The 144,179-nt window shown below is 35.7% G+C and overlaps 12 protein-coding genes, 1 long non-coding RNA gene and 1 pseudogene across 46 annotated transcripts; 10 read left to right on the forward strand and 4 right to left on the reverse strand.

The window, feature by feature from the left end:
* Positions 1-13,548: 13,548 nt before the first annotated feature.
* Positions 13,549-14,329, reverse strand: LOC126721354 (uncharacterized). The gene has a single exon (XM_050424397.1). It carries the CDS (start codon positions 14,327-14,329, stop codon positions 13,640-13,642), a length of 690 nt encoding a protein of 229 aa, XP_050280354.1. The 3' UTR covers positions 13,549-13,639.
* Positions 14,330-15,306: 977 nt separating this feature from the next.
* Positions 15,307-16,184, reverse strand: LOC126721355 (uncharacterized). Its single transcript, XM_050424398.1, has 2 exons — positions 15,934-16,184; positions 15,307-15,763 (listed from the first exon to the last, which is right to left on the reverse strand). The coding sequence occupies exons 1-2, from the start codon at positions 16,182-16,184 to the stop codon at positions 15,307-15,309; spliced, it is 708 nt and encodes a 235-aa protein (XP_050280355.1).
* A 10,048-nt stretch (positions 16,185-26,232) lies between these two features.
* On the forward strand, positions 26,233-56,032 carry LOC126720555 (putative disease resistance RPP13-like protein 1). Of its 25 annotated transcripts, none has more exons than XM_050423084.1 (11): positions 26,233-30,646; positions 30,748-30,810; positions 31,359-31,530; positions 31,805-32,306; positions 32,515-32,623; positions 32,773-32,879; positions 34,282-34,334; positions 34,707-35,257; positions 35,666-35,953; positions 36,666-36,778; positions 36,919-37,260. In XM_050423084.1, exon 1 carries the CDS (start codon positions 26,385-26,387, stop codon positions 30,588-30,590), a length of 4,206 nt encoding a protein of 1,401 aa, XP_050279041.1. In that variant the 5' UTR covers positions 26,233-26,384; the 3' UTR covers positions 30,591-30,646; positions 30,748-30,810; positions 31,359-31,530; positions 31,805-32,306; positions 32,515-32,623; positions 32,773-32,879; positions 34,282-34,334; positions 34,707-35,257; positions 35,666-35,953; positions 36,666-36,778; positions 36,919-37,260. The 25 variants fall into 25 exon arrangements, with proteins under 25 accessions (XP_050279041.1, XP_050279053.1, XP_050279044.1 ...); XM_050423096.1 differs by lacking the exon at positions 32,515-32,623 and adding an exon at positions 34,459-34,614; XM_050423087.1 differs by lacking the exon at positions 32,515-32,623 and adding an exon at positions 34,459-34,494.
* LOC126721356 (putative disease resistance RPP13-like protein 1) lies at positions 48,766-50,899 on the forward strand. Its single transcript, XM_050424399.1, has 2 exons — positions 48,766-49,345; positions 49,467-50,899. Exons 1-2 carry the CDS (start codon positions 48,766-48,768, stop codon positions 50,897-50,899), a joined length of 2,013 nt encoding a protein of 670 aa, XP_050280356.1.
* Positions 56,033-56,194: 162 nt separating the features above from the next.
* LOC126720563 (uncharacterized) lies at positions 56,195-57,565 on the forward strand. Its single transcript, XR_007653509.1, has 2 exons — positions 56,195-56,374; positions 57,310-57,565. It is a non-coding gene; the product is annotated as an uncharacterized LOC126720563 (long non-coding RNA).
* Positions 57,566-59,263: 1,698 nt separating this feature from the next.
* On the forward strand, positions 59,264-62,897 carry LOC126720564 (uncharacterized). 3 transcript variants are annotated; one of them, XM_050423159.1, is made up of 4 exons: positions 59,264-59,430; positions 59,524-59,605; positions 60,828-60,893; positions 61,224-62,897. In XM_050423159.1, the coding sequence occupies exon 4, from the start codon at positions 61,269-61,271 to the stop codon at positions 62,712-62,714; it is 1,446 nt and encodes a 481-aa protein (XP_050279116.1). In that variant the 5' UTR covers positions 59,264-59,430; positions 59,524-59,605; positions 60,828-60,893; positions 61,224-61,268; the 3' UTR covers positions 62,715-62,897. The 3 variants fall into 3 exon arrangements, with proteins under 3 accessions (XP_050279116.1, XP_050279114.1, XP_050279115.1); XM_050423157.1 differs by lacking the exon at positions 59,524-59,605; XM_050423158.1 differs by lacking the exons at positions 59,524-59,605; positions 60,828-60,893.
* Positions 62,898-68,679: 5,782 nt separating this feature from the next.
* On the reverse strand, positions 68,680-86,850 carry LOC126720565 (peptide-N4-(N-acetyl-beta-glucosaminyl)asparagine amidase A). 3 transcript variants are annotated; one of them, XM_050423162.1, is made up of 2 exons: positions 86,514-86,850; positions 68,680-70,490 (listed from the first exon to the last, which is right to left on the reverse strand). In XM_050423162.1, the coding sequence occupies exons 1-2, from the start codon at positions 86,785-86,787 to the stop codon at positions 68,914-68,916; spliced, it is 1,851 nt and encodes a 616-aa protein (XP_050279119.1). In that variant the 5' UTR covers positions 86,788-86,850; the 3' UTR covers positions 68,680-68,913. The 3 variants fall into 3 exon arrangements, with proteins under 3 accessions (XP_050279119.1, XP_050279118.1, XP_050279117.1); XM_050423161.1 differs by lacking the exon at positions 86,514-86,850 and adding an exon at positions 83,560-83,941; XM_050423160.1 differs by lacking the exon at positions 86,514-86,850 and having other exon boundaries at positions 68,680-70,918.
* Positions 77,515-79,960, forward strand: LOC126720566 (polyubiquitin-like). Its single transcript, XM_050423163.1, has 2 exons — positions 77,515-77,560; positions 78,555-79,960. The coding sequence occupies exon 2, from the start codon at positions 78,558-78,560 to the stop codon at positions 79,701-79,703; it is 1,146 nt and encodes a 381-aa protein (XP_050279120.1). The 5' UTR covers positions 77,515-77,560; positions 78,555-78,557; the 3' UTR covers positions 79,704-79,960.
* Positions 86,851-95,040: 8,190 nt separating the features above from the next.
* On the forward strand, positions 95,041-103,343 carry LOC126720567 (serine/threonine-protein phosphatase 7 long form homolog). Of its 5 annotated transcripts, none has more exons than XM_050423169.1 (8): positions 95,041-95,341; positions 95,794-95,900; positions 95,984-96,741; positions 96,914-97,001; positions 100,559-100,957; positions 102,106-102,790; positions 102,891-102,986; positions 103,105-103,343. In XM_050423169.1, the coding sequence occupies exons 2-7, from the start codon at positions 95,796-95,798 to the stop codon at positions 102,938-102,940; spliced, it is 2,085 nt and encodes a 694-aa protein (XP_050279126.1). In that variant the 5' UTR covers positions 95,041-95,341; positions 95,794-95,795; the 3' UTR covers positions 102,941-102,986; positions 103,105-103,343. The 5 variants fall into 5 exon arrangements, with proteins under 5 accessions (XP_050279126.1, XP_050279123.1, XP_050279125.1 ...); XM_050423166.1 differs by having other exon boundaries at positions 102,891-102,975; positions 103,058-103,343; XM_050423168.1 differs by having other exon boundaries at positions 102,891-102,975.
* On the forward strand, positions 98,123-98,233 carry LOC126724621 (U6 spliceosomal RNA; annotated as a pseudogene).
* LOC126720568 (uncharacterized) lies at positions 103,044-105,411 on the forward strand. 2 transcript variants are annotated; one of them, XM_050423171.1, is made up of 4 exons: positions 103,044-103,585; positions 104,235-104,338; positions 104,495-104,563; positions 105,135-105,411. In XM_050423171.1, exons 1-4 carry the CDS (start codon positions 103,503-103,505, stop codon positions 105,137-105,139), a joined length of 261 nt encoding a protein of 86 aa, XP_050279128.1. In that variant the 5' UTR covers positions 103,044-103,502; the 3' UTR covers positions 105,140-105,411. The 2 variants fall into 2 exon arrangements, with proteins under 2 accessions (XP_050279128.1, XP_050279127.1); XM_050423170.1 differs by having other exon boundaries at positions 103,046-103,585; positions 105,124-105,411.
* Positions 105,412-108,172: 2,761 nt separating this feature from the next.
* LOC126721357 (uncharacterized) lies at positions 108,173-110,797 on the forward strand. Its single transcript, XM_050424401.1, has one exon. The coding sequence runs from the start codon at positions 108,173-108,175 to the stop codon at positions 110,795-110,797; it is 2,625 nt and encodes an 874-aa protein (XP_050280358.1).
* Positions 110,798-112,503: 1,706 nt separating this feature from the next.
* Positions 112,504-114,358, forward strand: LOC126721358 (B3 domain-containing transcription factor VRN1-like). The gene is made up of 5 exons (XM_050424402.1): positions 112,504-112,605; positions 112,834-112,920; positions 113,262-113,616; positions 113,714-113,841; positions 114,077-114,358. The coding sequence occupies exons 1-5, from the start codon at positions 112,504-112,506 to the stop codon at positions 114,356-114,358; spliced, it is 954 nt and encodes a 317-aa protein (XP_050280359.1).
* A 10,788-nt stretch (positions 114,359-125,146) lies between these two features.
* On the reverse strand, positions 125,147-126,265 carry LOC126724366 (uncharacterized). The gene is made up of 2 exons (XM_050428936.1): positions 126,110-126,265; positions 125,147-125,741 (listed from the first exon to the last, which is right to left on the reverse strand). Exon 2 carries the CDS (start codon positions 125,734-125,736, stop codon positions 125,287-125,289), a length of 450 nt encoding a protein of 149 aa, XP_050284893.1. The 5' UTR covers positions 125,737-125,741; positions 126,110-126,265; the 3' UTR covers positions 125,147-125,286.
* Positions 126,266-144,179: the final 17,914 nt, after the last annotated feature.

The raw sequence follows: 144,179 nt of genomic DNA on the forward strand, positions 1-144,179 counted from the left end.
TGGAAATAATGAAAGCTTTTAAATTTTGAAGTTCACGAACACTTGCTGCCTGGCTTCATTGTGTTCATGTTTTGGTTAAGTGTGCTGCACTGTTTCGCTGACAACACCACTACCCACTTGACCCCGTGAACCCAATGAAGTAATTAGAGTGATTTGACTATTCAAATGTTTTTAAACTTTATTATCCGCCAGTGTTGATACCAGCTTGTATCTTTTTTTTTTTTTTTTTAATAATATATGTCACTTTTAAAAAAATTTATTTAAGGTGGGTGGTTGCCCTTCTAATTTTTATATTATAATAATTATTATTAATTATTATCATCATAAGTTTAACTAATCCACATATAAATAAAGAAAAAAACATTATATTTTTGTTTGTAAAAGTTATAATATGAAAAATACATTTGAAAAAAATAAATCTTTATATTTAGAATTTAGTTGGACTATTTTAGTTATTTTTTTTATTTGTACTAATTTAATATATTTATTTATATTTTAAATAATTATTAAATTAATTATGACGTCATCACAGTTCGACCTCGGTTCGATCTCGGTCTAACCCCAAAAACCTTGAACCTCTTCATTTTACGGTTCATTAAACGGTCCGAGTCTGAAAATCTTGTGTCTCACACATATTCGATTTTGATACTGCTGGCATGGTATCATCTGATACTAAATACCTGGACAGTGGCCTCCTTCCAAAACCAACAAAAGAAAAGAAGAAAAAAAAACTCTTTTTATTTACAATACAATTATAAAATAAAATAAAAAAACAATTATAAAAAAAATATCCTTCAAAAAAAAAAAATCTCTGCTAAGAAAAAAGTAATGACTAATGAATTATAAGTTAGCAAAGAGTGAATAATCATTCATGAAGGCTGAAGAAGATTTGGCAAACCACTGTCGTGATGCATTTTTTTTAGGCCATAACCAACAATATCAACATGCTTCGTATGACATTTTGGTTATATTTAATTTGAGATCCAAATTTTAAAGTTTGGAACTTCAAGATTTGGACATGTTGGCATGTTGCCTAGCTCAGCCTAAAAGATTATTATTATTATTTTATTGTTTTACCATCAATAAGATGATTTTTTATAATTGGGCATCACTATTGATTAGAATTTACAAACTTGAAAAAATACTATTTGAAGAGGATAAAATATAGCCTGACGGGCTTGTTGTAATGGGCCTGACGGATCTGAATCTTTGGGCCGATTTGGAGATGGTCCACCACTCGTTAAAGCCCATCGCTGATGGATACAGTAAGGGCCCTTAATCTAAGGTCTCTATTGCTTACTTTAGAATCACCCTAGAATCTCAAAATGGAAATCCTAGCACAAGGGGGATTCTAGAAGATATGCACACTAAAAGAAGATCTCCTCTACAAGGAAAGACCTTGCTCGCCACGCTCGGAAATATTCAAGTAGAGTTCTATAAGGAAAAGACTTCCATACCAAGGAGGAGTAGCCGATCATCTACTACTATAAAAACCCCAATACTCTCGCAAGTGAATGTACGCATAATTTACCCTCTCTAGCACTCTAGAGCTGTGAGAACAATTCTAACTTGACCTTCGGAGGGTATTTGGCCGGCACCACACCGGTGCTCTCTGAGGTCGTCTATCATTTTGTTGTGCAAGTCTACTTTAAGTTGCGAGTGCTGTGTGACCTATTGGTGATATTTTCGGCATCATCAGTTGGCGGCGTCTATGGGAACAATGTAGCACATTATCGCTTCCCAGACAAAAGAGTGACATGGTACTCACTCGCTCAATGGCGACCACTAACGACGTTCAAGAAGAAGAAGCCCTCACGATTGCACTTGAGAAGCAGGTCAGGACGCTCGTCGCAGCCGTGAAGCGCCTCACCAAACAAAACCGCGACCTGGAAGAGCAGCTGAACCAGAAAAATGTGGCACCCAATAACCAAGGAATGGATCAAGAAGGAACCAGTGCTGAAAGGAGGAATCAAGAGGGACCACAGGCTAGCAACGCCCCAAGTAGACCAGAGCGACGGGACGCGAGCCTTCCCTTTCTCGCAGATACGGCTCCACTATCTATCATCGCGGAGATGCAGGCGATAAAGGAACATATGGAAGTAATGATGAACGCTCTCAAGGGACGAGTGTCCAGCGACCTTAACGACCTTGTCAACCGGACTGACTCACCATTTACCACCATCGTCAACTCCTTCCCCCTGCCGAGTAAGTTCGGCATGCCACATATGGATAGTTATGACGGGGTCAAGGACCCTCTAGACCACTTAGAGACCTTTAAGACCTTGATGCACCTTCAAGGAGTGGCAGACGCAATTATGTGCAAGGCCTTCCCTACAACCTTAAAGGGTGCGGCAAGGATTTAGTTCAGTAGGCTAGCACCCAACTCCATCAGCACCTTCAAGGAGCTAAGCGCTTAATTTACTACTCACTTCATCGGAGGACATCGGTATAAGAAGTCTACAGCCTGCTTAATGAATATCAAGCAGTGAGAGGAGGAAACATTAAGGGCCTACATATCCCACTTCAATAAGGAGGCGCTCTCGATTGACGAAGCCGACAACAAGATACTTGTAACGGCATTCACGAATGGGTTGAAGGGGGGTAAGTTTTTGTTCTCCCTGTACAAAAATGACCCGAAGACCATGTCAAAAGTGCTTTACAGGGCCACCAAATATATGAACGTTGAAGACGCGCTGTTGGCCTGGGAAGAGAGGCCTAAGAAAAGAGAAAGGCAAGAAGACACCTGACAGGACCCGGGCCGGAAGAAAGGAAGGGTGGGAGATCGAAGGGAGGAGAGACGCCCTAAGCCCATGGGGGGAACGTTCATAAGTTTCCCCCCATTAACCGCCCCAATAGATCAAGTCCTAATGCAAATTAAGGACGAAGGGGCCCTAACGTTCCCTAGAAAACTGAAGAGTGATCCCAACAAACGATCTAGGGATAAATATTGCCGCTTCCACCGTGACCATGGTCATGACACAGCCGATTGCTACGACTTGAAGCAGCAGATTGAAGCCCTTATCAGACAAGGAAAGCTGCAAAAGTTCGTCAGTAAGGAGAGAACAGATCCACCCCCACAAGAACAGCTTCTTCGACGAGAGAACGAGTGACCAAGACCCCCCATAAGGGACAAAAGGATGATAGTTGGAGGAACAGTTGCAGCCAGGTCTTCAAAAAAGGCTCGCAAAACTTACCTCAGGATGGTACAGAGTGTTCAACTGATGGGCACCGTGCCGAAGATAGCAAGAAAAGAAGGCCCCATTATCGGGTTCTTAGAAGAAGATACGTGACGCCTACACCATCCACATGACGATGCACTCTTCGTCAGTATGAGGGCAGGAGACTACAACATACACCGGGTGTTGGTCAACAACGGCAGCTTAGCAGATATCTTATATTATCAGACGTTCCAGCAAATGAGGATTGATAAGGAGCAATTAATTCCGACGAACGCCCCGCTTGTTGGTTTCTAAGGTAGTCGAGTGTTCCCTTTGGGCGCGGTCACATTATCCGTGACGGTAGGCGATTACTCCCAGCAAATCACCAAGGACATAACATTCTTAGTGGTCGATTGCTCGTCTGCCTACAACGCTATCCTCGGACGACCTACGCTCAACTCGTGGAAGGCGGTAACCTCAACTTACCACCTGATGATCAAATTTCCTACAGATTATGGAGTGGGAGAACTGTGCGGAAGTCAAATGGCCGCACGAGAATGCTGTAGTCATGATGGAGATGGAAGACCAGGTCTAGGCCCTAAACATAGAAGAGCACCGAACGGTGATGGAACCAATAGAGAAACTAGAGGAGATAACTCTTGACAGCTCAAATCCTGACCGAACAACCAAGATCGAAACGCTCGCTAACCCCGCAATCCGTCAAGAGCTCATAACTTTCTTGAGGAGCAATCAAGACGTGTTCGCCTAGAGTCATGACGACATGCCAGGAATAGACCCTTCGGTCGTGGTCCACAGGTTGAATGTGTTGCCCTCCTTTCTCCCGTCTGACAGAAAAAGAGAGTGTTCACTCTAGAAAGAGACCAAGCAATAGCGGAAGAAGTCCGCAAACTACAAGAGGCAAGCTTCAATAGGGAAGTCTATTACCCCGATTGGCTGGCGAACGTAGTAATGGTTAAAAAAACGAACGGCAAGTGGCAGATGTGCGTGGACTTCACCGATCTTAACAAAGCGTGTCCCAAAGATAGCTATCCCCTCCCAAGGGTCGATGTCCTAGTAGACTCGACGACTTAACACCAGCTACTAAGCTTCATGGACGCTTTCTCAGGTTATAACTAGATCCGAATGCACGAAGCGAATCAGGAGAAGACTTCGTTCGTAACCAGTCAAGGCCTCTTCCCTACAAAGTAATGCCATTTGGCCTGAAAAACGCGGGCGCAACGTACCAAAGGCTGATGAACAAGATGTTTGCACAGCAAATCAGGAGAAATGTCCAGGTCTATGTCGATGACATGCTAGTGAAGAGCCAAAAGGAGGAAGATCACCTAGAAGACCTTAGAGAAACATTCGGCACGCTTCACTTCTATAACATGAAGCTCAATCTAGGAAAGTGCGCCTTCGGTGTGACAGCTGGAAAATTCCTAGGATTCATAGTATCTCAAAGGGAGATTGAAGCCAACCCGGACAAGATTCGAGCCATAATGGAGGTGGCTCCTCCAAGAAATGTGAAGGAAGTACAAAGCCTCAACGGCAAGATAGCAACATTAAATAGATTCATGTCGAGAGCCACAGATAAGTGCTTGCCCTTCTTTCGCACGTTAAAGAAGTATTTCGAGTGGACGGCCAAGTGTCAGCAAGCATTCGAGGAGTTAAAAGCCTATCTATCTTCACCACCACTACTAAGTCCCTCGCAACTAGGTGAAGAACTCTTCCTTTACCTGGCTGTTTCCCCTGTTGCAGTCAGCGCAGCCTTAATAAGAGAAGAAGATAGGGTACAGAAGCCCGTATACTACGCCAGCCGGGCGCTCCGCGGTGCTGAAGAAAGATACCCACCTATGGATAAACTTGCCTTTGCATTGGTCACGGCAGCTCGAAAGCTCAAGCCATACTTTCAAGCCCATACGGTGAACGTCATGACCGGCAAGCCCTTGCGACGGGCGATGAGCAATCCTGAATCTGCAGGTCGATTGACATTGTGGGCCATAGAGTTGAGTGAGTTTGATATCAGGTACCGCCCACGGATAGTCATTAAAGGACAGATCGTAGCCGACTTTATAGCAGAATTTACTCATGACAAAGACAAGGGGGCAGAAGAGTCCCCTCAGTGGAGCATATATACTAACGGATCATCCAATAGACGAGCCGGGGGAGCCGGCATCGTACTGCTGTCACCCGAAGGAGACAGGGTTGAATGTATGGTCCGTCTTGACTTCCCCACCACCAACAATGAAGCAGAATATGAAACATTAGTAGCAGGCCTCGATCTCGCCAAAGCTGCAGGAGCCGCGAGCGTAGTCATTTACTGCGACTCTCAGGTCATAGCTAATCAAGTGAACGGAGACTATGAATGCAAGGGTGAAAGGATGAAGAGATACCTTGATCAAGTAAGGGCAAGAGTTGACGACCTAGAAGCCAAGATCGTCGAAATCCCCAGAGGAGAAAATGAGCACGCCGACCGTCTAGCCAAGACCACTTCAGTAGAGCATATGATAACCCCTGGTAATGTACTCTCTTTCGTTCAGCTTTCTCCACTAATAGATTCCGGCAACATGCAGGAGATAGGCTCCGAAAGCACCTGGACCATACTGATAGTTTCATACTTAAAGAACGGGGTATTACCAAACGAGAAGGAGGCAGCAATAAAACTGAAGGTCTAGGAGGCAAGGTTCGTCTTGATAAGAGACGTCCTGTACAAAAGAGGCTTCTCCCGTCCATATCTAAGATGCTTGGGTGCCAAAAAAGCAGACTACGTTATGAGGGAGGTACACGAAGGAATCTGCAGAAACCATTCAGGTTCGAGGTCGTTGGTGCACAAATTAGTACGAGCTGGGTATTACTGGCCAACCATGCAGAAAGATGTCGAGGCTTATGTTAAAAGTTGTGACAAATGCCAAAGATTCAGCAATATTATCAGGCAACCAACGGAAGAACTGACCCCGATGATGGCTCCATGGTCGTTCACTTAGTGGGGACTAGACATTATGGGACCTTTCCCTACAGCGGTATGATAGCTGAAGTTCCTGGTAGTGGGTATTGACTACTTTAAAAAATGGGTAGAAGCAGAAGCTTTGGCCACCATTACGGAGAAGAACATACGAAGTCTTGTTTGGAGGTGCATCATATGCAGGTTCGGTATTCCTAGAGTCCTTGTCTCGAATAACAGAAGGCACTTCGACAACGACTACTTTCGGGATTTCTGCTCACAGCTAGGGATAAAGAACCACTACTCATCCCCCGCCCATCCACAGGCTCTTGGCCAGGTTGAAGTCACGAACCGATCCCTGCTTAAGATTATTAAGACTCGGCTCGAAAGGGGCAAAGGGCATATGGCCTGAAGAATTATCGAGCATACTATGGGCATACAGGACGACGGCAAGGACCCCCATAGGAGAGACACCATTCCAACTTACGTACGGGAGCGAAGCAGTAATCCCGGCAGAAGTTGGGCTCACGAGTTACAGGGTGCACAACCATGACAAAAACAAGAACGACGAAGCAATGCGGCTATAGCTGGACCTGGTAGACGAGATTAGGACGGCGGTGGAACAAAGGCTCGCTAGATATCAGGACCGCATGGCCAAACACTACAACTCTCGGGTCCGACACAGAGACTTCCAAGTTGGAGACCTCGTACTCAGAAAGGTCATGGGCGCCACTAGAGACCCTACCCAAGGGAAGCTTGGGCCCAATTGAGAAGGACCTTACCGAGTTACGGCGTGGCAGAGGAAAGGCACTTACCACCTGGAGACGTTAGATGGACAGAAGCTACCACATCCATGGAACACCGAGCACTTAAGAAAGTACTACCAGTAGTAGTAATATGGCGAACAGCAATGATCCCAATTATCCAGTTTATTTAATCTTTAGCTATAATTATTAGTTTTTTTTTCTTTAACTATTTTTGCTACAATCTTTTTGTGCCTTTTTAAGCCCAAGGGGGCAGATACTTTTCCCTACATTTCCTTTTAAGAAGAATATTCAGATGCAACTTTGATTTTCTACATTGATTTTTTACTATATGTTATCGAAAGTCCACAAAGTGGACGGATCATCCCAAGAGGATGAAAATTTAAAGTCCAACGTGGACGGATACAAAACAAGTCCACAAAGTGGACGGATCGTCCCAAGAGAATGAAAATTTAAAGTCCAACGTGGACGGATACAAAAAAAAGTCCACAAAGTGGACGGATCGTCCCAAGAGGATAAAAATTTAAAGTCCAACGTGGACGGATACAAAACAAGTCCACAAAGTGGACAGATCGTCCCAAGAGGATGAAAATTTAAAAGTCCAACGTGAACGGATACAAAACAAGTCCACAAAGTGGACGGATCGTCCCAAGAGTATGAAAATTTAAAGTCCAACATGGACGGATGCAAAACAAGTCCACAAAGTGGACGGATCATCCCAAGAGGATGAAAATTTAAAGTCCAACATGGACGGATACAAAACATGTCCACAAAGTGGACGGATCATCCCAAGAGGATGAAAATTTAAAGTCCAACGTGGACAGATACAAAAAACATCCACAAACATGACGGATCCAATGAAAAGCGAAAACCAATAAGGAGACGGGTATAAACAAGGTCCGCAATAACAGAATTCAAGTGCAAAATTAAAAAATTCAAAAAAATTAAAACACTCAGCATATAAAATGGAGTGAACGAATGCATTCGACAAAAAATATAATAAGCCCTTAAAAGGCAATGTTTACATATCATTAGCAACGGATGAAAATTTTTCTCCAAGTACATTTAAAAAAAAAAAAAAAACTATCTACTGAACTTGGTCCTCATTAATGACGGTCTGAGGGACCGTCTCTGTATCAGGCTGTACTTGTGCAACTTTTGCTGGTGCTGACTCCCCGTCACCAAGGACATCGTCATCAGTAAAGAGGTCGTCTGTATTCTCTGAAGCCGTAGGCATGACGGATGTCTGAGCTGGGTCTTCAACCTTGATCTTTGAAACGTCCAAGTCCGGATAAGCTTGCTTAACCTGACGGATGGCATCCTCAAAGCCCTGAAGGAAGGAGTCCCCTAGTTCAAAAATTAGGGTGTTAGAGTCACGGTACTCACGAACCGCGACGTCCTTAGCCTGATGGACCTCATTCTTCGGGTCTTGTATCTCCTTGTCCTTATCTTCAAGAGTCTTCTTTGCCTCTTCCGTCACCTGTTCAAGATTTTTCTTTGCCTTCTTTGAAAGTTCAAGCTTCCTCTCCATCTTGGGTTTCCAATTTCGCAACTGGTTAAGCTCGTCCTCCGCCTGCTCCGCTTTCGCCCGTACACGATCCAGGGCCGTCTCATGGCTGAGGCACCGTCCCATCAGCCCCTTCATCATAACCATTGCCCAAAAAATAATAATAATAATAGTTATGAAATGAAGAGTGTGGACAAAAAGGAAAAGTAATTAGCATTGGTAAAGTAGACGGGCTGTCTTACCTGTGTAATCGCAAACAGGCCCGTCTCCCCTATGGCCTCCGTCGAATGGTTGCCTAAATCTTCATAATCCTCCGTCGACATAATGGAGGAAATCTGTTCTAAGGCATGCTTAGAATCCTTACGAAGAAGGACGGGCGGCTTCTCTTGATCCTTCGACGGCCCCTTCATGAGGCCGTTGCCGACCCCATGCTTGATTGGAGTGGCCGTCTTCGCAGCCTCAGCCATAAGCCCAACGACGGGCTCCAAGGATACTTTGGCCTTCTTGGCCTGACGGTCCCCTTTGGGCTGTAGTTTCCTCTTGACGGACGGATTACTTGGGCCCATCCCAAGGGGAGCTACATCGCTTGTGTCTTTCTTCTTTGTGGCTTTGGACCTGATCAAAGCTCTCCTCTTGGCGTTGTCCATTTCTAAAAAGTGGACGGACAATATTAGCTATCAAAATAAGATACATAACTTGTCAAGATTAGGACGACGGACTTACACCTTCGAATATGTTCCTCGTACTTAACGGCTGCTGGTGTTGGTTCTAGTCCGCCACAATACCAATGGATGGTCTTAAGCGACACCAATTTCGCCCAAGTCCTTTCCTCCGGCTGGGTCTTTGAGAAATTTTTTTCAAGGAAGGCGAACTCCTTAATATCCACTTGGGGGCGTCGTCTAACTGCAAAGGAGGAAGGACGGTTAAATTGGTTAAAAAAAATAATAATAAAAATAAAATATAATTTTTAGGACGGTTCATACTAGACGGGTGTAATATGCCCCAAGTCATGTTGACGGGCATATAATCCGTGTCTCTTAGACAACACATCCAACCGTCACCCTCTAGAAAGAAGTAACGGCTCTTCCAATCCCTATTCGAGTCCAGCATGTCATAAATGACCTTCAATAGTGGACTCCTGGGAACAAAGCTATATATTCCCCTGGACCTATCAATTTCGTTCGGACGGTAGCAATGGAGGAACTCCCTAACCGTCAGCCTCTTGGCACCGTCGGACATTGCGCCGTACAGGATCTCCATCACTATGAAGACCCTCTAGGCATTAGGGGAGACCTGGTTCACGGATAGTCCCAAATATCGGAGGAGCTCACGGTGAAGTGAACTCAGTGGGAACCTGAGTCCGGCCTTCAACATTTGCTCGTATACCCTGACACCCTCTACCCTCTCATAATAACATCTCTCTGATTTATGTGGCAGACGGATGAAAATATTGTCTGGAATTTGATAGTTATCTCTAATGTTTTGAAGTGTTTTTCTTTGATAATAGACGTGAAGTAATTCACCGTCCACTCTGGCAGCATGACGAACTCCCTGAGCCCATCAGCACCGACGACGGATCTAACTATCTGTTCCTTACCGTCATCAAAGCCCTCTTCTTATTCAAACACCTCCGTGTCCTCATATGTTGAGGGCAAGGAGGAGGAAGATGGACTCCTATCATCACCTGGACTCTCTTGTTCTTTGTGACTGGACGGATATACTTCCTCGTAATCCAGCCCGTCACGGACAACCGATTAATTACTGGACGCACTAGACATTTCCTACACGAAACGACAAAAACCTAAGACTCTGACGGGTCTATATATTCGTGACAGGTGTGTATAGTCAGGTGAATTAAAACAAAATTGGTCTTTGGAAAAAGAGCACTTACCAAATTTGTGAGTGAAAGGAGGAAGTACAATGCTGACGATCGAAGCAACTAAACGGTTCAGCCTTTGACAAGTATGACGGGTGAGCTCTGACAAGTGAATTTTTGCTGAAAATGGAGAAATGAGGAGGAAGACTCTCTTATTTATAAGGAAGATGCATGGAAGCCGAAGCGACGCTTCGATCCGAGATAAAACCCAATCAAATTATGACGCGTGTCATCATCATTAATGACTTTCTTACAGCCTGTCAGTAGTTGGTGTGGTCGACGGTTTCCTCGCTTGCACCGTCATCTTAACTTGCATGAATCCGTCAACCCGTTATAGTGGTATCCTCAAATCCTCTGCTTTAATAAACTCATTGGTCTCATCCCGTCATCAAAAACTATCCGTCATGCCCTTAACTTAGGATCGTCACCCCATGGTTCCTTTGTTCTAAAATGACGGACCCTTAGGGTGAAGGAGGCAACTGAAGAGGATAAAATATAGCCTGACGGGCCTGTTCTAATGGGCCTGACGGATCTGAATCTTTGGGCCGATTTGGAGATGGTCCAACACTCGAAATCCTAGCACAAGGGGGATTCTAAGGTCTCTATTGCTTACTTCAGAATCACCTTAGAATCTCAAAATGGAAATCCTAGCGCAAGGGGGATTCTAGAAGATACGCACACTAAAAGAAGATCTCCTCTACAAGGAAAGACCTTGCTCGCCACGCTCGGAAATATTCAAGTAGAGTTCTATAAGGAAAAGACTTCCACACCAAGGAGGAGTAGCCGATCATCTACTACTATAAAAACCCCAATACCCTTGCAAGTGAAGGTACGCATAATTTACCCTCTCTAGCACTCTAGAGCTGTGAAAACAATTCTAACTTGACCTTCGGAGGGTATTTGGCTGGCACCACACCGGTGCTCTCTAAGGTCGTCTATCATTTTGTTGTGCAGGTCTGCTTTGAGTCGCGAGTGCTATGTGACCTATTGGTGATATTTTCGGCATCATCACTATTGAACATGGAATTTCACCATTATGAGCATCATGTGATTCAACATCTCAACTTCAAAAAATTATTGAATATTTTTAACTGTGCCAATGGTTAGTAAGGACTAGAAAATTTATAACCTACCAATTTTTTTATTAGTGCTTAATTGTACTTATAGGTTACTTTTCTAATTTTTATTCCAATTATGAAACAAATATTTTCAATCATGAATTTTATCAAAAAATTAATTTACAACAAAATAGAATATGATATTTTAACAGATTATTTGATTTTGCGCATTAAAATGAAAATTTTCTTAAAATTTAGTATAAAATTAATCATAGATGATGTTTAGAATTTAAAATAAAAGCATTGAGTTCCATTTTTATGTATATATCTTATAAATATTGAGTTGAAATGTATTTAGAAATAGTTATTTATGTATTTTATTTTATTTATATGTTGTTAAAATTGAATAGATGCTAGTTTTATTTTTCATGTATTAATTTAATTTTCAATTTTAGTATATTTCTTATTCTAAAAATGATTTTTTTAATAAAAAATTTCATGTTTTTGCCCCCACAAAAAACAAATTCCTCCCTCTGTCTCTATGAACATAGAAATCAACACTTATTAGGTCTGCTCAAGTACCAAGCAAACTAAAGCCTCTATGAGTCAGAAATTAGGGTTGACTGGAGTTTGCACTATAACGTTGAGATATTCTAAATAAAGTTTTATTTATCAAAATAATCCCCCTCAATTGGAGTACAATACTTTACTGATATAGACTACTAAACCCTATTTCTAACTAACTTAAACATCCTAATTTTAATTGAATTCAAATATCATAATTATAAAATTATTAAAATTACCTTTGTAAGGTCTTTGTTTGTGGCCCAAACCCGAAAATATGGGGTATGCTGACCCAATGAGCCCAAAACAATAAATTTGTAAAGAGTAGAGTGAAGAACTGGGCCTTTATGAATTGGACAACGGCTAGTATGATTCTAAAAGGTAAGTTTAATATAACAATAGACACAAATATGTATAGGTTCCAAGTCCGAGGAGGTTCTCCTTATACAAAAATCAATCGGAATTGAGTATCATTACAGATTGTAGTGCTACAGTGTCTTTTTTAGAGTTTTTCTCAGGCCCTCTTCGTGGTAAGTCTCTCACATTATATGGCTCTTCCTAGACCATCGTGATCCTATACTTGTTGATCATTTGAACTATTACTTGAGTACTTGTCCCATCAGATACCTTCTTTAGCTTTCTGTGAGTTGCAATAGCCAAGATAGCACTATTCAGAAGTATTCTTCACATAAATGCGGCCAGAAAAGCAGTTGTAATGCATTCAATATGGTGGTAGCAGTCTTTTCTTAAATATTTTGGGTTTCCTTTCCTTTGGTGTGCTTGTGCGGCACGTTCCCATCAATGGAGCTTCCTGGAGGGCTGTTTTGGTGGTTAGAATACACGCTTGAACTGCATTGATTAGGTTCAAGGAGGGATTCACCCTCGGACCGCCCTCCATTTGTCCCTTTCTTGTGGGACTTCAAATTGGAATTTCTTATAACTATTCATCTCTCCTCGGATCACCCAAACGTCCTCGGACAGGGCCCAAGGCCCAATGCATGATTCTGGGCCCTTATCCCTACAACCTTGATTCTAATAAAATAATATTCTAATAACTTAATTAATTATCCTAATTTTAATTGACTTCAAAAATCCTAATTATCAAATTATTAAAATTACCTTGATTCTAATAAAATAAAATTCTAATAACTTAATTAATTAACTATTAGGACCTAAAATAAAATACAATGGCTACATAATCATATAAGTTTAAAATAAAATAAATCTTTCTTCATGCTTCCAGCATCAATTAATCAACTTCCTCATGACAGTAGGAATCATTGCAGCTTTTGAAAATAATTTTAAATGCGTATTGCTATCTTTTGGTCCAAGACTTTGGGTTGACATGGCAAAATTTACCATATTGAATTATTAATTTCTTTTTTTCATACATTCTAGTCTCAAAAGGGATAAATGCTCTAGGAAGAGAGTCAAGTAACAAGACACTAGTGATAAACAGTGTAAGACAATGAGTTGATTTAGAATAAGAAGAGAAAATATATATTTGTCATTCATGTACATGTATAGAAGTGATTTTCTAATAGTTTACAGAAAAAAAATGGCTTCCCATAACTATTATTGGGCTAGTGGTTGAGGATGTTGAGAAGGGAAACTCTGGTTTTGACTAGAGGTCTATACAGGCATTCAAGCTCTTCTTCAAATTCTTGAATGTTTGATTCCAACTTTCCAAGCCAGGTCTGCACATTTTCTATATGCACAAAATAATCAGATTTGCTTTTCTTGTGGCTGATGAGAGATTGTAATGCTGCATCTACCATATCAAACTCATTTGCATCTGATTCTGCACTCTCACATACCACTCTTTTGTGGTGCGCCAACTTGGAAACCAAAGACCAGCTGCTTGACTTTGATTGCAAGTTTGGTTTAGCAACAAAGTTAACAGGGATTCAAATCCAGTGAGAGTTACAACTTCTAGCTCTTTTAACATGCTAATAATGAGAAAATCTTCAGTGTTCTTGTAATTAATCTTAATTTGCATGCCTTTTAAGGCCTTTTGCAATGCCTTTTTTTGGATCTTCCTTGAGGCCAAGTATTTCTCAACCTCCCTTGCGATCTCCATGTTACTATCTTTTCTTCTGCGCAGAGTTGATTGAAGTTCACGTGTGCATTCCTTTGTTTTCAACAAGGCATCTATTGCAGTACCAAACACATCCAAGAGCATAAGAGATCCATCCAACATCTCATAAAACCATTTCTTGTGCTGTTCTTGTGCCAAGGCTTGTGTGAAAGGCAATAGGAGCAACTTATCAACACAATCATGCAAATCTTGAAGGCCTTTTAGTTTCTGGCAAATTGACGTTGATGATGGAGAGGTTTCTTCAAAATCTCTCAATTTGCTCAGTTGATCATTGAATTCTGAAATGAGTGGGTGTGTTCTAGTAGGCAAACTGTTAGAGTGAGTGTGTTGATGGGATTTGGGGTTGACAGGAGAGGCTGCCATTGTTTTCCTTAAACAAGAGGTTTTGCAGTTGTATGTACAATTTGGTTTGGTAATTTTCCTTGGCATCCCTTCCATATCTATTTTGAGGTGAGGGAGACATAAGGAATCTCATCCTCTTGAAAAATTAATAGTCATAACATGATTGAGATTGGAATCTAGATCTAAACAATTTAGCAATGTTTTTGCAATGTTTCCCTCTCACCAGCTCTCCAACCTAATTATCCTTTAATTTAAAATTCTAAAATCACAGGACTGTTCTCACATAAGATAATCATATATGAAATGTGTTGAAAATAATCTATAAAATAATCATATATGAAATGTGTTTAAATATCTTAGGTATTCATCATTCAAGTTAACCATGTGAGTGTCAAATATTTTAGATGTGTATTAATCAGTTCTTTGAGACATTCGGAATATTGACTGCTCTGGTGTCTGCCTTTTCTTTTCTGTTTCTATGTTCAACTCTGTAAGTGCAGGAGCTTGGTCCTTAACCAGATTCAAGCCTTGCATCCTCTCAATGCTCAGCTTTAGGTGTCAACTGTCAAGACGAATTTGGAACCCATAGGCTAATTTACTAAGAAAGTCAAAGTTGCCAAATTTAAATTCAAATGGCTCAACCCATCTCCATCTATTTATTCACTTCACAAGGTCTAATGGATTGAAATAGTGAGATGATCATTTACCATATCTTTGTTAAAAAAATTTGTACAGTGGACATGAGCTTTAAAATATTACGTGATATTTTGTGAGGTCCAGTATTTTAGAATTAATTTTAAATGAACATTCTTGCACTAGGAGTGAATACACTTATAATAGAATTCAATTGTAATACTAGGGAATATATGTTAGAGAATTGACTTAGAATTAGAAGACAAAATATATTTGTATTTCTTTCATGTACATGTACAAAAAGAGTAGCTCTATTATGTTGTACTACTTTACAAAAAAAATGGATGCCCATGATGATTTCTGGGTTAGTGGTTGAGGATGTTGAGAAAGGAAACTCTGGTCTTGACTAGACGCTTTGACAGACTTTCAAGCACCTCTTCAAAATCTTGAATGCTTGACTCCAACTGCTCCATCCAATTCTGCACATTCTGAATATGGATTGAGTAATTAGATTTGCTTGTCTTGTGACTAATGAGAGATTGTAACACCACATCTACCTTCTCAAATTCATTCACATCTGTTTCTTCACCTTCACATGCTATTCTTTTGGGGTGCACCAGCTTGGAAACTACAAACCAGCTGCTTGATTTTGATTGCAACTTTGGTCCAGATATAAATGTCAAGAGTAATTCAAAGACCATGAGAGTTAAAGCTTCTAGCTCTTTTAACATGCTAACCATGCCTAGACCTTCATTTTTCTTAGAGTTCAAGTTAGTCTGCATACCCTTTAAGACCTTCTGCACTGCCTTCTTCACCACCTTCCTGGAGGCCAAGTATTTTCAACCTCCCTTACTAGGTTCATTTTACTACCCCATCTTCTGCACAGGGTTGATTGAAATTCACGTGTGCATTCCTTTGATTGCAACAATGCATCCCTTGCAATACTGCACACATCCAAGAGCCTGAGAGATCCATCTAACAGTTCATTATACCATTTCTCATGCTGCTCTTGGGCTAAGGCTTGTGTGCAAGGCAACAGGAGCAACTTATCAACACAATCATGCAAATCTTGAATGCAGATTAGTTTCTGGCTTAATGATGTAGATGATGAAGAGGTTGCTTCAGAACATCTCAATTTGCTCAAGTGGTCACTGAATTCTGAAATGAGCGGGTTTGCTCTAGTGGGCAAGCTGTTAGAGCGAAAATGGTGAAGGGAGTTTTGGCTCACAGAAGAGGAAGCCATGTTTAAACTGGAAAGATGTCTCGCAGTTGCATGTACAATTTTGTGTAGCAATTTTCTTTGCATAGTTAGCATTTGCTCAATATATATGATGGGATATGGTGGAATAGGAATCTCAATATTTTCAAATATCAATGAGTTGTAACATGATTTTGATTTGGATCTAGACAGTCTCTCAACATTATTTTAGCAGTGTCTCCCTCTTGCCTGCTTCCCAACTCATTATCCAATTAATTTAAGCTTTCAGACTTACAGGAGCATCTTTGCAGAAGAGAACACTACATGTTGAATTGGACAATAATGCATATGACATGCAATGCATGAGCAGTGTTGACACCATACCTACTGGTACAGCAAAGGGCAAAGTTCCTCTATCCAGTTTGGGCTTTGGCCTGCCTGCCTTCCTGGTAACCAGAAGGCTACAACACTACAGTTAATATATTACAAGTGATGGTCATGCTTATATATTGTAGAACTTCCTCATATGCTACTCTCCAATCTTGTCAGCCTATGCACTTACAAAAAGCTTGAATGCCTCTCTTTTAGGGACACCCAATACTTTTATACATATATGGATTGGCCAAATTCACTCTACAAAATCATGTTAAAAAAATAAAGAAGTTACATATGCAGATCTTGCCTGCCACCAATTGTATCATTAATAAACATCATCCTGTTTGCATGATTACACGTAAATAACAGCATGATTACTTGAAAGATACATGACAGTATATAGAAAAGGAAGGTCAGCATAAGAATTTTTATATTAAGAACCTGCTGGAAGCAAGGAGTACATTATCACCTATTGTATTTTCATTGAATGAAACTGGTAAATTAAGATGCTCTTGTGATTCTAAAATTTATAAGTAATTAATCATGAATTGGAGAGCTGGAGAGGGGAAGACATTGCAAAAACATTGCTGACAGCACTTAGTATTTAGATCCAAATTATTGTTATGTTATTTCTAGTTTATTTATGAGATTCCTTTTGTTTCCCGTACTTCAATATATATGTATATATATCAAATGGATAGCAATGGATGGAAGGCTGATTGCTAGACTGAATTGTACATTCAACAGGAACACCTCTCTTTCAAGGTAAAATGGCTTCCTAACTTCTAAATGCAAAATCCCAATACCATACTTGTCAAACAGCTTGCCTTCCAGAACACACCCTCTCATTTCAGAGTTCAATGACCACTTGTGCAGATCAAGGGCTTCCGAATCATCTTCACGACTTCATCAATAAGCAGCAGACTGAATGGCCTTCCAGATTTATGTGATTGTGTCGATAAGTTGCTTCAGCTGCAATTTACTTAACAAGCATTGGCCCAAGCTGATGCACCCCTAAAGAGTGGCATGTGAGGATTCAGAAACAAACACAAATGAACTTGAGAAGGTGGATGCAACATTACAACCTCTCATGAGCCACAAGATAAGCAAATCTGATTACATCACACATGTTGGAAATGTGAAAAACTGGCTGGAGAAATCAGAGTCTAGCATTCATGACCTCAATGAAATGCTTCAATGCTTGTTAAGGTGTCTAATCAAACCAGAGTTAGCCTTCTTAACATCTTCAACTACTAGCCCAAATTTCACGTTTGTTCAAACTTTTAAGTGCAAGTGGTCTTTCTTTTCTGACGTAAATCTATATACTACACAGTCATTAAAACTGGTTTTGCACTGAACTGCCTTCTAGAGGACTAATTTTACAGCTGGGATTGTTTAAAAGTACTATATACCATTTGGCATTTTTGGTTCTTCAAATTTCTTTCCAATGCAAATAAACGATTAAAACAAGTAGATCTAAACGATGCTCATTTAAAAAAAAAATCAAAATCAAAATCCAAAAATCAAAATCATAATGCATAATATGATATAATTATCTCTGACATGAAACGATTAAGAACCAGAGACAATGGCCTTGTTGGAACCGGACTAACTGAAGGCTAAAGCTCCTTATAGGAAGGGAAAAATAGACATTAAACACTTATAACACATCAAAAATCCAAAAAAATAATTTTAATTTGGTATACCAAAAAAAAAAAAAAAAAAAAGAGAACCCAAAAAGTTAAATTGGTACCCAAAAAAATTGAACATTACCCATCTAGCCAATGCCTCAGTTTTGTGACCCTCTAAATACGAACAAAACCTCTCCTTTGACCAATTCCAAAGCACCAATATTTAAATTACATATCAATAACTAGAAAATTAAGCCGGTCTCTGTATGCTCGCACTAGAATGTCTATTATTATTATTATTTTATTTTATTTTTTTGAGAGAAAGAAAACCTATTAACTTAAATGACAATATCTCATAAAAATAAAAACTTAAACGACAATAAAACTAAAATTTAAAAAAAATAGTAAAAAAAAAAAAGAAAAAGGATGAGGAATATTGGAGAGGAAACTAGATTTGGTAAGATGAAGCTGTCTTTATTAGTATGCTTCAATTGTTTTGGAGCTTTATATCTTCTTTCTCATATATAATAAGGTAAGAGATTTTTCATCATATCAATTTGGAGGAATTTTTTTCTTTTTTTGGAGATAGTTTAAACCTATGACGTACATCCGCTCTTGATGATAGCTATTTATCATCAAATTAAGATACTAATCGGTTTTTTACGTAGGCAGGAATTGAACCCCCACAGGAGAAATTTTTTTTCAATTCAGTATGTAAACTTTATGAGTGTACTATAATATAATTTTAATAACATATTTTAAAAAATGTATATAACCAATACTTTATTTAATAATTAGTTGAATTTTTTAGATAACGTAATAATTATGTGACTGTTTTAGATGAATATTGTAGGGACTGGGTTTGAGCACTATTCCTAAGGGATAAGTGAATTCAAGCCCAGTAAGCCCAATACAATAAATTTGTAGAGAGTGGGTAGAAGAACTGGGCTTTAATGAGTGTAACAAAAGTTGAAGATGATTTAAAGAATGAATAAGTAAAACAAATATGGACTTGAGCAAGAAATTCAATCCTCGACATTAGTCTGAGGAGCTTCAACTTATTATTTCTTGAGTGACAATGACGATGGTTACAAAGTTAGCTCAGATTACTATAGTGTTTTCTCTGGTAAAATCTCCGATCCCTTTTCTCAGAACTCCTTCTTCCTTATATACTACTTTCCTCCTTCATCTCCACCATACACGTGCAAGTCAGATCTGCTGTTGTTGGTCTTTGTTACATCAACCTCCTCTCAAAGCTCTTAGGTAGTAGCTGTGAGTCTGAAAAGCCACTACTCAAGTATCATTTCCACATTAATGCGGCCAGAGTGTTAGTTGTGAAGCATTTAATGTAGAGGCAACAGTTTTTCCTGGAATTGCTCTACCGCCATGCTCCAATGAGCTTACTTGCTGTACTTATCTTTTTACTTAGAGTGCTTTGGAAGATTGTCTTTGCCAGTAAATCACTTTTCTTCTACCTTGGCTTTGGCTAGCCGAGGACAGGGTTGTCCTCGGCACGGCTTCTTGGGTTGCCATGATTACCACTGTCTTTTTCATATGTGATTATGAGCTTCGACATGGGCCTCAAGCCCAGTATAAAAGGTGGATGTATATCACTAGGCTTTATGACCTCACAAATACTATAATATATTTTTGGCGTAAATGCACTTTTAGTCCTTACATTTTGACGTTTTTCCATTTTAGTCCCTACATTTTATTTTTTCCACTTTTAGTCCCTAAAACCAATTTACGCTTTCCGTTTTAGTCTTTGAAACACTGTTCTGTCACCAAATTAACGGAAAGACTGACGGATTAATAAAATATTATTAAAAAAATTATTTAACATTTTTTATATGCCAAAATTAAAAAAAAATTAATTACTTAATTTTAATTTAGAACAAAAAACAAAAAAAAAAAATTTTCTTTCAAACAAAAATTTTACTTTTTTTTTAATTAAAATGAATTTTTTTTATTCCAATCTTCTTCTTTTTTTTTTTTGTTCAGAAGAACATTAAACTTTTAAACCCTTTTCTCTCTCTATTTTCAAACTCTCTTTCTCCTCACCCCAATCTGATTCAAACTCTGACTGACCCAAACTCTCTCTGATCTCTTTCAAGACTCAGTGATGAGGTCGCCGCCGTCGAACTCGTTCAAGACTCAATGATGAGGTCACCATTGCTATAGAAGAAAGAAACCCCAGAAGGTCTGCGTTGCCGTCGTCGTTTCCGTTGCCATCGACCCATCGAACCCATCAAGAAGGTCCATTGATTAGGTGTATGAAACCCTAGAAAGAAAACCCATAGTTTATTTTTGTGTAATTATGGCTCCGTTGTACAAAACCCAGTCACCGATTCAGTATTGGAGCCCGATATTGACCAGCGGCGAGCAGATCAAGAGGCTGATCTTCGAGGTTTTGATCATGGAGGTCGTGGGGTCTTGATGGCGTGAAAACAATGGGAAAAATTTGGAGGCTTGCATGTGGGTGTTGTGAACATGGATCGATGGTTGGGTCTGCTGATGATTTTGGCTTGGGTTGTGATTTGGGTTTCGTTTGTGTTTAATCTCTATTTGTGATATGGGTCTGTGTTTGTGTTTGGTCTCTGTTTCTTTTTTTTTTTTTTGTGTTGTTGTGATCTAGGTTTGAGTTTTTGGTTGCTGGATTTGTGTTCTCGGTTGCTGGGTTTGATCTGGGAAGAACACGAAGAACTTTGGGTCTGTGTTTGTGTTTGGTCTCTGTTTCTTTTCTTTTTTTTTTCGTTTGTGTTGTTGTGATCTAGGTTTGAGTTTTTGGTTGCTAGATTTGTGTTCTTGGTTGCTGGGTTTGATCTGGGTTTAAGTAATAATGTTCTTTTGCTAGGTTGCTATTCTTTTGCTTTGCTAGGTTGTTATTCTTTTGCTTGGGTTTGATTCGGTGGTGATCTTCTGGAAAAAAAAAAAGAAGAAGATTGGAATTAAAAAAATTCATTTTAATTAAAAGAAAGTAAAATTTTTGTTTGAAAGAAAATAATTTTTTTTTTTTTGTTTTTTGTTCTAAATTAAAATTGAGTAATTAATTTTTTTTAATTTTGGCATATAAAAAATGTTAAATAATTTTTTTAATAATATTTTATTAATCCGTCAGTCTTTTCGTTAATTTGGTGACAGAACAGTGTTTCAAGGACTAAAACGGAAAGCGTAAATTGGTTTTAGGGACTAAAAGTGGAAAAAATAAAATGTAGGGACTAAAATGGAAAAACGTCAAAATATAGGGACTAAAAGTGCATTTACGCCTATATTTTTACTAACATACTTTAAAAAATATATATAATCAATACTTTATTTAATAATTATTTGAAATTTTTACATGACATAATAATTGTGTGACTGTTTTAGATGACTAATAACTAATGAGTCTTATGATTAAAATATAGGTAGATGATTATCCAAACCGTTTGAGGAGATCGCTTCTACTCAGCTACAAGACTGTCTTAAGTGGTAGGTTGTTATTAGTTGTTATAGATGGGGTAAAAAAGTAATTTAAGTTGTGAGATTCAAATTAGAATCAATAACAACTTACCAACTATGATATGTTGTGAAAAATTAACATCTTTCTATATAATATGTTCTTTCTAAACATGTAAGGAGAGTACTACTTTCACTTCTTAGTTTGTTGCTTTAATACCCCTATCTCACTTAGGTGGATCAATTTTAAATCTTTTAGGTGCTATGTTGAAATGACACCCCTAATTTTGAATACTAAAAATGTGGAAGAGTTTGTTTTAAAATGTTTTTTTTTTTTTAAAATTAACTAATTAACAAACCAAAAAAAAAAAAAATCATAGATTTTTTTTTTTAGTTTTTATATATATATATATATATATAGGTTAGTGTATTAGTGAAATAAATATAAAAGTTTGGAATTCGAATGGTAACATTCCCAAATTCTGCAATTTGTGGTAAGTGGTGTAACCTGTTACCATTGACATTTTATTAATAGAACAAAGAATTAAGGGGAAAAACCTTAAAATATAATTTGAAAATTTTTGAAGTTTTATTTAAAAAAGAAAAAAACCTTTATCACGTAATTGTGTAGTGCATGCAGTACTATTTCTATCTTTTTTATTTTGGTTTGTTCATTTGGTGAGCCAGTGATCGAGTAGAAACTTTTGATCAAGATCAATTCCAGTCATTAGGATACTTAAGCTCGGTTAGTTGGTTTGTCATTTAATAATTAGAAAGATGAGAAACCTACACCATAAAGAATACAGGTTTCTTAGGACTTGATTTGAAAATGTGTGTTTTAGTTTAAGATTGACTTAGCTTGACTACTTACCCCAAAACCCGAATATTTCTAAGTTCATGATGGTTCTACAGTTCATGTGAGAGGGTGTCACTCTACTGTAGAAGTAACTAATAATTTTCAATAAAAAAAAAAAAAAATAGCTTTTAACTAGTTTGAGGTTGTCTTCTTTTAACCTACTATATAACAATTGAAGAGATCATTCATATGTAATTTTAGTCACATAAGTTTTTAAATAAATTATATGGTTTGTTTGAATATATAATAAAAATTTAAATAGGTCAAAACCAATTTTGAGCTAAACTTTGTCAATTTGTAGTTATATAAATAGAGGATTGTTACGTTCATAATATTTTCACGACACTCGCAATAAATCTTAGGTGACAAATTATTACTAGTTTTTAATTTAGATACAACATAAATTTTTTTTAATCCATTAATAACGTCCAATAACAACCTAATATCTAGTATTTATGGTAAAAATACTATAAACATAGCATTTTTCATATAGATACTAGAAAAATGCTGAAAATACTACAAAAATTTTATTTAAAAAACTAATAAAATAAGGTGGCAAGAATGTGTTTGAAACTTCCTACCAACATTTTATCATGTAACTTATTCATTTAAGTTGATTCCCAAAGGTGGAATTAATAATGGTTACCTTCCAAAAGCCACGAACACTAATAAAGTTACCAATAAAGTAGTCAAAAGTTTTTGTATTATTCTTACTTTAATTATTCGATGAGCACCGATAATGTTGTCGAGGTTGGCGTGCTCATTTTTTGTAGGAGTATCTTTCTATGTAACTTTATGTGACTGTTTGGAATCAAGTAGGCTAGATCAATCGTGTACACTCAGATCACCAACTGAGAAAAAGCAAAAGAAGAAATAAAAAAAATCAGAACAAAGAAAACCTATTCAATCTTCATTTCCAAAACAAATTGTAAGCGGTTAATTGTTATTAGTTTAAATTTAAATTTAACACTAAGGTTACTTTTTTGTCCTAACAATAACAATTAGTAATAACCTGACATTTAGAATTTACTGTTAAAATATTATAAAAATATTGTGAATATATCACTTCTCATATTAAAAACTTTCCTTTGTCACCTAAACTCAAATTTTTGGCTTGTTAAAGAAAAAAAGTTGAATAAACCATAGAATACTGTAGCTGGAGCCATTAACTCTTTTTATATAGTTAATTGATAGGAGTAGAAGTAGAATTAGAAGTAGTAGTAGATCAGTAGAAGTGGAAATTGGTAATCACCAATAATGCGGTCAAACTGGGCGTGCTTCATTTTGTTTCTTTTATATGTAAATTTATATGAGTCTTTCTCAAAAGTAGGCTATACCAATCATGCACTGCCAGATCACCAATTGAGAAAGTAAAAGAAGAAATCAAAAAAGAGAAAAAAGTTTCACAGGACAAAGAAACCTCTTAGCCCATCAAACCCTCTTAGAATGCCTATTATTATTTTGAGAGAAAGAAAACCTATTAACTTAAATGACAATAAATTAAAAAAAAAAATTAAGATGAGGAATATTGGAGAGGAAACTAGCTTTGGTAAGACGAAACTGTCTTTATTGGTATGCTTCAATTGTTTTGGAGCTTTATATCTTCCTTCTCATATATAATAAGGTAAGAGATTTTCCATCATATCAATTTGGAGAAATTTTTTTCAATCCACTATGTAAAATTTATGAGCTTACTATAATATATTTTTACTAACATACTTTAAAAAAAAAAATTATAACCAATACTTTATTCAATAATTATTTGACATTTTTAGATAACATAATAATTATGTGACTATTTTAGATGACTAATAAGTCATATGATAAAAATATAGGTAGATGATTATCCAAACCATTTGGAGAGATGGCTCCTACTCAACTACTAGACTATCTTGCTCCTCAAAAAAAAAAAAAATATATATATATATATATATATATATGTGGGGCCCAATAATTTATGGGCCAGGCCCACTTGCTCATGGGGAGTCCAAAGGCCTAAGCCGAAAAAGGTTATGGCCCAAGCTCAAGAATATAAGGCACAAAATGGCCCGGAGATGCAGCCGAGGACATTTTAGTCCTCGGCAGACCCAAAGCTCCATTGAGAAGAGGGGTAAAAAAGGGTACAGGAACAAACATGAAAGAAGATCCAAAATATCTCGGGAAAGCTGCCCTTACTACCCTTCCCAGATAAGACTTGGTACCCAACAAAACCGGATTCTTCGGCTTTATCAACCACCCCCAACGATTCTGGGATTAGACTGACAGGACAAATATCAGTCTGGGAAAAGTTGACCCTACACGTGGGCGAAGGACAGCAAACGTGGGATAGTATAAAAGAAAGTGTAAAGTAATAAAGGGGGGCTCCCATCTCACCTCAAGTGGAAAAACTCCAGGGGTAAGAATACCTGGACAATGTATGCACACCAACACAAAAAACCCACCGCCGGGTAACCAGAGAAAGAACTTAGTGCTCCTCGGACCGAGTCCGAGGAGTATAATCCCTCAGGCTACAAATCTGTAGGGCTTGGATGTCCAGATTGAAGCCCTTTCTTACCTGAGTTCCCCTAAAATCCGGTCTGGATCAACGCCCCGTGACCAAACGCTAGCCTTTCAAGCCCACTCTCTACAAATCATATTGTGAGGGATCTTTCATGTGAGAGCCCAACATCATTATTGGGCCGTTAAATATTCGTGTCCCTACAATATATATATATATATAAAAGGCTACAAGACTGTCTTATATAATATGCCCTCTCTAAACATGCCAAGAGAGTACTATTTTCACTTCTTATTTTGTTGTTTTAATACCCCTATTTGGTTTAGGTGAATCAATTGTAAATCTTTTAGGTGTCGTGACGAAATGACACCCCTAATTTTGAATACTAAAAATGTGGAAGAATTTGTTAAAAAAAAAAAAAAACCGATAAAAAAATGAAGAAATTTTTATCTAAAGGTCAGTGTATGAAGCATTAATTCTGTGCTTCTTATTTTGGTTTGGTCAGGCAGTAGTGAGTCGAAACTTTCGAGCAAGATCAATTCCAGTCATTAGGCTAATTTGAGAGTGTTTGGTACCATTGTTTTAATAATAATACATATATTTTTACACACTTTTTTATTTACATGTATTTTTACAAAATAAGAATAACATTACAAGAAGTATTTTACCAAACTAATCCTTAATAATTACTACAATACAGGCCTCTTGGACCTCCCTGCCAAAAAGTGTGTTTTAGTTTAAGATTGGATTAGCTTTACTTTAATTACCCCAAATCCGAATATTTTTAAACTTTTGATGGACCAAGTGTACATATGGGAGGATGTAGTTGTACTGTTGAAGTATCTAATAATTTTTCATTAGGACAATTATTGGTTTATATATTAATATTATATGTAAATTTATTGTAAAATATTAAATGAATGTAAACATTTGTAATAAGTGTATACTGTTGTACCTTTGTTTAGTTAACAATGAAAATCTTACATTAATTAATATAATGTAAAACGATATAAATACAATAATTTACAAAGATATTAAATACAGAGAAAATGTAAAAGTAGTACAAACATGGCAAAATGAGTTTGAAACTTTCTACCGACAGCTACTATTATTTGAGTTGACGTCAGTATCATGAGCACTAATAAAGTTTCCAATAAAGCAGTCAAAAGTTTTTGTTTTTTTCTCACTTTATACGGTGAGCACTAATAATGCTGTCCAGGTTGGCGTGCTTCATTTTTTTTTATCTTTATATGACTGTTTGGAATCAAGTAGGGTAGACCAATTATGTACAGTCAAATCACCAACCGAGAAAAAGCAAAAGAAGAAAAAATTAGAAACAAAGAAAACCCTATTCAGTCTTCATTCCCATCTCATATCTCAGAAGTGTCTCTTTGGTTACTTCGATCATTTCCCATATTTGATATTTCCTTCTTTCCCACGAGCGAATCATGTCAGTCATCGGAGAGGTTGCTTTATCCGCTTTGTTTGAGGCGCTGTTTGACAGGCTAGCCTCCTCTGATTTGCTGAAGATCTTTCAGCAAGAGCAAGTTCATGCTGACCTCAACAACTGGAAGAAATTGCTAATGAAAATCCGTGCAGTTTTGGAGGACGCAGAAGAGAAGCGGGAGACAAACAGTTTGGTGAAGATCTGGCTGGAGGAGCTGGAAGACTTGGCTTATGATGCGGACGACATCTTGGATGAGTCTGCTACTGAAGTTTTGCGACGTAAGTTAATTGCAGAACCCAGCACAAGTAGGGTACGGAAGTTCATCCCAGCTTGTTGTGTGGGTTTCAATCCAAGTTGTATCATGTTTGATGCCAATATGCGGTCCAGGATTGCAGATATTGACTCAAGACTACAAAGAATTGTGACTGAAAAGAATGGTTTGGGTTTGATAGGAAGCACTGGGGGAAGGACTGGGACAGAAAGATCAAGGGTGCCCACTACTTCTCTGGTGAACGAAGACCATGCTTATGGCAGAGATGAGGACAAAAAGGCTATCATCAAGTTATTGGTGAGTAGTGAATTTAGTGATGCTAAACTCTCTGTGATTCCCATAGTTGGTATGGGAGGTCTGGGTAAGACAACTCTTGCCCAACTAGTGTACAACGACGATGATGTCAACAGTTATTTTGATTTGAAAGCATGGGTTTGTGTTTCTGATGATTTTGATATTGTAAGGTTGACAAAAGTGATTCTAAAATCTGTCACTTGTGAGCACTGCGATGATAATGATTTAAACTTAATACAAGTTAAATTGAAGGAGAAATTAAATGGCAAGAAGTTTTTGCTCATTCTAGATGATGTTTGGAACAAAGACTACGATGATTGGACTAAACTACGTTGTCCGTTTGAATTTGGGGCTCTAGGAAGCACAATTATTGTCACCACTCGGGATCATGGTGTGTCAGCAACAATGGGAACTGCTCAACCTTACGACTTGAAAGTGCTATCAAATGATGCCTGTTGGAGTCTATTTATCCAACATGCACGAGGGTCAACAGATTCTGTTGTGCATCCAGAACTTGAAGAAATTCGTAGTAAAATTTTAGACAAGTGCAAGGGGTCACCTTTGGCAGCAAAAGTACTTGGAGGCGCTTTACGTAGTAATCGCAATCCTAAAGAATTGAAAAATGTGTTAAGTAGTAAGATTTGGGAAAAAAATGGTATTATTCCCGTTCTTGAATTGAGCTACCAATACCTCCCTTCACATTTAAAGAGGTGTTTTGGGTATTGTTCACTATTCCCAAAAGATTATGAATTTGAGGTGAAGGAGCTTGTCTTGTTATGGATGGCAGAAGGTTTGGTTCAAGAAATAGAAAGAAACAAGTTGATGGAAGATCTTGGTGTTGAATATTTTCATGATCTACTCATGAGATCATTCTTTCAACAATCAAGTAATAATGAATCACTCTTTGTCATGCATGATCTCATCCATGATCTGGCTGAATGGGCAGCAAGAGGCTTGTGCTATAGAATGGAAGATAAATTGGGTGGTAATAAGCAATCTGAGATTTCTACAAAGGTACGACATTTCTCTTACACTCAATGTTATTGTGATGGCATCAAAAAGTTTGAAAACCTCCGCAAAGATATGCATCTACGAACATTCCTACCCCTACTAGGAGAGGCCCAAATCTACTTAACAAACTATGGAGAGGCCCAAAGCTACTTAACAAACTATGTTCCTAATTGTATATTGCCACAATTAAGATGCTTAAGAGTATTATCTTTACATGGATATGTAATCTTTGAGCTACCAAGCTCAATCGGTAATTTGAAACATCTAAGATATCTCAGCCTTTCTAATACTCCAATTAGAAGTTTACCAGAATCAACAAGTTCTCTATACAATTTGCAAACATTGATGTTGAAAGGTTGTCACAAACTTACAAAGTTACCGGAGAAAATTAGGGATCTAGTTAATCTTCGGTATCTCAACATTAGAAATGCCAATTTAATTAGAGAAATGCCGGTGGGAATAGAAAAATTAAAGAACCTACATACGCTATCCAATTTTGTTGTGGGGAAAGATAATGGATCCAAGATAGGAGACTTGATGAACTTGGAGTTTCTTCGGGGAAGACTTTGCATTTCAAGTTTGGAGAATCTGCTTGATGTTGAGGATGCAAGAAGGGCCAATTTAAATGGTAAGAAGAATTTAGATGCACTAGAGATCAAATGGGGGACACCTAGTGATTTACAAGATGCAAGCATTGCGAAAGATGTTCTTGACATGCTACGACCTTGGACAACGGTGAAAGAACTTTCAATTGATGGCTATATTGGTGTGCAATTCCCAACATGGTTGGGAGACCATTCATTTTCTCATATTGAGGACCTAAAGATTGTCGGATGTAAACAATGCATATCCTTACCTGCTATTGGACATCTATCCTCCCTCAAATTCCTTGTCATTAAGAGTATGCCTATGGTGCAGATCATTGGTCCTGAGTTTTATGGGGAAGGTTGGTTGAAACCTTTTCAATTATTAGAAAAACTTCACTTTGAGGATATGCAAGAATGGCAAGATTGGATTCCTTGTGGAGTTGAGTATGGAGAATTCCCTTGCTTGCGTGAGCTTTTTATCTCTCATTGCCCCAAATTGCAAGGGGAATTGCCACGCCATCTCCCATCATTGGAAAAATTTTCTATTAGTAATTGTGAGCAATTGGTTGTTTCAATTCCAAGCCTTCCAATGCTCCATGAATTAGAAATTGTGGGGTGCAAAGAGGTGGTGAGCAATAATATAGAAGAGTTATGCTTGCTGGAGTCGATTACTTTTTCTATTCCAGGTCTTAAAAGCTTATCAAAGGAGTTCATGGAAGGGTTAGCAAAGGTAAAAGATCTAAATATATATAATTGTAATGAGCTAACATCTTTGTGGCAAGATAGTCTCATTTCCCTTGTTAGGCTGGAAATCAAGTCGTGCCCAAGTCTCATCAACATCAGCTTGACGTCAACATTAAAGACATTGAATATTAATGGTTGTTGTGCTTTAAAATCCCTACCAATGTCCAATTGTACATGCCTGGAATATGCAACTATTGAGGAATGTAGTTCTTTGATGTTCATTTCAAAACGCCAGCTACCTCCAACTTTGAAAAGTCTAGAGATAAATAATTGCGAGAATTTGCAATTTTTGATAGACGAGGGAGAGGCTTCTTCTTTATTATTGAAAGAGGAGAGTATTAACAGTAATGCATCTCTTCTCGAGCACTTGGCTATTAGAAGTTGTCCATCTCTGAAATGTGTACTATTAAGAGGTGACCTATTTGTGAAGCTTAAAGTCCTTGAGATTCGGAATTGCTCAGAGCTGACATCATTATCATCAAGTAACCAGTTACCTATTGCCCTTAAAAAACTTGAAGTAGATGATTGCCCAAAGTTAGAGTCACTGGCGGACAACTTACACAATATCGCGTCTCTTGAACGTCTTGGAATCCGTAATTGTAAAGAGATTAAATTCTTACCGGAGGGCCTACACAAACTCTGCCACTTGAATGACATAAGCATATTCAACTGTTGTAGTCTTGTTTCATTTCCGGATGGAGGGTTTCTCCCCACTCACCTGACAAATCTTTCGATCTGGCGCTGTGAGAAACTAGAGGCCTTGCCCCGCATGCATATGGTCACTACTCTTCATATATATAAATGTCCAAGCATAGTATCCTTACCAGAAGAGGGCTTGCCGACAAACCTAAAGGAACTTTGGTTGGGAGGGATGAATAACTGTAAGCAAGTATTTGAATGGGGATTACACAGACTCTCGTCTCTTACACGTCTCACCATTTTTGGTGATGAATTTGAGGATTGGCAGTCGTTTCCTGAGGAGGAAGATGGGAAGATGATTCTACCTACCTCTCTAACCTACCTGTGGATTGAAGATTTTCCAGATATAGTGTTCCTATCCTCCAAGGTATTTCAAAACCTCTCTTCACTTGAACAACTGTGCATCTGGGATTGCCCTAAACTCGCATCCCTCCCAGAGAACGGCCTGCCTCCCTCTCTTCTGCAACTACAAATTTATGGACGTCCAGTGCTGAAACAACACTGCAAGAAAGGAAAAGGGCAAGAGTGGTTGAAGAATATCCCTTGCGTTGAGATTGGGGGGAGATCCATCTACGAGCTGCAGGAGGAGGAGCAGCAATAATTGTGTAAAACAGAGAGAGCAAAACGTACAGAGATATACATATTTACTCCCTCAAGGTACAACATTTAGAAATTGGTACCTCTCTTCTCTCTGTGTGTATATATTTATGCAATATGAATTTTAAAAATCCAACCCTAATTTAAGCTAATTCTTCTAGTGTTGCAGCAGAGGCTATCTTCTCAACTCCAAAAAATTCTTCTCAAATTCCTAAAATTTGGAGGTACGTTAAACTTTTGGGTTATACATTTTAATTTATTAGTTTTTGTTTTTTTTTTTTACTTATTTTGAATGTGTGGAGTTATAGTTTTTTGTGAGTGCGCTTCAGATTTTGCATTTATATTGTTCAGTGAAGTGGGTATTGTAGGACATGTATATGGTGTGGAATTCATATACATGGTAATGGGTCTCAGAAATTTGGTCCAAGTTTAAGAGGAATTGCTTTTATTATTTTCATTGCGGACTATTTAGAATTTACCTTAGTGGTATAAATTTTGGTCTTTTGTGTGCTTTCACATCTGTGGTGAGGAATTTCATTTGTATTATTCCTTGGGAAAGTTTTTTTTCAGGGAAAATAGTTGTAAAGAGGTGCTCAGATGTCTATGTGTTCAAAATTTTTTTTCCCTTCTAAAGAACGTACTTCTAGCACTTTGAAGGTTTAGCTCATCAATATCTCTTACAGTTTTAAATGAATCTTTATGCCTAAGGCACATAACTGTTCGATTAAATTCCTGAAAGAGAAATAGTAAACATGGAATTTGATGATTGCAGGTTATATATCGTGTTGTGGAACATGTTTATCTGTGGGCATGTACGGAATGGAGGGATGGCTTTTTAATACTATGCCTGAGTGGCTGAGTCAAATGTTATTTTAACTAGAGATCATGCCTTGGCCTTGAATAGATGATAGAAGCATTGTCACCTATGTTCTACAGATGGGCAGGTATTTTATTTGTTCCAAAGCAGTTATGGTATGAAATGAATTATAATGATTTCATTAAAATGTGTACCTAACTTATTAATGACCGTGAACATTCCATAACTTGTGATTATCTGTACCATTTCATTAGAATGCAAAAGAACCCTGTAGTTTGGACAGGACCTTACTGTTAGATCTGAATTTATTGGATCAAATTCCATTATTAATTGGCTCTCTGTTTGGGTGGAGAGATGTCTACAGATGCTGATTTGTTTCTTCTATCATTGTTGTTTTGCAGCCACTCTCAGGTTTTTTTTTTGGTTAATAACTCTTTGGGCAATTTGGAAATGCAAGAGTGAGGGCATGCTTGAAGGGAAGGCTGTCAATGCTTTTCAAGCTGTTAACTACTGCAAGCACGTGGTCATGATCTGTCAAGAAGAAGCAGTGCCTGTGAATCATTTTTTAAGAAGTTTTATACCTCCTGTTTGCAATTGGACACAATTTGTTGATTGTTGAGAACGGCAAGAGCTGATTTCAGTGGAAGTTTTCTGGTGAGGTGCAAGCTTTCTGTGCAAAGATTGAATGGGGAACCAAATTGCAAAAGGCTGTTTTTGTTGGATGTCTAGTCCTTAGACAATTTGTGAGGCTTTATCCTTTGTACTTATGAAAGGCATGGTGGCTGAATTTTTACTTACTAGAAGGTCTGAGGCTTGTAGCCTTTGTTATGGAAAGCAAATGCCAAGCTGAGAGATATAAGCTGTTAAGAAAGACATTGCTTGATCTGCTGCGTTTGCGATTTTGTAAGCTCTCGGTTTGGTAATTCTAGTCAGTGTCCTATTTAAAGCATATAGCCCGGTCCTCTTTTTATGCAACATTTATGTTAAACATCATATGTACTGATTACAAGTTTCAGGCTTACCAGTTAAAAAAAATATCTTTATAGATCCACTAACTAACCACCACTTTGACAAATGAGTTCAAAATTGTTGTTTGAAACTTTACTTTCAGCCATCAACTAATCGTGGCTTAAAGAATATCCTGGACAGCATTGCACATTGTACTTGAAATCATAGTTTTAAGATATACCTCTATTGTGAGTACTAAATTATATTAGCTGGTAAGGCCATCATTTTTTTTCTTCTTATTTCGGAATTTTTCTTGATAGAGAAGCACAAAAATTTTAGCTTTAATTTGAAGTTTATTTTTCATATATATATATATATATATTTGTATTTTATCTAACTCAATTTCATTTCAAATTTTCAGCGGCTTTATTATTGATGGTTGGATGCAAAGTGCGCCAGTCATCCAGCATTAGATTGTCTTATTGGATTCTTGCAAAGATGGTCACATTAGCTAAATTCTGGCATCAGGTAGTAAAAAGTTGTTTGTGCTAGTTTCTTATCATTTTTAACTGTGAAGGTCAACTGAAATAAAAAAGTTGATCAGTAAGGAAGATACATTGACTGAATTACTCTATTTGGGATCTAGGTTAATTGACTGTGTTTTTTCTCCCAAGGCTCATATCCACTTTCAAGGATTTCACAATGGACCAATAAAATAGCTAGGTTGCACGGACACGTCATTTTTGGCGTCGTGTCGGTGTCGGACACGTGTCGGACACCGGAACGGGTACGACTCGCCAGATTCCGGTGTCCGGCGAGTGTCTCTTTTTTTTTTTTTTTTTTTCGCTTCTCCGACACGGCTCCGACACGCCAGCGGTGAAAAAAAAAAAAGGAAATCACAGATTTTGACTTACCAATACCATTGATTTTGTGAAACAACAAGCCTGAGAAGTCCCGAAACCCACATCTCAAGTTCTCACTTCTCAACCCACCCACCCTCTGCTCTGCCCGCTGCTGCCGCTGCCCTCTGTTCCTCGCCGGAGCTAGATCGGGCCGATCGGCGAGCTCCATCGACGTCGACGCCGTGTTTGTCCCTTCCGATCTCTCTCTCTCTCGGCGTCAGGTCCTACCTCTTTAAGCTTCTCTCTGTTTTTTCTTTTTTTTCAGATATTCGGCCATTTGGTTTGGGTGAATGACTGAACGGGTTAGTGGGTTACTTATAACGCGTTTTTTTTTTTTAATCCCACTCTCACTGTCCCGTTACTGTGTTTCTTTACTCAGCCTTTCAGCCTTTTGTTTTGCCTCAAATTATAATGTTTATTATAAATGGGTCCTGTTAACAAATCTATTTTTGAAAAATTTTTATTAAGAATTAAAAAAGTTGTCAAAATTTTTTCAATTTCTGATAAACTTTTTTCAAAATTGGTTTAGTATTTTGTGCCTTTAGGATACACATTAGTAAAATCCATTATAAATTTAGTAATTTTTGTTTTTGTATGTCCTGCTATAGTTTTATTTATTTATTTATTTATTAAAGTTAAATATTATAAGTGATTTTACTAAAATGAATATTGAAAGTGAAAAATCAGCTCAGTCAGTTGCCTAATTTAAATTCTAGACATAAACGTATTTTATGTCTAAAAATATTTAAAAATATGCCTAAATATAAAATTTAATTAATTATTTAACCGCCGTGTCCCCGCCGTGTCGTGTCCTTATTTTTAAAAAATTAGCGTATCCCTGTGTCCGTGTCCGTGTCGTGTCCGTGTCCGTGCAACATAGTAAAATAGGGGTCAATACTTCTTTGTTTGGTGAGTATTTGGGTGCAGATTACACCTCTCACTATACCACCTGACCTGAGCTGTCAATTTTAACTTATTTAATAGTTCCATTTGGTAAACGTATAATAATTGTAGGAACTTTGATGCAGCTATTGAATGAAATGAAGCAGCGTATATGTAAGGATACATCCCCCAACACAAGGTATAATATTGAAAACAACACTCAGGAACCTGAAATGAGAAACTATGGCTTCATATTTTTATTTGTTTGAACTGGAATCAAGTTTTTTGATTTTTGTAAGACAAGATGATTCACCTGATTGCAGGTTCTATATCGTGCTGTGGAACATGTTTATCAGTGGGTATGTATGGAATGGAGGATGGCTTTTCAATACTACGCCTGACTGGAATGTTCTTACCGTTAGATCTGAATTTTTGGAATCAAATTCTATTAATAATTGGCTCTCTATTTGTGTGGGATGGTGATTATTTTCTTCCATTTTAGTTGTTATTGAAGAAACTCTTAGCGCTTGTTTTTTTGGCTAATAACTCTTTGGGCAATTTGAAAATGCAGGAGTGAGAGCATGCTTGAAGGGAAGGCTGTTAATGCTTCTCAAGCTTTTAACTACTGCAAGCACTTGGTCACTTGGTCAGGATCTGTACTTGCAATCTGTTGTAAACCTCCTGTTTACAATTGTAAACAATCTGTTGATTCTCGAGAATGACAAGTGCTGATTTCAGTGGATGTAAATACCAAAAGAGAATGATGCTATTATGGTTCAAGCTTTCTATTCAATGATTGAATGGGGAACTAAATTGCAATTGGCTGTTATGGTTGGGTGGCTTAGTTGAAATCCATAATCCTTTATCAGACAATTTGTGAAGCCTTGTCCTTTGTATTTTGAAAGGCAAGGTGACTGCATGCGTACTTAACGGTAGCTCTTTGGTTTGCAGCCCTTGTTAAGTAAAGCAAATACCAAGCTGGGAGGTACAAGCTGTTAAGAAAGACATTGCTTAATGTACTGCATTCACGATTTTCTAAGCTCTCAGTTTGCTAATTCTTCAGTTTCTGGTTTGATGCACATAGCCTGGCCCTCTTCTTATGCAACTTTTATGTTAAACATCGTACGTACTGATGACAAGTTCAAGCTTTTAACAGTTTTAAAAATATAGTTAAGGATGCTGTTGACTTAACACCATTTTGACTAACAGGTTGAAAATTGTTTTTGAAATTTTACTTTCGGCCATCGAATAATCCTGGCTTAAAGAATAATCTGGATAGCATTGCACATTGTGCTCGAAGTCATAGCTTAAGATATACACTATGGTGAAGTCATAGCTTTAAGATATACACTATGGTGAATAATTAAGTATACTAGCTAGTAAGATCATCATTTTCTGTGTCTCTTTTGGAATTTTATTGTTAGTGAGAGCACTGAAATTTTTAGCTTTCGTTTGTAGTTTATCTTTTCATTAAAAAAGAAGAAGAAAAATTTGTAGTTTATCTAACTCAATTTTATTTCAAATTTGCAGCCTGTTTTATGATTGATGGTAGTATGCAAAGTGGGCCAGTAATTCCGCATTGGATTGATTTATTGAATTCTTGCAAAGATGGTCGCATTAGATAAATTCTGGCATCAGGTAGTAAAAACTTTTGTCTTGGTTTCTTATCTTTGTTAAGTGTGAAGGTCAACTGAAATACAAAAGCTAATCAGTAAGGAAGACACATTGACTAAATTATGCTATTTGGGAGGGACTTTGTTGCAGATATTGAATGAAACGAAGCAGCCTTTTTGTAAGAACTACATCTTCCAACAGAAGGTATAATATTGAAAACAACACTCAAGAACCTGAATTTATATCTTGCTGACACTCACTGTTTTTCAAAACAAACTCTAATTATAGGATAGACATGAAATTTATATAGAAATGGGAAACTATAAATTCATATTTCTGTTTGATTGGTTTGGATTTTAAGTTAATTTTAGTATGACAAGATGGTTCACTAATTGTGTTTCATGGGAACAACCTTTCCTCTTCTTATATGATCTTTAAGAAGTAAAAAATCATTGCTGATGATATATCTGGTATATTGCTTTGAAGAATACCTTATTCGGTGATTGCTCAATCTTTTGCCTTTTCTTCTACATTTTATTTTTCTATGTTTCTCTGTACTGTCTGTTTTATGGTTTGCCCAATTTGAATCTTTAGTGAGCTTAAAGATTGAGGAAAGAAATTATTCAGGTCTGAGAGGGCAAACACCTAATCGACTTTTCTTTTGTGTATGTGTAAATAAAAATATAAGTTCCCCTTTCTTTTATCTCGTTTATCTTTCGACAGCAGCAAGTTAGAGATAAGTACTAGAAATTTGTGAATTCTTTCTTTCTTTTTTTCCTTTTTTATTTTTTATTTTTTATTTTAGTTGTCTTTAGAGTATGCTATAGTACCTTCATTTCCATAAATGTCACATAGCAGTATAGAACAAAAAACCAAGTTCTTAGTTTTCACTGAATTTTTATTTGCAAATTTTCAGGGAAGTTTTACATTGGTTGTGTGATCTAAAGGAGGCTAACCAGCTATTGTAGATATTCTAAACCATTGAAAACATGGAAATAGTGAAGCACTTCCATTCATTTTGCAATTCTGGTAATTAAAAATATTTTTCTTATTTTCATTTCATAATGTGCCACTGCTTTATTTGTTATGTATATTCTACTTTGGCCTTCGTAAATAGTGTAGTCCCTCTACTCACTTGATAACTGATTGGATCTTGAATTTTTCAACAGGCATCTGCAATTCCTATAAGAATATTTTGGTAGCAAAACACCATAATGCCAAAATCCTGTCTGTCTTCTATGAATATCCTGCCCCAGTTCTGAGGATCATAAACTACCAATCCAGCTTGACCTGCTTGTAAATTGTAATATCTATCCCTTTAAGCATGTATATTAATGAGGAGGCGTATTAGGCTTACTTTACAGCTTCAGATTGTGGTAATGATGGAACTTGTAGTCTTTGACTCAAACTATTCAGTGGTGAAAACTCTTACTACTTGAGAGATGTATTCTAATGTTGCTGCTTGCTAAATGTATTATGACTTTGTTATTACAGCAGTGGATTTCAATGAATTTGTTCTCTCTTTTCAATACGAAGTAGATAAAATGAAAGTTTTTGAGGCTAGGCCTTGGTCTGTTAAAGGTCATTTGTTGATCATCAAATAATGCAAACACAACTAATGGTGCATGAAATTAATTTTGACCCTATTGAGGTCTGGATCCAAGTCCATGGTTTGCGTTTGGACTCAGTGTCGGATAGTAGGTAGGGTGGTAGAACCGTAGAAGTGTCCATGATCTGGCAGAAATATGCTAGAGTTAAGAGTTGAAATTGGGGTATCCTCCTCTCTCCCTCTGCATTTTCTGGGCATCTAAACATGATTAATGCTAATTTTTGTGTGCAGGGCAAAACATGGGCTAGAAGTCAACCTTTTATTTGTTTTAATTTTTTTGCTTGCTTTAGGATCCAAATCATGGTCGGACTCCAAATGTTGGCTCTTGGGCTTTTGCTTAATTGCCCAGGGTATGGGTCATGTGCCTAATATTTTTTCTTTCAATCAGTCATGCCAGCAGCCCTAACCACAATAAAACTCATACCTCAACAAACCCACCAACAAAAAGAACAACTTCCAAGAGCCATAAAAGGACCTTTAATTCCAACTTAGAGTAAACAGCAATCTTTTCACCGCTTGACAGAATTAAAGTGCATTTTGTTAAAAAATTACCTATTTATATAAAATATGACCCTAATACAGTAGAATTTTAACATGACATATCTCATATAAGTACATTATGATTTATTAGGCGGCTAGTATTGTTCCCCTGTTTTAACACGGCAACATCAAACTTTTCAATCACGTTCTTGATACAGTAGAATGTAAGAAAATATAAATGAGAAAATTTTAAAAAGTCTAAGAAGGGAATAAAATGGAAATTTTAAAAAGAGAGTGATTGGAGGAGATGATACTTAGATGAGAGTAAAAAAAAGAAATTAACCAATTTTTTTTTCTACCTACTCTAATGGAAAATTTTTTTTTTTTTTTTTTTTTTTTTTTTTTTTTTTTTTTTTTTTGTGCAGGAGTCGGGGCCCCCCAAAGCCACTACGTGGCTCCGCCCCTGAAGGAAGGCCATGAAGAGGCAGGTTGAGAAGCACAAAAGAAGAAAAAAGTACACACACTAAAAGGCTGAAAATATGCAGAAAGAGAGTTTTAGGACTTAAGTCGAGTTCATTGAGCAAGAAAGAAGCATTGTAAAAAGTCCTACAGTAATATTCAAGGAAACACTTGGACCCAAATAGCTCAACCTCACAAGTCTTGTGAACCCAAAAGGGATTAACCAAGCCTGTAACATTTGAGGCTTATTGGGTTTTGTGGAGTACCCTCACAATATTCTAATGCTTGACTTAGTTAGTAAAACCTCTTAAACTATTCTGCACTTGTTGTTGATCATTTTATTTTCTTACTCTTATGTTGTGTAATTGTTGTTACATTTAGTCCATGTATTTTGTTTTGTTGTGGAGTACATCTAACTTGCACATAGATCAGTTCGTATAATGGCCCAAATAAGTCGCAGTGAGCCTAACTCAGTTCACCCAACACTGACACTTACTCCAGGCACTTTTTAGTTACCCAAGATTCCATATCAAACATGGGCCAGGGAACAGTCTTAAAAAGGGCCCCACACTTTTTATATTAAAGTTTTCATCTATTCATATTCATATTATGAGTCAATTCACTAATGATAGAATATTATGAGTCAATTCACTAATGGGGATTAAGTTATTCCAATTATGATAGTTAAAAAGGAAATAGAAAAATAAAGTTTTCCACTATTCAAAAAACTTCAACTTTTAGCCTTCTATTTTAATACTATCTTCTTGAATACATTACTTAATCTCAATACATTTGTAAATATATACCAAATCGAAACATACCTATATGAAGATGTTTTGTAAACAAACAAAAGGCCATATCAATTGTCGCTTAACAATGATTAATTAGATCGATTAGGAAAACAATTTGTTGTTGATAATTTATATAGATTATTTTCTCTACAAAAACTACAAATTCGTTCACCCAAAGAGACTAACAAATAAAAAATTATTAGTAAACTCTCATAATTAAGTTTCTATAATAATAATAATAATAATAATAATAATAATAATAATAATATTATTATTATTATTATTATTATTATTATTATTATTATACAATTGCAAAAACTAAAATATGTTACTCATTCAATTATTTTCACTTGACTAACCTTTGTTTTTGTTTGAATAAGTGGCACTTTAGAGTACTTCTAATACAACTATTAAGAGTATTTCATTACAAAATCTACAAATCTATCCACTCAAAATGATTAAAAATAAACAAAATTTAGTAAAGTCTCATAGTTAAAATCTAAATGGATCACTAAAAAAAAAAAAAAAAAAAAAAAATCAAATTCTAACTTACAAAAAAACTAATTATTAACTCAAATAAAATCAAACTAATGGGATAAAGACAAAAAACTTGTGACTTGGAATCGAAATACCAAAATACCTAAATATGCATAAAAATTTATACAAATTTTTGAAAAAGAGAAACAAATGTGATGTGACAAATAAATCAACTGTGAGGACACAATTTGTGACGACCCATAATAATGTTGGGTTCGCACGTAAATAGGCCCAAACAATATCATTTATAGAGCGTGGGTTTGAAAGGCTAGGCCTTGGTCACCAGACGGTGGTTTGTCGTGGTGTTCATACATAGTTAAATCGCGTTCGCTCTAGGAGTCTTTCTCCTGGAGGCGGGCTGGGAGGCTCTGGTTTTTGGCCATTTTTCCCAGCCTCTTTCTCCGGATTGCTTGTCCCTTTTTTTATATTAGCCTGTGTTCCTTATCCTTCGTCCACGTGTAGGATCGACTTTTCCAAGATTGATACTTGTTCCATCAGTCCATACCCAAAGTGGTTGGAGGTGGTTGTAAAAGTTGAAGAGCATGGTTCTGTCAGGTGCAGAGTGTTGAATGGCAATAATGGCAGCTTTCCCTTTGTCCTTGGTCGTTATACTATCCAGCATCTCCTTCTTTATTGAGATAGATATTTTAGATTTTTTTCCGAATTGTTCCTATATCTTTTTTACCCTTCCTTCCAGGGGGACCTCGAATATGCCAAGGACAGAATCATCCTCGGCTGTGTCTCAAGACTATTTGGGCTTTTGTTACCTATCCTCGGCCATACTCTTCCTCGGCTCGAGCCTTGGGCTCCAATGCAAAAATGGGTCAGGGCCACAAATTATTGGACCCCACAATAGCCCCTCAAAATCCTATTACCCGACCTCTTGGTCGGAGAGGAGGGTTTTGGTGATGCCAAGCCTTTATTACGGTTCGTTCAGCTCTGTCCTTCATTAATGTTGGTGTCTCTTCATCTGCTTAGGAAATGTGCCGGGCTACGAGACATTCTTCTAGATTTACACACGGTGTAACGCCCCAAAATCATAGGCAATAAAAATCTATTTAATCTGAATAATCCATAAAGATATTAAATAAAAGAAACTAGCAACCTTGAAACTGATTACAAAAGTCAGAGCTCTAATTCACCAAATACAAAACATCCTCAAAATAATTCTCCAATACAAAGTTTAATGCCATAAAATAGTAATAAAATCCTCAATTCCACAAAAATAGTTTGTAACATCTGTCTCCCAAGAATCTCTACTCCAGTAATCCACCTAATGTATCTGTAATGGGAAATAAAGGGGGGTGAGATAACTCAATAAGTGGAATTAACTAACATTGGGGTGTGGGAACAAACCTTTCAAATAAATAATTATTTCAACAGATTCACAACTTATAACTCACCAATATTTTGTCATCAACTATTTCATGTAAAAGAAAATAATATATTTATATTGTGAGTCATCATAATATATATATTGATACCATCACATAAACAATTCCCTAGGCTTTTCTCGTGGTCAACGTTTACGCCCCGTTGACAGGGTTGTGCTGTCCCCTTTTTGGGACTGGAACCTCCTTTCATCCCATTTCTCAAGGATGGCTCCTTTGGAACCTAAAGGTACACTCCCTTGCTAAGGAGCTTCCTTTTGGATCCTCAATAGTATGCTCCCTTGCTAAGGAGCTATCAAATGTGCACTGTCCCCTTTTGGGACCGTCCCTTGCTAAGGACTAGCTGCAGCATGATTGTCCCTTGCTAAGGACTAAATATCATACTGAGCTTCTAATCACGACTTGCCATAGGTTTTCAAAACATATTCAATATGCTCACAAAATAATCCATTCATACTTCTCAAAATATAAAGACATATTCACACATACAAGTTTAAATAAAATTAGGTTGTCCCACAAGTTTTTCATAAAACGAATAGCCAATGTGCACATCAAACATTTGTAAAATATTCATTTATATATAGAATATCAACATATTCTTTCATATAAAATAGTTTAATAATTAACACTGTTTTGGGAAAACCCCCAAAATTAGTAAACACCACTTACCTTTTAGTTGCAAAAATAAAGGAAATCAACCACCCTTGAATCACAACAATTCAGTAGAATTAGAACCTAGCAATACCAAAAATAGGTTCATCAATACACAAATTCCCACTTAAAAATCTATTTTCACACTTAAAATGGTTTTATCCTAGACAACATTGATTTATCCAAAATCCTCTATTTATTCACCTAACTATCCAATTTACTTTCAGCTTTGTTCAGATTTTTGGACTTATAAATATTGCTGCCTAATTAGAATATTCATGAAACTTCAATCAATCTCAGAGCCAATAGAGGTATGACTATACATACTATTCATACATAATCAAATTTCAAAGCCTAGACCATACGGCTATATAAACAATTCTTATTATAATATTATAATCATCACTCCAAAGACCCAAAATCTATTACACGGTTGAACTAGTGTGAAAGCAAAATAACCAGTCAACAATTGTGGCTTAGTATTCACATAATAACCGGTCAATGGCTTAGTGTGAATGCTTAGTGTGAATGCAATAACAACCGGTCAACAATGGTGGCTTAGTGTGAATGCAATAACATAAGCATTCTTTTCACTTTAACATGGTGACCAAGTCCAAACATATTACTCTATTTGGCTCAATCTCACGTCTGTGTTCCTTCCTGACATATTGACCAAATCTTTATCTAATATAATACAATTATAGGAACCCTTTTTCTATTAGAATAATGATAGTCTAGGTTCATATCAATTGCAAGCTATTTGACTAATCAAACTTCCTAAATCTTGAGCATGAGAAAAATCATACCTGAAGACTCCCACCAACGCCACAGTGGAGAAAGGCAGAATTCAATTGTCGGCTGAAGCAAAAAGAAATCCCATCAGAAAAACACGTGTGACCTAAGAGGAAAAAGGCTAGGGTTTTCAAGGCCCATATATGTACTTATGTCACCTCACTTGGGCTTCATATTCCATAGAATTTATCTTCTTTTTAATACCTTAGGCCCAAATTTATTTAATCCATTTTAATTATAGGTTTCCATTAAAAATTTACGTATAATAATTTAATTGGTATCAAATTATGGGGTGTTACACACGGTGCGCTCCCTTTGTTTCGTTATCCGAAACGCGCCTTTAATGATTTCCCTTTACGAGACCATTTAAATTCGACGGTTATTGACGGCGTGGGGAAGTGGAGTGAGTATATTCTCGTTTACAGATTTTCTTGGAAATTTGGGTAGATTAAATGCCTCCCGTTTCGCCCTTCATATAAGAAGAAAGGCAAGAGGTTACCTCTCTTATACAGAGACCTTTTAATGCTTTTAAAGTTTAAAACCCTTAGCCTCCCCCAGAGTTTCCTTTATTCGCTAGTTTACACATTGAATTGTGATATGTTCGAGATAGGAGCGGGAATGAAGGGACCATACCCTTCCCAAAAATGCCATGTTCTTCAGAAGCTTAAAATGGCTCGGTCAGGGCAGGGATGACAGAGACTCAAGATACTTCTCATCCTTCCTTCAGCCCGAATCCGAAGCAGGGGCTCGTCGCGTCAAACTTTTGGTGCGACTGAGCTGGGGTCACCCATTATCAGTACCAGCCGCTCTCCTATGAGCATAGCTAACATGGCACCAGCGTGTTAGGAGTCAGGACTGACGCAAGGACAAAGTATCCTTGCTTCTTCCTCTCTTCCTTCACTGGTGCCTCCTTTTACCTCTCCTTCTTCTTCTTTCCCATCACCAGATCCATCTTGGTGCTTTTCCTTCTTCCTCTTCTTCTCCTCTCCCACCAAGGAAGGTTCTCCTCTCAATATGGGTGCTACTGGGGCAGAATTTGGAAAGACTTGGGGGCAGAGCTTAAAAAGATTTCTGGCTGTTTGTTTTTATTTATTTATTGTTTTTGTAACTCGTTTTCTATATAGGCTTGTTTAAGCCCTTTATTGTACGCTGTAATACCTCTTTATATTAATAAAAGTCGTCATTGCTTTATTTCGTATATTCTATCTCTTCTTTTTGAAATGGTTATGCCGTGAATAGACGTACTATCCTGTGACTTCTTTTTTATTTTTATACTATGAACGATGCTTAGGGCCGAGATCCCAGTTAATAAAAAGACCTTGCTCTATGCTTATTGAAACTATCCGGCATAATAATGCCGATTTGAACAAATGATACTTTGGGCGGAAATCCTTACTAAGAAGAAAAGAAAAAGATATTATGATGAGCTTATTAGAGCTGTCTGGCATAATGACGCCGACCTGAGAAAACAATACTTAGGGCCGAAGTCCCTTACTAAGAAAAAAGATGTTATTATGAACTTATGAGAGGTATCGTGTACAATAAGACCGACCTGAAAAGGGGTTATATACCCCAAACTTTGAATGAGGTGATGGCTGAATGCTCGATGCCATATAGGAAGTAATCATCCGAGGATATATAATCCAAAAATGTACAGCCCCTGTAGGTTGCTGGGTAATAAGGCGTTTCGCCATCTTCCAAATAACTTTCATAGCCTTAGCCTTAACCTTTTCTGGTATTTGGTCCGAGAACTGAGCGACTTAGAATTCTTCTTAAGTAGCTGACTTCTCCATAGGTTTGAGTCCGAGGACCATACAATACCCTGATTCTGTCCAAAACTTGATTTTCAAGTAGTTGGTTTCTCCATAGGTTTGAGTCTGAGGACCATGCAATATCCTGGTTCTGTCAAAAACTTGATTTTTAAGTAGTTGGTTTCCCCATAGGTTTGAGTCCGAGGACCATGCAATACCCTGGTTCTGTCCAAAACTTGATTTTTAAGTAGTTGGGGGAATTATCCCCTCGGCTATAGCGTGGGACCTTGGTTTAAGGGGATTAGCTCCTCGGCCAAGCCCCTAGAACCATCCGTGCTGCTGACGCTACAAAGCGCAGCCCCTAGTGAAGAAACGTAGCCCCTAGTGGGACTTTACGCTAAAACACTATATCCGGCTGCTAAAAATGATGTGAAGGATTGTCTTTCCCACAGACGGCGCCAATTGTGAGGACACAATTTGTGACGACCCATAATAATGTTGGGTTCGCACGTAAATAGGCCCAAACAATATCATTTATAGAGCGTGGGTTTGAAAGGCTAGGCCTTGGTCACCAGACGGTGGTTTGTTGTGGTGTTCATACATAGTTAAATCGCGTTTGCTCTAGGAGTCTTTCTCCTGGAGGCGGGCTGGGAGGTTCTGGTTTTTGGCCATTTTTCCCAGCCTCTTTCTTCGGATTGCTTGTCCCTCTTTTTATATTAGCCTGTGTTCCTTATCCTTCGTCCACGTGTAGGATCGACTTTTCCAAGACTGATACTTGTCCCATCAGTCCATACCCAAAGTGGTTGGGGGTGATTGTAAAAGCTGAAGAGCATGGTTCTGTCAGGTGCAGAGTGTTGAATGGCAGTAATGGCAGCTTTCCCTTTGTCCTTGGTCGTTATACTATCCAGCGTCTCCTTCTTTATTGACATAGATATTTTAGATTTTTTCCCGAACTGTTCCTATATCTTTTTTACCATTCCTTCCAGGGGAACCTTGAATATGCCGAGGACAGAATCATCCTCAGCTGTGTCTCAAGACTATTTGGGCTTTTGTTACCTATCCTCGGCCATACTCTTCCTCGGCTCGAGCCTTGGGCCCCAATGCAAAAATGGGCCAGGGCCACAAATTATTGGACCCCACATCAACAATAACAAAAAGAACTATTAGTGAAAAAAAAGTGGTTGAAACAATAAGAAAATCCACCAAAAGAGAAACAAAATTGGAGAGAGAGTATTGACCTTTTTGTTGTAGACAACTTGGAAGGGGAAAGGTGAAAATGAAGTAATAAGAAATTTCTATGAAAATTAAGATGAAAGAGGAATGGTAGGAGTAGATGAAAGGTTAAACAAAGTGAAACAGTAGAATGTAAGAAAATATAAATGAGAAAATTTTAAAAAGTCTATGAAGGGAATAAAATGGAAATTTTAAAAAGAGAGTGATTGGAGGAGATGATAGATAGAACTAAGAAGACAATGGTTGAAGAATATGAAAGGTTGAAAAAAGTGAAAATTGCAAAAAAATAAAAAATAAGAAAGGATTCTAATGATATGGCACGATAAGAATTTTGTAAAATTTATTTCTAAGCTTTCACTATTACATATAATATAGATATATATGTATAGATATTATTTTTGGTTTTTTATTCTTCATTGATTTAATTGTTTAGTTATAAACATCTACCAATAGCCTTATAACTTCTGAATGTTATTTTTGGTTTTTTATTCAGTTAATAAAGTTCATGTCTTTCATTCTCCAAAAAAAAAAAAAAAAAAAAAAAAAAAAAAAAAAAAGAAACTTAATTGGCATCTCTATCTACAAAATAGGAGAAATGGTTTGATTTGTGGGGTTCACAATATTTTTTAACTATCGCAAAAAAAAAAACGATGTGGATCCATTTTAAATCTTTTAGGTGTCAGGTTGAAAAGGCATCCCTAATTTTAAATACTAAAAATGTGGAAGAATTTATTTTCCCACTAAAAAAAAAAAGTCTTTCAGAGAAACACGTATTTGCGTAGTATACTGTAGCCATTTGATTAAAATAACAAAGGATTAGAGGGGAAAAAAACTTAAAATATACTGTAATAATACTAAACTTTTAGAAAAGTTTTATTAAAAAAAAGACCTTTCTTTCTATCTTTTTTGTTTTGATTTGGTGAGCTAGTGGCAGTTGGTAGGAAATTTCGAGCAAGACCAGTCTCAGACTTTCAGACTTTCAGTCATTAGGATAATCAGAGCAAATAGATGAAACCTACACTAGAAAGAATTCTGTCGAGCTTGGCGTGCTTTAGGGTGAAGATGAATCATATCACCAATTTTCTTTTTCTTTTTTTTGAGAAAAGATCATATCACCAATTGATAAAGCAAAAGAAGAAATAAAAATAATATGAAACGACTTTCACTTTGGTGGATCCATTTTAAATCTTTCTTTTACATGCCGTGTTGAAATAGCATCCCTAATTTTAAATACTAAAAATGTGGAATAGTTTATTTTTAAAATGTAAAATCTTTAACTAACATAATAAAAAATATATATTAAAGAATTTTGACCTATAGGTGAGAGTATTAGTGAAATAATTATGAAAGTTACTGTAATAGTAATACCGTTATGCCACTTAGGTGGATCTTTAGGTGCCATGGAAATAGCACCCCAACTTTTGAAGGTGGCTTTAGAAATTTTTTTTTTAGGGTAATCACTAAAAAATTTAAATTACCACAATATTTTTATTGGTGCCATTTTTTAAAGAAAAATGAAATTAGACATTATTTTTATTGAATAGGTTGAACAAATTACAAATTTTATCCTTTTGTTTTATAATAGGCTTTTTGTTGAATAATTTTTTCACTTGTTGTTGTTTGGTCTTGTCTTGTTTTTGTTTGGTTTATGTTTGTTGTTATTTGAGCTAATATTTATTGTTGTTATTTAAGCTTTAAAAAAAAAAACAAGGATTAAGAATTATATTTGGAGGTAAAATTAATTTTGGAGTAATGCTACATCTACAATATTTTTACAATAAATCCTATGTAAAAAACTTTTATTGGTGGATAAAAAAATAATATTAGTATTTGACCCAAATTAGAATCAGTAACAACTTACTACATTAAATTTGTTGTAAAATTATTGTGAAAATTTTGTGAATGTAGTAACACTACTCTTATTTTTGTTGAACCCAAATTTTTGTAGTTCTCAAGTCAGGGTGTTCAAAATTTTTATTAGAGTAGTCATAATAGGTTAGTTTAGCATATAATTATTTTTTGGCAAGTGTATATATACATTTTTTTTGCAAGTCAGGATGGTCCTATGGCCACCCTGGCTTGCATGTAGAGCCACCCCTATTTGAATACCAAAAATGTGGAAAACTTTATCTTTAAAATATAAAAATATTAACTAACAAAGAAATAAAATATTGAAGTAAGTTTTAGTTATTTCAATTGGTAAAATATCTTATAGAATCGTCAATTGGGGTCCTACATAGAATTGTTGGGAGTGCCTTGCTAATCGGTTCATAGTAAGAATTTTTTATATTTTGGTCAAAAATTGATATAAATTAATAAATAATAATGATATATGTTAAAGAGTGATTAAAATTATTAAAATAAATAGATAAATTTGATATAATGCAACTTTCATACCCTACGAATCTACTAACTATATAAATTTTTCAACATAGATTTATTCAAAAGTCAAGCTTAATACAGACTATACAGTCCACTTTTAGGAAACATGAAGGCATCCATATGAGAAATGACCTGGTAATGGCATGGTCTTTCAGCACCGGTTGCATCCAAGTGGCTCGGATGTTTTATTAACTTTGAAATCTTCGAACAACAAGACTTGAAAAAGGTGGACTCACTCTTTCTTTCACTCTTTATTTCACAGAACAAAGAAAATCTCTTCACTCCTAACTAACTCAAATTTCAGAAGAGTTCTTCTAATTCCAGGGATCAAATCATGTCATTAATCGGAGAGGCTGCTTTATCCTCCTTGTTTGGGGTGCTGTTTGACAAGTTAACCTCCTCTGATTTGTTGAAGTTCTTTCAGCAAGAACAAGTTCATGCTGACCTCAACAAGTGGAAGAAAATGTTAATGAAAATCCATGCAGTTTTGGATGATGCAGAAGAGAAGCAGGTGACAAGTAAGTTCGTGAAGATTTGGCTGGATGAGCTGGAAGACTTGGCTTATGATGTGGACGACATCTTGGACGAGTTTGCTACTGAAGCTTTGCGACGTGAGTTGAACCCTGAACCCAGCAAAAGTAAGGTACAGAAGATCATCAATGCTTGTGTTGGTTCGAATGGAAGTTTTGTTCGGTCGATGCAGTCTAAGATTGCAGAGATTGACTCAAGACTGCAAGGAATTATGAAAGATAAGAATGATTTGGAATTGAGAGAAACCAACGGGGGAAGGACTAAAACAACAAGATCAAGGGTGCCTACAACTTCTCTAGAGAATGAACGTCATACTTACGGGAGGGATGAGGATAAAAAGGCTATCATCAAGTTGTTGCTGAGTAGTGAATTTAGTGATGCTCAACTCTCTGTGATTGCCATAGTTGGTATGGGAGGATTGGGTAAGACAACTCTTGCCCAACTAGTCTATAATGATGATGATGTGAGCCGTTATTTTGACTTGAAAGCATGGGCTTGTGTTTCTGAAGATTTTGACATTGTAAGGGTAACAAAAGCCATTCTACAATCTGTCACTTCTAACCACTACGAAACTGATGATTTAAACATAATTCAAGTCAAATTGAAGGAGAAATTATATGACAAGAAGTTTTTGCTCACTCTGGGTGATGTTTGGAATGAAGACTATGATGATTGGACTAAACTACGTTGTCCGTTTGAATTTGGGGCTCTAGGAAGTAAGATCATTGTCACCACTCGGAATTACAGTGTTTCATCAACAATGGGAACTACTCCGGCTTACGAGTTGGAAGGGTTATCAAAAGATGCTTGTTGGCATCTATTTAAACAACATGCATTGGGGGCAACAGATTTTACAGCGCATCCAGAACTTGAAGAAATTGGTAGAGAAATTTTAAACAGATGCAAGGGGTCACCTTTGGCAGCAAAAGTACTGGGAGGCGCTTTACGCACTAAACGAAGTCCTATTGAATGGAAAAATGTATTAAATAGTAAGATTTGGGATATTCCAAAAGAAAAAAAAGGGTATTATTCCGGTTCTTGAATTAAGCTACCAATACCTCCCTTCACATTTAAAGAGATGTTTTGCTTACTGTTCACTATTCCCAAAAGATTATGAATTTGAAAAGAATGAGCTTGTCTTGTTATGGATGGCAGAAGGTTTGGTTCAAGAAACAGAAAGAAACAAGCCGATTGAAGATCTTGGTGCTGAGTATTTTCATGATCTAGTCATGAGATCATTCTTTCAACAGTCAAGCAATAATGAATCACTCTTTGTCATGCATGATCTTATCAATGATCTAGCTCAATGGGCAGCAAAAGGCTTATGCTATAGATTGGAAGATACTCTCAGCAGTAACAAGCAATCCAAGATTTCTGCAAAGGTAAGACATTTCTCTTACATTCCATGTCAGTTTGATGGCATCAAGAAGTTTGAAGACTTCCCCAAAGATATGCATCTACGAACCTTTCTACCCCTACCAAGAAATAACATGTGCCACTTAACAAACTATGTTCCTAATTGTTTGCTACCACAATTAAGCTACTTAAGGGTAATGTCTTTATGTGGTTATGAAATCATTGAGCTACCAGGTTCAATCGGTGATCTGAAACATTTAAGATACCTCAACCTTTCTCATACTTCAATTAGAAGTTTACCAGAATCAACAAGTTTTCTATATAATTTGCAAACATTGATGTTGAAAGGTTGTCACAAACTTACAAAGTTGCCGGAGAAAATTAGGGATCTAGTTAATCTTCGGTATCTCGACATTACAGATACCAATTTAATTAGAGAAATGCCAATGGGAATAGAAAAATTAAAGAACTTACATACACTATCTAATTTTGTTGTGGGGAAAGATAGTGGGTCCAAGATAGGAGACTTGATGAACTTGGAGTTTCTTCGGGGAAGACTTTGCATTTCGAGTTTAGAGAATGTTCTTGATGTTGAGGATGCAAGAAGGGTCAATTTAAATGGTAAGAAGAATTTAGATGCACTAGTGATCAAATGGGGGTTTGCACCTAAAGATTTACAATATGAAAGCATTGCAATAGATATTCTTGACATGCTACGACCTTGGACAACGATGAAAGAACTTTCAATTGATGGCTATATTGGTGTGAAATTCCCAACATGGATAGGAGATCATTCCTTTTCTAATATTGTGGACTTAAAGATTGTTAGATGTGAAAAATGCACGTCCTTACTTGCTATTGGACATCTATTCTCCCTCAAATTCCTTATCATTATGAGTATGTCTAAGGTGCAAACCATTGGTCCTGAGTTTTATGGGAAAGGTTGCTTGACACCTTTTCGATTCTTAGAAAAACTTCACTTTGAGGATATGCAAGAATGGCAAGATTGGATTCCTTGTGGAGTTGAGTACGGAGATTTCCCTTGCTTGCGTGAGCTTTTTATCTCTCAATGTCCCAAATTGCAAGGAAAATTGCCAAACCATCTCCCATCATTGGAAAACTTTTCTATTAAATATTGTGAGCAGTTGGTTGTATCAATTCCAAGCCTTCCAATTTCCAAGAATTAGAAATTGTGGGATGCAAAGAGGTGGTGAGCAAAAATAAGGAAGACTTATGCTTGCTAAAGTCAATTATTTTTTCTATTCCTGGTCTTAAAAGCTTAACAAAAGAGTTCATGGAAGGGTTAGGAAAGGTAAAAAACCTAAAGGTAATTGATTGCAATGAGCTGACATCTTTGTGGCAAGATAGTCTCATGTCCCTTGGGAAGTTGGAAATCTGGTCGTGCCCTAGTCTCATCAACATCAGCTTGACGTCTATGTTAAAGACACTGTATATTAAAGGTTGCGGTGCTTTAAAATCCTTGCCAATGTCCAATTGTACATGCTTGGAATATGCAACTATTGAGCACTGTAATTCTTTAATGTTCATTTCAAGACACCAGCTACCCCCAACATTGAAAAGGCTAGAGATACAAAGATGTGCAAATTTGCAGTTTTTGATAGATGAGGGAGAGGCTTCTTCTTTATTAACGAAAGAGGAGAGTATTAAGAGCAATGCATCACTTCTTGAGCACTTGTATATTAGTAATTGTCCATCTCTAAATTGTGTATCATTAAGAGGTGAGCTATCTGAGAAGCTTAAACACCTTGAAATTTGGACATGCTCAAAGCTGACATCCTTATCATCAAGAAACCAGTTACCTATGGCTCTTAAATACCTTCAAGTATATAATTGCCCAAAGTTGGTCATTGGCAAACAAGTTACCCAATAATGCGTCTCTTGAATATCTTAAAATCAGTCATTGTCAAGAGATTAAATTCTTACCGGAGGGCCTACATAAACTCTACCACCTCAATGAGATCCACGTAGACAACTGTTGTAGTCTTGTTTCATTTCCAGACGGAGGGTTTCTCCCTACTCACCTGAGAAAAATATTGATCACTAACTGTGTGAAACTAGAGTCCTTGCCCCGCATGCATAACCTCACTTCTCTTCAAACCTTATGTATATATGAATGTACAAGCACTGTATGCTTTCCAGAAGACTCCTTCCCTACCAACCTAAAGGAACTTTTGTTGAAAGGAGTGACTAACTGTAAGCAAGGATTGAACAGACTCACGTCTCTTAGACGTCTCACCATTTATGGTAATGGATTTCAAGATTGGCAGTCGTTTCCTGAGGAGGATGATGGGAAGATGATGATGCTGCTACCTACTTCTCTCACCTCCCTTTGGATCCTAAATTTTTCTAATATAGTGTTACTATCATCCAAGGCCTTTCAAAACCTCTCTGCTCTTGAAAAACTGTATATCGACAATTGCCCTAAACTAGCATATCTCCCAGAGGGCCTGCCTCCCACACTTCTGAAGCTTTATGTTTACAATTGTCCAGTGCTGAAACAACAATGCAAGAAAGGAAAAGGGCAAGAGTGGTTGAAGAAGATCAACAACATCCCGTTGGTTAAGATTGATTACCAGTCCATCTATGAGCTGGAGGAGGATGAGTAATAATTGTGTAAAACAGAGAGCATTTATGCAATATGATTTTAAAAAATCTGAACCCTCTTCTAGTGTTGCAGCAGAGGCTATCTTCTGACTGGAATGTTATTTCAACTAGACATCATTCCTTGCATAGATGATTGAAGCATTGTCACCTATGCACTGCAGATGGGTAGGTATTTCATTAAGCAATTATGTTATAAAATGAAATATAATAGTTTCGGTAAAATTTGTACCAACCTTGTTAATGATATTGACCATTCCATAACTTGTTCATATCCTTATGCTTTTCTTGGAATGCAAGAGCCCTTTAGTTTGGATAAGATTCCAGAATTAGATCTTAATTTATTGAATCAAATTCCGTTGTTAATTGCCAATTAATAATTGGTTCTCTATCATGGGTGGAGAGATGTCTACCTATGCTGATATTTTTCTTCTATTATTGTTGTTATTGAAGCCACTCTTAGGAATCTCTTTTGTTTTTTGTTTTTTTCTTTTTTGGGTGGGTTAATTACTCTTTTTGCAATTTAAAAATGCAGAAGTGAGACCATGCATGAAGGGAAGGCTGCCAATGCTTCTCAAGTTCTTAACTACTACAAGCACAAGGTCATGATCTGTCAAGAAGCAAAGCTGGGACTCATTCTTTAAAAAAGTTGTAAACCTCCTGTTTGCAAGTGGACACAATTTCTTGATTTTTGAGAACGTCGACTGCTGAAATCAGTGGAAATTAGTACCAAGAGAGTTTCTGGTGAGAAGCAAGCTTTCTATTTAAAGATTCAATGGGAAACCAAATTGCAATAGGCTTTCATGGTTTGATGGCTTAGGAGAAATCAGAAATCCATAGTCCCTCCTCTGACAATTTTGGAAGCCTTATCCTTCTTACTTATGAAAGGCAGGGTGGCTGCACTTGAACTTACCAGTAGCTCTGAGGATTGCAGCTTTTGTTGTGGAAAGTAAACACCAAGCTGGGAGATATTAGTTGTTAAGAAAAACATTTCTTGATGTGTTGCATTCGAGATTTTCTAATTTGCGACTGTCCAGTGGTGAAACAGCACTGCAAGAAAGGCAGAGGGCGAGAGTGGTTCAAGAAAGGCAGAGGGCCTCGCGTTGAGATTGATAGGACGTGCATCTATGTGGTGAAGGAGGAGGAGCAGCAATAATTGGGTAAAACAGAGAGCAAAATGTACAGAAATAAACATATTTACTCCTAGGTACAACATTTTGAAATTAGTACCTCTCATCCTGTGTGTGTATATATATGCAATATTATTTTTAAATATCTGAATCCTAACCCTAGCTAATGCTTCTAGTATTGCAGCAGAAGCTATCTTCTCAACTCCTAAAAATTCTTCTCAAATTACAAAATTTGGAGGTACGATAAACTTTTGGGTTGTAAATGTTCAATTTTTATTTTTACATTTTTCCTTTTTACCATTCTACTTCTGCCACTTTGGATTTTCAGCTCAACAATTTTACTTATTGAAGAAATTAAAGTTGTAATTTTTGGTGAGTGTTGCTTCAGATTGTGTGTTTATATTGCTGATTAAAGTCGATTTTGTGTGGGCATATATCATCGTGATCACAATTAGTAAGACAAATTTTGGTCTCACCACCAGATTATAGTGATCTCATATGTAATACTTTATAACCCCACTTGTTATACATCAAAAAAAAAAATATAACCCCACTTGTTGTTCTTTCTCTTGCTTGTTTCTCAGTTTGTGCTTCCATATCATTTTTCTTTTTCTTTCATCTTTAGTTTGTTTATTGAAAACGTAGTATGCCCAATGATGTACACCAAAATTTTGTTGAGCGGTTTGGCATGGTTTTTTAATTCATTATCAGCCCTTTGCTCAACACCACTTTTCACTACCACCACAACCACAACCACCAAAAACTTAGTAAGTAAGAAGATGGAGTTATTGTAAAACTGGTAATAGAGATCATATTTGCTTTGGATGTTCCTTAGGTAACAGAAGAGATGTAAAGTTGGAATGATGATATCAATTAGAAAGTAAACTCTTTGAGCGTAAGAGTTTCAAGTAAATTGGCTTGGACCGCAACTATGTGCTTCAGCTGGTTAGACAGGAATGCCCGAGTATATAAAGACAATGCAAAAAGTAAAGAGGCAATAGTCCAATCAATCATGGCAAATTGGCCAGTGTTAGATGCAGGCTTTCTATGCAAAGATTGAATAGGGAACCAAATTGCAAGAGGCTGCTTTCGTTGGATAGTTTAGGAGTAATCCATAGTCCTTAGACAATTTATGAAGCCTTATCCTCTGTTCTTATGAAAGGCACGGTGGCTGCACTTTTACTTACCAGAAGGTCTGAGGTTTGTAGCCTTTGTTGTGGAAAGCAAACACCAAGCTGGGAGATACAAGCTGTTAAGAAAGACATTGCTTGATCTGCTACGTCAATTTTCTAAGCTCCCAGCTTGGTAATTCTTCAGCGTCCTGTTTGATGCTCTTTTTATGCAACTTTTATGTTAAACATCATATGTACTAATTGCAAGTTTCAGGCTTACCAGTTAAAAAATTATCTTTATGGATTCTGTTGACTAACCACCACTTTGACTAATAAGTTGAAAATTGTTGTTTGAATCTTTACTTTCAGCCATCAAATAATCCTGGCTTAAGAATAATCTGGACAGCATTGCAAATTGTACTTGAAATTATAGCTTTAAGATATACCACTATGGTGAATACTAAATTTTATTATCTGGTAAGGCCATAATTTTTTTTCCACTTTTGGAATTTTTCTTGGTAGTGAAGCACAAAAATTTTAGCGTTAATTTGTAGTTTATTTTTCATATATATATATATATATATATATATAGTTTATCTAACTCAATTTCATTTCAAATTTTCAGCTGCTTTATGATTGAGGGTTGGATGCAAAAAGTGGGCCAGTCGTCCAGCATTAGATTGATTTATTGGATTCTTGCAAAGATGGTCACATGACTCACATTAGCTAAATTCTGGCATCAGGTAGTAAAAACTATTGTGTTGGTTTCTTATCATTTTTAGCTGTGAAGGTCAACTGAAATACAAAAGTTGATCAGTAAGGAAGATACATTGACTGAATTATGCTATTTGGGATGAAGGTTAATTGATAGTGTTTTTTTCTCTCAAGGCTCATATCCACTTTCAAGGATTTCACAATGGACCAATAAAAGAAGGGTCAATACTTCTTTGCTTGATGAGTATTTGGGTGCAGATTAAACCTCTCTCAATACCACCTGACCTTAGCTGTCAATTTTAACTTATTTAATAGTTCCATTCAGTAAATGTATATTAATAGGAAGAACTTTGATGCAGCTATTGAATGAAATGAAGCAGCCTATTTGTAAGGATACATCCCCAAACACAAGGTATAATATTGAAAACAACACTCAAGAACCTGAATTTATATTTTGCTGACACACATTGTTTTTAAAAACACGCTCTAATTATAGGATAGACATGAGATTTAGATTGAAATGGGAAGCTCTGGCTTCATATTTTTACTTGTTTGAACTGGATTCAAATTTTTTAATTTTAGTGAGACAAGATGATTCACCTGATTGCAGGTTCTATATCGTGATGTGGAACATGTTTATCAGTGGGTATGTATGGAATGGAGGGATGGCTTTTCAATACTAGGCCTGACTGGAATGTTATTTCAACTAGACATCATTCCTTGCACAGATGATCAAAGCATTGTCACCTATGCACTGCAGATTGGCAGGTATTTCATTAAGCAGTAATAATATAGAATGAAATATATTATTTTCAGTAAAATGTGAACCAATCTTATTATAGATCTTGACCATTCATTCAAATATGCATATTTTTACCCTTTCTAAATTCTGGCATCAGGTAATAAAATGTTTTGTCTTGGTTTCTTATATATCTTTGTTAAGTGTGAAGGTCAACTGAAATACAGAAGCTAATCAGTGAGGAAGACACATTGACTGGCTTATGCTATTTGGGAGGGACTTTTTTTTGCAGATTTTGAATGAAACAAAGCAGCCGTTTTGTAATAATACATCTTCCAACAGAAGGTATAATATTGAAAACAACACTCTAGAACCTCAATTTATATCTTGCTAACATTCAATGTGTTTCAAAACAAACTCTAATTATAGGATAGACATGAAATTAAGATAGAAATGGGAAACTATAAATTCATATTTCTGTTTGTTTGATCTGGATCTAAGTTAATTTTAGTATGACAAGATGGTTCACCTGATTGTGTTTCAATGGGAACAACCTTTACTCTTATTATATGATCTTTAAGAAGTAAAAAATCATTGCTATAATAGATCTGGTATATTGCTTTGAAGTATATCTTGTTAGCTGTTGTTCAATCTTACTTTTTCCTTTTCTTCTCCATTTTATTTTTCTATGTTTCTCTCTACTTTCCTTTTTATGGTTTGCCCAATTTGAATCTCTAGTGAGCTTAAAGATTGAGGAATGAAATTATTCAGGCCTGTGAGGGCAAACACCTAATTGACTTTTCATTTGTGGTTGTGTAAATAAAAATATCAGTGCCCCTTTCTTATATCCTTTTTATCTTTCGAAACAGAAGCAAGTTAGAGATAAGTACTAGAAATTTGTGAAGAATTCTTTCATTTTCGAAGTTTTGTCTTTAGATTAGTGTATGCTATAGTACTTTCATTTCTATAAATATAGAACAAAAAACCAAGGTGTTAGTTGTCACTGAATTTTTATTTGTAAATTTTCAGGCAAGTTTTACATTGGTTATGTGATCTAAAGGAGGCTAACCAGTTATTATAGATATTGTAAACCATTGATACATGGAAATGGCAAAGCACTTCCACTGTTTTTGCAATTGTGGTTATTACAACAGTTTTCTTGTCTTCATTTCATAATGTGCCACTGTTTTACTTGTTCTGCATATTCTATTTTGGTCTTTGTAAATAGTATAGTGCCTCCACTCCCTTGATAACAGAATGGGTCTTGAATTTCTCAACAGGCGTCTGCAATTCCTATAAGACGCTTTTGGAAGCAATCACCATAATGCCAAAATCCTTTCTGTCTTCTATAAATTTCCTGCCCATCGAGCTTGTGCTGCTAGTAAATTGTAATATCTATCCTTTTAAGCACCTATATTAATGAGAAGACTTATTAGGTTTGCTTTACAGCTTCAGATCGTGGTAATGATGGAGCTTATAGTCTTTGAAATCCTGACTCAAACTATTCAGTGGTGAAAACTCTTACTACTTGAGAGATGTCTTATAATGTTGCTGCTTGATTCTTTCACTCGCCTTGCCTTGTCCATAAAAAATTTCCCAATGAATACCTATTGATTTGAGCTTCCAGAATCTTACTTTCTTTGAATTTTTGGCTGTCATGGAAGATGGAACTTCTCCATTTTAAACGTTGTTTAGCTTACCACATTAATACATTTCAAATATAGCCAATATATATTGAACATTGCTTGTGATGTATTATTATTAATTTTTTTTTTTTTTTTTTATAAGAAACCAAGCTTTATTAAAAAGAACTAACCTCAAACCATACAACCCAGGGCATCCTTTGTGATCACATATAGCAAATGATCAAGTAAGGCCACAAGGGTATGTTTTGGAAGATTCTTCAAGCAACAGTAGAATCTTTTGATGGACCATAAATATGCATGGGGGACCTTAATAACATTCTAGAGCATGGGATAAGATGGGGATAGTGTAGGTGATACTCCAAACAATTTTTTGAGTGATTCCATGCTATTGACTTGGGTTTCAATGGAAACAAGTATACCTGATCAAACTAAAGGTAGGGGCAAGAAATGCATCAAAGAGAAATTAGACGGGAATGTGCAATGATGCTTGTGAATTGTGATTTATTTTAGTTTCAAAAATTTGATGCAAGTGTATTCTTAGACGAGTTTGAACTGATCCATATAGAATTTCAGTTTCATGTCTTTTTTTTTTTTTTTTTTTTTGTGATTAGAAGTAGTAAGATTTTGTTTATTAATTTTGGAAATTAGAAAGTGTCACACCCACCCCTCATTAGTATGGGGCAGTGAGCAAGATTTGGGATTGTATTTCTCGAGTCTTCACCTAATAGACAAATTTTGGGAATAAGAAATGAAATTCATATTTAAAGATCTTAGTTGTTTTTGGAGGTGCTTAACAATAAAATATATATTTTGTAGAAGATTTTTGAATTTCATTGAACTGGAGGAGGTGCTTTAAACCATGTTATGGAGAGGATGTGTAATATCCTGACCCAAATTATTATGTGACTAAATTACATAAATTATGTGATTATTGTTAATATTCTAACCTTTAATTAGGTTAATTTAAAGAGTGAAGTCCCTAAGTAATAAGCTTGATTAACTATATGTTGCTCTTTATCATCAAATCAAGACATCAATCGATTTTTGGTATAGAAAATTATAGGTTCTGATTCTAATGATTGTGCTCTTTATTATCAAACTAAAACACCAATCGATTTTTAGTATAAACGGAGATTGAACCTCAGATCTCGTATTCAACCATCAGAAATTTTACCAATTGAGTTAATTAGAACCCATAACTATATGTTGCATAAGTGATATTATGTAATAGTTTAAAATACAGTCAACACATTTGATATCAAGCCAATTCCAACTAGATCCAAGACATTTCAAAACTAATCAACTTGGTCTATAAATCCAACATGGTCACTAAAATGTTACTCATTTTTATGCTTTCTATTACAGTGATCAAAAACCAAATTTGTCAGTTCTAAAATGTTTTAGACATTAACCCAAATTTCAGGGTGTTAACCGTATTTTACCTTAAGGGCAATTAATTAAGATATCTATATATAGTTACATGGTTAATGTTGTAAATATGTAAGTTAGATAAGGGTAATTTAGTATTTCCACATGCACGCCTCTAACAATCAAATGATGACAAATGTAATACCAAAATAAGCCCAAAGACCAACACCTGGCCTGTCCATCTCATTTTGGTCTCTACTCTCTATACCTTCGCAAGGAAGCAAACTCGAACAACCCAGAAGGCAATAAGAAGCTCTCGGCTCCCTTTATTCCTTCTACTGTCTTCGACAAAAACAATCGATTCTACCATTGTTCCCCTCAGACTAGGTAAGACTTCTAACTACCAACTCTTTTCTTTTGTACCCATCATTCCTCCATGGGATTTTTAGTAATTGGGTTATTGGGTGTTTGTGAAATCAGAAAATTTTGAGAATAGAATTTGTTAAATTTTGTGATCTGCAAGTGGCTTTCTACAAGGGTGTTGGGAAATTTGGAAAAACTGGTAAGACTGGTTTTGAAAATATATATATGATGTGTTATTAAGGCTTTGGAAGGAACTGATTGTTCATTACTTGAGGGTGTGGTTGTGGTTGTGGTTGTTGTATATGAATCTTTGCATGTGATTGAAGATTAAGCAATATTGGGTTTTTTTTTAATTAACAAAAAAAATTCTGGGAGATATTCTTCAATCATTAATAGAATTTTTTTAATTTAAAATTTAGAAGAAAAAAAAATGGACATAGTATTTATTGGGAACTGATTGTTCATTACTTGAGGGTGTGGTTATGGTTGTTGTGTATGAATCTTTGCATGTGATTAAAGATTAAGCAATAGTAGGGTTATGCTGAAATTTTCTGTAATTTATTGGGTTTCAAAAAAGTGATATGGATTGTTTATAAATGATGTATAAAAATCCACACATGAAAAATACGACTATATGCAAATTTCTCTATGATTTTTGTGTGAATATGTGTTGAAACTGCCACTGCGATAGATTCTGCATTTGCGACGCGAAATAGTTTGTATTAAATTCTATTTTGTGAGTTTGGATGTTTAGGGTAGTTCCTATGAAAGCTAAGAGTAAGACACTGGATGGTTGTAATGGAATCACTCTCACAGCAGCAATTTCTAAGTTGACTGCAATTCTGCTAGCGCGGATTTGAGTATGTTGGCTTGTATGATTTTTAATAAATCATGACTTTATGATTATGCTCTGAGAATGTTATGGCATGTTCTAGACATCTATAAGAGTCACTCTGTCAATTGGCATGAAAATTGGAGTGATTTGATAGCCCATTTGGATTTTGTAAGTATATCCTTCTGGAATAGGCAGTAAACAGCAGGTGACATACCTATCTATGGGAATTTATATTTAAAGCTAGGGTGAATGAATTGAGCTGGAAATTGGTATTCTTATCATTTGGTATGTCTAGAACCTAGATAAATTTTGTATGCCTTGGTTCTACTGTTTAGTATCTTTGAAACAATGTGTGGTTGTATCAGTATGTTTGAAGTTTATGAAGGAAGTTGTATGATGAATTGTAATTGCCAAGTTGGTTGCTATGAGTTCCTTGAATATGATTTAAGGGCTTAGTAAGGATTAGTTAAGATAACATAAGAGGATTATGGTCATGAGTGTTGATTAGACTATTGTGAGCTGTGGTTGGAGTTAAGTTGAAACTAAGATTAAGTTAAAGTTAATTTAGCTCCTATACTTGATTTAGGTGAAGTAAGGGAGGATAGGTGAAGAGATCTGCTTGAGACTCTAGCAACCCAGCTGCTGGATTGAGGTAATGGATTATGCCATGAAAATTTAATGCTCTATGTTCTTAGTATATGTATTTATGTTCATCAATGCTTTTAGTTAACTCATATTTGATATTTGTTTACAAATTATGAATATGCATTGATTCAAAACCAGTTTTGAGATTCCTAAGTTATGATATGTTTGGAAAAAATAAAAGCTTTTAACTTAGTAAGGAAATGATTATTATGGATAAGTTTGATTATTATGGATAAGTTACCCATATTATATGCATAGCTTATTATTTTTGGCAATTATTATATAAGAATATCTTTACTTATATATAAAAAAACAATTGGTTTGCTGCATCTTTCAGGGAATTTGAGGTTGTGAAAAAGTTACATTTCTACTGTTGGCAAAAATGTCAGAGGTGGAAAACAAATCCGAATCCATTAGTGGAGAAGAAAGGGTCAAAAAGGAAGAATTCCATGTTGAAGTGAAGACCAAGGATACTAAACCAAATGATGTGGTGGAAGAGAAGATGGAACTTGAATTGAAGACCAAATCAGTCGAGAAAGAAAAGCCAAAACGTAAGGAAGACCAGAAGAAGAAACATAAGGAGGGAGATGAAGAGAAATCTAAGAAAAAGGATAAAGAGTCAAAAGAGAGTGTGAAGGAGAAAGAGAAAGAGAAGAAAAAGCATGAAGATGGAGAGCAGAAGCAGGGAGAGAAACATGAACATGAAAAGAAGAAGAAAAAGAAGGAAAAAGAGCGTGACACCATTACAGATGAAGAGCAAAAGGAGGATGAAGAAGCTGGAGAGAGTCTGAGAAAAGAAGGGAAAACAAAAGAGAAGAAAGATAAGAAAGACATTGAAAAAGAAGAGAAGAGGAAAGGGAAAATAGATGATAAAGAAAAGGAAAAAGAAGAGATGAAGAAGAAGAAAAATGATGGGGGTTCAGGGGATAAAGAAGAGGACAGAGAAGGGAGAAAATCAGATAAAAAGAAAAAAGATAAGGAGGAGAAGAAGAAGAAGCACAAAGATGAAGACACGGAGGTGGAAAAAGAGACCGAGGAAGACAAAGATAAAATATTGAGTGTGAAGGAAGAGGATAAACACACAGGGAAAGTGGTGGATGAGAAGCATAAGGAGAAGGTAGACAATGAGAAAGATGACATGAAGAAGAAAGATAAAAAAGAGAAGAATGATAAAGAAAAGAAGGTAAAATTCAAGGATGAAATTAAGAACGGGAAGGACAAGGAAAAAGAAGATGATGATGAGGAGGAAGAAGAGAAAAAGACAAAGAAGGAGAAGAAAGAGAAAAAGCACAAGGGTGAAGCAGACGAGGGAAAAGAAGATAAAGATGAAGATGAGGAGAAAGAAGAGAAGAAGAAGAAAAAGAAGGATAAGGATAAGAAGCATAAGGATGAAGTGGATGAGGGAACAGAGGATGGAAATGATGAGAAAGAAGGGAAGAAGAAAAACAAGGATGAAACAGATGGGGGGAAATGCAAACCTGAAGTTATCTCCAGGGATATTGAAATTGAAGAAAATATTAAAGAATCAGAGGGGGGAAAAGGGAAAGAGGATGAGAAAGATGGGGTGAAGGAATGCAAAGAGAAAAAAAGCGAAAAGAAGGAAAAAGGTGAGAAGAAAAGAAAACTTGATGGGAAGGACAAGAAAAAGGGCAAGGATCTTGTCAAGCTAAAGCAGAAGTTAGAGCAGATTAATGGAAAAATAGAAGCCCTATTAGAGAAGAAGGCAGACATTTTACAACAGATGAAAGAAGCTGAACAAGTTGAAGATGGGAATCCTGTTGCTACTGAGAAGCCCACAAATGTGGCAGAGGCCACAACCAATCCTTAGAATGGCACTATCTACAACATGCTTTGCCCTATAACTTTTCAAATTATGTAATATATGTTAAGCCATAAATCTTTTAATTTTGTGTGAATAAAATGTGATAATTTTCAATGTTTCAACACAGGTCTGGTTTTAAACACTTGTAAGTAAAATTTTCTGCTATGTAATAAGTTCTTATTATGGTCACATCATTGCAGATGTGTTGTTAGGTAAAATCAAAATTGACATTGCTCAATTAGCAGGTGCCTGAATAAATATTGTGTGCTTGGAACTGGAAGAACAAACAAAGAATCCTCTGTCTCCCTCGTCACATCACTCCAAATTTACTCGCATTTGTGGTTTGAAAATATTCATTGCTGTGTGAAATCATTTTTGTAATGATGCCTGGGCCAAAGAGGAAGCACTCAAGTCGAAGATTTTGTCAAATTATAACTACCCCTTGTTGAAATCTTCCCTCTTTCACAGGGCAATTCTGATGGTTATTCTCTCAATGCAGTTTATTCATATTGCCTCTCCCTCCGTGTAAATCGATTATCTTGAACCTGAATACGCAATATACAACCCAACCATTTCAAATAAATGCAAGGGACAACATTTTTTTTCTAAAGAAAGAGCATATAGGTAAATTAACATCATAATCTTACTTGTATTTGATTATTATCATTGAGGAATATAATCTAGAATAAGGCATATTGTCTTTCCATAATGGAGGGGAGAGAAACTCCCAACAAATATTTCCTGTGTTACTTAGGAGCTTTACAGGTCAACAACTGCTTCCACTATTATTGCTTTGTTAAGGAAGAACTTTACCAAGATCTCTTTGTGAGAATAATTACCTTCAAATTTATCAATTATCACTTTTCTCAGAGGATCTCTTTAGCTAGAAGACCACTGAATGTATGAACCATCTTCTTTAGCTTCTGTCTTAGGGAAAAATGGCCATAGACCCCCTGAACTTTAGAGGAGTGGTCATTAGACCCCCTAAACTTTTATTTTGACCAATTTACTCCTTCAACTCTACACATCTGCCAAATCACTACCTCTGTTAATTTGCTATCAAAATTCTAACAGAAAATGCACATGAGACACACGTGAAACAAAGGAGAGAACTGTTTTTTGAGTGAGGGAGATACGGTTGATCAAAATGGCCATTTCGTCGTTCAACCATAATATGGATCCACACCAGACACATCCAAAAAAAAGTCTCAAATCTCTAAAACAAGTTTCTTTCAATTTTAAGAAAGTTCTAATGGATCTGGATATGAGGGATTGAGCCGCTAAAGCTCCCTAGGGATTTCCTAGAAACCCAAACATCCGGAGGTTTTTTGTTTTTAAGTTTTTAATTGAAAACAAAAATTCTGGGTTTTGAAGAATTCGGTGTTGTTGGGATTTAGAATTGGATGTGGGTTTTACCGTTTTGGTTAGTTTTCTTTATTGGGTTGGTAAAGATTGTTAATATAGATGGTGGACTTGGCTATTGGGGTTGTTGATTACTGCTCCCAAAGAATTCGTCCGGAGAATGCTTCAAGGGTAAAAGAATTGAAAGTCCAACATTCCATCCTTGTAAACCATGCTTCATTGTAGGAAAACAGGGTCTCGAAACTAAGGCATCATGGGAAATATTTAGAATGAAAATATCAGTAAAATGGTGGCTCTTGAATAGGAGATCCATATTTGCAGCTGGACGGTGCAGGGGGACCATAAACGGCAGGACAAAGACTTCCAGCCCCGGCGGTAGGAATGCCACAGTGGTGTTCTAACCATTGATCTCTCTTTCTTCTCATTTTTTTTATTATGGTATTTTAAGCATCACGTGCATCTCACGTGTATTTTCTGTTAAATTTTTGACAGCAAGCTGATGGAGTTAGTGATTCGGCAGATGGTGTAAAGTTGAAGAAATAAATTGACCAAAATAAAAGTTTAAGGGGTGTAATCACCACTACTCTAAAGTTTAGGAGGGTGTGTGGGCATTTTTCCCTCTGTTTTATTTGGAAATCGCATATTCATCTGACAAAGGCCAAATATGTTAATGCAATTAACGATGGACAATGAAACTATCAAAAAAAAAAAAAAAAACAAGATTGTTTCAAAACTTATGTTTCAAAATTCACCAATAATATGCAACTATCAAGTGACTATTTATCTATGGATATATGAAAGGTTTGCGCAAGTGAGATTGAAGTTAATTCTCTTTAAACAAACTATGGTCATTAATTCAGAAATTTAGGTAAACAGAATAAAAATATGAGAAAGGGTGAAGAAAAAAAGTTAAAGATATTTTTCTTTGATGAAGCTTCTTTGGACTCTAAATTCTATAAAAGTAAACTAAAATTTCAAATGATAATAATTTAAAAGGTTACATTGCCTTCAAAGTACAAATTCAGGGATTCATAATTTTAATTCAAACTTGAAATTTAAGCCCACTAAGTTCAACACAACACTTGATTTAGTAGTTATTGTTTTTGGTAAACTGTAGAACTTATAAAGGTAAGGACTATGTTCTTGTCCAAATTGAACAACCAACTCTTTGACATTTATGCTCCATGGCAAAACAAATTGACCCTGTTTGAATATAATTGAAATCATGTTTTTAATATGTTTGGTTGTGTGTAATTGTATGCAACAATAATTAGCAAAAAATAAAATTGCTTATCTAACAACCCATGGCCGCCACCCGGCAAACTAAAAGATTCAAACAAATTTCTCATTCTTTCATGAATCTCGGTCTTGATATTAAAAGTACGAAAATTGAGAAGAAAAAAAAAACATAAATGGAGAATTGTTCTACTTACAAAAATGGAGAAGAAAACAAATCCCTCCTCCCAAATTTATGCTTGTAAATTTATTTCACCAAAAAAAAAACCAGAGTCCAAGTATAAAAAGCACTTAAAATGGACCATGCTGAATCCTACTAATAGATCCCATCACTTCCCAGGTACTAACAAAATGACCTTGTCAAATAATTCTAGGGTTAATTGCATTTTTCTCACTTAACTATGTGGTACATTTCAATCCCCTCAAAAATTTAAAATTGAACAATGTCCCCCTGAATCATTGGAAATTACCCAGTTATTTACTACAAATTCTAAATTCCATTAAAGGAAGAATCTAATTGATATGGGGATGGGCTAAAAGGGTACAAACAAAAAATGCAGATGTTGCCTGCAACCATTTAAATAAATACTAATTGACAACATCTTGTTTATATGATTACATATGAATAATGGCATGACAACCAGAAAGTTACATGACAGTAAATAACAAAGGAAGGTATACAAAATAGTAAGCATAAGAAATTTCAGATGACATCAAGAACAAACATGCATATGAAAATACATAAACGTTTACAATATTAAGAAGTTGCAAAGGGTAAGGATCACAAAGATGATCAACTCTGTATAAACTGAAGATTTTTCATTAGATTATGAGAATCATCACCTTATTCTTATTGTAATGAATGCATCCTTTTTTTGATTGAAACTGATGATTTAATGATATTAACATGGTCACAGTTGGTACAGACTTCTTGCACCCTGGAAGGAAGGCAGTTAAGCCGGACGAAATGGCTTCTACCTTTTCTTGTGTCAAAGAAGTTGGTGTCAATGCCACCCTTGTGCTGTTCATTGTTGTGGAACATATTTTATATATAATTATTTATGAACAAGTTCTTTTGATTTTAGAATTTAAATATAATTGACTATTGATTTAAAGAGCTGGAGAGAGGAGAGAATGCAAAAACATTGCTGACATAGTGTTTAGATCCAGATCAGAAATATGCCATGACTATTTGATATTTAAAGAGGATGAGATTCCTTATGTTCCCCATACTTCTTAATATAAAGAGGATGCCAATAGATGGAACACAAAATACTAGATTGAACTATCAATTAACAGTATGACCTCTTTTGCAAGGAAGAATGGTTGCCTCTCCTCTACACCCAAAATCCAAGTACCACACTCGCTGAAACAGCTTGCCTTCCAAACCACACCCTCTCATTTCAGCGTTTGATGACCACTTGTGCAGATTGAGGGCTTCCGAAGCTGCTTCTTTGTCACCTTCATTAACAGCAACAGGCAACAGACTGAATGGCATCCAGGATTTACATGATTGTGTCAATAAATTGCTTCAGCTGTCATTCACTCAACAAGCCTTAGCGCAAGAGCAGCACAAGACATGGTTTGATGAGCTGTTACATGAATCTCTTAGACTGTTGGATCTGTGTGGAATCGCAAAGGATGCCTTATTGCAGACAAAGGAATGCACACATCGACTTCAATCAATCATGCGAAGAAGACGGGGGAGGTGAAATGGAGCTTATAAGGGAGATTGAAAATACTTGACCTCCAAGAAGGTGGCCAAAAACGCAATTCACAAGGCCCTAAAAGGCACGGAAAGCCAGTGCACGAACAAAAACCAAGAAATTTTGAACATGGTTAGCATGTTGAGGGAAGCAGAATTGGTCACCCTCTCAATGATTGAAACCTTATTCTCCTTTATAGCGGGGCCAAAGTTGAAACCAAAGTCCAACAGCTGGTGGTTTGTTTCCAAACTGGTGCACCCAAAAAAGAATGGTGTGTGAGGATGCAAAAACAAACACAAATGAACTTGAGAAAGCACATGCGGATTTGCAATTTCTTATTGTTCACATTACAAGAAAATCTGATTGCGCTGTGCATCTTGAGAACATACAGAACTTGCTGGAAAAATCAGAGTCGAGCATTTAGGATCTTGAAAAAAATGCTTGAACAACTATTTAGACGTTTAATTAAAACCAGAGTTTCCCTCTTCAACATCTTCAACCACTAACCCAAAAGCCATGGGCAACCATTTTGTTTTTCTTTGAATTACAGAAAAGTCATTGAGATCAATAGTTGATACTTGTATATGAAATAGATCTTCAGCGTAATTTCTCTTCTAGTTCTAAATCAATATAGTATAATGTAAAATCATTGCAATTGTATTTGCAATTTACCCTCTTCTAGAGGATTTACTTTAGTGCTGGAATGTTAAAAAGTACTAAAATACATTGTGCCATTTTAATATCTTCTAATGCCTTTCCCATACTAGTAAACCTTTAAGACGAGATGTCAGCATGGTTTTAACAAGTTTTGGGAATATAATATTGAACGCTGCCTTAAATAAATTGTAGTACATAGTTTTAACAAGCTTTTGAGGAGATTTCTCAATGTAGCACCCATAATAAATATGTTTTCTATTAATAGATTTTCTTAATACTCTTGGGGATAAATTTGCCAGCATAAAAATTTTCCAGGCTTATCCCTGTTGCCCCCAAATGTGAGCTCTTTAGGTGCATCACATTTTGCCATCATAATAGTGTTTAACTTGGAAATCTTTGGCTGTGATATCTATAGGAAAGATTTAGCAGTCACCAAGACGCAACATTCATCTTTCCAAGTTAATTATCAATAATATAGTCCCTAATCCTGCAGTTGATTTCATAGCTACTGTTAAAAGATTAAAATTAAAATTCACCACCTTGTTAAAGGATCAAAAATAAACCAGGAATTGGTTAAAAGATGAAAATTAAGAAAATTCTTTTGGTCAAGTATAACTTTTCCTTCATGATAATCTATCTTATAATTGAATTGAAGGACAATGCTTCACCACGACACAATATTGCTCTGACACACTACTATAAAACAAATACTAGCACATAATTGAGACTCAAATTTCTCATGTCTAGACTTTATTTTAGGGGGGGAGAGGGGGTGGCTGGTTTGGAACTCATTCCTGCAATTCTATTTATTAAATTGTCACCTGTTTTGCATTTAATAAATAAACCAGAAATGCAGACAGCTGCATAAGTCAATTTTACAAAACACAAAAATATCACCACTTTCATCATAACCTGCCATTAAAATGTGAGATACTGGTTATGCAAATGTGATTCATTTCCAAGGACCCAGTTCCACATAATACATATATAATTATTTGAAGATAGATTAATGAAGAGAATGCTCAACATCTATTGAAAAAACAAAACCAAAATCACATTTAGTGCACATAATTTAATAATAGACAAGAATATCCACAGAAGGAATCTGTCAGCATAATGACAATGGACTACAAAATGCTTACTTTTTTTTTTTTTTTTTGGGTACCATTTGCAGGAATTCTGTGGAATATCATATAAAAGGAGTCCTTTTATGAAGCAGTTGAAGAATCAACCAAGACAACAACCTAAATATCTTTACCGTTATGCAGTAAACTGGGTGCTAGGAAAGCCCTTTGAGCAGGGAAAGACTGCTTGCTGCTTAACCCAAAACCAAAATGAGACCTTGTTCCTCTATGGCATTTGTATCCTACTTGATCGTAAAGGATGGTATAATTCGAGCTGCTTACATTTCTGAAGTAACATAAATCGCCATCATATTTGTACACTTGTTGTGTACTGCCCAATCCACTGACCACCAAGTTGTTCTTTACAGCCATATAGCCCTGTCCATTCTGCACATTTCTGAGAGAGCCCTCTGAGAATCCAAAACCAACATCCTTAGACTTCTTCTCAAAAAATCCCAAAGTGACATTTTCAAGAGATACAGAAGTTCCATTTCCGTCATCCAATTCATTGTAGTATAAATAAAGGTCAAATTTTTTGTGGGATTCTGTTGAGTAAACGGAAGATGATGGCACCTTTGCACGAACACTGTCATTGAAATGGATTATTTGATTCACAATCTGCAAATCCCCATCACTTTCTATCAGCATTGAATTATTGTACCTAAAGTTTTGAATCCAATTTGTTGTGATATTCCCATGGGAGGACTTCACCCATCCAGTCGAGGATATGGACCTGGTTACACTATTCAAAAACGTTCCATTTAAACCCTTAAAGTCAGATACTAAAGAAACAACAAGAGGTGAGCTAACATGCTCCAAAAGCCTTGCTTCAATTTCTGTGCTCTTGCTGTCCAACCAAAGATGCAAGTTTGCATCAATGTACCAAACATTCAAGGCATTCGTCACACTAAACCCAAACTTATGGCTCTTTCCATCAACTATATTCCCTAAAAATGGTGTAATCTCAATATTATAAGAAGGGAGATCAAATGACCCTATACCAGTAATGGGCCTCCATAAGAGGGGATTAATCCCTCCAGTAAAAATGACAGTAAACGGCCAAATTGCACCGACCACCTGATCATCAAGACTAACTAAAACCTCCCTAAAAGGCCCATTTCCGGCTGCACCCGTAAGATTGTTTGCCTCAATGTACTCATTGTAAAAATTCGAATACCAAAATTCATCATTCTCATGAAATGAAACATACACCTCCAACACAGCTCTATAAGCATTTTGTGGAATCTTGAATTCACTCAATGCAATATCAGTGGAACTCTCAATTTCAAACCACAACCCATCATTCAACGGAAGGTTCCGCGAAAAGGGTATGATTAAATCAGCCGGGGTATGGTATTTAGACACTAAAGCACCCAACTTTGACACATCATTTTCTTCAGCAGGATAAAACTGAATAGTTATATTCACATGGTACACTCCAGTATAAGTTTTAGTAACAAGATTACCAAGATAAACAGCAAGTGTTTGATTCTTCATGAGCAAAGAATAATACCTTGTAATGTCCTTCTCAACACTCCAAACAATCCCCGTAGCCCTTGGCTCAGCTGTGCAGCTACGAAATAGTTCAGCCCCACCAAGCCAAACCCCAAAAATCCGGTCATACTGCCTGCCTTTGCAAGTAGCATTCCATTGGAAGACGATCTTGGAAAACTTCTGAGATGGGCAGTGTGAGGGAGGTGTGTAGTTTGCAAGAACTGGAGGGCTGCCATAAGTGTAGCCAAAGTCATGTTGAAGTATGTGATAAGAGCAAGGCTTTGTGTTGGGAAGTTTGATGGGTTTTGTTACTTCAAAGAAGAGAGTTGGTGGGGTGTCATTGAGAGGTTGTTGTTGGGACTCAGAGAGATCTAGCTCTTCTCTAAAGAGGCTTTTCTTGTGGAAAAGATTGGCTGTGGAGAAGAGGGGGTTGTGAAGGAAGAGGAGGAGAAGGAGAGAGTAAAGCACAGAGGAGGCCATGAATGGTAGTTAGAATTAGATTGAATCTGTTGTGTTTTCTTTTGTTTGTTAATTCTCTCTCCTCTTGGTGGAGACTTTAACTTTACTTTGTTTGGAGGAGTACAAAAAAGAGTTGGAAAGTTTTGGACTTTTCTTGTAAAATAATTGATCGGGAAAGAAGGAAAAAGAGAACGAGAATTTTGAATTGGAAAGTAAAACTCTGGTGCAAAATGGGAAGGCTTGGGGTTTGGTCCGTCTGCTTTGTTAACTTAGTCCTAGGGGAAGGTTAAATACAGAATAGTCCTAGGCGAAAGTGAAATACAGAATAACTAGAAAACAAAGATTACAAGACAGATCTCTTCCATAGTGATTGCTGGTCAGTAAACAAGGCATGTCTTTCGAGGTACATTCATTAGAATTTACCGATTTATGATTTAAAAAAATAAAATAAAATAAAGAATGCATAATTACTCTTTCTAAAAATTAAATTATATACTAAATAAAGTTGTTATTTTATATTTTCTCAAATTTAAAGTTATGATTTTTTCTTTTTTCTTTTTTGAGAAGGAAGTTATAATTGTGTTAAGTGACTACTCTCATTAATTAATAAATTAATTTTATATTATTTGTTAGGTTATATTTCCTCAAATTAAGGGATATATTTAACAATTATTTAATTTAGGTAAAAATTTATTATTTAATTTAGGTAAAAATTTATTATTTAAACTTCTACAAATTTAAATTCTATTCAAACTAAAAGTGTATTATAAAAAATTCTAAACTTTAATCTCAAACAACAACGAACATTTTTCTTTCTTTAAAAAAAAAAACCACGTTTTGATTTCTATTCCAACTAAAAATCAATTATTAATATTTTAAGAACAAATAATTAATAATTTAATTGTATATTATTTTATGATATAATTCCTCAAATTAAGGGATAATATTTAGCAATTTTTTAATTTAAATCAAACATATTATTAAACTTCAGCAATTTTAAATTACATTCAAATTAAAAGTCTATTAGTAAAAATTCTAAACTTAAATCCTAGATAAAAACCATGTTTTCTTTCTAAATATATAAAAATTTAAAAATCTAAAAACAAAATTACAATATGGTAAAGCCACTTGACACAATCACGATGTCTAAGCCCCACTTTTATTGTATAGTATATGATTTCAAAAAATTTAAATTCTATTTAAGCTAAAAATCTATTGTAAAAAATTATAAATTTAATTCCAAACAACTACCTACATTTTTTCTTTAAAAAAAAAAAAAAAAAACCATGCTTTGACTTCTACTCTAACTAAAACTCTATTATTAATACTATCCTTTGAGAAGGTGCTCAGCATGTGCTTAGAGACTTTTTTTTTTTTTTTTTTTTGGTAAAAATTAATAATTTGCATCTATTATGATTTAGAAATATATAAATATATATATATATATATATATTTTTTTTTTTTAAAAAGGATAAATTTTAGAAACAAGCAATAGCTGTTGTGTGGGGATTTTTCCGCACAAGTTGTTTGTCCGCTTTGGGGAGCCAAGTCCACACGGTTTTGTCACGAAGGGGTGGGAGCTAAGGATTAGCCTTGCTATGTCCTCAGTCCCACATCGCCTAAGTGAGCGCCCCATGCATGCCTTATAAGCTCTTGGGCAAAGGCATGGTGTACCACTACTCCGCACCCACCCCTTCGTGACAAAACCGTGCGGGCTTGGCTCCCCAAAGCGGACAAACAGCTTGTGCGGAAAAATCTCCACACAGTTGTAATTTCTTTTTTAAACGTGAAAGAAAAAAATCCTAAATTTTAGAAATTCTTTTTTTGAATTCAAAATGAAATTTGTTATTTGACATTTATGACCCTATTTCTAAATGAAATTACTCTTCATTAATGAGGGTATTTTTGAACCACATAAAAATCTAGTTGAAAGAGGAGAATCATCTTATATATAGTATAGATTTTAAGAACAACTAATTAATAAATTAATTTTATTTATTTGTTGTAATATAATTCCTCAAATTAAAGGATAATATTTAGCAATTTTTTTTAATTTAGATAAAACTTATCTTTAAACTTCAACAAATTTAAATTCTATTCAAACTAAAACTCTATTATAAAAAATTCTAAACTTAAATCCCAAAGAAAACCTACATTTTCTTTCTTAAAAAAAAAAAAAAAAACATTTTGATGTCTACTCTAACTAAAAGTCTGTTATCAACATTTTAAGAATAATTAATTAGTAAATCGTTCTATATTATTTGTTATGATATATTTCCTCAAATTAATAGATAATATTTAACAACGGTTTAATTTAAATAAAACTAAAAGTCTACTATCAAAATTTTCTAAACTTAAATATCACACCACTCACATTTTTTTTTCCCACAAGTTGCATCTTATTAAATTAATATTTTATTAGGATATTAAGTTAAAAGACTTTTGACTGAGGGATAATATTTAACAATAATTTAATTTAGATAAAAGTTTATCATTTAAGTGTGTGTTTGGGATGAGCTGAATTTTTCAGTTGTCTCACTACACTTTTTAATACTATTTATGGGTTCCACTGCACTTTTTGATACTATTCATAGGTCCTACTATACTATTCAGCTTATTTTTTTAACATTTTTTCTACACTTTCAGCAAAAAAAAAAAAATAAAATAAAAAATAGTTTCAGCTAAATAAGTTGTTCCGAATGGATCTTAAGTTTTGAAATTTAAATTCTACTCCAAATAATAGTCTATTATCAAAATTTTCAGAACATATATATATATATATATGTATGTATGTATGTATGTATTAATTCATGAATTTTTGATATAATCACTCATAACCAATAAAGTCATCCATAAAATTAAATTCCACATATTACACCCCATGTTTTTGTATTTTTTTCACTTGTTTTTCCCAAGTTGCAACTTACGCTTATTGTTCATAATGCTTATTGTTTTAATTTAATAAATCCATCTTACTTATTGTTCTTTATTTCTAAATTTGCGTGAAGAATATTATACTAAAGGAAGTTTACTATAAAGAAGCAAAACAATAAGCACCCATTTAAGTTCATGATTCTCTTATATAAATTTTTAATTTTTTTTTATATTCTCAATTTTTGAACTCTTTTGTGTATGTTTTAATTTTGGGTTTTGATTATTATATTAAATTTTTGAGTGTGTTGGTTTTTTTTTTTTTTTTAGACTATCAATAGGAAAAAAAAAATGTATTTAGGAACTATTTTGTATAGTATTATTTGTGTTGGCTATGGCATAACCCAAATAGGAATGATCAAACTCATTCCATATCTCATATTAATAAATTAACACAAAGTACAAAGAGAATTTTAAAATATAAAAATAGATAAACACTGATAATGTCCAAATATCGAAACTTAAAGTAATTTTATTTATTAAAATTACTTACTTATTTTAGGATTTATTATTACCTTTATTTAATTTTTTTTTTTTAAAGTAGCTTACATATGAATCTTCATCAAATTGTACATCGCACAGGAATAATATTATTAAACAAATAAAAATTCATATTATGGTATGTATATTTATAATTTTGTCAATATTATATTCACTTATAGTTTATTTATTTATTTATTTTTATGAGAGAATTTCAACTTATGATGTTTGCTTCTAATGATAGCTATCAGACTAAGACATTAATAAATTTTTCGTGTGTAGGCGAGGATTGAGGATTGAACCCCAAATCTCTTATTCAACTATTAGATATTTTACTTGTCAAGCTAACTGGAAGTCACATATTCACTTGTAGTCTTGTACACACGAATTCACTATGATTGCATTTTTTCAATATTTGTATATAATGTGACTTTGGTTTAAGCATTATTCATTATTTTGGTCCTTAACATTTACCCTATGTGTTAAAATGATTTGTAAGGTTTCAAATGTGTTAGTTTAGTTTTTGTTTTAGAGTTTTATTGTGGTTTTTTATTTAAATTTACAAAAATTTGTTTCTCAAGTTTTGATTAATTTTAACTACTATTTCATAATTCAAGAGAATTAAGATACTAACTAAAACTCACGACTTCGACATAGGTTGAATAAAAGCAATACTGTAAATATAATTGAGTCATTAAATTAAAATACATTTCTTTTTTAAAAATTTGGGACAGTTGGTAAGTCATGTGGCAAAACAATAATATCTTAGGGTACGTTTGGTATACTGAATGGAGATTACAACAAAAATTGTAATCTTTATTACTAGTAATAAAATGTGTTGTAATGTAATAACTAAACATATTCATTAGTTTGACTGTGAATTATAACATTAGAATGAAACTTAACATTTATTTTAGGAAATATCTTACTTATACAATTATATCTCCTTAAAAATTGTTATTTTTAAATTTAAGAGAGATATTTGTTATTTGTTATTATTTTTTATTTTTTATTTTTATAATTGTTAGATGTATATGGAAAATTTGTTTATTTGGAAATATATTAAAATTTGAACTTATTGCACTTACTAAGGAATAACTAATACCACCTTTTAAAGAGGAATATTTATTCCTCATTTTGTAGAATAGCTATTCATAAGGAATGACTATTTCTTGTAATAAAAACATAACCAAACTAAAGAATAACTAAACCATATGAATAACTATTACATTACAACGCCTATTACAGTCTACCAAACATGCCCTTAGTATTACCATTAGTCGCATTGACATTAAAAAAAGAAAAAGAAAAAAGAAAAAAAGAGAGTTCAAGTTTCGACCTATAATGTCCGCTCTTGATGATAATTCTTTTCCATCAGACCAAAATATCAATCAGTTTTTGGTATAGGTAGAGATTGAACTACAAATTTTTTATTTAATTATCAGAGACTTTACCCATTGAGCTAACTGAAAACCCACACATCAACATTCTCATTTACCATGGAATTAGATATTTATTGCAATTTCCAAAAACACATGTTTTTATTGATAAAAAAAGACAATAGCAAATTGGTCAGGCTAGTTTGTACTGAAATCAATCTATTTGGTAGGACATAATCGATTAAATGTAATAAAATCATATTAGAGTCCTTAATTATGTAAATATTTATTATTAATATCATTTGAAACAATATTACTAATTATTAGCAAACCACTTCAAGGATTTTAGTAAATTTTAACTGAAAAAGAAAAAAGAAAAGAAAGAAAGCAAGAAAGAAAAATTGATACCAACAATTAAGCTAAGAATATTAAAATGGTTGTTTGTATCTAAAAGATTATTTCAATTTGATGCAACCACAAAAATATCCAAATGAAATAATGAATATAAACTTATACTTATTATATATATTAATTAATTATTTTTTAAAATTATTTTGATAATATTTATCTTTTCTGATAATTTGATAACTACAACTAGAGATGAGTGATTTGAATTGTGCATATTATAATCACATAAGCTGCTCCTATTAAAATTACAAAACTCTTGGCATATATATATTTTAATGAAAAAGTTAAAAGATGCCCTAAAACATTTGTTAGTGAACAATCTTTTAATTATTTAGGGTTGTTTGATTTGGGTTTGGCTTAGATAAGAGTAATTCATGGTTAAACCCACAATTCATGTAAGAGAGAGTACTCATTTATGGTATTCATAGAGTATTCAATAATTTTCTTTAAGAAAGAATGATATGATAATGAGTTTTAATTTATACATTTTATTTAATTAGCAAGTGATGCAATATTTTTCATTAAAATAAAATGAGATTTCAATTAAAAAAACATTGAAGGTAAGCCAAACCCGTTTTTGATTGCTACTTACCCATGTAAAGTAGGGTTATCCGATCCAACCACCTTAATGCCCTACTTATTGGATTGTTTTCTGCAGGTACAAGAGGATTTCAGGAAGGAGATATTCATCATGGTGGGTTGGTGGCCCGGGCTGTTTGAAATCGTCACAACGCTCTAAAGTTTGGCCACCCGACTCTGCTAGTGGACAGCATCAACCCAAGAGCCGGTTCGCTGCTTTAGGAGTTCTTGTTGTTAGAAGAAATTAGTCTCAGAGAGGTGGTTTTCGAAGGAGATTCTGCTGTGGTCATCCAAGCCATGAGCCATCACTCAAGGAAGTTCGAACTCTCTGGAGTATGGCAACATTATCGCTAACATCAGGATATTAGTTGTTGATGTTAATTTTATTCGGTTTTGTCATGTGAAACGCCACTGTAATGTAGTTGCTGATGCACTAACTAAAAAAAGCTAAAGAGAGTTTGAGTTTAGCTGTTTGGTTAGAAGATGTGCAAGAGGATATTTCTAATCTTCTTTTGTTTGATGTTCCTTAAGTAATGGTAGCCTCTGTTTGGAAATCACTTAAAAATGAAAATTATTTTATTATTCAGTTTCTTTTTGTCATTGTTTATGGGCCTTACTAAATTTTTTGATTATAGGCTCCATTGTACTATTTTAATTAACTTTTACTTTTATCTACAATACTTTTAGTAATAAGTTTTTAGTTTCAACAAAATAAGCGATGTCCAAACAGACCCTTAGTTGAGCCATTTTGGTTTGGATTCTCAAAAAAAAAAAAGAAAAAAAAGAAAAAAAGAAAGAAAGAAAGAAAGCCAAACCAATTTAATTTAACTAAACTCTATAATCTAAGTTTGAAAAATTAAAAATTATACTCTAACTAAAATTTTATTACTAATTAAAACGTGTCACAATCCCATTGGTGACTAAAGTCGGCAAAATCCCCAGTTATAATTCTATAAATACTGCCACTCCCAATCCTTTGGCCCTACATTTTCTCACTTTCAGAAAATTCTCTTCCCAATCTCTCTCTCTCTCTCAAGGTAAAATCCTTTCTCTTATATTCTTTAATTTCAGTTTTCAATTTTAATTTATTAAATAAAAAATTTAAAGAAAAATTTATGATATTGATATTTGTAAAACCCGTATCGATGTGTAAATTACTTGATGATTCATATCCCAAATTTTAAATTTGGGTAAAATTTCGATTAGAGTTATGCTCCTTTTGGCTGATTGAATTTTGTTAGATCTTTCCGATTTTCCAGTTGATTGCAATACGATTTGTTCTTCTTGATCTTGTGTTTCTGTACTTGATTGATGAATACCAATTTTTTGTTGTAAGATCCAAAGAATTCGATTAGGGTTTGCAGTATATATATATATATATATATAATTTTTTTTTCTTGTTAAATTTTGTTTCTTTATTCTTTTTGTGTATTATATGGGATATAGACGTGGGTATTTTTGATGGGTTTGGTTTGTTTGTTTGTTTTTCCTAAGGGCTTCAATCTTACAATCATTAGGGAGTGTATTGGTTAAACAAACAGTTGTTTATAAATTCCAAATCGATTTAAATTGAGACGTTGATTTTGATTTAATTATGGTCTAGTTGTATTATAGATTCAGCTGACGTATGAGTAAAATTTAGGTACTGTACTTTAAGTGCAATACAATTTTGGGTATTCATACACTTGTTTGTATTTACCAATTAGATAAGAAGAGTGTTATCTTTGCCAAGAAAAATTGAATTCAAAACAAGCAAGTGTTTGAATTCAATTGGAGAACCTAATGTATTGGACTTAAGGTAATGTTCTTAAGTTTTATCCATAACATATATGTTTGACTATCTTTATTTTATTTGTATAATTTACTCAGAATTTGAAAATATATTAACTAACAATAACATCTGATGGATGATTTTTATTTTTTTTTGAAAATATAAGCATGTGGAAGATTGTGGCGTTTCGATTTGAAATATGGTTTCAATGATTTTCTAATTTATTTTATTTTAAAATTTTGTGGGATCATTCAATCCAGCAGATGCAGATCTTTGTGAAAACTCTCACTGGAAAGACCATCACCCTTGAGGTTGAAAACTCCGATACTATTGACAATGTGAAAGCAAAAATCCAGGACAAGGAAGGAATCCCACCAGATCAGCAAAGGCTCATTTTCGCTGGTAAACAATTGGAAGATGGTCGAACTCTTGCCGACTACAATATCCAGAAAGAGTCCACCCTCCACTTGGTGCTTCGTCTCCGTGGTGGGATGCAGATATTTGTCAAGACCCTGACTGGAAAAACCATCACCTTGGAGGTGGAAAGCTCAGATACCATTGATAATGTCAAGGCAAAAATACAAGACAAAGAAGGTATCCCACCAGACCAGCAGAGGTTGATTTTTGCTGGCAAGCAGCTTGAAGATGGTCGTACCCTTGCAGACTATAACATCCAAAAGGAGTCCACCCTCCACTTGGTGCTTCGTCTCCGTGGTGGTATGCAAATTTTTGTTAAGACTTTGACAGGTAAAACAATAACATTGGAGGTGGAAAGCTCGGATACCATTGACAATGTCAAGGCAAAGATCCAGGACAAGGAGGGTATCCCACCAGACCAACAGAGGTTGATCTTTGCAGGCAAGCAACTCGAAGATGGTCGTACTCTTGCTGACTATAACATCCAGAAGGAGTCCACCCTCCATTTGGTGCTCCGTCTTCGTGGTGGAATGCAAATTTTTGTGAAGACCTTGACTGGAAAAACTATAACATTGGAAGTTGAAAGTTCTGATACTATTGATAATGTCAAGGCAAAGATACAAGACAAAGAGGGGATCCCTCCAGACCAGCAGAGGCTGATATTTGCTGGCAAGCAGCTGGAAGATGGGCGCACTCTTGCTGATTATAATATCCAAAAGGAATCGACCCTTCACTTGGTGCTTCGTTTGCGTGGTGGGATGCAGATTTTTGTGAAGACATTGACTGGTAAAACCATAACTCTGGAGGTGGAAAGTTCTGATACCATTGACAATGTGAAAGCTAAGATTCAGGACAAAGAGGGTATTCCACCTGACCAGCAGAGGCTGATTTTTGCCGGTAAGCAGTTGGAGGATGGCAGGACTCTTGCAGATTATAATATCCAAAAGGAGTCAACTCTTCACCTTGTCCTTCGCCTCCGTGGTGGTTTCTGAGGTAGCTTGTGGTGTAGTTATTTCGATTTCTGTGGTTATGAGTCATTCTGTGAAGTTTCGTGGTCATGATTTGTTTTTCTTGGCTATTGTTCGATGGCTTCTTATAAGATTCAAACTTGCTATGTTATTCTATATGATTTGTTTAATATTTTCATGCTGTTTTTAAGATGGTGGTTAAATTGGCCCCATGAGGTCATGTTGTTATTGCTGTTTAGTATAAAATAAAGTAATTTTTATGCACACGTTTTGTGCTGCTATGTGTGTTTGTTCATCTTGTTCATACGTATTTGTGTTGCACTCTGCTCTGTGTTGGTTCATCCTGTATATACATATGTCATAATACCTGTTGTACTCGCTGGATTTAAATTTGTGTTGCACTCTGCTCTGTGTTGGCTAATATTTCCTTTCTTTTTTTAATTTTATAAAGATGCTAATAGAGAGTGCGGATACTGGTGGGAGTTAGCATATATTAATTACTGTGTAATGTCTGATAGAAAATGACCTTTCTTTCCTGGGGTTGTTAATTGACGTGGTCATCGGGTGACAACCTTATCAGTCATCATGCTCTGCTGTAGTTTCAAGATGTAAATTGCTTGCTAATTTTTAATTTTTTTGGAAATTTTTTTTTTTACTGAAAAGATGGAAATCTAATTAAACAAAGGCTCAAGCCTTTCGGCTTGATGGGGAAACAGCACATATAGATTCAAGACAACACCTCAATCCATGACTGACAAAAGGCAAATAGGCCCCTACACAAATAGGGGTGGCAATCGGGCAAGTTGTGTTTATTTTGGGTCGGGTCATAATGAGTTGGGTACATTATTATTATCCAAATACTCATTTATAACCTGTATAAATATAAATTAAATACCTATTATCCACCCAACTCATTTAATTAATCTATTAATCGGTCCAAAAAAAGCCAATTGTTTTATTTTTTATTTTTTATATTAAAAGATAAAGAGGAGCAAATTATTTTAAGAGTTTGAAAACTCCTACTTGTCTTATATTTTCCTCCACTTTCTCTTGAACCAAATTAAGCAGAATGAGAATGAAAATGGCTAGAGTTTGAGGCCTACCCTCTCTTCTCTTTGATCTGAACCTCCTATAATATCTTACAGCTTATTAATGGTTGAAAAAGGCTCTACAATTGAACAACCTCTTAGCCACCAAGATAATACGAATTCCGCGAAAACCACAAACCATGCAATGACGGCTCATAGCTCCAACTGCTGCATTGCCATTTTCTCAAACATTTCTCGTGCCAAAGCAGGATGATCTTGCGCTCATGATGCACGTTTCAGTAGTTGAGCTTTGACAAGAGCCCATACATTTCATGGGAAAGTGGAATCCCATAGGATATTTAACACCATTTTTTTTTCCTGCGGGGACAAAACTTTGAACGTTTTTGGGGGACACAAAAATTTTGCACTTTTTGGGGGACATTAGAGACCAATATCTTTTCCAAATTTCCCTCATTACTCTTGATTGTGAGTTTTCAACTGAACATATGTTCCCTAAGATCAGGGTTTTATATGGAGCCCCACTTATTTTTTTTTTTAACTTGGAAAAATAAGAAAATCATAAAGAAAATTGCCTCATTTTAAAGATAAAAAGTTTACAACAAATGGAAAATAACTTTATAAGGTCTTGGTCCTAGGTACAATCTAAGAATTACATGACTTTAATCCTATTTACATTCTATAAAATATAAATTATATTGGATAAAAGGCTAATTTATAAATCTTTAATCTAAGTTTGGAGACTAAATTGCAAGGTAAGAGTTTATTAAACACTTACTTGGCATGCTTGACCGGTCTTCTACACTATTGTAGCTAACGTCATGTCATATCACTCAAACGAACAATATGTCAAATTTAAGATTTCAAGGAACAAATATGAACAAGATTATCATATGATTCAAAACATGATTCATTGCATTTCTGTATCATATGATCTAGCATGTGAGCATCTCAAGAACATTGTATGAACAACATGACATTGCATACGAATTGCCTCATAAAAATCATGTAATCGTGTGAATCAAGGATTTTCATTTTACATGTTATGCAAACCTGATTATTTCAAGATGGATTAACGAGGAATTTCATTTTGAAAGTCTTTTTTACAAAACACAAAAAGATCAGCACTTTCATCATCACCTCCCAATATAATGAGGGACGCTGGATATGCAAATTTCCACCTAAAAATTTCTGATTAATTGAAGATGGATTAATGAAGAGAGTCTTCACCATCTATTGGATAAATAAAAAGAACAATTTAAACTTTTCACTGTTATGAAGTAAACTGGGTGCTAGAAAAGCATTTCGAGCTGGGATAACGATGCATTCTGCTTAACCCAATGCAGAATGAGACTTTCTTCCTTTATGGCATGTGTTTCCCACATCATCGTAAAGGATGGTATAATTCAAGCTGCTTACATTTCTGAAGTAACATAAATCGCTGCCATCATATTTGTATACTTGTTGTGTACTGCCCAATCCACTGACCAACGAGTTGTTGCTTGCAACCAAATAACCCTGTCCATTCTGCACATTACTGAGAGAGCCCTTTGAGAATCCAAAACCAACATCCTTAGACCTATTCTCAAAAAATCCCAAAGTGAAATTTTCACTACTTACAGAAGTTCCATTTCCATAATCCAATTCGTTATAGTATAAATAAAGGTCGAATGTTTTGTGGGATTCTGTTGAGAAAACAGAAGATGATGGCCTTGCGTGAACAGTGTCATTGAAATGGATGATTTGATTCACAATCTGCAAATCCCCATTTCTTCCCATCAGCATTGAATTTTTGTAACTAAAGTTTTGAATCCAATTTGTCGTGATAATCCCATGGGAGGACTTCACCCATCCAGTTGAGGATATGGACCTGCTTACAGTATTAAAAAACGTTCCATTTAAGCCCCTAAAATCAGATACCAATGAAACAGCAAGAGGCGAGCTAAAGTGCTCAACAAGCTTCCCTTGGATTTTTGTGCTCTTGCTGTCCAACCAAAGATGCAAATTTGCATCAATGTACCAAACATTCAAGGCATTCGTCACACTAAAACCAAACTTATGGCTCTTTCCATCAAGTATCTTCCCTAAAAATGGTGTGATCTCAATATTATAAGAAGGGAGATCATAAGATCCGATAGCAGTAATGGGCCTCCATAAGAGGGGATTAATCCCTCCAGTGTAAATGACAGTAAATGGCCAAACCGCACCAACCTCCTCACCATCAAGACTAACCAAAACCTCCCTAAAAGGTCCATTTCCGGCTGCACCTGTAAGATTATTTGCCTCAATGTACTCATTGTACAAATTCGAATACCAAAATTCATCATTTTCATGAAAAGAAACATACACCTCTAACACAGCTCTATAAGCATTTTGTGGTATCTTGAATTCACTCAATGCAATATCAGTGGAATTCTCAATTTTAAACCACAAACCATCATTCAATGGCAAGTTCCGTGAAAAGGGCATGATCAAATCAGCCGGGGAATGATGTGTAGACACCAAAGCACCCAACTTGGACACGTCATTTTCTTTAGCAGGATAAAACTGAATGGTTATATTCACATGATACACACCAGTATAAGTACTAGTAATAAGGTTACCAAGATAAACAGCAAGTGTTTGATTCTTCATGAGCAATGAATAATACCTTGTAATGTCCTTCTCGACACTCCAAACAATCCCAGTAGCCCTTGGCTCAGCTGTGCAGCTACGAAATAGCTCAACCCCACCAAGCCAAACCCCAAAAATCCGGTCAAATTGCCTGCCTTTACAAGTTGCATGCCATTGGAAAACAATCTTGGAAAACTTCTGAGATGGGCAATGTGAGGGAGGTGTGTAGTTTGCAAGAACTGGAGGGCTGCCATAAGTGTAGCCAAAGTCATGTTGAAGTATGTGATAAGAGCAAGGCTTTGTCTTGGGGAGTTTGATGGGTTTTGTTACTTCAAAGAAGAGAGTTGGTGGGGTGTCATTGAGAGGTTTATTTTGGGACTCAGAGAGATCTAGCTGATGTCTAAAGGGGCTTTTTTTGTGGAAGATATTGGCTGTGGAGAAGAGGGGATTGTGAAGGAAGAGGAGGAGAAGGAGAGGGTAGAGCATAGAGGAGGCCATGAGTGGTGGTTGGAATTGGATTGAAACTGTTGGGTTTTCTTTTCTTTCTTAACTCTTTCTTCTTGATGGAAACTTTTTACTTTCTTTGAGTATAAAAAAAGTTAGTTTTGGAGTTTCTTGAGAAATAATTGATCAGGAAAGAAGAAATATTAGACAGAAAAAGATAACGAGAATTTTGAATTGAAAAGTGAAAATAGAGTGCAAAATGCCAACAATATGGGAAGGCTTGAGTGGCTTTACCAAATTGGTCGTTTTGTTTTGTTAACCTCGGTATGGACAGCTGTCAAGTCCTAGTCTTAGGGGAAAATGAAGTACCTAGAAATAAAGATTACAAGACAAATCTCTTTTGCTAAAACAAGAAACATGGTAAACAAGGCAAGTCTTACAAGGCACATTCATTGTCATCTATCTTTAAGCTCGTAATATTTTGTCACATAAGTTTTTTAGAAGAGTTTGTTCTATATATACACACACACATAGACCCTAGTATTATGCTTGTGTGATGCATTACTTATTCAAGTAATTTCACTGCATATTTAAATGAAAAAACCTTGAATTTATCAATTCAAAACAATAATTGAAAGCATATTTAAGTGGTAACCTCAATTCAATAGTTATGAAAAATCCAAATTACTAAACATTAAAAGGTAAAAATGAGAATTGATTTTTTTTTTCTTTGAAAGCAAGGGAGGAGACACCAAAACTTAGGAGAATTTCAGCCTACAAATTAAAAAAAAGAAAAAAAAAAGGAAAAAAGAAAAAAAAATGATATATATATATATATATATATAACTTCAATAACTTTTTTCTCAGTCCTTGACAATAAGTTTGTATTTATAATTGAAAATAACTTCATTAGCATTAAGATACAAAGAATTTCAAGAGGTATCAACAAAGAATTTCATTTTGCAACTTCGTTTTACAAAACACAAAAAGATCACCACTTTCATCAGAACCTCCCATTATAATGAGGGATACTGCTTATGCAAACCTGATTCATTTTCGACGACCCTGTTTCGGCCTACAAATTTTTTAATTATTTGAATGGATTAATTAAGAGAGTGTTCATGATCTATTGGAAAAACAAAACAAAAAATCTAAACTTCTTTACTGTTATGAAGTAAACTGGGTGCTAGAAAAGCCCTTCAAGCAGGGAAAGTCTGCATATTGCCTAACCTAAAACCAGAATTAGACCTTGTTCCTTTATGACATATGTTTCCCAGTTCATCATAAAGGATGGTATAATTCGAGCTGCTTACATTTCTGAAGTAACAAAAATCGCTGCCATCATATTTGTACACTTGTTGTGTACTGCCTAATCCACTTACCACCAAGTTGTTCTTTACAGCCATATTGCCCTGTCCATTCTGCACATTTTCAAGAGAGCTCTTTGAGAATCCAAAACCAACATCCTTAGACTTCTTTTCAAAAAATCCCAAAGTGACATTTTCACTCGATACAGAAGTTCCATTTCCTTCATCTAATTCGTTGTAGTATGAATAAAGGTCGAATTTTTTGTGGGATTCTGTTGAGAACACAGAAGATGATGGCAACTTTGCATGAACACTGTCATTAAAATGGATGGTTTGATTCACAATCTGCAAATCTCCATTGCTTTCTATCAGCATTGAATTATTGTAACTAAAGTTTTGAATCCAATTAGTAGTGATATTCCCATGGGAGGACATCACCCATCCAGTGGAGGATACAGACCTGCTTACACTACTCAAAAACGTTCCATTTAAGCCCTTGAAATCAGATACCAAAGAAACAACAAGAGGCGAGCTAACGTGCTCCAAAATCTTCCCATCAATTTTTGTGGTCTTGCTGTCCAACCAAAGATGCAAATTTGCATCAATGTACCAAACATTTAATGCATTCGTCACACTAAACCCAAACTTATGGTTCTTTCCATCTATTATCTTGCCCAAAAATGGTGTGATTTCAATATTATAAGAAGGAAGATCGAATGATCCAATACCAGTAATTGGCCTCCATAAGAGGGGATTAACCCCTCCAGTAAAAATGACAGTAAAAGGCCAAATGGCACCAACCACCTGACCATCAAGACAAACCACAACCTCCCTAAAAGGTCCATTTCCTGCTACACCTGTAATATTATTCGCCTCAATGTACTCATTGTATAAGTTCGAATACCAAGATTCATCATTCTCATGAAATGAAACATAGACCTCCAACACAGCTCTATAAGCATTTTGTGGAATCTTGAATTCCCTCAGTGCAATATCTGTGGAGTTCTCAATTTCAAACCACAACCCATTATTCAATGGTAAGTTTTGCGAAAAGGGTATGATCAAATTAGCCGGGGAATGGTATTTAGACACCAAATCACCCAATTTGGACACACCATTTTTTTCAGCAGGATAAAACTGAATAGTTATATTCACATGGTACACACCAGTATAAGTACTAGTAATAAGGTTACCAAGATAAACAGCAAGTGTTTGATTTTTCATAAGCAATGAATAATACCTTGTAATATCCTTCTCAACATTCCAAACAATCCCAGTAGCCCTTGGCTCAGCTGTGCAGCTACGAAATAGCTCAGCCCCACCAAGCCAAACCCCAAAAATCCTGTCAAATTGCCTGCCTTTGCAAGTTGCATTCCATTGCAAGACAATCTTGGAGAACTTCTGAGATGGGCAGTGGGAGGGAGGGGTGTAGTTTGCAAGAACTGGTGGCTTGTCATAAGTGTAGCCAAAGTCATGTTGGAGGATGTGATAAGAACAAGGCTTTGTGTTGGGGAGTTTGATGGGCTTTGTTACTTCAAAGAAGAGAGTTGGTGTTGTGTCATTGAGAGGTTTGTGTTGAGACTCAGAGAAATCTAGCTCTCGTCTAAAGAGGCCTTTTTTGTGGAAGAGATTGGCTGTGGAGAAGAGGGATTGGTGAAGGAGGAGGAAAAGGACAGAGTAGAGCATAGAGGAGGCCATGAATGGTGGTTGGAATTGGATTGGACTCTTGGGTTTCTTATCTTCTTGGTGGATACTTTTTACTTTGTTTTTAGAGTACAAGTTTTGGACTTTCTTGAAGTAATTGATAGGGAAAGAACGAATTGACGGAAAAATATAACGAGAATTTTGAATTAAAATGGTAGATCAGCGTGAAACAGGAAGATTTGAGTGGCATTGTAAGAGCATCTCCCGCAGAATCATCAAATTTTTGTATGTTTGGAGAATGGACAGTGACTTTTACTTTTATTTACAAACTTTTTCAAATATACTTTCCAACAGATTCTCTATCTCATTTAAATATTATTTTTTTATTCATTATTTATTTATTTTTTAACAACTATACATATTCAAACATTTTTTTTATTCAACACCTAATTATTATAATAGTAAAAAAGGATTTGAAGGATGAACAGTAGCTCATCAGACTTGATGAGCTACTGTTCATTAGTCAAAAAAAATTTCATGTATGAAGAGGCCATTGGAGTAGCATTTTGTGGTTATACTCTCTAAAATAGAGAGTATTTTGTGTTTGCTGATATTATTGGAGATGCTCTAACATCTCAGCCAATTAAAAAAAGAAAAGAAAAAAAGGGTCAGATATTTTTGGGACCACATGTGTCCCACCTACAACACTAACTCTCACCACACATCTCACATGCTATTATTTTATCTCTTTGACTAGCCATTCCTATTCTTACTCATTTGTTGGGGTGTGCAGCCAACTCACTAATCTGTCAAGACCAACTGGATCCAACCTAACCCGCTGGGTTAGGTCGGTTTTTAGGGTTTGGTGGGTTGAGTTGGGTTACAAAATTTTTTTTGATAACGGGTCGGGTTTAGGTTCAGGTCATAAAATTTCAAACCTGCCAAACCTGACCCGACCCACCTATATATTTAATATATATTTAAAATATATAATATAATTAATATTTTTTTAAATATCCAGCTCTTCCTCCTATCCTATATAAAAGCCAATATTAATGTATATTAGTTCATATATTAATGTGTAACTGAGTTGGAATATTAGTTCGTTTATTAATGTATATTTTGTTTATCAACTCAGGTGGCAAGTGTGATGTATTTTTTTTTACTCAATTTAATAATAATAGTAATAAAAAAAATTGTTCAACCCGACCTAACCCAACCCATGTGGGTTGGATTGGACTTATGTGATAGGTTGGGTTGGGTTGAAATTTTTTTTAACCCACCATAGTAGGTTGAGTAAAAAAATCCCCTTAACCTGACTCATGCACACCCCTACTCATTTGTTTTTTTTTTTTTGGTTTTTGTTTTTTTCTTTTTCACATAAACACTGACTCACACTTTCCCACTGTTACCATTTCATACCACCATTTCTACCATCATTTTTTCAGCAAGATTACCGGAAAATCTTTAGAAACCGTTAAGCATCTTCATCCATTTTATTTGAGGTAAAGATTTCTAATCTTTTTGATGATTTTTATGCTTTTACTTGAGGTTCTTTTAATATAAGCTTTGATAATGATATTTATATGATTTACGAGCTTCGAAAGTGAATTCATGTGTTTATATGTATGGGTTTTGTCTTGATGGATTTATTTGATAAGTGGGTTTATAGTTTTTACAATGGTGGCTATCTAAGTGGTGAAGATTTGGAAGTTTTGGCTTTTTAATGTGAAATAAATGGTGAATATAATTTTTATTTATTATTTGAAACTAGTTAAATATTCAAATTATTTGTCTTGGAGGATATTATGATTTTTGGTATCATGGGTCTCTTGTTGATGTGGTGTAAACCTTGTGGGAAGTGCTTAGAAGGTGTTGAGGTTTTGATGTTAGAGATAATACCTTGAATGAGTTAATTTTATAAATTGGAGCCTATGCCTTATGAATTAATCTGTTGAGAAACTATGGGAGTGGAATACATTATAAATGATGTTAAATAATAGGCTTGCCTATTCAAAGTACTTATTTGGCAATTCCTAACTTGTAGCTAGATACAATTTCAAGCTTTTATGTTTTTATGCTTATTGTGAAATTGTTTAGGTTCTAATTAATCTCCTTTGGAGCTTTTAGAGTTAAACTTGGTTGCAAGGTAAGTAGCTTTTAATGGGATTTTTTTTTTTTTTTTGGGAAAATAATCATGTTGATTGAACGTCATTTTTAGGTTAAACACATTTTTGAAAATTATTTGTGGAACTATGTTATTTATTTATTTATTTTATTACAAGATAAAAATTCTACTTTAGCCTTATCTAAGTGTATATGTGTGAAGCTCTTTCTTGGAGACTTAAACCTCGTTCCTTACCCCTTACACCCCACACTCCATAAGTACTTATACTTGTGAAGTGACCATCGCACCAAGGGTGTGCGGTGATGGAACTATGTTTTCTTAAAAGTATTGTGTTGTGACCTTATTATATATGACTATTTATGAATAGTGCATCATATTTGGTAATGTATATAGAGAAATGTATGATGTGTTAGCATGGAAAAGATAAGCATCTTTTATAAAACTCTTGGGAATGGATTTTACGGATTTATTGCATTATTTGCAAATTTTAAAGATATTTTATCTTAACTTATGATATTTGGGAAATTTATAGAAAATTTTATTGACAAGAAACGATTTTGGAAAATTTGAGAACTTTGTGAATATATTGGGTATTCCAAAGGTTCTTGTGAAACTACTTGAAATTGAATCGTGTTTTGATTTCATGTACACTGTGAGCTCTTCATGTTTTTACCCTTGGGGTGTGACATGTGATAACTCGATGATTTTCTAGTTGGATGCTGTAATTTTTATGACATTGGTATCTTGGCACCCTGTTTTTGTGGCGGTTGACATCTTTATGGCATAATTGATGTCTTAGTGGCATAACTGATGTCTTCGTGACGTAATTGATGTCTTCGTGGCATACCTGACGTCTTTATGGCAACTTGTCACGTGGCCCTAGGTTGGATTTTTAGGTTGTAAAAGGATTTTTTGATAGCTCACAGTAAATAGTATGTAGTTTCATGTTGAAATATTTTGAGAAAGCTTTGTGTTATATTGTTTAAATCATTCTTGTCATTTTACCAATGAAAAATGGATTTGCTGGATTTTCATGGAAATTCCTAAATTATAACATGTTTTGTAAATTGTTCATCATCATGAAGCTTGTATTTTCCCCACCCTCATTAATTATTCTACTTACTGGGCTCTGTCTTATCCCATTCTTTCACAAACTTTTTCAGAGTAGGCAACGATAATTTTGAGATAGGTTTTGTGGCTAGCAGTAGTTAGACTAACAACTGATGGAGGTTGGACTTTTGTGATGGAGATATTTAGATAATGTATATTTTAGACTAGCCTTGACTTATTCTTTTGTATATTATAGTGATTATGACTTTTATTCCCATTGATGGGACAAGCTGATGGTATGTAATTATATTTATTTAGATTTATTTTCTTTTGTGACCAATGGTCATTGAAATTATTGCATAGAGTTTTAGGAGTATATTTAATGAAATTATTATCAATATTCTTGATGTTGGTACTTGGTATGGATTATTTGGATTGATTTGTCAAAAAGGAAAAATACACAGTTACCTTTGAGTTTCTTTTCTCATGCTTTGGACCCTTTTGGGTGGCATTGCCAATTTGGTTTATTTTTTGGATAACTACCAAATTGTTCAGTTTGTTTAATTTTTGTGAACCTTATTATGGCCAACTGTCAAGTCGTAGTCCTAGTCTTAGGGGAAAATGAAATAAATACCAAGAAAACAAAGATTAACAGATAGATCTCTTATGTTTTAAAAATAAAAAATAGGGTTAAAATTGTAATTCAATAAAATTAAAAAAAAAATAGTAGTGAAACATTTTTCCTAAAAATTAGCATACTCTTTATTTAAATATATCTCATGTACGTTTGATACATTTTTTTCCTAAAAATTAGCACACACTAAACCTAGCTATTTACTCCATTTCAAATTCTAAATTTTAGTTTTTAAAAAATCTCTTCCTATGTAATCTCACTAACAATAGATAAATTCAAATTGAAAAAAATACATTAAAATTAGAATAAAAAAAAGCCTCATCGAATGTGAGAAGCACGTGTGATGAGGCTAGTATGAAGTGCGTGCAATAATGCTCTTTTTTATTCATTTGTTTTTTTGGTTTAGTGTTAAAATCTTTAAAAGTGATATATAAATAGCTGTGTGTATTTTGTTATTTTTAACAAAAGAGATAAGGTAATGTGGAATAATTTTTAAAAATAAGATAAAGATATTATATTAAGTTTTAGGCCAAATGGAAAAGATAAAGAAAAACACCTAAAACTTAGGAACGATAAATTACTTTTTTGTTATATAAAAAAGAAAATAAATTACTCTTTTAACCAGTTTGTGTTTTTTTAATTTAAAATTATTTAACTAAAAGATAGGGGTATTTTAGCAAGTTTTAGAATTTGTGTGAGGGTATTTTAGTACGTAAAAAGTTTAAATCTAAACAGTGAATCCTGTTATTAATAGTGTTGTGTTCATCAAACTGCATAAACCACACACATCGCAAAAACCGCATCAAAACCGCCCGCCAAATTGCATAACCGCACTGCAAGTAACAATACACCGCACCGCACTGCACCACATGGTATAGTGCGGTTTGCAGTTTTATAATAAGAAAACTGCACAAACCGCACTGCACCGCACCCTCTCTATACATTAATATATTTATTTATTTTTAATATTAAATATATTATTAATAATTTAATAACCCTAGTTTTCCCCAAAAAAATAAAATAAAATTGATAACCCTAGCAAGTGTTGACTAGAAAAGCTAACCCAAAATAAAGAAAAACTAGCTAAATAATTTAAAACTTGGCAAAAAAAAGGGAAACATTAGTTTTGGGATGGGTAGGAAATGCCCAAAATTTGAAAAATATGCCAACTTCAAACCTTATCTTATATATAGCATCACACATGTGACCGCAAAAATGGGGTGCGGTGCAGTTATGATTTGGGTTAGACTCTAAACTGCACCACACCGTACCACACCACACATGTGACAGCAAAAATAAAGTGCAGTGCAGTTATAATTTTAGCTAAACCACACCGCAAAGTATGGTGCTAAAAATGACCCAAAACCGCTCCACACCGCACCACGAACACCCCTAAGTGTGTATATACACACATACATCATTATTTATTAGAGAACATACATATTAATAACCAATCAAAGAATAATAAATAATCAATTCTAAGTTTGGACTACACATTTTTCTAAAGAAAAAAGAAATTTTATGAACAATTAATTGATTTGTAGATACAAATTCATTATGGTTATATGTGCTTTTTATATATATATATATATATATATAAACTTCAATAACTTTTTATGTTTTATTAAATTAGGGAGAGGGGGTAAAAGAGTAACTAACAAAAGAAAATAATATATAATTAAGAAATATATTAAACATATGTGATGGGGTCAGTTTAGGCAGATTTGTGAAACTACTGACCAGAACCCCTAACCCAACCTAGCCTACAACCCAAAAAAAGGAGCAATTCAACCTAACCCAACCCATCAACCCCTAAAAACCAACCAGGTTGGGTTGGGTCGGGTCAATTTTTGCATATCAATAGGTTGGCTACACACTCCTAATCTATCAATACTATATATAATAATGAAAGCATTGCATAATTTGCATTTAATTTGTAGAGCTCCTGTTGCACCACATCATCGGTTACAACATCATCCTTTATTCTACCTATTTTTCCTCCATTTTTGTTGGATATTGAATTTAGAAAATATTTAACTCCTCAATTTGATCAATCACATTGAGTTCCTTTAACTCTACATATCCAAACTACTATTTGATTTCTTTTGATGATCTTAATTAACTGAAAAGAAAAGGGTCAAATTCTGGCATTAGCCACAATATTAACATTGAAATGAGTTTAAAATTTCTTTGGATAATTCGATAAAAGTCCTTTGCACTACCAATCTATCACCATAAAGAATGAGGTATGAATATTGTGAAAATGTTATGGATGTAGCATTAATACTCTAATGTTTTATAATGACCACTTTCCATATAGCCGTTACATTTTTCAAGATAGTCTCTTCAAATCCCTCCTACAATTAACTGTTGCCATTTAAATGCTTTAAACTTCTCTATCAAAAAAAAAAAAAAAAAAAAAAAAAAAACTTTAAGCTGTTTCATCATTTTTCATCCATTTATAGTTAAAATTTCGTTATTGTAGAAAATATATTAAAAAGAAACCTAGTTTTTCACTAAAGTTTTCATCTGAGTCGATGATTTAATTTAAAAGTGAAACCACCAATTCATTGATAGGATTAAACCATCTTTAGAAAAATAAAAACTTATTTTTTGAAAAGAAAAAGAAAGTTTAGGTCTAAAAAAAAATTTAACTTTTATTACAAACAAGGTTTTTATCTTAATTTTTTAATTAAATTCCCAAAGAAGTTGTATTTAAAAAAAAAAAAAAAAAAATTTGAATTTAACCATAGCACCATGTCTTCAGTATGATAATCAAGGGTCAAGCTATATTAGTAATTGGTTTTGGAATACCATCTATTTCATGTCTATTATATATATATATATATATTTTTTTTTTTTTTGAGTAAACAATAATACTTATTAGAACACACACAAAAATAATAATAATAGTGTTTTAAACCGGGTCTAGTGTAGATTGATTTGGAAGAATATCAACAGTTTTAGTTTTATATTTTCGTTTACACAGTACACTATGCATGCATTATGGTTCTTAATTCCAAAAACTTATTAAATCTGTCTATGTGTGTGTTTGAATTCCACTGAAGCTGCATTGCGTTTCAAAGCTGCGTTTTCGTTCCTTTTTTTTTTTGTTTTCACACGTGTTGGAGTAATGCGGTTACTGTTCATTGAACAGTAACCACAAATGTTGACTTTCCACAGTGAACAGTGTATATGAGCACTGTTCACGGGCCCACAAATTACACTTTTCAGCAACTTTTTCATTAAAAATGGGTCCCACGGTACTATTCACACATTTAAAAATTATTTTGCTATAGTGTTTTCAGTTTTCAGTTTTCAGTTTCAGCAAAATAAGTTTTATCCAAACAGACCCTATTTATTATAAAAGTAAAATAATGATCTACTTTTTTTTTTAAAGAAAAATTAATGTGCATATAAAATAGTTTCCTTCTACATTTTGGTGTTCTTATTATAGAAGCTACAACAAATGATCTTCAATTTATACTCTAAAGAATTTAAAAGATTATACAGGTAACATCAAACTAGAAAACTATCAACTTGCATTTAATTATTTCTTTATGATAATGAATCTTACAAACTTTTTTAAAACATAAACAAAAACATGTACTTATACATAAACATGTATTTTAGTCATGAAAGAAATTAAATAATTTTATACATTCATTCCTATAGCAGGCACTAAATGAATGATAAATCTGAAGAGAATTCCAAAAATTTCTTGGTTTAAGTTTATCATATGTAGGGGTTGTTATTGCATATTTTGGGAGTATGCTCCCTCCTTCTCATAGAGGGGTGGGACCACCCCTCTGTGAGAGGGAGTATACTCCCAGAGTATACAATAATTTTCCCATATGTAGACATGGCGCTTCTGAATTTAGACTTGTATCATAAATTTGGAAAATTATCTAAAATTAACATTGTTAATTTTGGTCTAATTCTTTCACTAAAGAATAAACAATCTAGGGGTCTACTTGGACTTGAATTTTGTACCATGCAATACCATCTTTAATGGGAAGGAAAATGTAAAAAATGTAAAAAATATAAAAGATAAAAGTTAAATGGTTAATTTTTTTTTTTGAAATAAAGGTTGAGATTAAAAGTGCTTTTAATCTCATTCCTTGAAATTGGTAATGAGTGGTGCCGTAATCCAAATTCTCGTTCTAGCAAAATTGGTTTTTTGTACAACTTATACTGCTCCATTTATGTTTATAAACTTTCTTATTGCTCTTCTTGAAAGGGGTGGTGTGAGTACGATAGATCCATAATGCAAAATGGTTTTTCCAATATCTATGTCTATATATATTGCTTAATTTGAAGAAGGGGTTATAAAATTTTAAAAATATCTAAGAATAAATATAGACATAGAGGAGAAAATGGGCAAATACCCTTTTTTGGGAAATTAAACATTCGTTTGCCCTCTTTCTGAAACTAAATAGGGAATTGCCCCTCTTTTGTAACTCGATAATATAGAAAGCGAGTTTTAATGAATAACTCGATATTATTATAGTCGAGTTAGTCTGACCTTTCGAATTTTCCCGAATAAAAAAATGTTTGTGTAGACGGCCATAACTCGGGAAACTGGAAATCGAGTTATGTTCAGCGGTTTGAATCAATAGGACCCTAACGTCTCACAACGCTATTCAGTCACTCGCTCTCTCTGTACACTCTCTTTCCCTCGCTCTCTGCCATCACTCTCTCTCCACACTCTGTCTCTCTCGCTCTGCGATCAGGCTTCCCCACTCTTCCTCGAGTCTCCATCAGTCGTCGTTGGTTCCCGCCGCCGCTGATTACAGGTACGGTCCTCTCCCTCTGAAATATTTTCTGACGTTGGTTAATGTTAGGTTGCGTTTTGTGTGGGATTTTGATTATTTTGTTGAAACTTAAGGAAGTAGTAAATTTACTAATGAAGATGAGAATTTTGTTGTCTTTTATATGCTGCAATGATGATTTTCTCATTAATGAGTTTAAATGTGCTTGGGGTTTTGATGAGGGGTTTTGGCAAATCGAGTGGTGTTATAACTTATATTTTCATAAATAGTTAATTAATAATTATCCGAAGCTTTAAGAAGTGATTTAAATAGTTCTGAAATAATTTTTTTTATGGCAAGTTCTTATTTATTTAAGAAGTGATGTTGAAAATCTTGTGCTCAAAATATAATGTCTTACTGAATCTATGCTTTTATTTTATATTAAATGTGGTATACTTGTTAGAAAATTGCTAACAATGTATTTGCTGCCATGTCAGATATGCAGGCACTAGATAGAGTGCGGCCTGGACCCGATGTGGATACCCAGTTGGCCCAGCAGCCGAATCATCGGTCAAGTCCACTTTGGAGGTGCGCCGCTGACGAGGTATGTAGTAGTATTATTAATACATGTTTGTTTTATAATTACCTCGTGTTTAATCTCCTAACAGAATACTCGTCCGTGTGCAGGAGGCGCCTGGCATGATAAAGGTTCGACGCCGTAAATGTGTATTGCCACAGGGTGGGTTAGATCCACGTATCATGCAACACATAGATGCAGCAGGGTTGACTGGTTTATTCAAGGTTCCTGATATGGAGGTCGACCACGCCTTGATCACGGCGTTGGTTGAGCGGTGGCGTCCGGAGACGCACACGTTCCACTTACCCCATGGAGAAATGGGTATCACCTTGCAAGATATGGAGGTGATGCTGGGGCTTCCGGTGGATGGGTTGCCTGTCACTGGGAAGACAGACTACAAATGGAGTGAGCTGTGCGAACAGTTGTTGGGCCATAAACCTCCACCCCCGATACCAAACTCAAACAAGTCTACCCTTGCTGGGGCGAGGATAAGATACACCTGGCTTGATGCACAGTTTGCCGCTCCCTTAGTTGTGGACGCTGCTGACGAAGTCGTGCAGCAATATGCCCGCTACCACCTACTTGTACGGATGGGGGCCCTCTTGTTCATGGACAGGTCTGCGGACCGGGTCTCACTGCTGCCTCTGCAGTTGCTCAACCCAGTCAGCAATGCGAGACGGTATAGCTGGGGTAGTGCAGCATTGGCCTGGCTGTATAGGCAACTTTGTGGTGCATCGAAGAAGGATGCGATGCAGATTGGAGGAGCACTCTTGTTGGTGCAGCTATGGGCCTATTCAAGGTTCCCACAATTATGCCCTGTTGTGAGGCCGCCTCTACCGCCAGTGCACTCAGGGCCCCTTGCCATTAGGTACGTTCATTGAGTTCTCGTTATTTGTCTCTTTCATATAATTAAAAATATGCCAAACTAACAAACGAAAGAAACTTATCAATGCTTAGTTTATGGATGTGAAATATAAAAGCAAAGTTTGTTAAATGTAAGGTTCAGTAATGAGCATTTGTCGACATCTCATGTTTGGTAGGTGGAGCGGGCCAAAATGCACCGCAGAGCATGCCACACACGTCCTTGCTGCGTACCGGGCGTCACTGGCTACAGTACGGGCCGAGCAGGTATTCGGTTAATTTAGTTTGAATTCTTATGACCACGTTTCCCTCAATTCTTATAACTACGGGCCGAGCACGTTTTCCTCAAATGCACTGCACATGCTTTTATTTTCGTTTCCCTCAATTTTATATTATTTTGAATTCTTGGATTGTTGTAGGAATGAGTTGATTTCATAATACCATCCAATCATTTTGTTTGGTACTTGGATTTCCATCCCATCATTTAACTCAATTGGAATGTCCATCGTGAAGTACTTCACATTAGAACTTCCATTTGTAGCACCTGCATGAATACTTGCTCGTCCTTACATAAAGTAAAACAAAAGTAAAAAATTCTTGAATGTTAAATCAAAGGGTTTTTTCCAAATTGGGTTGGATTGAAGGGTTTTTTCCAATGCAACCCAACTAACATGACTCAGGTTAAGTTGGGTTAAATCAATGGGTTATATATAAATTTAGTCATATATATATAAAGTAGAATTTGGCTATATTCTTCATTATGTACGGAAACGTTTGTGATTTACACGGAAAAAAAAAAAAAAAACACAGAATAAATTGTCCCTTTTCCAAGATGTTTGAAGCATGTGCAACATGCGCAAAACATTGAGCATGAAGTCTTCGTTTAGTGCAAGGCAGTGAGTTCAAACTTGTGTTGCAACCAAAAAACAAAAACTCCACCAATTGTTACAAATGTCATTAAGCTGATGCAATGAAGAGAAGACGCACATATTGGATTATGTAATTGGTTATAATTCAATGAGAAATGAATTTACCTAATAGTATACCAAAGATGATCAGATTTGTCTTTGGTTGTATTTGTGTGCTCAAGTAATTCATTTGATTTTAATGATGCATCTTCAAAACTGACGATGACATCTTTAAATTCTTTCCAGCTACTAACTGAATCAAAAGTTTGTGTTCATTTTCTGATTATGTTATTATACACCGTTTCAACCTACTTAACATGAGAAAATAGAACTTTTAGCCTGCTATGAAAATGAACTAAAAAATTTCAAAACAATATTTCTTAAGACTTTATATAAGGCGAATGATTGTAAACGCAGAACCACCATGGTCAATTAAATTCTAAACAACAAATTTCTAACTATAAACTTGACAAATATGGGTCTTTTCAGAACAAGGGAATCAAGGCATATTAGAATACAAATGATATTTTCAAAACGCATGGCCCCTGCGCAAGGATGACACGCATAAATCGAGAAATGGTCCAAATTTTTTTCTTTCCCTAATCCTTGCGTGAATTCTGCTTCACTGTCTTCTTCGTTGTTTTTGCACTTTCTGCTTCTTTACATGCGTTTTGGAGTCTTGCTCAACAGGTTAGCCCAGACTTGTGCTCATAATTCTTTTAGAGAGAGTTTGAATCTTTGATAGTTGTTATACTTCAATATTAAAGCTTTAAAATAGAAATTTTTTTTAGAACTGTTGAAGCTTATTAATATTTCACACCTTCTGGATTCGCTATAGTTTTGGTGGTTGACTTAGATATTACCACAATTATATTCCAGATTTTCGTTGAATTAAATTTGCTGAGTTAGAGCTTCTCTTCACTGTTGTAATATAGTTGGCTGTTAAATCTCATAAAATGATAAAATTCTTTAAATTTAGAACGTTGGGAAAGCTGCAAATGTTAAACTACGAAAATTTTATCTAATTATTGTGTAATCATGACATGAGAGCAAAAATATAACCCAAGTTTGCATTTTTGGCCTAAGTACAGAAACAGAGGGAATGATGACATTATTGATCATTGGCCCGTAAAACACATGATCACTTCTCTGGCTTTCATTGAAATTTGAAATTAAGCAAACTAAAGGATGGAGTTACTCTGACTTGAATGTCATAGAGTGACCATAGGCTAAGCCATTGCCATAGCTTGTCCTTGTCCAATGCTGGATGGTTGTCATTGCTTGGGTCCACACTGTGAAATTTCCAAAATACAAAGCCATTAGTGCCCTCCCAGTAGGAACTCGAGAGTCCAGGGTATAGGTTAAACCCTTTGTGAGATTTGGGGTTGTTTAGGATGCCAGAGTGAGCACCGAAGATAGTCTCAATTGTTGCTTTGCCTTCAAAAACTTACTAATGTTTGGAGTTTATGCATTTCACTACTCCTGTGACAGAACATAGCAATATTTAGTATTAAGTGACCATCTAAGGTTAATATAAACTTTTATGTTATCTAAACATCTGTTTGGGATGTTCTAGTTGATGGTGTTTTCATAGGTAGTCAATGTGAATCTAAGCTCTTTACAATTCATTGGTGCCACTGGTGCTGCAGGTGGTTTGTAATTTAAGCTTGTACGGTTTGTAATTAAGCTTGTGAAATCACTTGTAATTAATTAATAAAATGTTATGAGCTTAAAACCATAGTTATTGCTCTGCCTAATAAGTAGACAATTTAGTATTTCTTCTTCTAACATAGGGGTATCCAGGATTACAAAAATTGTTATTGTGATGCAAAAAACATTGTTACATTGTACGTTATAAATTACCTTTGCTGAATTGAAGGTTATATTTTTACAGTCTAGTAGAATATTGTTTGACTTCGATTTACGTATTCAAGTGGTATATTTTGAATATGCACAGCCTCGATTGTCTTCTTGGAAAACAATGGCCTAAGTTTAAAGAAACAAATAATTGTTAATCAGTGATATATGAGAAAACATAAAGACGCTTGACACATTACCTCTTGTTGTTGACCTAAATGAAAAGTTAGTTCGTGCTCCTTGCACCAAAGTTGGAGAGCACAATTTAATTGCAGCATGCAACTCCTTAAGTTGTCCCCACTTTAGCTGCCTTAATAGTCCTAAAATTATTAAAAGCTATGGATTATTAACGAGTACTTTATTCATATAATTTTAGAAGCGTGCAAAATATGCTGATCACCATATTCTTCAAGAGGAATGTAATTTTAGACATTGACATGATTAGTTTGAGATAACTAAAAGGCTTACGTAATTTCCAACACTAAAATTTATAAGAAATATATATTTACATAGAAATATAATAACAGTATTTGATGAGGATTATACCATGTAATAATTTACATAGCTTCCATTTCTTGCAATATAAAGTGGTACTTGAAATGCAATGTCTTCAGTAGACCTTATAATAGTCATTTTGTTCTCATTCATTGAAACATTGTTAATGACTAATGCAATTAATGTAGCACAATATTTCTATTACGATAAAAAGATTTTGCGAAATCATCAACTTGGATTCATCTTACAGCCATAAGGATGCTGTAGTACCCTCCTCTAAGTTTGGTTCAGATTGAAAACCCTAGTATTTGATGGTGTCAGTTAGCTTTGAACCCTGTCCAGCATATGAACATGGGGCTGAAAATGGTGGACATGAACAACCTAGATCTTTTAATATTTTTTGCAGGTCAATTTTGTTGTTCTTTTAGTTTCTGCCCAATAATCCCTGAAGATTTTGTGTACGACTAGAAGCTAGAAATTCCATGCTTTGCATATTACATATCACAAACATAATGTTAAATTAGTATGATGTCTCACTATCACAAACATAATCTACTTATGCAGATTGTATGGGAGCCGTACACGCATACGCTAGGCTCCCTACCTGCGTATTGCACTGCTGGGCAGCATATTTGGAGGGCCGAGGTGCCGTTGATATTCTTTTGGATAGTGGAGTGGCATCATCCTGAGCGAGTCCTCCGTCAGTTTGGGATGAAGCAACCAGTTCCAAGTGTCGTGGATACGTCGACTACCCTTCACAAGATATCCCTTCAGGGTAAATGGGAGAAGAACTGGGAGGTAGAACATGATCCCTTTATTCGGCAATGGGCCAACCGAGTGAATGTAGTTCGCGGGTCCGATCTCCTAGACGATGATGATACGTATCTCGTTGAGTACATGATGTGGTACAATCGCCACACAAGGCGGTACATAACACCAGAGTCTGCGTATTGGGAACTCATGGTGAGGCAACAATTCCTATTTTATGGATGAAACCATTGTTGGATTAAATATCCTCAGCAGATTTATCATGCATATTTTGAAGTCCACAATAATTATTGTTGTTACATCTCTATAAGTTTCTCTGTCATTTTGTTTTAAAGTGAAAAAATACTGCATGACATGTCATTATGTTTTAAAGTCAAAATACTGCATGATTTAAGTTGTTCATAACAAACTGAATTTGTCTTGATCCAATTTGTTTGCATGAGGAATGGTTAATGGGCAATGACTAATGATGACCACACCTTTGTTCATATAATTACATTCAACTTTTAAAAAGGGTAGGTTGGGTTGGGTTTTATTGTATTTTATTTTAATTTTTTTTTTAATTTTTTTTGTTTTTGGTTGGCTTGTACTTTAAAATGGACGGTGCAACTCTGTGTAGTAGTGATAAATTCGCATTTCATGATAGTTTAGATAGCCTTTCCTCCAGGACTGATTAATGTATTACATATTCCTTGATAGATATTACCTCTAGGATTGGGAAGTCCCTTACTAAACTGTTGGTAGAATGCAATTCCCAACAGCTTAAAGGTCATTTAAAATCTTGCAAGTATGCAGCAAGGAGATGTGCATTTATACTAGATTCAAGTATGATATATGTTCTAAGTTTTTGGTACTTCCCTTAATTGAAACTTGAAGCTTGCGTTTGATATTTTCAATTCATTTGATTTGGGCGTGTACTTTAGGAAATAATAACTTCAAAATATGTGTCCTGATTGCAATGTGATATTAATGGAGTTGTAAATCTCGTGAAGCCTAGATACAGAAGTGAAATTCTGATATTTTCACTTATGCTAAGATTGAACTTATGTACAACCAACTATACGTGTTTTTTAGAAGTATTATCTCAATGTTTAGATTGCGTAGCGATAAACATAACAGGAAACATACAACCTCTTGAGTGTTGGGTTGGAACTATAAATTCTTGCACGGGGGGGCCAACCCCTATTTTTATACACTGTCTTTTTAAAGATGCTTCATAATTATAAGTAATATAAGGATTTCATTAGCTATGTTTGCTACTTTTTCTTTTTATTTTGGAACAGATTTATCCAAGTTTTGCATCATACTTGCGTTCTTGCTTTTATGACGCCCTTGTTTTGTAGGTTCGGACGATGATTAGGTCTATACCGAGGTGCGATGAAGGTTCTGACATGCACACTGACCTTACATTTACACTAGAGCTTGTGGAGGAGCTAGGCCGACTTAAATTGGCGAATGCGCTTGCAGAAGCAGTTGACATTGATAGACAGGCCCCAGTTCATGGCGGGCAACGTGGTGGGTCTCGTGGGGGTGGACATCGTGGAGGTGGTCAAGCTGGTCGCAGCCGTACGACCGAGTCGGCTCCCATCTACGAGGAAGGGAATGAGGAGGGTGTAGAAGAGGCATGGCTTGGCACTGATTGGGTACTGTCTGATGACGACGGCAGGACACCGCGATGCACGCCTGGCGATGGTGCTGGGCCATCCCATAGCGTCGATCATCAGGGCACTGTTCCAGCCCACACTACATCCCATGGTGCTAGCACGGACTTTGAGGGCCCTCCTCGTATGTCGCCCCCAGTTTTCAGTGGATCTGCCCATGATGGTGGATGCATATTTGTCCCCACACCAGGCATGCCCACCCCACCTCTAGTGCAAGTGGACCCCACCATGTCAGCTCCATCTCAAACCGCCCACGGAGAGGCTGTACAGATTGAGCAGATACCGGCTGAGGACATTGAGCCGGTGGAGGCTTTGCGGAGATCGCGACGCCCGCGTGCGCATGCTCCCGATTGCGGGACCGGTGATGGTATGTACTTCGTCTACACTTCCCATCTTCTTGAGCTACTTGTACTGTGCATTTGATTGATTATGTTAATTTAATTATGCTGTTGTGTCTGATGAAACAGGTAAGATTAGACCTGTCAGGGCATATGGGCGGAAACGAAAAGATCATTAAATGCCTTAGTGTATGCTTATACTTCCTGCCTATAGGTGACTGCATAGTTACGTTTCACTTTTCTTCTAAAGTCGTATTTTTTTTTTTAGACCTAACTGCAATGGTGGACACGAAAAGGCCATTGAGCTGGATTGTCCTTGTGTGCTTATTCTTCATGTGTATAGGTGACTGGAATAAGCATGCAAAATGTTCTACTAATTGGGGAGAATCTTGGTGGCTGTGCATCTATTTCTGGATCATTGCTTGGGGAGAATACTGGCTGTCAATGTGTTTGTTGTCAAGAAATTGATATTTTGGAGAAAACCCATAAGGCGTATTGTATTTATTGATGTATTAGGAAGTTTTTCTGCACTTGGAGTTTTGATTGCAATTTGACAAATGTCTGGATTGGTATTCATTTGAAGCCAAACTTTCTTGTGTTTTTGTATGTTGTTAGCTACAGTAAAGTGGGTTGTAAGAGAGTAATTTGTTTTTTTATTTTTGTTAGTTTTGTGAGAAACAAATGTGTGGTATTGTTGATAAGCAAGAAGAAGTAATTTGATACTTTCTGTAAAAGAGTTTGATGACGAAGTTTATGCGGATCAATGGCAGAACCAACTCCTTTGTAGCAAATCATTTATCCGAGTCTCTACAATGCTTGGCTAGGTATGTGTCTCTCTCCTAATTTTCTGATTCGCCTTCCCTACAATTCCTAGATTGGTACATCCTCCTTCCCATTTTATTAATTTTAATCTCCTTTAAATCCCCTCCTCTCTAGAATGATTAGATCTGTGTACATTTGATTACAAGTTCGTTAGTAGGAACTTTGGAGAATAGAATTTATATTTTTTTCTAGCATTGTTCTAGAGCAGCTCACAATATAACTTACCCAAAGCTGAAAACGGCAAAAATCTTAGTTATGTGTGCATGTTTTGTTCCTTTTGCTTCTTGGGGTTTGTAATTGTTATTTATCATTGTATATATTACCTTTTCATTTTGGTAGCAAATTGGGAACCCAATGAGAAACATTTAATTGATTATTGATTTTTTCATCAATTAGCCTTCTTATTTTATGATTTTCAGTATATATATATATATGTTGTGTGTGTCATTGGCCAATGAATCAAATCTTGTCCATCATTTGCTTTAATGAAATGATGGAGGCATTAATGAAAAATTTGCATACTGTTTGAATGTTACTTTTATTGTTTGTGTATTGCCGTTTTTTGGGTTTGAATTATTATCTATGCTTACAAAGGTATATGCATTTTTCTCAATAATTTTCGGTTAGTATCTAATGTCTCCTTCACCACAGCACATTAAGACGTTGGAGAAGTGGCCAACCTTCAGAATCCTGGGAGGCTCATAAGGCAGCAATCCAAGCACTCATAAAGCTGCCTTCAGGCGAGCTTGTTACAGGTATAATATGATTCAGTAGATGACTGTTCTGCTAGATATTGTTTTAGATTTTGTTGGTAGTTGGAATTGGTTACATCAGATTGGAATGCATTATCAACTACGAATGTCTTTCACTATGAACTTATGGGGTTCATTTTTATGCTACCACGATTTTAGGTTCAAGTGATACAACTTTAAAACTTTGGAGAGGAAGCAAATGTACACATACTTTTGTTGGGCATACAGGTATTTTTTCCATTTATTTGCCTTCATTGTGCTTTATATATATATATATATATCCTTATCTGCAATGTGTTGAAATCATGTGGGAATGAAAATAATTGTAGATTTTGCAAACTAACGATGCTGTAAAATTTTCTTCTTACATGTCTGTTTGGTGATCATCAAACATATTTTCTTTGAGCTTCCTATAAGTTAGAAGTGGAAGAAGCATTTAATAAGACTTCTGATGTATAAGTTGGCATTAATTGACCAAACTGTTGACATGGGTAATCCTCATATGTTTAGTGCTTTACATGGTTTGATTGCTAAAAAATTTAGACATGATGATACCGAGTTTGTCTCTTGTGGAGTATTTAGTGGGAAAGGAATGCTTGCACTTTTGACGGAAGTGCAAGCATTCTTGATTTGAAGTTGCTCTTCCGGACTTTATCTAAGCGGACTAATGCTTTGGCATTCATTACCAATCTGACTGGTTTTCTATTTATCTTCACATGATTGAGAGTTGTGTTATTTGCTTCAAACTTGGCTTTATAATATGGCTTTATATATCATTGATAAAACAGATCAAATATAGGCTGATGCACTTGTTCTGAGGGGGATCAGTTGCACATTTGAGGAAGGGCACAAAATACGTATTGTTGGCAGAATTGGCAGTGGCAAGACCACTCTCATAGAGATGAACCTGTTTTGTCCAGTGGAGCTAGCTAGAGGGACCATTGTAATGTATCTATTGAAACCTGTAGTATTCCATGTAATGTTCACGAGATTACGTAACTTTTAAATTTTAAGTGTTCATTTTTTTTCTAATTCAGAATAATACTACAAGGTACATCATAATTTTAGGGTTTTATTTACTGTGTTTGGGATTCAAGAACCTTTATATAGCTGTGTTATTTGTTTTTTTAGTTGGTTGGTGTCAATTTTTATTCATGGTCATTTTGTTCTGGACTTTCTATATTGTGGCTATTAAAATTTTCAGAATTGACTTGAAGAATTTAGATAATTTTCTAATGTTGGACGATTTATCATGTATGAATAATTCCAATCCTATCTTTTTTAAACTTTGAATTTTCTTTGATTGGTATGGATTGCAGTGAATCCTCCAACGAGGAGGATTTCCAAATCGTTCATGTAGAGGTTATGCAATTCATTGTTGTTTTTTACGTCATATACATTCGTTAATCGTGGCTCATTGTGTATAGGCTGATGTAGTATTTTGTAAGTACACAATAATGGACTGCAGTGAATCAAATAGACGGGGTACGACCAAAGGTGACTGAATAGGATCAAATAGAGTAAATAGAATGTAGTACACCGATTTTCCTAGAAACCACAGTGGACCGAATAAGACCAAAGTAGATATAATGGACCGAATAAGACCAAAGTAGTCCAAAAACAAAAATAATAAGGTTATTTTTCCATATATACATATCTGCCAGTGAAACAATTGGAAAACGATGACACTTCTACTTAAAGCACACATGACAACAGATGGTACTTGGAAGTATACATATCTTACTAAATACCACAACAAGAAGTCGTACTTTTGCATTCATGCATCCGTACGTTGTCTCGTGGGTGCATCAACTTCATCATCCCCCACAACGTGAGCCACCACTTCATTCAACATGTTTGCACTCAACGTTGCGATCCTCCTTGCGTGGTCACGCTCCTCAATGGCAACTTCCAACTGATACCTTAACAAAGTGTGCCTAATGTCTCCACTGCCATAGTTGGTTCCTTCGCTTTGAGAAGTGCTAGGTGGAGTTGAGGTTGATATGTTTGGAGTTTCCCACGACGTAGACACACCACCATGCACGCCCATACCATTACCATGCAAATACTCCATGTATGCAGCTTCGGCTTCCCTTCGATCTTTATATGATTTGTGATTGGCGTTTGGGAATTTATGAACTTGTCTACTCGCATCTAGCCAACTGTCGTATATGCCTGGAACACGACCGTTAAACACAACATAGGTTCGTCCCATCCTGCTCTACAAAAACGCAATGGTGGGAACTCTTTGCACTAGAATAACATGGCTGCACCTTCTAACGTGTGAAGTGAGCTTTTGTAGTGGAAATGGGGCCACAACTCGATTCCATAGAAATCGAGTTATAGCATGCGGAGTTACATGTAACTCGACTTCTCATTAACCGAGTTTCTGAAATGCCGTCATTTCAATACGTCTTGTCAACAGTAACTCGATTTATGTGGTATCGAGTTTTATATAAAATCGATGTACTTAATATCGAGTCATGTTGTCCCCCTCCCCACATTTCAGAATCCATGCACGTGTCTGGCTCTATCTGTGTTGAAAACCTTCACTGTCTGGTCTCTGAAAAAGAAAGCCTATGAGGTGAACAAAGTTTGCTAACTCTTCTGCCATTTTCCTTGTCATTATTGCATCCTCACCAGGCGTGCTGTTGCTGTGGTCCCCTTCTTCTTTGTTCTGGCACATCTTCCCTGACAGGTATATATTCACTTACATAACTACTTATAAATGGATTGACTTACATAACTACTTAAGGGTTTGGATTGCTTTCTACAACTGTTAAGGGTTTGGATTGCTTTCTACAACTGTCTTATTCTGACATTATGTGTGTGTATATATATACATAAAGAAAACATTGTATAGATATATGTATATATAGACAAACGTACTTACCCATATAATAAGATGTATATGTGGCATTCCCAAATATATGTATATATATATACACACACATACACACACACACACACATATAAGGGGAAATATATATATATATATATATACATGTATGTATGTATGTATATGCAAATATATGTAAATATAAACAAAGCTACCTACCCATATATGATCACATGTATATATATATATATATATATACACACACACACATGTATAGGTATGTTTACATATAATGTATGTGCTTAGGGCACCAATTTTTTGAAACATTTTTGTTAGGAATTGCAAAAACTGTTAGTGCATTGAAAATCCTACAAAAAATTGTCCAAGAAACGATTAATTATTGTGTGCTCTTATGACTTATGTGAGAATAATCTTATATGTGTGTATGTGTGTGTGATAGTGACATTGTATACATATTGTTCCTACATATGTCGAGTTTTATATAGTAATGTATATAATACTTTTTTTTGAGAACTCTTTTGGGAAATATGTATATAATCATTCTAAATAAACATATATATAAACAAACATTGTACGGTGAATTCATATGATGACATATGCATTCATTCGTAACTACACACTAATGATGTGTAATGTATACTGAGGTTTAAATTGTATGGCTCTTTCAGTTCTGAAAGTCTTTGCTGTGTGGGTTCTGAAAAAGAAAGCCTGCGAGGTGAACAAGTTTTGCTGACCATGTTTGCATTTTCCTACTCCATATTGCATCCTTACCAAGCGAGTTTACAAACACCCTAATTCTTTGTTGTGGCACGTCTCCCCTAAAAGGCCAATGTTTGTGTTCAAACGAATCAAGTGTGTACACCTATAATTAGGATAGCATCATAGTGCATCTGTAAAAGAGTAATTACTGTTGCATTAACATAACCCCCTATCTTCTGCATGATAACCACAATTAATTGTCCTTATCCAGGTCTGCCATGGGTCGTCACTGCTTCTACGTTTACTATGATGGGGAACAGTATTTCCATGACTTGCATGGGCTGTCCTATAAAGGCGAGTCAGTGAAGCAGAAGTTCATTGAGTTGAAATGGGGAACACACTTGAGAAAAATGCACCGGAAGATAATGGAAGCTCTACGGTTGGACAAGGAGTCACATAAGATATCCATTGTGTACCGTGCCCCCCAGATACTTGTGAGTACTCAGGTTGTCTACAACTCAAATCCGTTGGGTTGCGATGCTGACGTGGACATGATGTGGGCAGTGATTAAGCGGACCCCCCAGTTCATAGCGTCTGACTTGTATGTAACTGTTGAGGCTGTTGGGTTCCATGGTAGTGCAAGTTCACAGCATGCCAGTAGGGTGGAAGAGCCACACTCATTGTCGGTTGACGTGCATCCTCCCTTTGCCTATGCCACGCCTTTCCCCTACAATAATCAACCATGTGCAATAGATCATTTGGACAACACCGAAGTGGTGGGCGCCACCAATACACATGATGTGGGAGGGTCTACTCACACATATGAGCATGTCCAAGCTGATATGGACGGGGGAATTGATATTGATGCCAGCCGAGATGTGTATGAAGAGTTCATTGATACAGATGGACCAGTGGACGACGCGGAGGTCTTAGATGTACCACTGATTGAAAATAACGAGGAAGATTGCCTTACAACAGTTCCTATCCCAGAATGGTTCACATCAAACACATGGGACAATATTAATGACCCATCACCTGCATTGGGTACAGGACATCTTACAAGTTGGCATAAAGATGACCACCCAGCAAGGGGGATGCTATTCAAGAATAAAGCCTCTGTTCAATATGTGTTGACCCTCTACTCTGTGGAGCATAACAAGCAATACAAGGTCATCAAGTCTGACACCAATAGGCTGGTAGTGCGGTGTAAGAATGAGGCATGTCTGTGGTCAATTCGGGCCAATTGCAGCAAGAAGCACGGGATGTGGGTTATCAGTACATGTAAGGGTTCCCATAGTTGCTCATCCCTCCAGCTACCAACTGATGGGCGGATGATGGATTCAAAGTTCATCTCCATTGCACTTGAGAAGTATGTACGGGAAGACCTAACCCGAAAGGTAAGGGACTTGCGTAGTATGTTGCATGCAAGGCATGGGCATGATGTAACTATGTACAAGGTTTGGGAAGCCAAACAGAAGGCAGTTGCACGTATTTACGGGGATTTTGACGAGTCGTACGCAGAATTGCCACGATTTCTAGCTGCATTGTCTGATGCAGATCCGGATACTGTGACCACACTAAAGTGTGACCCCAATGTCCCGGGGACTTGTATATTCAACTCCGCGTTTTGGGCTTTCGGTCCGTGTATTAGAGGGTTTAGGCATTGCAGGCCGGTGATAAGCATAGATGCAACGCACCTTTATGGCAAGTACAAAGGAAAGCTGTTGATAGCAATGGCAACAGATGGTAACAACGAGGTTTATCCACTCGCATTTGCCGTTGTCGAAAGCGAGAGCACGGAGACATGGGGATGGTTCTTGGCATGCCTGTTGACCTATGTTACAGACCGCACCAATTTGTGTATAATATCCGACAGGCATCGTGGGATACAATCATGCTTCGATGACACCACTAGGGGCTACTTGCAACCGCCCTTAACCCATCACCGGTATTGCCTCCGCCATTTAGTAAGCAATGTTAACACTAACTTCAATAGTGTGGCCTTGAAGAACTTGGTATGGAACGCAGCAACTGCGAATCAAGTTAGGAAGTTTGAGAACACCATGGATTGCATCAAGAATGTCAACCCGGCTGCGTACGACTATCTTAAGGAGGTAAATCAAGAAAAGTGGACACTTGTACACGACCATGGGCACCGATATGGGGCAATGACAACCAACCTGTCAGAGTGCTTCAATGGGGTACTTAAGGGCGCACGTAGCTTGCCCATAACTGCAATGGTGAAGTTTACATTTTACAAGGTGAACTCATACTTTGACGAACGTCGAAACAAAACCCTAGAGAAGTTGGAAGAGGGGCAAGTGTGGTGCAAATATGCCTATGACAAGTTCGAGGAAAATCAAGAGAAGGCGAAGCTCCATATTGTTAGAAGGATGAGTGCGCAACAACGGTTATATACAGTGGAGACACAGTCTTCACTGTTGAACACTGGCGGGGGAGATCACACCCATAGGGTTTCCCTCATAGACATGACATGCACGTGCGGCAAATGGGAAGCAAACAAGATCCCTTGTTCCCACTTGATAGCAGTTTGTGCCAAACACAACCATGATGCCACTGAGTATATGGATCATTTCTACCGCCTTGAAGAACGCTATCACAGCTATGAGCCTATATTCCAACCACTAAAAGATAGGTTGGAATGGCCGGAGCCAGCAGAAAGGAGAACCGTAATGCCAAACCAGCGGTTGATCCGTGAAAAAGGTCGGCCCAAGTCCACGAGAATCCGCAATGAGATGGATGATGAGGATAGGGAGTTGCCAACCTCATTGTGGATTGAGAATGGACCAAAGTTGAAGTGTGGGTTGTGTCGCCAAGAGGGTCATAACCGTCGTACATGTCCAACTCGAAATGTGGCTTCAACAAGCCATAGTGCTATGTAGCAGGTAACAATTACAAATCTTAGTAACAAGGGGGTATCATAAGTTATTCTTCTTTACATGTTTAGATATTACATTATATGAGTTATAATTAAGATGTGGGCAGTAATTTGTAGTATTCTTTCAATCTTATTGTTTGTGGTGTACATATTCTAGTATTCATGAGGTCTCTATTTCCCTAACTGTATATGTTTTGCTGCAGATTTGTATTCAATCCGCAAGGTGTAACTGTAGATGCTCCTCATTTAAGCAGGCAAGCTTGAATGCTCTTCTATATTTGTCAATTCAATTTATTGATTACCATGGGTTGTATACTAATTTCTGTGTTGGCTACTCCTCAGAAAGGAGGCAACTTCTTAAAAGAACAAAAAGAAGGTGTCACTCAAATGCTATGACTCCATGTTTGCCTAAAACCATTGTTGGCGGATGCTGTCCAAGTTTCAACTTACAATTGCTATGACTGTTTAAAATGCAGAAATGGAACTTTTTATTTTTGTACATCAACTGATTAAAGCTTTAGAGGCTCTTTACTTACAAATAAGCTTGTATATATGGATGATTTTTTCATTCGCGTAATGCAAATGGGGGAATGTTACTGATGGATGTGGTTGGTTATGATTTGTATGGATGACTTGTTGTTCACAGCATGGTTGTCAGCAGGTCCACTTTAACCATGAATAAGCACGATACTGAATGCGTGTGAACAGTGCAAGTAGCAAGCAAAACTACAAGTAGAAAGGTTATACTAAATGAAACTCGATTTTCTAGATAACGAGTTACGTTGCAGTCCATTTTCAACCCCCTACGACTGTATCCACTCTCAATTGTCAAGTATCTGAGTTAGTCGATTTCTAGATATCCGAGTTACCTTCAACATACCTCGATTTATAGGGTACCGAGTTACGTTGGAGATTCCTCTTGGACTGTATCTGGACCAGTCCAAATAGCTGGACTGGGTGATTGAGCCCAGTCACGGAAACCCGATTTGCTTATCACCGAGTTCTGTTGAGAGTAACTTGATATATATAGAATCGAGATACGTTGAAGACCGTTGTCTCCACTTAGATTCCTCTTGGACTGCCTCTGGACCAGTCCAAATATCTGGGCTGGTTCAGGAAGCCCAGTCAACTTAACTCGATTTCGTCGTTACCGAGTTATGTTGAGAGTAACTCGATATATATAGAATCGAGATACGTTGAAGGCCGTTGTCTCCACTTAGATTCCTCTTGGACTGCCTCTGGACCAGTCCAACTATCTGGGCTGGCTCAGGAAGCCCAGTCAACGTAACTCGATTTAGTGGTTACCGAGTTCTGTTGAGAGGAACTCGATATATATAGAATCGAGATACGTTGAAGACCATTGTCTACAATTGTTACCGAGTTATTCCCAATTTCCCCTGTAACTTAACTCGATTTCTTTATAAGCGAGTTATTCCCATATAACTCGATTTCTTTGGTATCGAGTAATTCTACTTTAACCTGATGTTCAGGATATCGAGTTACTTCAAATGGACTTCCAAACCACCACACACAACATGGATTCCTCTGAGATACACTGCGCACAGCATGGACTCCTTTTAGTCCCAGTACACATAACTCGATTTCTGAATAATCGGGTTATGTGTATGACCAACCCACTATTTAGTGCTCAAACGTACGAAGCAGCAACTGTTCAACTTCTTCTCAGCGAAAGTTTGGAGAACCAGAACAATGGCTTCTCAATGGCGGAGAGACAACGACGATGGTCCTGCTGATCGGTCCCCACACTTTTTCAAGATTATTCTGCAGAATGCTGTTCAGGAAGGAAAGCTTGTAAGTATGCTCAAATTTATAAATTCTATCATTGTCTGAAAATCATATGCTAATACACTTCGAACACTTCATCTTCTTTATTTGTGATTGTTGAAATATGTACATTTGTTACATGTAGTCAGAAAAACTTTCATTTTGCAATACGTAGGTTACACTTTAAGAAGAACACAGTCACATAACAGAGTACTTTTGCATTGTACACTTTTATATGAACAAAAAATGGAACAGGGATATAAGCGCATGGTAGAGATTGAGGAAAAATATGAAGGAAATTCACAGTTTAATATATATTCTTTTGGAGTGGACCTGTCAAATGTACAACATTTCCCTAAAATTTTTTTCATTTCAACAACAACAGAGAAATGTAAAAGTGTAGAGGTTGATGGTTATTTTGGTTATAAGATTAGGTTGTATAAATTGGTTTCAAAATTCATAAGAGTTGTTACTGTTATAGCTATTAAATATAACGTCAATGTTGCAGGATTACATTTTATTTTGTTTGATTTTCTTTTCTTTTTTGTGTGGGGGTGGGGGGCTGTAACTAAGAAGTATTTTGCCATCATTCAAACTTTTATTTTCTAGCATTGTGTATAAGGATTGATTGCATGTGTTTATTTCCCTAGCCTGCATTTATGTTATGGAGATTCTTTTTACAGCGGATTCCAGATAAGTTCGTGCAGAAATTTGGAGTGGACCTGTCAGATATGGCCTTTCTCACTATTCCAAATGGTAGAAAATGGAAAGTCGAGTTGGCACAACATGCTGGGGGGGTTTGGTTTCAAAATGGTTGGTCCGAATTTGCAAGCTCTCATGGTGTAGCCGTGGGGCACTTGCTGGTTTTCAAATATGAAGGAAATTCACAGTTTCATGTACTCATATTTGATGCCACTGCAACAGAAATAGACTATACTTTAGACGACGAACAACATGTACATCATAGGATCGAAGATGATGAGAGTGATGACAGCTCTGTTGAAATCATCAAACACTTTTATAGGGGAGAGGGTTCAGGTTTGAATGTTACACTTTTGTAAGCAACTGCTTGATTTGTTTAGCTTCTGCTCTATTAATTTTATGTGCATGACTTCGTATTTTCAACTTCTTTCAGGATCAGCCCATCCTAAGAAAGACGGTGGTGTAGCTAAAAATCTTGTTATAGCCAATGCTTTTAAATCAGAAAATCCCCTTTTCACTGTTACCATGCGTCCATCCTACATTAATGGCAAGGATCGTGCGGTAAGCTTTTAGCTTCAGTAAAATGGAATATTTTTGTAATTTAGAAATGCAACTCCCATTAACTGTCATTTTTCATAGATCAATTAGAAAGATTGTCACACTAGATACTTGTGGCTGGACATTTTGTTGGTAATGATTTTTTCTTATTTGTGTTTTTAGGTGAAAAGATGTAGATCAATTAGATACTTGTTGCTGGAATATATTTGTTAAATATCTATTATTGTTCCTTGTACAGAGTTTACCCCAACACATTATCAACTACTTACCAAGAGACGGGTTTACCAAGGACTACACCAAAGCAAGTATACTCCCTGTCAAGCTCCAGATTGTGGACCGATTATGGCCTGTGAAGCTATACATTTATGAACGAAGTGGGGGTTCATCATGTGTCGTATCAGCTGGTTGGTCTGCGTTTGTGAGGGAAAATAGTTTGCAAGTAGGAGATGTTTGCGTATTTGAGCTGATTATGAGGGACGGTGTTGTGTTAAACGTCCACATTTTCAAGTGCCAAGACTAAGTGGTTAGGGTGGATGCAAAGTGATGATAATATTATGTGATGTTTAAAGTGTGTTTACTTTGCAACTTTACTATTCATCCCTATTTTGTTCATCCCAGTTTGCAACTTTATTGATTGGGTACTTTTGTGATGTTTAGAGTTTCACTCTTGGGAAATTTTTAATTACTATGATGAACTTTCATATGTATTTTAAAATGAATGTGATGCTGTATTTTTTTCTACGGTTTTGTTTGGATTTTGGCCTTTTTTGCATGGCGACTCTTGGATTTTATTTTAGGGGGGTCAACATTGTTATTGCTATAGGATTTTGTTCTTTTCAGATGACATTGTTGTATGTTTTGTATATATTGTAACACTTTAATACAATAACACCATGTGCAATAATTTTTAGTCATTATTATAGATGTTTGCAAATTTAGATGTTTATAAAATAAGTGAGAAGTTAATCCATCAATTGTGTCAATCAATATAATGTGGCAACTTGAAAAGCTTGATAGCTAAATTTTCAAAATTTCACTTGGTAGCAATTTTTCAAATGTTATAGATGAAGTTGGAGGAACGTTACTTCAGTTACAACTCCTGGAGTAACGCCCTCATTAATGCTGCCCTCAGCCACGCAGCTGGATTGGGCTTCAGTGTCTGCAATTATTGAGGATTTAGTGCTGCCAAAGTCCACGCCAATTAGCAATAAGTCCAACTCAATTAATACACCTTCTATTTCGGTGGAGGTATTACAGGAGGATACGTTTTTGGCACATATAAATAATAATGAAGAGTTATTATTGGCAAGAATTGTTACACCCAATTTGGAGTCTACCAGCCAGCTAGCATGTACAATTGGAGTTAATCCAATTAATGCCTTGAAAAAATATTCCAAGGGAAATCAATTTCAAGTGGCGGCAATAGTGGTAATTCGGGATAATAATGGAGTTGTGATGGCTTCTTTTTCAGAAAAAATTCATCAAGCTTACAAGCCTGATGAGGTTGAGGCGCTGGCTGCTCTGAAGGCAGTGACATTTGCGCGTGAGTTGGGTTTTCAAAGAGCTACTCTCGAAGGAGATTCTCTCGGTCAGATTAAAGCTTTGAAGTCAACAGAGTGTAGCCTATCTCCAATAGGTCTACTGGTAGATGATGTGAAAAGGGTTGCTAATAGTTTTGAACGATTGTTGTATTCTCATGTTAAGAGAAACGACAATAGGGTTGCTCATAGTCTGCCGAAAAATGCATTACGCATATCAGATTTTCAAGTATGGATAGAAGATGTCCCATCGCATATTGTTTCGATTTTAGATTTGGATGTAATTGTTTCAAGTTAATAAAATAAGTCAGCTTCTTTCTCAAAAAAAAAAAAAAAAAAAACTTGATGAATCGTTGCTCAAAGAAAAATATCATTGTTTCCTGAAAAATCTTTGCTAATATACAAATGAATAACACAAAATACTGGTGAAATATGTACCAATACGCTATTTGCAGCCAAATTTTCCACGGCTCCTTTGCCAGCTAAAAAACCACGAACAAGAGGACTGTATGGAACTATTCCAATGCCAAGCTCCCTGCATGTACAAAAACATTAAAATTCGAGAGACCATACTCATGCTTCTGGATAAGATAATTAAATTATATTGAAATCAAATCTACACAAAATGGATGATATTTTTTTTTTTTTTGTTGCAGTAGTCCTTCAAAAGAACAGTAGTGTTGCAAACGCAAGGATGAATATAAGGGGAAAATAAAAAAGGAGAGAGATTTAGGATACACGGAAGCATTCAAAACACCAAAATTTATAGAAAAACATCATCTTTGAACTAAACAAACCTGCAAACAACATTTGTCAAACTCCTATCATTACTGCTGCCATTAACTGCTTATGAAAGTGGGTCATCCACACGGTAGAAATGCAAGTAATTCTATCATTGTCATAAGGAATCATGAGTCTGGATTATTTCTAAATCCATTTTCTTGCTGAAATTTTCATAAAAAGTGTGAAACTTACATTTTATTGAGAATCATACCACTAAAAAATAAGTAAATAAAAAATATTTAATAAAAAGGCTCCGCATGATTTTTGGAACAAGCACTAGAAGACTACTTGTTATTGTCAATTAATGTTGACAAATGATTATACCTAACAGGAAGATTAAGGGAGACCAGTGAAAATAACTCAAGTTCTACAAAATTGAGTAACTCTGCAAATAACTCGCTTTATGATGTCGCCATTTATATGCAAGCCATTACACACAGAAATTGCATTCTTGAGATATTCTACTGCAAATAACAGAGTACTATGTTATTTGTTCAGTTTTGTGCGAGGTAGCCATATACAGTTGGATTCCTCTTGGACTGCATCTGGACCAGTCCAAATATATGGGCTGGGTGGGTGCATGTGTACAATGTAACTCGATTTTCCAAATCTCGAGGAATTTGATTTCTTGTGAGTGTCCACTGCACAGAACTCGATTCAAGTAGAATCGAGTATTGTCGCAGGCCTACCTTTAAACTTCGATTCGTCTTGGACCGCATCTGGACCAGTCCAAATACCTGGGGGCCCATAAAAATAACTCGAGTTCTGTATAATCGAGTTATTTGAAATTAACTCGTTTTCTGCAACATCGAGTTATGGGAAAGCCGTTCCACCATTAACTGGATTCTTGTTATTTGTGCTACACATAACTCGATTTACGGACAGTCGGTTTATGTGCAAGCCCTTGTGCTGAAAATTTGATTGCATTTAACTCGATTATAGTAATATCGAGTTATATGGACATTACAATCTATTACCCATTTTTATTAACTCTTCCCCAGTTCTGCAGAACTTGCAGCTATCCGAAATTACATCTTCGATTGCTCTCGCTTCATCCGGCTAGAACCCACAATTTCCCGCGCAAATTCGTCGAGGATTTTACATAGTAAGACTCTTTTAACGGTTGCTGTCTTTGAAATTACACATTGTTGGTGCATTATTCTCAAATTTTGCATTTTGATGCTTCACACTTCTATGTCTATGTCTATGAAGATTGTGATGAAATTGGGTGTTTGCCTAGTCAAATGCATTGTTGTTAGTAAGGTTGCCTATGTCATAGTTTGTCTTCCTTCCACAAAATGAACTTGCCAGTGGCTCCATATGTGTGTGGTATAGATATATGCTGGTTGTATGTCTGAACTGTACATTGTGCAATTTATTTTCTGTTTTTTGTAGAAGCTGGTGAAACTTACTACATGTAGCTACGATGGTATGATATATGTCAGTTCCTAAATCCACTTGTATGTTTCCTATATGATAAGACTTCTGTTATATACTCTAGGTCTCTAACTTCAAATTATTGACTCGGACCAAAATGCATTACAATTATTGCACCAACTAAACAACCCGTGAATAAGAATATTTGGTTTTCATTGTGTTGTTGTAAACTGCTCTAGACAGTATATTGTGTGCATGATTTTCTACACATGGTAGCTGGTTACTCTTCAATTTTTGTTCTCTGCTTCAAACTTCATTTTGGTTCTGTTTTTGTGTGAGCTGATCGTGTTTGCACTACTGACCATCGATTAGTTATGGGTCCGAAGAGGACTAAGAGGGGAAAATGCAAAGCTGCATCCGAACCTGAAGTGGTGTTTGATCAATTAAGGTTCCTCACGCCAGAAAATGAGCAAACCTTTGAAACCTTGATTAAGCGTAGGCGTATTTGGGGAGAAAGGCAAATCAATTTACAGGAGCTGCATCCTTTTGTTCGTGAGAATCTACAGTCTAGGCATTGGCTGTCCCTATGTACAAACATACAACCCCCTCCAGCTGACTTGATTAGAGAATTCTATTCGAATCTATCGGTGCATGAGGATCTTGGTGGTCACAAGGTGGCATCGTCCATACGTGGTGTACCGTTTACAATAACTAGGGAGCACGTATCTAAAGCCCTTGATGTACCTATAATTTGTACACCTACTTATCCAAACTCTATGTCTCCTCGTATTGATGATGTTATGGATGTTCTTTGTGGACGATCAAACATTCGGGATTCTGGCCGAAGTATTAGCTCAAGTGAGTTGACTGAGCTTAATTATATCTTCTTTAGGATAGCTTGTCACAATATTTTCCCTATCTCTCATATCCATACAATCCCTGTAGACAGGTGTATCTTGCTTTACGCCCTTGTCACCAATAGTTCCATTTGTTTTCCTTCCCTTTTCATCGAAACCATTGTTAAGGTGCGTAGGAGCAAGTATAAGAGGCATGCTCTGTTTTTCCCAGTTCTCATCCATAGGGTCCTCAAATATTTAGGATTAAAGAACTTTCCTTCCCACGAGTTGGTTCACATCCAAGCCCCTATAGGAGCCAAATTTCTGAAACAGCGAACTGCCCAAAAGAAGGTTGTCGACCTCAGTGTTGGTCCATCCAACAGACCACGAGTACGGTCTACTACTGGAGATGTTCAAGATGAGGACATGCATGGGGATCCCACATCTGTTGTTGCCGAGGATGGTGATGATGAGATAGATGTTGACACTGTTGATGCAGCGCATACATGCCCTCTTCCTCCCTCTCTTCATGCTATGATGGAGACCATTATGACGACTCAGGCAGCCCATGGTCAGCTTCTACATGGTCTTCTTGCCGAGGTTGGAGCTATGCGAGCGGACTTAGCTCACTATAGACGTCCTGTTCCACCTTCTACACCATCTGACTCTTGATGATTCCCATTGGGTATTGTACCCAAGGGGGGGACGATTTTCAGTTCATGGTTGCTATAACATATTTGGAGAATTGTATGATAGTTCTATATTTTTTTATTTTAGTGGCAATTTGAAGAACATGGTATCCGTTGAAAGTAATTTGATATATTAATATGATGGTTAGTTTCATGCCCATCGTTACTATCATTAGTATTATTGAAATGGATGTAATGGTCTAAGAATTTTTTATGTTATTATGTGATTCTATATAATATCAAGTAGATCCAAGTCTGTGTGTAAATAACATTTATTTCATAATTCTGTACGACGCTCACGTGTTTTTAGATTATAGTAATTATTAATACAAATGGAAGGTTTTGTGAAAGCACAATTCGTTTACAGGTTTTGATATTAACGATGAACCACCTAGGAGATTTTTCTTGGAACAATGGCTGAAGCTATATCTTGACTTCAGGCAACTATTTTTATTGGAGGTTTTGCTGAGCTTACATGTATTTTCCACTAATTGGATATTTTTGTCGATCTTAAATCAGCAATTATATTATTCTGAATTTGATCCTCGCCTGGACTATTCCTCATGCATCATATTTTCATTACAAAATTTATTGATGAAACCTTGCAGTGCAGACTCGTCGAAAAAGATAAAAGCGACACTTGGCATGACCTCATTCACTCTAGCATTAGGTCTAACGGATTTTTTTTAATCAAATATGAGGAATCCAAACCTGAAGTGGTTTGCTCTTCCCATGTATATTAGATAACAGTGAGCTGAAGATAATAAACATCGTGAAGTTTAAGTATGTTGTGAAGGACCAACCACGATTAAACAGATATAACAGTGACCTCAAGCCACTAACATCAAAGTTCTAAGAGCAAAGTGGTGCTTTCAACCTGTAAATTATTATGGCACGCGTTTGTTTGAGAGCTTAGTTTCAGGGTTGAACATGGTTTTACCTATATGCAATCTCTTCTAACCAACAGTCACGAATTATGGGAAGAGCGTTTTGACTACCATCCTTGAAAATGACCAACGACAATGACTAATGATGTTTAAGATTTTGTAAAGGTAAAGTCCACAATTAAACAGATATAACCAGGAGCTCAAGCCACCACCAACATCTACGGTATAACAGATGTGGTATTCAGACCAAATTGGGCCTCGCTTCAAACCGACAAGTCTTTGACCACGATGTTTGATCGAATAGTCGAGTAAGTAGGTATTCCCTCAAATGCAGTCTCACATCAATTGGCTACGATTACAAGAGAAAGTACACTTGTACATGACCTATGGCGCTACGTAATTTGTAAGAGTGATGGTTCTGAGACCAAAGTGATGCTTTTAACCTGTAAATGTTTAATGACCAAAGATAATGAACACCGTCATATTTACACACCATCATGTTTTGCAGACATTCAAAATGACCAAATCACAGAAAACACTGTGATCTTCATAATTTATTTTGTGAAAGACCAAACATAATTAATAAATTAATATTGCGAACTTGCTGGTGAAAGACAAAACACAATTAATATAGCGAAGTTTGAAGGTGACCAAGTTCCAACTCTAAGCACACGTCACCAGCCTGCTTCTGTAGCACCAATTGTAGTCATATCAAACTCCTTCAATCGCAGCACATGTGCCAACAGACGCTGCTGCTTAGTCAAGTCATGTTCGGTTCTCTACACGATGTGGATACCCAATTCGACACTGTTTCACACCCACACTCACGTGAATACAGAATTGTGAAATTGGATGCACAAATGTCTCATTTACATCTACTGTTGCAACTACTGCCCACCTTTGATGTGACATTAGGAACATTTAAAATCTTGTTCATATAGTGTTTTTCCTGAAGGGTTTGACATGACAGGCCCTAATAAGTGAAATTGTAATGCCTGGACCGTGAAATGAGGTTATAAATGCACCAGTGATATAATGTTAACTTTCTACCCCGCTAACTTCGTAGATTGATTAAGTTATGAGTCGCAATGCCTCAACATCAAATCGTACAATGCGAAACAAGTTTGGACCTACTTCAACAAATGCATCATCACAAGTTCCAACAGATCAACAACTACATACATACACAGACCACTATGGAGGAAAATGGGTTGGAAAGAAGAGAGATTTCGTTAATATGCCAATATACACGTATGAGAGTCTTGGAAGCGTCGGACACATCATGGTCGGCAAACCTACAAAACTAAGTACAGATACCACCGCAATAGAGTTCACTATAGCAGAACCACCATGGTCAACCCTATACGAGAAGAGGTGTGAGTTAGAGGTGTATTGTCGATGGCACGGGTTACGAGTTCCTAAGGCACGCTCTGCCGAGTTACCTAGAGATGAACCTGCCAACATACTTGCTCGTCTTGAACAAGAGAACAATCAAATGCAAAGGCGACTAGACCGTTTTCACGCAATCCAAAAAGCTAGGAAGCATCTAAAGGGGAAGGCGCAAGAGCGAGCCATGAAGTCTATTAATGAAATTACAGCGTTAGATGATGAAACAGATATTTCAGACTTCTCAGATTCAAGCAATGATGATTTCCAAAAATTTCTACCTACGAACATTAGACGTTGTTGTTAATGTCTACACATTATGTGCAATACATGATGTTATTGTTAATGTGTGACAAATGATGATTATGTATGTTCAACTTTTGCAACTCTAAAGATTAACTGTTTATTACTTTTGGCTAAGTTTATGTGAAATCACTTTCTCATTTTTTTCATACGTGTTCTTTGTTGCTACATTCAAGTAATGTGGGTCATGGACGAACAATGTCCTTTGCTTTGTAATGTAGGGAAAATCTTAGGAAGTGAAATGCCTCCAAATTATATTTATTGCACATTACTTGTAGGAAAATTTAATAGATTCAATACATACAGACTGATCCAAACCACATAGACCAACCGCGCATATGATTCAATAATTCGAATAATTCTTTTATATGAGTTCTTTGAGTCACGATATAATATGCACGTATCTGTGTATCTTAGTTGTAATAGTGTCCTACTTTATATAGATACATTACATAAAGACTCGTCCAAACCAGACTAACCACTCACTCACTAAAAATCCATATGGCTCACCCAACACACTCTCACAACGATATTTGGTTTGCTTAAAAATAGAGTAAAGGCCTAAAAGCCTGATCAGCCTTTGAAATATTTCATTCAAGTTATTGGTTTGTTGTAGCATTGCTTGAAAGCTCCCTAATATTGCAATTGTGATGATCGGAAGCCATTGATGTAAAACTTGGAAGCATAGTTTTCTTCATGTAATTTTACATTGATGTTGACAAAATGTAACTACATTTTCTACCTGCAAAGACTCCCTGAAAAGCTTGTAGGGAAACAGGGGGATAAAACTCTCTACTGTTGCTACACTCACTGCTCGTAATACTAGCATTTGGCAAGTGAGGTTGGAAAAGGCTAACACAGCTCGGCACTGTTCGGCGAAGTCATGTTCGCAGTTCTGCATGTGCTGCTCAACAACTCGACGGTAATGAACCCTGTCCAGTCATATCATCCATGCTCACGTGAATAAACAGATATGCAACATTTTGCAATGCACTATTTTCAAGGATGCAGAGGACCCTTCAAAAGTGTAAGCAAATTTTTGGGGGTAAGCTGTCCATCATTGCTACACTTGATTGATGTAGTTCTGCATGTGATACTCAACATCTCGAAACTATTGAACCCTGACCACACGTACCCATCCCCACTCACGTGAATACACATATGTGCAACCCTTTGCAATGCACCGTTTTCGAAGAGGCAGAGCATCCCTGAATTGGCTATGCATCAATTTTGGGTGTGAGCTGTCCAACATTGGTACACAGATGTTGTTCGTAGTGCTACATGTGCTGCTTAACAGCTTCGCACTGTTCAACCCTGTCCAGTCAATACACAGATATGCCTTCTTTTGCAATGCACCGTTTTCAAGGATGCAGAGCATGGCTGAAAAGTTTATGATACATTGAACACAGCTCAGTACTGTCTCAACAAGTCATGTCAGATGAAGCACAGGAATTCTGAATAGTTTTGAACAAGACATACCAAACTGGTCAGAGAAATAAACCATAGTACTGATCAAAGTCCCTAATTAAATATAAGCATAAACATCACTAGTTTAAATTTTAAATAGGTTATCCTTGTCCAAACTCTGATGGTCAACCAAGTGAAATATTGAGACACTAATCACAACAGGAGTCCTTTCGATCACCTCATTGGCAGTGACATCTCCTTTTTCTAAATTATTGTCTTTCAAAAATGCAACCCAGCCTTCCCCGAATCTCATTGCTTAATAGGTTTTGATGGAGGGTAATAGCACAAGACATTGATGTGTGACAAATTGCTTCCCAATAATATACTTGCTTCCCATATATGTTTCCAAGCCATATTTAAGAGAACATCATAATCACATTATGTATAAAGGCTCACCATATTATGTGGCCACGAGATACCCATGAAAGAAGGATTTTTAGGCTTCAATTTTTTGGCTGCTTGGATTGCTCTCTCTCTCTCTTCCTCTGGACATAATCTGTAATTTTTTAAGAACAAACTTTTCTCTGACTTCATGTTTTATGGGTTTGTACATTAAGGAAGAAATGTTTGTATGATCTTCATCTAAGTTTTTGATATTTTTACCTGATGATCTTCCAATTTACAATTCTTCCTACGTGGATATTGAATCTCAATGGCAGTCTTATCAAATATAACAATATGGAAGCTTGAATTTCCTTCATATCTGAAGACTAAAAAATAACCATAACAGATAGAATGGTATTCAGCGAAATCCTGCCAACCATTACAAAACCTAATGTTGTTATCAGCTTTCTTCAATCACACTTGCCAAATTCCACCATAGGGAGCAATGACTGTAGCTACGGTGGATAGCTCAGTATTGTTGAACCCTGACCAGAAGTACCCATCCACACTCACGTCAATACACATAGCAACGCAGAAAATTTTGTGCATCAATTTCGAGTGTTATTGGTCCTATTGCTACATTGATGTTCGTAGTGCTGCTCAATAGCTTTGCACTATTGAACCCTATCCAGTCATATCACCTACACGCACGTCAATACACAGCTATGCATCCTTTTGCAATGCAGCATTTTTAAAGGATGTACCTATAGCATCCCTGAGAAGTTTATGATACATTTAACACAGCTCAACATTGTCTCGTCAAATCATGTCAGATGAAGCACATCAATGTTGAATAGTCTTCACGTGAATAAATACGCAACCTCTTTTGCAGTACACATCACCAGCCCGCTACTGTAGCACAAGCTATAGTGTAACTCGACAGCTACCTCAACGAATCACATGCACCAACAGACGCCACTGAACAATATACTGTCAACTCATATCATCTTTATTCACGTGAATACTTATACTCACATCCACCTGAATACTTGCCCTTGCAAAACCCCTATATAAAGTCCCATTTACATCTACCCTTGCAAAACATCTACACATACCGAAGTCCCATTTACATACATCTACCCTTGCAAAACTTCTACACATACCGATCTAAAGTCACATTTTCCAATGTCAATGCGTAATTGGATGCTACCTCGTTTTCCAAATAACTATAGAACGCAAAGAGATTCTGACGAGAGGGAATACTATGCCGGATTGCAACAGGAGTGGGACTTTCGCGTGAACGAGTCCAACGCTCTGCACAATGATCTCCTGCAAATCGGAGCGCCTCTTGTCGAGCGTAGCTCGCTCACACTGCCACGACAAAACATGCACCAATATGAGCGTGCAGTGACGAAAATAAAAAAAGAGAACAATCTTATGATACTTCGTAGGTCCAGGTATCATATGCTACAATTGGCGGAGGAGCAAGCCGTTGCAACAAACAGGCAACTCACTCCGGCAGAACGTAACAATGTCCTCAACTACGAGGACTACCTATCAGAATGAATGCCACTGTGGTGTGTGTGTGTGTGTGTTATGTCTATGGTTAAGTTAATAATGTTAGTGTAAGTTATTTTATGTTTTCTGTGTTATGTCGTACGTGCTTATTGAAAAACATCATGTGTGAGAATATTTGACTTTTATGACTTATGTGAGAATAATCTACATTACGAATAACGTGCATGCTTCTCATAATCAATAATAAGGTTTACATAGTACAAATGCAACCATACATATAACACATAGTTAAGCAAAATAGTTCTCCAACAAAATCTAATTACACCACGACACAACACGATTACTCTTCATCTGACATCTCCACGTCTGACTGATAAATGGGATCAGCAAGAAGTGATTGCATGAACTGTGCATGCTCGTACCACCCTTCCTGCACTGACTCTCGAATCTCAACTTGGGTCCGATATCGATTAAGACGTATCTTCATTCGATTATTTTCTTCTCTAATGCGGTTCAATGCTTTACGAAGTTCGTCGATGCTGTCTCTGGGCATTTGTGATGCGAGTCGCCGAGGCACTGGCAACTTAAAACCAACCAACTCATCATAAAACATTTGTTGTTCACGAAATAACCAAGCCCACTCCTGTCTCATGGTATTGTGAACGTAAGCACTATTTCGCAAATTCGGATTGATTGGATAGCTGAACTCATCTTCCAATACCCAACAACGACCCATAGCAGTGAACACATCATGAGGCCTATAGAGTTGTGGGTTGCCAGAACCAGACATTGACACTGAATACAATAACACCAAATGATCAAGTTAACAGTGTGTATCAACTGTTGCTAAATAATGTAATCCTGCATAGAATGGTATACAACAAAGACATTCATAAACAATAGACATTGTTGGTAATGTCTACACATTGTCTTCAACACTAAATGTTGTTGTAAATGTCTGACCAATGATGATTATGTGCAATACAAAATGTTGCTATAGTAAAGAAATTATTTCATTCTCTTCTCACCAACGTTTACTACAACAAATAACCAAAATCACACCAATGTACTTACTTCACATTCATTCAACCTAAAAAATCAAAATTTAGTACAATATCAAATGAAAATAACATTGCCCTAAAATTGTGATGTGAATTTTTTACCTGAGGTGATACAAATTTCAATTGAGTTTGAAGAAAGCTGCTGTTGATCCGTGGAGGAGTTCCAACTCAGTTCAGCAGAAAGTCCTCAGTTCAGCAGAGAGCAAGGCACACTGAGTGGGAGAAGGTGTGCAGAAATTATAAGAGAATAACTCGACTTTACGGATATTAAGTATACTTTATAACTCGATATTCCAGGAATCGAGTTACATTGAAACACTCCACCTGACACAAAGACAGTACGAAATCAGGGTTTATAACAGTATAACTAACTCGATTTTTAAATAATCGAGTTATGTAGAGATTCAAAACAAAAAATGCCAGCAGTGCGGGAAAAACCTGTGTATAACTCGATTATTGAAGTATCGAGTATTTCATATAACTCGATTTTAGTATCATCGAGTTACAAAAGAGGGGCATTTCCCTATTTAGTTTCAGAATGAGGGCACAAAGATGTTTAATTTCCGAAAAAAGGGCATTTGCCCATTTTGGCCTAGACATAGATATTAAAGAACCATTTTGCATTATTTAAAAATCTATAAACCCTTGTATTTTGTTTTCATATTTTTATAGATTTTCTTTTAAGATTTAAAAAAATATTTTGTGCCTCCGGTTTTGGATTGGGTTGTGATCCACTATTTTCTGAATAGCATTTTTTGTTGAAGTTTGGGTGCAAATGGTGTCCCTTTTTGTGTAATTCAAATTTGTGTTTTGTCTTAAATGGACTCGTTATTTTTTGTATTATGTATATAGCGTAGCACAAAGACATGCATATAAGGAATGAATGTGTAAAATCATTTATTTATTTAGTATGTTTAAAACTAGGTTTACGTTTACATACATGTTTATGTTTAAGTTCCTTTTAGAATAGCCACCAACCGAAATTTGGGAGAGATAAATTAGAATGATTAGAACATATTTGTATTGAGCAATTTCTCTCTTATTTCTATATTCAAGGTTTTAGTAAAGTAAACAGTTTTTGTCGGTTTAGTTTAATTCTATTAGTCATGTACATTTATTATCTTAAAAATATTTCTTTATATTAATTATAATGTTATTTAAGAACTAGCGTATTAAAATATCAAAAGAAATTTTTTTTTCCCATAATTTTTAGGCACCAATAATTTTAAAGTTTATGCTAGAAATAGTATTATATATATATACACACACACATATACATATAACTCGTGCAATGCAGGGGAATAGCTATTAAATGAATTTCAAGGAAAAAAAAAGCCATTATTTTTGAGTTGGAGTAGCAAGCAAAAATGTATGAAATCAAAAAACAAAATGATATTGAAAGAAATAGCACAAAGTTTTATTAGTTAGGCAGAAGAAAGCAATGTTATTTTAGTTATTAGTTTTTTCTAGATATGAATAAAAGACATAATGTCGCGTCTCTAGTTTAGTTTGTGTTGTATATATAGATATATATAAGATATGTTGTAATATATATGCCAAAAGTGCCTATTGAAAGGCCATAACCCTTCAAATTGGATATTCCAAAAAGTCTCTATTGAAAAGTCGTAACCTTTTATATTAGATATACCAAAAGATGCCTTTTGAATGAAAATGTGCCTATTGAAAAATGAAAAGTTACAACTATTCGGTGTTTTTAAATGTATATGTGTCATTAATTTATATAGCCGTGTGATGCAATAAGTAGCAGTTAATAAAAAGTTTGATAGTTTTTAGACCCCTTAAAACAATTGATTTAACCTAGGTAATTAGCCAAGTTGTTACTTAGTCCAATTAAACAAGTCTAGGTTATCACAATATCAAAGATCAAATCATGCAAAGCAGCGAAAAATAAATAACACAAAATATGATCACCCAGGAAACCAAACCGGTAAAAACCTGGGGAGGATTTGACTTAGCTATCCTCAAGATAAACTTGAATCCACTATCTTGAAAGAATCGAAGTTCATACAATAAGACTTACAAGCCCCCACGCTCAACTTCTTATTGCTACCCACCAGTAGAACTTACTGACACGACCACGTGCAAGCTCCGAAGCCACAGACTCCTTCTTTTTTGGATTCACCACCAGATACATGCACACCCGCTTGTGTTTTCTTTAAGTTTCAATGACAGCAATTGAATTGATCATCAAGGTGTAGATAAATCTTCTCCTTGAAAACCCTAAGTTTGTGTAAAGAAAAACTCTTCTAGATCTCACAAGATATTTACACAAACCGCAATTATGAGCAGCCCTAAAACGTGGCTAGGGTTTGCCTTTCATACTTAGGACAAATAAGAAACCCTAAAAACGTTTTAAAACACTTAGGGCTGAGTTGGAAAAATCTGTAGAAAATCATTCTGCCCGAGCTTCGATTGATCGATCTTGTCTTTCGATCGATCGAGCCAGGCCAAAAGGCATAATGCTTTCCTGCTTTAACTCGATTCCAACTTTACATAAATGCACAACTTTGAGCTAGACTAAAACACTTTTAAACACATTGTTTTGATCATGGTTTACCAACAATACAAATTAGAGTTCTAAATACATAAAATCCTAAGACTTTAGAACCTAACAAACTCCCCCTTTGGCAATCCGTGACAAAACACAACTAGAAGCTCAAAGTTTACAAAATAAAAAGCCCTTTACAAAATAATGCTCATAAAAAAAATTCAATCCTAACTACTATCCATCAGTTGCAAGTGTAGACAGCAGCTCAATTGAATCTACCTGTATATTTCCTAAAACACTAAACAAAATGCATAACCGCATGTGTGGAAACAATACAAGTAAACAAATTAAATTCTTGATTTCAAACAACACACAAATAAAGACATATATCAATGAATAACTCATAAATATAAATCAATAAGCAGTTTGAAACAAGAAACATATAAAGTACCAACAAAATATAAAACTCCCCCTTACATGAATATCCTATCAAAAAACATGGCAAGAGCTAAAAATGTAAAGTAAAAAGTGAAGCACCTAGATACAATCTAAACTCCACAAGCTCCAACCAAAATAAATAAACTCCCCCTGAAAGCAAAAGCACTACAAAGTACTCCCCCTTTTTGTGACGGAATGCCAAAGGGCAAACAAAATCTCCATCATCAAAAGGGAGGTGGTCTAAACTGTGCCAACTTCGCACGTAAGGTATGGATCTTATCGAGCATGTCCACCAAAATCTGTCCATGAGCCGCCTGAATGGTCAAGACATGATCCAATGTGCGACGAATGTCTGAATCATTCGAAGCAGTCGGCGGAGGAACATCATTATCAGCAGCAGCACCTGATGTCTCAGCAGCATTAACACCTGTAGAAGAGGGAGGAGGGGGAACAGCACTAGATGACGCACCTCTAGGACGTGAAGGAGCAACTCTCAAGTGAGCAGCCCTCTGTCTAAGAAAGGTGGCACCTATGCGAGCAACAACATGCACAGGCTCACCAGACGGGAAACCATCTAGACCTAAAAAGAGCAAAATCCTATGAATGAAAATAGGATGAATAAGCGCATGCCCTACGGCAGAACTCCTATCAACCTCGTTCAAAGAACGAAGGAACAAGTGAGGAAAACTTATAGACGCTCCAGAAACAAAGGCATACAAAAACACACATCGCTCTAGAGGGATGGTGTGGAAGTGAGAAATAGGCCACAACGAATGACACGCTATCCTAAAGAAAAGATAGGCAGTCTCAGTAAGCTCAGTGGACGTGATCCGAGGATCAGAACCCCACTGGATAGATGACCCAGTGATGTATGACATGACTACATCTAATGAGGGTGACTCATCATAGGGATAGTCAGGCTCCCGAACAACCGGAACCCCAAGAGCCTTAGCCACTACCCGAGGGGTAATGGTGAACTCAACACCTCGTATCCAACTCCTAACAAGGGTGTTGGAATCATAGACGTGGCAAGAGAGGTTCGAGAAGAACTCTCTAATTAGGGCGGTCGGGGGTGGATGATCTATTTCTAAGAGAGACAACTAACCTCTAGACTCAAAATTGGCCCTAATGGCCGGATCAAGCTCATTTAAGACTACAGCTCGCTCAGCCCAAATCTTACGCTTACAGTTTAAAGTCTCAAAGGCCTCTCTGCACTTATCATTCCTAAACTCCTCAACCTTAGAGGGAGACACAGAGGAAGTGGAAGGGGTCCTATTGGCTCTAGTTTTCCTAGGCATGGTGCTAGGATAAGGACCAAAACACAGAGCAAAAGAACAAAACACAAAACCAAGGGCAGACTGTAAGTTAGCACAAAAAAAATTAAAATGTATATGATGCATGACAAATTTAAATGGTATGATGCATGTTCTAATGCAGTGAATTAAGTCCAAAAAGTTCAAATTCACAAAATTGACTTGAACATTGAGGTGTTAACACAAAAACCCCAAAATTTGGAAAACCACATGATCAATTTGAAAAATATTGACGAATTGATCATCACACATGATAGAATTCAAAAAATAATGACCAAATACATCAATTTGACAAGCCAATTTCATCAATTTAACCCAATTAGACAAAAACCCCAATTCGGAACAATTTCAAACCTTAGAATTTTCAATTTTTCAAAAACCACAAAATTGATCAAATTAAACTACAAGAATCATAATTATAGCATCCTAGAACAAAAACCCATTGATCAATTTCACTAAAACAGGTTTGAATCATCAAAAACCCCAATATATAGAAAGTGCCGAAAATACCCACAACAGTGCATGAAAAATGCATGAAAACAAGAAATAAAATGCAAAAGGAAGGGCAAAAGAGACTTACCGGCCTTCAAGGACAAAAACCTTGCAAAAATCTTGGAGGAAAACGACAAAAAATCGTTGGTGGAGCCTTAGCCAATTCGGAGAGAGAGAAAAGTTTGAAAAACTTTTTGAAAAAGTGCCTTTGAAAAGTCCAATTTGACTTTTAAAAAAACATGTTTCACGAGTTTCGATCAATCGAAAAACAACCTCGATAGATCGAAACAGACAGAAACTCTATCTAAACAATTTGAAACAAGTTCGATCGATCGAAAATCAGTTTCGATCGATCGAAACTGATAGAGACTCTCCCAAACATATTTAAAAATTTTCGATCGATCGAAAAACAAAATGGATCGATCAAAATAGGCAGAGGCTCACCAAATTTGAGGAAAAACATAGTTTTTTGAAAAAGACATTTAGAATCAACTCAAAGCATTGAAATTTAAGAACAATAATGCATGAGTATGAGATGATATGATTTTCAAAAACAAGAATTTTAAGCCCAAATTCCCCAAAACAAAATTTCTTGCATTCTCCACAAATTTTCAAGCAACAAATTAATTTTGCACAAAATTCAAAGTATTTGCAAAACTTGGTTGGTCAGACCATAAACACACACAATAACATGTACAAAGTTTAGCAAAAAGTAACTCGTGTAGTGTGTGCAACTAGCAAAAACTTGAGATACATGTGAGGTGATATGTGAATAGCAATCAATCACAAAGTCTACAAAATTCATCACAAAGAATTTAAAAGAGACTATCACCTAAAGAGTTACATCATATAACTCCCACATCTCGTAGATCATAAGTTTGCAATCATGTAAGTTTCTTGTATTTATGCCTCATAATATACATACCAATTTTAAGTCATGTGAGTTTGGCATCAAGCCTAATAGTACACACCAATTTTAAGTATTAAGCAATTTAAATCGAGGGTTCACCTTATGTTCTTTTTGTGCATGTGCTACACTTTCTCGAATACAAAATCTTATGATATGCACTAAGGTGTTCATGATTGGCTAGTGAACAGTGGTGAGATGGTTATTTATGCCTTTCTCTAAAAGTTCAAGTCAAACATTCAAAAACATGTGACTTCAAGATTAAGACAGAATAATCAAGAACCATAAACATCTTTCCCACACAACATGCACTATAAAGTTTCAACTAGTAAAGTGCAATAAGTAAGCTCATCAAAGCTAAACAAGGTACAAAAGACATGTTATGTGAAAATAAATTGACCAACCTTGTTCTCAAAAACCAAGAAGAATAGTACAAAACAAAATTTGCTTCTTTTTCCTTTTTTATTTTTTATTTTTTTTTATTATTAAAAAAAACACCTATTATGAAATGCATGAATGTTATGCAATGCAAATCCTAGAAAACAAAAAACAAAAACAAAACTAAAGAACAATGGTCACAAAAGGTAGAGCAATGAAGCACAAGGACCAAGACAGATCAGGGACACAGAATCACACCAATCACTTGACGAAGAGTCTCAAACTTACTTCTATCAAGAGGTTTGGTGGAAATGTCGGCATTTTGACATTCAGTAGGAATATACTCAAGACACACAATCTTTCTTTCAACATGATCCTTAATGAAGTGATACCTAATCTTTATGTACTTAGTCTTAGAATGTTGAACAGGGTTCTTAGATATGTCAATAGCACTAGAGTTATCACAGTAAACCACTATGGTATCTTGGGATATCCCATAATCAGTTTAAACCTTTTTCATCCAAAGAAGTTGTGAGCAACAACTTCCAGCAGCAATATATTCTGCCTCGGCAGTAGACAAGGACACATAATTTTGCTTTTTACTCATTCAAGCAACAAGATTAGCACCAACATAAAAACACCCATCAGTGGTGCTTTTTTTATCATCAGCATTACCAGCCTAATCAGAATCAGAAAAACCAGCAAGAGACAGATTAGATTCTTTACTATAAAATAATCCATAATCACAAGTTCCAGCAACATATTTAATTATTCTTTTGATAGCATTTAAGTGTGAAACTTTAGGATTAGATTGAAATCTAGAACAAACACCAACACTAAATGCAATATCAGGCCGACTAGCAGTCAAATATAAAAGACATCCAATCATACTTCTGTATAATGTAACATCAACAGACTCACCTGATAGATCATTTGTTAATTTTGCATTGGCGGCCATTGGTGTTCTAGCATGGGCAGCATTGTCTAGTCTAAAATCTCTTGACTAGATTCTTTGCATATTTTGTTTGGTTGATGTAGATCCCTAAATCCGTTTGCTTCACTTGTAATCCCAAGAAATAAGTTAGTTCACCAACCATACTCATTTCAAACATCGTCTTCATTTCATCTGCAAAAGAATGAGCAAGAGATTCATTAGTAACACCAAAAACAATATCATCTACATAAATTTGAGCTACAACAAAACTGTTCTTATCCTTTCTTAGGAAGAGAGTAGTGTCTGCAAATCCCCTTTTGAAGCCATGCTCAATGAGATATGCAGTCAATCTATCATACCAAGCCCGTGGAGCTTGTTTCAAACCATATAGTGCTCTCTTCAACTTATACACATCATCCGGTCTGTGAGGGTCAAGAAATCTTTTAGGTTGTTCAACATATACTTCTTCTTGCAACATTCCATTCAAGAAAGCACTTTTGACATCCATTTGATATAGCTTGAAGTTTAGATGACTAGCTATAGCCAACAATATCCTATTGGATTCCAATCTTGCTACCGGAGCAAAGGTCTCATCAAAGTCAATCCCTTCCACTTGTGTGTAGTCTTGAGCAACAAGTCTATTTATTTCTGATAACAGTGCCATGTACATCTGACTTGTTCTTAAAGATCCATTTAGTTCCAATTACATTTACACCCTTTAGTCTAGGAACTAATTCCCACACATCATTCCGAACAAATTGATGAAGTTCTTCATGCATAGAGTTTACCTAATCAGCATCTTGAAGTGCCTCATCTACTTTTTTCGGTTCGAATTGGGACAGATAGCATGAGTGTGTAATTACACTTAAGGCTCTTGACTTTAATCTCATGTTGTCATTCAGACTTCCCAATATATTTGAGGAGGGATGATTAAGCCTTACTCTAGAGGAAGGACCTTTAACTAGAGATGTGGATGTACCTTTTTGTTCTGATGAAGGACTAAACTCATGTTGAACCTGTTGAGTTTCATGAACTAGAGTGGATGGTTCAGGACTTGATGGCACAGAAATTGCATCATTCAACACCATTAGCTCTTCATCACTATGTTTCCTAACATAATCAACAGGAAGAGAGTCATTAACCTCCATAGGCTTATCTTGAACCTAAGTAGTACTTTCTGAATGTGCTTCTGGACATACTTCATCATTGATCACAACATTTGACGATTCCATGACAGTTTTGGTTTTCAGATTATACACTCTATATGCTCTACTAGTAGAGGAGTACCCTAGAAAATATCTCTTGCCACTCTTTGCATCAAATTTCTTTAGGTGCTCTCTATCACGTAGAATGTAACAATCACTGCCAAATATCCTGAAATACTTAATGATCGGTTTCATTCCTCTCCAGAGTTCATAAGGAGTCTTCTTAGAATCAGGTCTGAAATACATCCGGTTGAGTGTATGGCAAGCAGTGTTAACTACTTCTCCCCGGAAATATTTTGGCAATTTTTTATTGTGCAACATGACCCGTGCCATCTATTGAATGACCCTATTTTTCCGTTCAACTATTCTATTTTGTTGTGGTGTCTTGGGTGATGAGAATTCTTGATGTGTGCCCTGTTCATTGGAGAAAGTAGCTACCTTGGTATTCTCAAATTCTCTTCCATGGTTACTTCTGATTCTGGTTACCACAGTATCTTTTTCAACCTGCAATTTCTTACACAGATGTATCATCTTTTCAGGAGTCTCAGCTTTATCTTTCAAAAGCACAACCCAAGTATATTTGGTAAAGTCATCCACAACCACTAGAATATACTTCTTTCCTCCTAAACTGTGAACTTGAGTAGGACCCATAAGATTAATGTGTAGTAACTCCAGAGGTCTTGAAGTTTGAACACTAGCCACAGACGGATGTTCAGATTTTATATGTTTACCTATCTAACATGGTCCACATATGCACTTATCTATCTTCTCAAACTTAGGTAAACCAACAGCAGCATCACATTTGGAAATCTTTTCTAACTGCTTATGACTTGCATGCCCCAACCGTTGATACCACAAATCAACTTGATCAATCTTTGCACTAAAACACTTGTTGCTTATGCTTGGTGTCAATCTATAACAGTTGTCTGCTGTCCTTACACCAACACACATACAGTCACCTCCTCCATCAAGTATCTCACATTCATACTTAGTGAAGAGAACATTTAGTCCATTGCCACAAATCTGACTAATGCTGAGTAAATTTGCCTTCAATCCATCAACATACCAAACATCTTCAAAGACCGGTAACCCTGGAATGTCCACAGTTCCTATGCCTCTGATGACAGAATTGCTTCCATCTCCAAAAGTGACTGTCCCAATCTTTCCTTCAAAGAGGGTCTTGAATAATACTTTGTTTCCTGTCATATGCCTGGAACAACCACTATCTAAATACTAAAGACAAGAATCACGTGCCTTTAAAGCGGTTAAGGTAGTATAACACAAATAATATTTACCACATATGATAAGACCAAGACGTTCAAGGAAAGATTTAACAAACTCAACAAGAGACAAATACACAAAGTAAACAAGTTGATGAATAAGCAAAAAGAATTTCCAAGAGTCCATAACAAAGGGGTCAAGGATCAGTTCAGTGATCAAAAGATCAACAACAAAAGAGCTACCCGCTCTGATACCACTTGATAGTTTTTAGACCCCTTAAAACAATTGATTTAACCTAGGTAATTAGCCAAGTTGTTACTTAGTCCAATTAAACAAGTCTAGGTTATCACAATATCAAAGATCAAATCATGCAAAGCAGCGGAAAATAAATAACACAAGATATGATCACCCAGGAAACCAAATCGGTAAAAACTTGGGAAGGATTTAACCTAGCTATCCTCAAGGTAAACTTGAATCCACTATCTTGAAAGAATCTAAGTTTATACAATAAGACTTACAAGCCCCCACGCTCGACTTCTTATTACTACCCACCAGTAGAACTTACTGACACGACCACGTGCAAGCTCTGAATCCACGAACTCCTTCTTTCTTGGATTCATAACCAGATACAAGCACACTCGCTTGTGTTTTCTTTAAGCTTCAATGACAGCAACTGAATTGATCATCAAGGTGTAGATAAATCTTCTCCTTGAAAACCCTAAGTTTGTGTAAAGGAAAGCTCCTCTAGATCTCACAAGAGATTAACACAAACCGCAATTATGAGCAGCCCTAAAACGTGGTTAAGGTTTGTCTTTTATATTTAGGACAAATAAGAAACCCTAAAAACGTTTTGAAACACTTAGGGCTGAGTTGGAAAAATCTGCAGAAAATCATTCTGCCCGAGTTTCGATCGATCGAGCTTGTCTTTTGATTGATTGAGCCAGGCCGAAAGGCACAATGCTTTCCTACTTTAACTCGATTCCAACTTTACATAAATGCACAACTTTGAGCTAGACTAAAACACTTCTAAACACATTGTTTTGATCATGGTTTGCCAACAATACAAATTAGAGTTCTAAATACATAAAATCCGAAGACTTTAGAACCTAACAAAGTCAAAAGGTACTCATTGACCGAAAAAGTGCCTATTGGCCGAAAATGTGCCTATTGAATGAAAATATGTCTATTAACTGAAAATGTACTTATTAAAAAATGAAAAGTGTTCAGTGTTTTTAAATATATATGTGGCATTAATTTATGTAGCCACGTGGCGCAATGAGGAGTGGTGAACAAAAAGTCAAATGTTTCGGTTTTTAGTTATTACTAGTCGTAAACCCGTGCGATGCACGGGAAAGCTATTGATAACTTCCCTAATATGGAAAAAAAATATCAATATCATGGTATAATTTATATACCAAACCAATAAAATCTATCACTTACAAAGTAATAAAATCTATCACATGAACTGAGATATTGTGATAGCCAAGAGCTTGAGATTTGATAATAGTTACAATTTAAGAGGGAAAAAAAAAATACTAATACCAATAGTGATAAGTCTAAATCCAATATAATTTGATGTTTTTTTTTTCTATCACTAATAATTTGTTATACCTAAAATTTATGCTAAAGATGACATTAATAATTATTCTCAATACATAAAAATCATATGTAATATGAACAATATATATAAAAAATAAAGAAATGGTTAACAAACTTAAATTCAAAAAAAAAAAATGGTTAACAAACTTGGAGCAGTAGTAATTAAATTTGTAGTTGTTTATCTAAAAATAAGAGTAGGACTTGCAAAATAAGTATTTTTAAGTTATTAATATATAAGGGAAATAATATAGACAATCCAATATGAGTCAACCTATTTTATAATTTTAAAAAAATCTAAACAATTGAAGAGATGTGAAGGTGGGAAAGTAGTTGGTAAAAAAAAGTTTTAAATTCCTTCTGCATTTCAATTTGTGAACCTAATTTCACTTTCCTCTCTTTTTTTCTTATATTTTTTTTTTCCTTCTCCATGGTTTTTAAATTCTCTCATCTCTATTTTTTTTACTCCTATTTGGAATTGTTCTTATACACACTTTTAAAAATTTTTTTTTTTTCCAGTGCCTTATCTTTTATTTTCCCAATCCTACATGGCTACATCAATACAGCTTCTCCCTTCTCTCTCTTCCTCACTCTCTCTTCTTAGTTTCACTCACAAAAACAATAAAAATGTTATGTTTTTTTACAAAAAAAAAAAAAAAATCTTGCACTCCTTTTTTTTTTTTTTTGTCAAAAGATTTCGTAGAAGTATTCATCTTATTGTTATTTTCAGACCCGAATAGCTAAATAAACTGTAAAAAGGAAGGATTAAGATTTTTGAAATCAGACTAAGGTCAAATCAAAGTTGAACCATGATGACATCATAATTAATTGAAAATATAAATAAATATATTAAATTAGTACAAATAGAAAAATTAATTAAAATAGTCCAATTAAATATAAAGAGATATATTTCTTTATATAATATTGGTCAAAATCCATATAATTTTTAAGATATTTGAACTAATATGTCAATATCAAACCCAAATCTGTACCTAATAATAATAATAATAACAATAACAACTACATTTTTTTTAGAATATTATAATCATAATGTGAACCTAAAAATAATGAAAAAGAAAAGAAAAAGAAAGAACACGTTGACAAAAAAAGAATAAGAGAGAGAACATGATAGATGATACATACATATCATTATCACGTGGGGGAGGGACTGAAAATTGAAACGAAATATAGTCTGACACTTTCAACTCCCACCATTCAATTTTCCACAAGTTAGTCATGTAGAGGTAAGGATGAAACAAAAAGGGGTAAGAAGAAAAAAGCACAAATCAAATTTGAATAAACAAAGAATTCAATCCTTATAGCAGGTAGCCTTCTTCTTCTTCTTCTTCTTCTTTGTTTTCTTCTTCCTCATCTTTGAAACAAAACCATCAACGTTTGACAGATTTCATGGTGGTTGAAGTTTCAACAATGGTGATAAGGTGTTATGAGCCTGTAAAATACCTTTTTTATATAAAATAAAAATCATCCCCTTTTTTTTCGTAGAACAGATCCTTTGTCATCCTTCTCTTATAGAACTACTCTTTTCTAAAATGATCTAAGTAAGAACATAGTGGGCATTTCAAGGGTAGAAATAATCTCTCAGGTCTTTTAAAAAAAAATTCAATGTATTTATTGTTTGGGGTTTAAGATGGGTGCAATTTGGCAATTTCTTTTAGTGGAGTTTTTCCCATACTTCAGAAAATAGAATCAATTAATTTTTTTTTTTAAGTGATTTTCACTTATTCCTTTGAGTTTATAATACAAATATTGTTGTACTACGTTAATCTGTACCCAATTTTTATTTACCATACATTTGAGGAAAGGGCATCTGACCTTTAAACTTGTTTTGGCTTCGTTGGTTGGTGTTACAAAAAAGAGAAGTCTGCTGCAAATGGTAAATTTCAGAGAGGAGGAGAGAGTGAGGAAAAAAGAGCGTACAATGAGAAAGACATAAAAAAGAAGGTGAAGTTTTATTTATAATTACTGCTCCAAGAAGAGACAGAACGTTGTGTCTCTTTGTAGCAATAGGCAGTTTTTGTTTTTATTTCTATTTTTATGGTGAACGTTTCAGTTTTATAACTACCAACTGGTACGGTGCAATTAAACAACAACAGTAGTAGAAAATAATATCGAAATAGTTTGTTTAAGTGTCAAATGAAAAGGTATATTTTTTTGTGTTTTTAATCGTAAACTTGGCATAAATTTAGGTAGTCATGTGGCATAATGAGGCATGGTCAACAAAAAGTCAAACGTTTTGGCTATTAGTTATTATATAGATTATATAGATAGATTATTATATATATATATATATATATATAGAGAGAGAGAGAGAGAGAGAGAGAGAGAGTTGGGTTCAAGTTATAGCTGGTGTAACTCTAAGTAATATTACACCACTCAATAACTTGTTAATGAATTTATACTTTGAAAATTTCACAGTTAGATTACATGTTCTATATATTTTAAACACGCATACCAAATTTCATACCAATCGTATGTTATTTACCATAAGGGACGGACCCAGGAGGGGGGCAAAGGGGGCCTGAGCCCCCCTGGGCCCAAAAGAAAAAAAATTTAGCAGCTAAAATTTTCCCAAAAAAAAGAGAGAAAAGAGCTTGGTCCCCCCTTAGTTTTAGCTTGGGCCCCACTCCCAAAAATATGAACCCTTGCCCATCATCCGGCCAGCCTATGGCCCATGTAAATCTTTAAAAAAAAACAAACCTCAACTCTCAGTTGTCCAAAACCAAACCAAATGGAGAAAGCAACAAAACGAAGGAAAAAAAAAAAGGAAAAAAAGAAAAGAAAAGAAAGGAAAGTGAGACTTGAGAGCTGAGAGGCGAGACAGAGAGATCGGAGATTGGGAGGTGAGACGGAGAGACCCACCCTGTGACGCTACCACCCATGCCCACGCCCACGCCGTGTCGCCATGACGCTTGCGAGAGCGAGACCCAACTTGATCAGTTGATCTTGCTACCAAAGACCCACGCCAGTGAGACCCACTTGCCGCTGCCCACTTCAAACCCACTTGCCGCCGTCGTCGGTTGCTCGAGACCCACTTGTCGCTGCCACTCACAAGTATTTACTCTTATCTTTTCCTTCAAAACTTAATAAATATAAAATTTTTGTGATTTGATTTGAGAATCTGAGATTCATAGAAACTGTGCTTGTGCCTTGTGGATTGGTGGTGTTTCATGTTTGTGTTTTTACTGATGAATTGAACTAATGTTGGTGATTGACTGATTGTGAATTGAATCTGTGCTGCCTGTGGTGTTTTTTTTTGTTTTTTTTTGTTTGGCTTTTTGGCTTTGTGACTCTCTATATATAGAGAGAGAGAGAGAGAGAGAGAGAGAGAGAGAGAGAGAGAGAGAGAGAGAGAGAGAGAGAGAGAGAGAGAGAGAGAGTTTGTAGTTGTAGAGATTAGTTTTTTCTTTGTTGACTGGTAGTTGGACAAAAAGAAAAAAACAAATCATATAATATAGAAAATTGTCACACAAATTTAAGAAAATAATGGTGATTCTTATATGATTCTTATTTTATTTGTAGATCATGAAAAAATCAACTACAATGCTTGATTTTTTCAAAAGAAAATGTTCAACTTCAAATTCTTCCGAAGTCAACGTGGAATTGCCAACAACTAATGTTGCTATTCCAATTTTTGACGGACTATTTGATGTTATACATTGAAAAGGATATAACTTTGACATTTAGTTTGGATTTAATCATAGATGATTTTGAAGATTGAAAGAGCGTCGAGTTTCCTTTTCATAGATAATTGTATAAAGAAACAATAGTGTTTCGTGTCTTTTGTTTTTGTTAGTAGATAATTGTATCTTAATATATTAAGAAACAATGATTTTTGGGTATTTGTCTTGGTTGATAGTTTATTAATATTATATGGATGCGAATTTGAATTTTTTGTTTCGCTTATCTCCGGCCCCCCCAACTTAAAATCTTGCGTCCATCCCTGTTTACCATTTGATCCATAAACTCATCTTTTATGTATTATTTTAAACTATAAAAACTTGAATTTATACAATTGATAGATGAAATGACTATTGATCTTTGATCACCTTGAAATTTTACAAGTATGGAGAATATACAAACATAATGTAATCCAACAGTCGATTTGTCAAAATTCACAACCAATTAAAAAATATTGATTTGTGTAATATTGCTTAGAGTTATAACAGATGTAGGTTATAACAGATGTAAGTTATACCTGGTGTAATTCTATTGAGATTACACCTTTCTTACACCATAGATCTTTAAGAGATTTAACGGTTTTAAAAAGAGAGATGCTATGTCTACAACATTTTTACAACAAATCACAAGTGGTTAGTTGTTATTGGTTCAAATTTAAAACTAACATTAAATTACTTTTTTGCCTCAACAATAACAACCAGTAACAACCTTCCACTTAGGATTTGTTGTAAAAATGTTGTAGAAATGTTGTAGACATATCATTTCTCTTTTAAAAAACACCATTAATTATTAATTCCTTACCAGCTCATTTACCTAATTAATAGCATTTTTTCTCACTCCTTATTTATTACTTTCCACATTTTTTTTTATTTTTTAATGGTTGGAGATACAATTGCTTTTCACCTCATTAAATGTCATTTTGCCATTTTCTCAAGAAACTTTTGAAGCCTCATCGCCAAAACCTCCAATTTCAGCATTGTAGTACCCTGATTGAAAGGTTTTCTTATTGACACTATTTCTTAACAAAAAAAATAAACATTACAAAGATGTCATCTTCAGTAACTTGTGGCTTGATAGGGCATTTAACTATATCACAGCTTTTATTTTAATAGGGTACCAATGACATTTTCCTAGCAAGGAGATACCAATGGTTGTTCACTCACTCACAATTTCATTATGAACCAATTTTTTTATTTAGCATTTTGGCAACAATATCTACTAGTATTTATTCATGAACTTGATTATTTGTAGTGGCGTCAACTATATATAAATTGATCTTTCCATTTTTTTTTTCCTTGGATAGTTTCGGCTATTTGCTTGTTCAAAATATTACTAGGCTGTGTCTCTGTTTTTTATAATGTAAGGTGGGAACTTGCTTCTAATTTAATAGAGTAGTTCTACCAAAAGAAGAAGAAATGGAAGCTGGGAGGGTAGGAATAATTAAGGAGTGAGAAAAAAATGTCTTTTGATTAGGTAAATGAGTTGGAAAACAATAAATAGTCAACTATATTTTTTAAACCATTGGATCTCTTAGAGATCTACGTACAGTGTAAAAATGGTGTAACTTGAACTCCACTCATATATATATATATATATAATTTTTTTTCCAAATTTACAAAACCAAATACTAGTTTTAGTTGCACCATGGCTACAGATAATAAGCGTATGTTGATCCATATTTGGAATTGGCTTTTGATTGTCATACATTTTGTGCATAGTTATTAAACCCATTCTAGACATTAAACCGACTTAGAATTAAAGTCATTGAGTGACTGGTTCAACTAATGGGCTGGATCAAATAAAAATTATAATAATATAACATAAGTTTGACAAATCATGAAAAAGAAGAAGTTATACACGTCTAAATTATTATTTAAAATTAAGTATAAAAAAAAGTTTTGCAAGTTTATTTCATTGTATTAGGTTTTCACATGTTCGTAGAGAAGGATTGTTGTATTCTCACATTAAGAGAAACGACAATGGGGTTGTTCATAGTTTGGCTAAAAATGCATTATGCATACTAGATTTTCAAGTATGGATGGAAGATGCCCCATCTCATATTGGTTCGATTTTACAATTGGATGTAGTTGTTTTTTATTAATAAAATCCATCAGTTTCTTTCTCAAAAAAAAAAAAAAAAAAAAGTATAAAAAACTAGCTACTTAGTATATTTAAAATAAGAGTCAAGCTCACTTTCCAAATATTTTTTACTTTAGTATTCAGTTGTACCTTTGAAAAATATAAACTAACTTGTAAATTGCATTATCTTAGTTTGTTCCCATATTATACTACTACATGTAATGGCGATATAGTACTATCCTAAAGGTACATTAAAAACTTTCAAACGGACATCATTTTTATCAGGTCAACAGCCCATATTTAGCGAGAATAAGCTTAAAAAATGGCACCAGTAGCACTTCAACTAATGAGATTGTATTAAAACTACTTTCACCACCGCGTATCCTTGGTGCAATGGTCATTCTACAAATATAAGTACTTATGGGGTGTGGGGGGTAAGGGTCGAGGTTCAAGTTTCCAAAAGAGTGCTTCGCACACATATACGCTTAAATTAGGATAGAGTATAATTTTTATCTTGTAAAAAAAAAAATTTCATTACAAAATATTTATAAATGTATATGTATTTATATATAAAGAGATATTAAAGAATTTGTAGACAAGAGTAACATAATTAAATTTGAAAGCACAATTCAAAAGAAAGAATAGTGGGTTAATCCCATATTGGAAAATGAGTGTCAGTTAAAGAGATTTAAAACTTGTGCTGTGTATCCAAGAGTTAAGCCCTTTTAAATATACACCATTGTAAGTTTCTTTAAAAAAACCTTCTCTCATCTCCCCCTGTGTGTCTTAAAAATACTTGGTATTCTCAAAAAAAAAAAAAAAAAAAAAAAAAAAAATTGAAAGCACAATTAGTGTGAAAACACTAATGCTTGTTCAGACCCCAATTTTAAAATTACGGCTAGATTGCTTTTACTCCAACTTATCAAGTGCGGAATAAGAGTAAATAAGTGCAATAAACCGGTAACACTACTCTGAGCCATATTCAACCACAATGAACAATAAATGAAAAGCTTAAAGAGTAGGGAAGAAATATGCAAACACAAGATAATACCAAGACGTGTTATCGAAGAGAAAACTGAAGAACTTGGCATGAAAATTAAACCCCTCTACAACCCTCCAAGTTGAAATTGATCCACTAGTGAATAAGTTGGAGTACACGAATAACAAAAGACTTTCCAAGCATAGTATACCTCATGTACTTGAGCCCTTTAAGGTCCTGCTACCAACGGACTTCTCGGAGTCTTGTCTTCACTAGCTTTCCAGATCTTACAATTCAGCCTAATTGCATCCGCCACTAAATGGCTCCTTCCAATGCTTCCCAAAGGCACCAAAACTTGACTTAACTCTTAGATTGGGTGAGGTAAGTGTTTGGGCTAAGAACCTCTCAAGAATGTAGAGATG

Source organism: Quercus robur, chromosome 4, assembly GCF_932294415.1.
Source record: "Quercus robur chromosome 4, dhQueRobu3.1, whole genome shotgun sequence".
Lineage (NCBI taxonomy): Eukaryota > Viridiplantae > Streptophyta > Magnoliopsida > Fagales > Fagaceae > Quercus > Quercus robur.

What these genes read in the sequence shown, in the direction of transcription:
- LOC126721354 (XM_050424397.1), bottom strand. Translation starts at nt 14,329, where the DNA reads ATGGCAGCCTCTCCTGTCAACCCCAAATCCCATCAACACACTCACTCT.
- LOC126721355 (XM_050424398.1), bottom strand. Translation starts at nt 16,184, where the DNA reads ATGGCTTCCTCTTCTGTGAGCCAAAACTCCCTTCACCATTTTCGCTCT. An exon ending in CAAGAGCAGCATGAGAAATG is followed by an intron (nt 15,764 to 15,933) that starts GTATAATGAACT and finishes CTTGGCCTCCAG; the next exon opens with GAAGGTGGTGAAGAAGGCAG.
- LOC126720555 (XM_050423106.1), top strand. Translation starts at nt 26,385, where the DNA reads ATGTCAGTCATCGGAGAGGTTGCTTTATCCGCTTTGTTTGAGGCGCTG.
- LOC126721356 (XM_050424399.1), top strand. Translation starts at nt 48,766, where the DNA reads ATGGGAGGATTGGGTAAGACAACTCTTGCCCAACTAGTCTATAATGAT. An exon ending in ATGGAAAAATGTATTAAATA is followed by an intron (nt 49,346 to 49,466) that starts GTAAGATTTGGG and finishes TATTCCCAAAAG; the next exon opens with ATTATGAATTTGAAAAGAAT.
- LOC126720564 (XM_050423159.1), top strand. Translation starts at nt 61,269, where the DNA reads ATGTCAGAGGTGGAAAACAAATCCGAATCCATTAGTGGAGAAGAAAGG.
- LOC126720566 (XM_050423163.1), top strand. Translation starts at nt 78,558, where the DNA reads ATGCAGATCTTTGTGAAAACTCTCACTGGAAAGACCATCACCCTTGAG.
- LOC126720565 (XM_050423161.1), bottom strand. Translation starts at nt 83,836, where the DNA reads ATGGCCTCCTCTATGCTCTACCCTCTCCTTCTCCTCCTCTTCCTTCAC. An exon ending in AGTTCTTGCAAACTACACAC is followed by an intron (nt 70,491 to 83,559) that starts CTCCCTCACATT and finishes CAAACTACACAC; the next exon opens with CTCCCTCACACTGCCCATCT.
- LOC126720567 (XM_050423164.1), top strand. Translation starts at nt 95,796, where the DNA reads ATGCAGGCACTAGATAGAGTGCGGCCTGGACCCGATGTGGATACCCAG. An exon ending in TCAGGGCCCCTTGCCATTAG is followed by an intron (nt 96,742 to 96,913) that starts GTACGTTCATTG and finishes CATGTTTGGTAG; the next exon opens with GTGGAGCGGGCCAAAATGCA. An exon ending in CTGCGTATTGGGAACTCATG is followed by an intron (nt 100,958 to 102,105) that starts GTGAGGCAACAA and finishes CTTGTTTTGTAG; the next exon opens with GTTCGGACGATGATTAGGTC.
- LOC126720568 (XM_050423170.1), top strand. Translation starts at nt 103,503, where the DNA reads ATGACGAAGTTTATGCGGATCAATGGCAGAACCAACTCCTTTGTAGCA. An exon ending in TCTCTACAATGCTTGGCTAG is followed by an intron (nt 103,586 to 104,234) that starts GTATGTGTCTCT and finishes CCTTCACCACAG; the next exon opens with CACATTAAGACGTTGGAGAA. An exon ending in TTCAGGCGAGCTTGTTACAG is followed by an intron (nt 104,339 to 104,494) that starts GTATAATATGAT and finishes CCACGATTTTAG; the next exon opens with GTTCAAGTGATACAACTTTA.
- LOC126721357 (XM_050424401.1), top strand. Translation starts at nt 108,173, where the DNA reads ATGGGTCGTCACTGCTTCTACGTTTACTATGATGGGGAACAGTATTTC.
- LOC126721358 (XM_050424402.1), top strand. Translation starts at nt 112,504, where the DNA reads ATGGCTTCTCAATGGCGGAGAGACAACGACGATGGTCCTGCTGATCGG. An exon ending in CTGTTCAGGAAGGAAAGCTT is followed by an intron (nt 112,606 to 112,833) that starts GTAAGTATGCTC and finishes AAAATGGAACAG; the next exon opens with GGATATAAGCGCATGGTAGA. An exon ending in TTAATGGCAAGGATCGTGCG is followed by an intron (nt 113,842 to 114,076) that starts GTAAGCTTTTAG and finishes TTCCTTGTACAG; the next exon opens with AGTTTACCCCAACACATTAT.
- LOC126724366 (XM_050428936.1), bottom strand. Translation starts at nt 125,736, where the DNA reads ATGTCTGGTTCTGGCAACCCACAACTCTATAGGCCTCATGATGTGTTC.